The sequence below is a fragment of the Ailuropoda melanoleuca genome, chromosome 7 (genome assembly GCF_002007445.2).
Source record: "Ailuropoda melanoleuca isolate Jingjing chromosome 7, ASM200744v2, whole genome shotgun sequence".
Classification (NCBI taxonomy): domain Eukaryota; kingdom Metazoa; phylum Chordata; class Mammalia; order Carnivora; family Ursidae; genus Ailuropoda; species Ailuropoda melanoleuca.
The window spans coordinates 62,716,598-62,860,776 of NC_048224.1; the positions used below are offsets into that span (position 1 = coordinate 62,716,598).

At 42.5% G+C, this 144,179-nt stretch overlaps 1 protein-coding gene across 1 annotated transcript; it reads right to left on the reverse strand.

Moving 5' to 3' along the window:
* Positions 1 to 35,066: 35,066 nt before the first annotated feature.
* On the reverse strand, positions 35,067 to 107,715 carry LATS2 (large tumor suppressor kinase 2). Its single transcript, XM_034664964.1, has 8 exons — positions 107,466 to 107,715; positions 94,641 to 95,188; positions 47,801 to 47,933; positions 45,176 to 46,587; positions 43,442 to 44,024; positions 42,207 to 42,389; positions 40,346 to 40,452; positions 35,067 to 37,429 (listed from the first exon to the last, which is right to left on the reverse strand). Exons 2-8 carry the CDS (start codon positions 94,980 to 94,982, stop codon positions 36,935 to 36,937), a joined length of 3,255 nt encoding a protein of 1,084 aa, XP_034520855.1. The 5' UTR covers positions 94,983 to 95,188; positions 107,466 to 107,715; the 3' UTR covers positions 35,067 to 36,934.
* Between the last annotated feature and the right edge of the window lie 36,464 nt (positions 107,716 to 144,179).

Genomic DNA, 144,179 nt, shown 5'->3' on the forward strand with positions numbered 1-144,179 from the left:
TAAAAATTAGATATATTTCTTTCTTTTTTTCTCTGCATTCGATAATTAAGACCACAGTATATGTCTATAGCTTTATATCCTGCATTTTTTTTACTTAACATTATATAGTGATTACTTAGCTTGTCATTAAAAACTCTTTGGAAACAGAATTTCTAAAGATTCATGAAATGTCAATATGGCAGTAGACTTACAACATAGTATTTTCAGTTGTCCTCACATTACTGGACATGTAATTGCTTTTTTAAAATACTGCTATAAAAGTGTTAAAATAACTACTATGTGCATAAATGTTTGTTCCCATTTTTCATTAGTTCTTTAGAAATGATCACCAAATCCTTCTCCATAAAAGTTGTAACCATGTTCATCAATAGTGCGGAAGTGTCCGTTTCAACATAACCATGCTGGAATCTGTACACCATTGTTTTTGGTCTTCGCCATAATGGAAAATGGTACCTTAATGTTTTAATTTGCATTTGTTCAATTAACGGTGATGATTCAGTTGAGTATTTGTCATGCATTTATTAGTGCCTTGTTCTCCTTTCGTGAACTTTCTGTTCATATTCTTCACCCATTTTTCATATCAGGATGCTGTTGTGTTTTTCGTCACTTTGCAGGTGTTCATTGCATACTAAACACAGAAGTTCTCAGAAAAAAATTAATTTGGAGTGTCTTCTCATACAATGAGAATATGTTTCAGGTGGATTAATGACTTAAATGTAAACATGAAAATAAAGCAACACTGTAGTGAAAAAAGATTAAAATTTAATTTCTGGACAGACAAGAACACATGTTTAAACATCTCATTTGACTTTATAAAAATTTTGAAATTTCTGTACATTAAAGAATTATTCATTTATTCTTCCAATAAAAATTAAAACGCAAATCATAAAATGTTAAACAATTTTTTCATTATAATAATTTGATTATTTTTATCCCAGAATTTATCACATTAAAGAAAGTAACTGTCAGGGTGCCTGGGTGGCTCAGTTGGTTAAGCATCTGCCTTCGGCTCAGGTCATGATCTCAGGGTGCTGAGATCGAGCCCAGTGTTGGACCCCCTGCTCAGCTGGGAGCCTGCTTCTCCCTCTCCCCCTGCTGCTCCTCCTGCTTGTCCTCTCTCTCTCTCTGTCAAATAAATAAAATCTTTAAAAAAAAAAAAAGAATTAAAAAAGTAACCATCTAGGTGTTTGTCTTCCCTACAGTATGAGCTCTCTGACTGTGCCTTAGTTACCTCTTTTTCTTGTCTCCTGCACAAGGCTTGGTGTTAGTAGGTGCTCTGTGCAGCTTTGTTGAAGGAGGGAAGGAAGGGGGGGGCGAGGGAGGGAGGGGAAAGAGAGGAGGGATGAGGAGCAAAAAGAAGGGGAACGGGGAGAGGAATGAATTGTTTTCCAAGGAAAAGCAGGCCTGTTGAGGACTGAGCAAGGGTTGTCTAGCCAACAGTCTTTGGATGGCTGAGCCCACCAGGGCATCCACTGTTTACTGAGGGGGATGGATTGGCAAAGAGCAATTTGACCAGGAGAGGCTGACCCAAGTCAGATGAAAGGGCACTTTACTCCTTGGGCATCAGTAAGGCTCTTCAACCATAGAGGAGAGTAGGCTCGTTGGTACTGAGTCAAGTGTGTGAGACACAGACCTGGAGGTGACCTGGGAGCATCTTAGAGAGATTGCTCTGCCAGCGGCCACAGCCCCACCGCCATGCTTGCTGCTCACATGAACTGACCCTTCACTGGAATGCAGTGGACCTGGAGATGAAAGGTGGAGAAAGAAAAAGCGAGAAACCTGGGCCAGTGGTGTCATCCTTCTGGATGAAGCTTCCCTTCTCCCCAGGCCCCTCATGCAGCCATAAATACCATGTCCCCTTTGTCATGCAAGCCAGGTACAACTCTTTCAATTCACATCTGTTTTCATGACAAGACTATCATTTGCATTGACAATTGGCCAGGTTGCTTGCTATTGAATATAACACTCTGATTTGTAAAGAAGGAGGAGGCTGTGAGGGTTGCAGTAGGACTATGGATTCAGTTAGCTAAAACTAATGACAGGTAGAACCACTTTGGAAAACAGTTGGGCAATTTCTTAAAAGGCTGAACATAAATATGCCACATGACACAGCAATTGCACTGCTAGGTATCTGCCTAGGAGAGATGGACACATAAATCTACACACAGACTCGCATGCGAATATTCAGAGCAGCATTATGCACAACAGCCAAAAAAGCAGGGGGAAAAAACCCAAAGACCCATCAGCTGGTGAACAGACAAAATGTGATACACTCACACAAAGGAATAGTATTCAGCAGGAAAAGGGAAGGAAATACCGAGATGTGCACAACACAGATGAACCTCCCAAACATTATGCTCAGGGAAAGAAGCAAGTCACAAAGGGCCACATATCCTATGATCCTATTTAAATGTCTAGAAAGGGTGAGCTATGGGGACAGAAAGTAGATCAGTGGTTTCTGGGATTGGGATTGGGGTTGGAGGATAGTGAATGGGTGCGAAGGATCTCAGGGTAATGGAAATATCCTGAAGCTCGATTATGGTAATGGTTGCACAACTAGAAAAACTTACTTAAAAGCAGTGAATGGTATATTGTTTAAGAGTGAATTTTATGACATGACAATTATATATTATACCTCAGGGTTTTAAAAAATGTAAATGGGATAAATAAAAACTTAAAAAAGAGAGAATTCCTGGAGTGCCTGGGTGGCTCAGTGGGTTACGCATCTGCCTTTGGCTCAGGTCTTCATCTCAGGGTCCTGGGATCGAGTCCTGAGTTGGGCTCCCTGCTCAGGGGGGAGCCTGCTTCTCCCTCTCCCTGTGCCCCTCCCCCTGCTTGTGCTCTCTCTCTCTCAAACAAATAAATAAAATCTTAAAAAACAACAACAACTTGGGGCGCCTGGGTGGCACAGCGGTTAAGCGTCTGCCTTTGGCTCAGGGCGTGATCCCGGCATTATGGGATCGAGCCCCATGTCAGGCTCCTCCGCTAGGAGCCTGCTTCTTCCTCTCCAACTCCCCCTGCTTGTGTTCCCTCTCTCGCTAGCTGTCTCTATCTCTGTCAAATAAATAAATAAAATCTTTAAAAGAAAACAACAACAACAACAGCAAATTAAGGATAGAGACCTTATATCTTGAGAGCTTTGAGAGCAACTGAATACCCTTCTCAGTAAACAATGACATTTCGGATAATAGAAGAGAATGTCACTTTGGGAAACTTTAAAGCAGCGTTAGAAGCTGTTGCTTTAATTCTCGTCACTTGAATGTTGAGAATGTGAGATGGTAAACTCGGCCTCGGCCTGGCTTCACAGAATCACAGAGTTTGGAGTGGGGCCTTGACCGTGGCGGCCGGGGAGCTGCTGACCACTGACACCCAGCACCCCCGAGCACTGCAGCTCACGGGCAGTCTCTAGAGAGCCGTGTACCTCCACACATCCATGGCAGGCAGGCAGGCAGGCAGGAAAGGCATCTGCTTTCTCCTCAAGCTCATCGGTCAAGGGCCTACCCTCCAGGCTTTCAACTTCCCTGCCCTTCTGGGTTCTGCACTGTGGGGGCCAGAAGTCCCTGGGTGCTGGTGTGAGGCAAGGGCCGTTGGTGCCACGTGAGGCCGAGGAGTCCACACACAGCTGGTCTCCTGGGGGCAGGAAGTGGAAGCGTGTGTCCAACGGCGCCAGAGACAGTGAGGGGCAAACATCTGGAGGGACATGGGAGGCGTCTCACAGGGAACGACACAAGCGGCAGATGTCGGGCCTTCAAAGCAGAGGTTGATGGAAAGACCAGAGCAGGTGAACCTGATGCTCCATCTCTATGTGGTTCTGAGCCGGGGCCTCAAGAAGTGCAGAACCACTCACTGGGAGCCTCTGTGCTCTGCGGTGTTTTGAACGCTCAGGATGACACATGGCTCCAGTCCAGCTGGTCTCACACTTGTTGTGTTCAGGACCTCTTTCCACTCTTAAAACTTAGTGAGGACCCCGCAGAACTTTGTGTGAGTGGAGTGAGGGAGTGGGAAAGGGTTGTATCTATCCATATTTATCATGCAGTCATTAAAACTTAGACATTTTTAAAAATATTAATTGAAAAAGTTTAAAAATCATTACATGTTAACATAAACAACATGCTTTCTGCAAAATACTTATTTTTTCCAAGGAAAAAAAACAAAAGTTATGGTGATGGGGTAAGTATCATTGTTTCATATTTTGCAAATCTGCTTTAAGAGAAGACGGCTGGATTCTTATTTCTGCCCCCACATTCAATCTGTTGTGCTATGTTGTTTCAGTTGACGTAGATGGAAAAGTCCAGCCTCCCCCAGACATGTAGTTGGAAAAGGGGACCTCATGGGCATCCTGGCTCCCACAGACCGCACTTTGAGAACTGTTGGTCTGGTCTAAGTCACGATTTTTTCAATCATATGAACAATGCTCTAGCAGAAACCCAGACTGTTTGCACTCAACAGAGACAAGAGATAAATTCCATTTGAAAAAGGGTTTCCGGGGGCGCCTGGGTGGCACAGCGGTTAAGCGTCTGCCTTCGGCTCAGGGCGTGATCCCAGCGTTATGGGATCGAGCCCCACATCAGGCTCCTCTGCTATGAGCCTGCTTCTTCCTCTCCCACTCCCCCTGCTTGTGTTCCCTCTCGCTGGCTCTCTCTATCTCTGTCGAATAAATAAATAAAATCTTTAAAAAAAAAAAAAAAAGAAAAAGGGTTTCCTGGGAGTTGCTATAAACCACACAACTCATTTGAACGTTTTTATCACGTTGGAAAATGCTTTAGCTATACAGCCTGTTCCTTTTTAAACCAAAAGCATTTGCCTCATTAAACAGCCATGCTCTGCACTGCCCTGACCACAAGGTGGCTCCCAGCCCAGGCTTTTCTAGAGGGACCCATCCCAGGGCCCTCTGTTCCTTGATAGGGCACAAGCTGGTGAAGTCACTAAGGGTAACTTTCTTTGGATGGTTCAACACAAGAAAAGCGTCTGTTGGGTATGAGGAGGAATTAATTGTAAGAAAAGGGAAGTTAAGAAAGATCAGAACTATTTAACACATTTTTTAATTTAAATTCAATTTAGTTAACATACAGTGTATTATTACTAGTTTTGAAGGTAGAGTTCAGTAATTCATCAGTTGCATATAACACCATGCTCATCACATCACGTGCCCTCCTTAATGCCCATCAATCACCCTGTTACCCCATCCCCTCACACACTTCCCCTCCCACAACCGTGTTTCTTTCCTACCGTTAAGAGTCTCTTATGGTTTGTCTTCTTCCAGAACTGCATTTTTTTCTGTTTTTATCTTATTTTATTTTTCCTTCCCTTCCCCCATGTTCATCTGTGTTGTTTCTTAAGGAAGATTAGAACTATTTTCTAACCTAGTGGGGAGGTGAGGGGAGTATGTAAAAAATTCCAAAGGGTTTTTCTAAATATTGGAAGAAGTACTATTTGGCACTTTCCCTCTCTTACCCGTGAATGTGGCTTTCTTCTCTTTTTTTTTTTTTAAAGATTTTATTTATTTATTTGACAGAGATAGAGACAGCCAGCGAGAGAGGGAACACAAGCAGGGGGAGTGGGAGAGGAAGAAGCAGGCTCATAGCAGAAGAGCCTGATGTGGGGCTCGATCCTATAATGCCGGGATCACGCCCTGAGCCGAAGGCAGACGCCTAAGCGCTGTGCCACCCAGGCGCCCCTCTTCTCTTAATATTTTCAGGTGGCATGCTTAAATTCTGTATTACTGTCTCTACTAAAATGATTCTCTGTCGAAGCGAGGTATTATACTGGAAAACTCGTGTGATAACTAAATGGTGGCAGTGGGGTGATGCACTCCATTCTGAGAGACTGGAGGCCTGAGTTCTCATCTTCACTCACTGTGACACTGGGCATGTTACTTCGCTTCCTCAGCCTGAGCGATCCACTCCGTCTATAAAATGGGGCTCAGGATACCTTACCTGCCCAAAGGCTTGGTTCCGAATCAGTTATCCCTAGAGCTCCTTGCTGGCTTTGAGATGTATGGATCTGTGGTTCAATTTGAATCTGGTGGAGTTCTTGAGTTGCAACAGAAACCAACGTTGGCTAACTCTGCCCGGTTTCCTTAACAAGACTTCTAAAGCCCTTCAAGGTCCGGCCCCTGCCTGTGTCTCTGGCCTTAAATCTCTGTTGGCACTATAAAGCTCCAGCTATAATGTGACAAAACACCCCCCTTCCATCATGCCCCCTTAGCTGGTCATCTCCTAGCTGTCATTAGGTCTCAGCCCAGGGATCACTTCCGCTGGCCTGCCTTCTCTCACCTCTCCAGTTTGGCTCAGGTGCCTCTCATAGTGTTCCCACAGCACCCCGTACTTCCCTGGCACACCTTTACGACTGTTGCATTATCATCTTCTAAATGCTTTACTCCACTCTGACTCGGGGGAGACAAGAAGCATGTCTGCCTTCTTCATGGGTATCCTCAATACTTAGCACGCTTTCTGGCACACAGAAGGTACATAAGAACATATTTATTGAATGAATGAAGAAAGGAAGGAGGACATCTTCCCCTGGGTGATGCCAGTCACATAGTAGGTGATCATTCAGCACTTGTTAAACTGAACTGAAAACACTAATATGCTTAACAGGATATTCAAAACCAGATAAAATGAACAAAGATACTAAGAATTTTGATAATGGGGTGACTTGCTCAGCATCACAAAACTAAAAAGTGGCAGATTTGAGATTTGAACCAAAATATCCTGGTTCCAACGTCTTTCACAATAATTTTGTTTAGAAAAGGAAAACGTTTCCTTCTTCACATGGCACAGCCTTAAGAACTGCCTCTCAGGACCCACAGTTAAGCACAGACTCAACCCCAAGGAAAGAGGAAGGGACACAAGGAGAGACTGAGGAAGGATGGCTGAATAATTGGATTCTAAGATCATAGTGAGGAGGTGGGGAGACTTTTCCGACAGTTTAGTCAGAAGAGACACTACTTGATTGGACAAGACAAGAATGAACAGACTCTGCCCACTAAAGAAGCACACTCTGGCCCACACACGTATCTGCTTGTTCACTCTCACTTCTCTGGCCTTGTGTGGTCACAGCAGGTGGGTCTCCACATGTGCACAGTGATGTGAGACACTTCCCTTGCATGGCTCTGGCACAAATGTGGTCTGAGCTTCTGAAGGGGCTTGGACGTGGGACTGAGCAGCTCAGAAAGACATAGCCCTGTCAGTGTCAGACACCAGAAACCAGCGACGCCGACACGGGATTCCAGGTAGTTGATTGGGCCCCACTGAAAGCTCCTGATGACGGTGGCCCGTAAGTGGGTGACCACAACTCCTCCGCCACAGAACTGTGTTCCCTTGAGGATTATTGATTTACTTTCTTTCTAATTGTAGTAAGACACACATACTCTAAGATTCAACACCTCAGTCATTTTTAAGTATACCAGTTCAGTCCTGTTAAGGATACTCACATGGTTATGCAACTATCATCACCATTCATCTTCAGAACTTTTTATCTTCCCAAACTGAAACTCTGTACCCATGAAGGGAAAGCTCCCCATTTCCCCTCCTTCCAGTCCCTGGCAGTCACCACCTTCCACTTTCCGTCTTTATGATTTGACTACTATAGGTACCTCGTATCAGTGGAATCATACAGTATTTGTCTTTTTGTGACTGGCTTATTTCATTTAGCATACCGTGTTGAAGTTTCATCTATTTTATAGCATGAGTCAGAATTTTTTCCTTTTTAAGGCCTGAATAATATTCCATTATATATGTATACCACATCTTTATTCATTCATCTATCGATTGCTTCCATATCTTTTTTTAAAAAAGATTTTATTTATTTACTTAGCAGAGAGAGAGCAAAAGAGCACAAGCAGGGGGAGTGGCAGAGGGAGAGGGAGAAGCAGACTCCCTGCTAAGCAGGGACCCCCCCCCCAACGAGGGGCTCAACTTCAGGACCCTGGAATCATGACCTGAGACAAAGGCAGACCCCTAACTGACTGAGCCACCCAGGCACTCCAATTGCCTCCATATCTTGGCTATTGTTAACAATGCTGCATTGAACATAGAGCTGCATATATATTTTTTGAATTAGCGTTTTTGTTTTCTTCAGGTGAATATCCAGAAGTGGAATTCCTGGATCATATAGTATTTTTATTTTTAATTTTTTGAAGAAACCTCATACTGTTTTTCACAGTGGTTGCACCAAATTACGCTCTTACCAACAGTGCATGAGGGTTCCCTTTCCTCCATATCCTTGTCAACACTTGTTATTTTTTTTAAAGATTTTATTTATTTACTTGAGAGAAGAGCACACTCGCATGAGAGAGAGAGAGAAAGAGAGTGCACACAGAGGCAGAGGGAGAAGCAGACTCCCCCACTGAACAGAGAGCCTGACGTGGGGCTCAATCCCAGGACCTTGGGATCATGACCTGAGCTGAAGGCAGACACTTAAGCAGCTGAGCCACCAGGCGACCCCCTTGTCAACACTTATTATTTTTTGTCTTTTTGATATGAGCCATTTTGAGAGTTGTGAGGTGCTATCTTGTGGTTTTGATGTGCATTTCTCTGATGATCAGTGATGTTGAGCATCTTTTCATGTGTCTGTTGGTCATTTCCATATTTTCCTTGGAGAAATGTCTATACAGTCCTTCTCATTTTTTAAAAAATTGGATTGTTTGTTTTTTGTTGTTGAGTCATCTGAGTTCTTTATATATTTTGGATTTCAACCCATTATCAGATATATCATTTGCAAATATCTTCTCCTATTCAGTAGGTTGCCCTTTCATTTTGTTGATGGTTTCCTTTGCTGTGTGAAAGTTTTAAAATTTAATGTAGTCCCAATTGTTTATTTTTGCATTAGTTGTCCTTGCCTGAGGAGACAGAGCCAAACAAATATTGCTAAGACCTATGTCCAAGAGTTGCTGCCTATGTTTTCTTTTAGGAGTTTTATCGATTTGGGTTTTACATTTAAGTCTTGAATCCATTTTGAGTTTATTTTTGTATGTGGTGTGATGACATGGTCAAGTTTTATTCCTTTTCACATGGCTGTCCAGTTTCCCCAGCACCATTTATTGAAGAGACTGTTTTTTCCACATTGTATGTTCTTGCATCCTTTGTCATAAATTGACTGACTGTATAAATGTGGGTTTATTTCTGGGCTTTCTATTCTGTTCTATTGACCTATGTGTCTATTTTTCTGTCAATTCCATACTGTTTTGATTACTGTAGCTTTGTAGCACAGTTTGAAATCTGGGAGTGTGATGCCTCCAGATTCATTCTCTTTCTCAAGATAGTTTTGGCTATTCAAAGTCTTTTGTGATTCCATACAAATTTTAGGAAACTTTATCCTAGCTCTGTGAAAAATGTTACTAATAATTTGATAGGGATTGCAGTGAATCCATGGACTGCTTTGGGTAGTATGGACATTTTAACGATATTAATTCTTCCAATCCATGAGCATGGTTTATCTTTCCATTAATTTGTGTCATCTTCAATATCTTTCAACAATGTCTTACAGTTTTCAGAGGACAGGTCTTTTACCCCCTTGCTTAAGTTTATTCCTAGGTATTTTATTATTTTTGGTGCAATTGTAAATGAGATTGTTTTCTTAATTTCTCTTTCTGCTGCTTCATTATTAGTGTATAGAAATTCAATGGATTTCTGTATATTGATTTTGTATCCTGCAAACTTACTGAATTCATTTATCATTTCTAGTAGTTATTTGGTAGAATCTTTAGGGTTTTCTGATGTAATTTCATGTCGTCTGCAAATAGTGAAATTTTTACTTCTTCCTTACCAATTTGGATGCCTTTTATTTCTTTTTCTTGTCTGATTGTTGTGGCTAGCCTCTGGTCCTATGCTTAATAAAGTGGTGAGAATGGGCATCCTCGTCTTGATCCTGATCTTAGAGGAAAAGCTTTTGGCTTTTCACTGTTGAATATGATGTTAGCGAAACTTGACCACTCTCTCACACCATACACAAAGATAAAGGNTCACACCATACACAAAAATAAACTCCAAATGGATGAAAGACCTCAATGTGAGACAGGAATCCATCAAAATTCTAGAGGAGAACATAGGCAACAACTTCTATGACATCGGCCAGAGCAACCTTTTTCACGACACATCTCCAAAGGCAAGAGAAATAAAAGATAAAATGAACTTATGGGACTTTATCAGGATAAAGAGCTTCTGCACAGCCAAGGAAACAGTCAAAAAAACTAAGAGGCAGCCCACGGAATGGGAGAAGATATTTGCAAATGACACTATAGATAAAAGACTGGTATCCAAGGTCTACAAAGAACTTCTCAAACTCAATACACGAGGAACAAATAATCAAATCAATNGAGAAACAAATAAACAAATCATAAAATGGGCAGAAGATATGAACAGACACTTTTCCAATGAAGACATACAAATGGCTAACAGACACATGAAAAAATGTTCAAAATCATTAGCCATCAGGGAAATTCAAATCAAAACCACACTGAGATACCACCTTACGCCAGTTAGAATGGCAAAGATAGACAAGGCAAGAAACAACAATTGTTGGAGAGGATGTGGAGAAAGGGGATCCCTCCTACATTGTTGGTGGGAATGCAAGTTGGTACAGCCACTTTGGAAAACAGTGTGGAGGTCCCTTAAAAAGTTAAAAATAGAGCTACCCTATGACCCAGCAATTGCACTACTGGGTATTTACCCCAAAGATACAGACGTAGTGAAGACAAGGGCCATATGCATCCCAATGTTCATAGCAGCAATGTCCACAATAGCTAAATCGTGGAAGGAGCTGAGATGCCCTTCAACAGATGACTGGGTTAAGAAGCTGTGGTCCACATATACAATGGAATATTACTCAGCCATCAGAAAGAACGATTTCTCAACATTTCCAGCAACATGGACAGGACTGGAGGAGATTATCCTAAGTGAAACAAGTCAAGCAGAAAAAGACAATTATCATATGGTTTCACTCATTTATGGAACATGAGAGATAGGAGGATCAGTGGGAGAGGGAGGGGAGGAATGAAGGGGGGATAAACAGAAGGGGGAATGAACCATGAGAGACTGTGGACTCTGGGAAGCAAACTGAGGGCTTCAGAGGGGAGGGGGGTGCGGGATTGGGATAGGCCAGTGATGGGTATTAAGGAGGGCACGTATTGCATGGTGCACTGGGTGTTATATGCAAGTAATGAATCATGGAACATTGCGTCAAGAACTGGGGATGTACTGTATGGTGACTAATATAACAAAATAAATATTATTAAAAAAAAAGAATATGTTAGCTGTGAGCTTTTCATATATGGCCTTTATTATGCTGAGATATGTTCCCTCTATACCCACTTTGTTGAGAGTTTTTATCATGAATGGATGTTGAATTTTGTCAAATGCTTTTTCTGCATCTGTTGTGATGATCATATGATTTTTATCCTTTATTTTGCTAATGTGGTGTATAACAGTGATTGATTTCTGGATGTTGAGCCACCTTGAATCCTTGGACTAAACCCCACTTGGTCAGGATGAATGATCCTTTTAATATATTGTTGAATCCAGTTTGCTAATATTCTTGAGAATTTTTGCTTCTATATTCATCAGGGCTATTGGCCTGTAATTTTATTTTTTGTATTAGCTTTGTCTGGTTTTGGTATGAGGGTAATGCTGGCCATATAGAATGAATATGGAAGCATTCCTTCCTGTTATATTTTTTGGGAATAGTTTGAGAAGAATAGGTGTTAACTCTTCCTTAAATGTTTGGTAGAATTCACTTGTGAAGCCATCTCGTCCTGGACCTTTGTTGGGAGTTTTTTGATTACTGACTTAATTTCATTACTAGTAATTGATCCATTCAGATTTTCTATTTCTTCCCGTTTCAGTCTTGGAGAATTATATGTTTCTATGAATTTATCCATTTCTTCTGTATTTATTCTGTATCCATTTCTTCCTTTGTATTTAAGTGGTGGCAGTTGTCACATCTCTTTCATTTCCGGTTTCCTTTATTTGTGTCCTCACTCTTTTTTTCTTGATGAGTCTAGCTAATGTTTATCAATTTTGCTTATCTTTTCAAAGAACTAGCTCTTAGCTTCATTTATCTTTTGTATTTTTTTTTAGTCACTATTTCATTGGGTTCTGCTCTGATCTTTATTATTTCCGTCCTTCTACTAACTTGAGGCTTTGTTTTTCTTTTTCTAGTCCCTTAAGGTGTAATGTTAGACTATTTATTTGAGATTTTTCTTGTTTCTTGAGGTAGGCCTGTCTTGCTATAAACTTCCCACTTGGAACACAAGTACTGAAGAGTCTGGAAAAGAGAACACACATCTGAAGGGTGGATGGGGAACGCTTCATCCTGGAGATAGCACTTGAGATGGGTGTCCATGTGCATGCAGTAGTTCTCAGAGTGAAAACTTAGAGAGAATAGCACTTCAGGTAAAGGAAATGTATGCAAACATATTGGAAGTCTGAAGGACCATGTGTACTTAAAGATTCATAAAAGATTTTGGTATGGTTACAACACAGCTGTATGGAAGAGGGTCAGGAGATGAAAGGAAGGGGAACTGACTCCTTGTTAGGGGGGCATCTATTATGTCTTGAGCATTTTGCTTATGCTTTTCATTTAATTCTCCCATTGGTACTATTACCTTCATTTTGTATTAAGGAATTAAGGACATTGAGCCTCAGAAAGCAACTCTTTCAGGTTAAAAAAGCACGATCATGCAGCTTCAGACAGACCAGCAACTTATACTCAGGTCCACCTGCAGCCAAAGCTTCCGATGATTCCATTGCATTACCACAATGCAGTACCTGGAGTGGGATTCTAAGGGCCTCCAGTGCTGGACCAACACTGGATCTTATCTTTGGACAATGCAAAATCATGGAAGGTGTCAACTCGGGACTGTTTTCAGAAGGAATTAAAAAGCAGTTGACTTCTGGTCAATGGCCCCAGGAAGGGCCACACCAGAGAGTGCTGAGGGAAGAAGGCAGAAATACAGGCAAAGAGAAGCCAGCAACACAAAGCAAGTCCTGGCTTGCTGTTTGACAGTGATGACCTTCCACAGCTCGTTTCTTTGGTTTCTCATATCATTCCTTCTTCCATGAAAACAAAAACAAGAACACATTATGGTCTGGAAGCCCTGCTTGAATCGAAAGCTACGAAGTGTCACAAGGAAATCAGGGATGGTAGAACTTGGTCTCCCTGGCTCTGCCTTCAGTATTCCTCCAATTCCTGTACCTTGCTTGACTGTGACTAGAGCCAGTGGAGATTTGGTTTTTCTCATCAGGAAGCTGTTGGCTGTATCATATGATTGTGGTTGATTTTCTACCTTGTATTTTGGCTGATGAAAATAAAAAGATTTGTGTCCAGGCATTAACATTTACTAATATTGACTTTGTGCGTACTCCCAGGTGGTTTATTTTGAAAAGAGACTCCAAGCTACTATGAGATAAAGTTCAAGATCAAAGTGTTTCCAGAGAGAAAAGATATGGCCTCAGCTTACAGGCTAAGCTGTCTTTAAAATTCAGAGCATGCAAACCAAAGACCAGCAATGAACTTCTGAACAGCATATGAAAGACTAGAAGATAAGACTAGAAGATAAGACTAGAAGATTGACCCCAGGACCAACTTCCATCCCATGTTCCCTTGCTCCAGGCATAGGCAGTGTATCCAGGATGAGGCTCTTGTCTTTATCTATGGGGAATACACCTACCAGAGCCTGAGGTCCTGGGGTAGAACAGAGCCTTGCCCTGGCTCCACAGGCACAAGAGAAACACAGGTATGGCCCTTGCCCTTGGCTTCTTTGGGTACTTATTTATTGAGGGTTATATTGTATATAGCATTGTGTTAGGCATTGGGTGATAGTGATGGACCAGAGAGAAAAAAATAACTGTCTCACACAGGGCCTACCATGAAGGAGCTTGTAGATGAATATGTAAATTTAACAAAAAATAGTGCCGACTATGTGCTAGGCACAGGAAGTCAATGAGGGAGTAAGACATGTTCACTTTAACAAAAATCACTGAACATGGGATGCCTGGGTGGCTCAGTTGGTTAAGTGTCTGCCTTTGGCTTGGGTCATGATTCCAGGATCCTGGGATGGAGCCCTGCATTGAACCCTGCATCAGGCTCCCTGCTTAGTGGGGAGTCTGTTTGTTCCTCTCGTGCTCTCTCTCCCACTCTCTCTCTCAAATAAATAAATAAAATCTTTTAAAAAATCACTAAATACAAAAAATACTTTGATAGATTCCAGAGCTAATATAAAAGCTAAAGCTAAAAGGCCTCTAGAAGAAAGCACAGGCAAATTTTTTCATAATCTTGGAGAAGGAAAAGATTTCTCGAATAGAACACCAAAAGCACTAGCTATTAGTGAAAAAATAAGAAATTTGGCTTCATCAAAACTAAAACCTGCTCTTTAAAAGATACCTTTAGAAAATAGGATAAAATATTCTCAGTACATACATCTGACAGAGGACTTATTTCCAAATTGCACCCTTGTAAGGCAGCATCTCTTTGCCATCTTAGGCATGATGCAATTATTTCCCTATTATGGAAGATGAGAATTTAACTCCATAAAAACCCTCTTCCCCTGATATCCATGCATGTTCCTCCCATTCCCCTATCTTCCTAATATAGTATTGTCATAATTTTGGTGGAATCAACATTTAGCATGTCATTATTATATCTATGTAAATGCTATCTTCAAATGAACCACTGTATTTTTACTTTTTTGCACAACCTTAGTTTTCCTTAGAATTAATACTTGCTTAGTTTTCTATATACTTAACCCAAATCCAATCCCATACTGTTCACCAAGTATCACAATCTCCTTTCCAGGTGGATGAAAGAACTTCCTCCCAGAGAAGTCTGTACTAGAGCCTTCTGACCTATCCCACATGAATGGTTTGCCATCTGTACGTGGTACACGGCTGCCATTCTGGATTGCTTTAACATCATCCTAATTATCCCCTTTCCTCTTTCTCTTTGTTGGATCCACCTCTTGGACCCCATGCCCCTTCTAGCTTTGTTTAATCTCTTCTTTGGGTGGAGTGCATTTTCTAGAAACTTCCTGGGAAAGAGTGTATGGGAAGAAAATATTTTGAATTCTTGAATATCTGAAATGTCTTTTTTTTTTTTTTAAAGATTTTATTTATTTATTTGACAGAGATAGAGACAGCCAGCGAGAGAGGGAACACAAGCAGGAGGAATGGGAGAGGAAGAAGCAGGCTCATAGCAGAGGAGCCTGATGTGGGGCTCGATCCCATAACGCCGGGATCACGCCCTGAGCTGAAGGCAGACGCTTAACCGCTGTGCCACCCAGGTGCCCCTGAAATGTCTTTTTGTTTGTTTGTTTTTGAGAGAGAGAGAGAAAGAGCAGGGGTGGGTGTGGGGGCAGAGGGAGAGGGAGAGAGAGAATCCCAAGCAGCCTCCGCCGCCTAGTGCAGAGCCTGATGTGGGCTTCCATCGAAAGTCAGATGCTTAACTGACTGCACCACCCAGGCACCCCTCAAATAAATAAATAAATCTTAAAAAAAAAGTTGGAAACAATTATTTTTTACAAATTTTGAAGGCCTTGTTCCATTATTCTCTGATGTCTAGAATTGTCGTTAAGTTCAAAGCCATTCTGATTCTTGATCCTTTGTATATGAACTGTTTTCTCTCTCTAGAAGCTTGTAGAATTTTCTCTTTGTTCCAAATATTCAAAATATTGTGATGATATACATTTGTATGGGTCTATTTTTTAAAAAATTTATTTGTCAGAGAGAGAGCACAAGCAGGGAGAGTGGCAGGCAGAGGTAGAAGCAGGCTCCCCCTGAGCAAGGATTCTGATGTGGGGCTCAATCCCAGGACCCTGGGATCATAACCTGAGCTGAAGGCAGATGCTCAACCACCTGAGCCCCCCAGGCGTCCCATGTGTGGGTCTATTTTTATCCATTTTTCCGGGCACTTCAGTTCCTTTAAATCTAGAAGCATATTGTTTAGTTCTAGGGAATTTTCCTGAATTATGGCATTGAGGATTTCCTCAACCCCATTATTTTTTTTTTCTTTCTGAACTCCAATGATTCAGAAATTAGACATGGCCATATCTTCTAATTCTTTATGTTTCTCTCTTATTTTCCATTTCTTCATCTTTTGGCTCTTTTTTTTCTGGAAGAATTCCTTGAATTTATTATTCAAACTTTCTACTGAGTTTTAAATTTTTGCTATCATTGTTATTTTTTTTTAATTTCAAAGAGCTCTCTTATATTCTCTGAATTTTTTTTAAATACAGTATCCTGGGGGCACCTGAGTGGCTCAGTCAGTTGAACATCTGACTCTTGTTTTCAGCTCAGGTCATGATCTCAGGGTCCTGTGATCAGTCTCCTTGTCCAGTGTGGAATCTGCTTGAGATTCTCTCTCTCCCTATCCCTCTGCTCCCCCACTCCTGCTCTCTCTCTCTCTTTAGGATAAATAAATAAATCTTAAAAAAATATACAGTATCCTGTTATTTCAGGGTTGCAACATTTTTTCTTATCATTTCGAAAATATTAGTGATTGTTGAAAATTTCTTCTGCTCACACAGTCCTTTTTCTTTTTTAGGTTTCTTTTTTGTCTGTGTGTTTTTGTCTGCATCTTCCAAGTTAGAAGCTTTCCTCAGGTTCACATAACTCTTCAAAGGTTCATACCTGAGAATTCAACACTAATATGCCGACTGAAAGCTCTGGGTGTGGTGAAGCTTCAGTATAAGGTCATCTGGCTGGACCTCTACTTGGGGAATATCAGTATCAATATCTTCACGTCTCTCCTTCTAGGCTGTTCAGAGGGCCTGCAGAAGGCCACCAATCTCCTGCCCAGAGGATGATGGCCTTGTGGCCAGTATTCTGAGAATTGAGTGAGAGCAGAACATACGTCCATTTCATCCTACTGTGGACAGTCCTATTGTTCTGTCTGAAACCATACCTTGTAACCTCACAGCCCTCTAGTTTATCATACTCAGAGAATAATTTTCTGGCTTTTTCCAGCTGGGGGAAGGGCAGTTGGGGAGATGATCTGGGTAGCTTCTAATATAAACTTTCAGCCAATCCTCTTTATTTTAGCATGAAACATTCATCAAAATAGACAACCATCTAGGCCATAAAACACATTTTTATACATTTAAAAGAATAGAAATCATAGCTCTCAGACCACATTGGAATAAACTACAAATCAGTAACAGAAAGAGCTGGAAAATGTCAAAATACTTGGAGATTAAGCAACACACTTCTAAATGACACATAGGTCAAAGAAGAAATACCAATAGAAATATAAACATATTTTGAAGCAAATGAAAATACAACTTACCAAATTTGTGGGATGCTGCAAAAGCAGTGATAAGAGAGAAATGTATAATATTGAATGCATATATTAACCTTCCACCTTAGGAAACTAGAAGGAAGGAAGGAAGGAGGAGGAGGAGGAAGAGGAGAAGAAAAAGAAGAGTATCCAAAATCTATAAAGGACTTCTCAAACTCAATACATGAGAAACAAATAAGCAAATCAAAAAATGGGCAGAAGATATGAACAGACACTTTTCCAATGGAGACATACAATTGGCTAACAGACACATGAAAAAATGTTCAAAATCATTAGCCATCAGGGAAATTCAAATCAAAACCACATTGAGATACCACCTTACGCCAATTAGAATGGCAAAAATTGACAAGGCAAGAAACAGTAAATGTTGGAGAGGATGTAGAGAAAGGGAAACCCTCTTACACTGTTGGTGGGAATGCAAGTTGGTACAGCCACTTTAGAAGACAGTGTGGAGGTCACTCAAAAAGTTAAAAATAGAGCTACCCTATGACCCAGCCATTGCACTACTGGGTATTTACCCCAAAGATAAAGACATAGTGAAGAGAAGGGTCCTATGCACCCCAATGTTCATAGCAGCATTGTCCACAATAGCTAAATTGTGGAAGGAGCCGAGATGCCCTTCAACAGACAAATGGATAAAGAAGATGTGGTCCATATATATGATGGAATATTACTCAGCCATCAGAAAGAATGATTACCCAACATTTGCAGCAACATGGATGGGACTGGAGGAGATTATGCTAAGTGAAATAAGTCAAGCAGAGAAAGACAATCATCATGTGGTTTCACTCATTTATGGAACAAAAGAAATAGCAGGAAGATTGGTAGGAGAAGAAAGGGAAGAATGAAGGGGGGGTAAACAGAAAGGGGAATGAACCACAAGAGACTGTGGACTCTGGGAAACAAATTGAAGGCTTCAGGGGGGGGGTGGGGGATTGGGATAGGCCGGTGATGGGTAGTAAGGAGGGCACATATTGCATGGAGCACTGGGTGTTATATGCAAACAATGAATCATGGAACATTGCATCAAAAACTGGAGATGTACTGTATGGTGACTAACATAACATAATAATTTTTTTTTAAAAAAGGAAAAAAAAAGAAATCTCCCATTGGAGATGGGTTCATAGTAAACACCTGAGTGTTCTGATTATTGTATCAAAACTTGATATATTTATATAGTTCATCTAATGGAGGATTCCAGTGAAATGTGCTGCCAATTCAACTGTGACTTTCTCAATAAAAGAAAAAAAAATGAAAAAAAAGAAAAGAAGAAGAAGAGGAGGAGGAGGAGGAAAATAAATGAAAAATATTAGAGTGGAAATCAGTGAAATTGAAAATAGGAAATCAGAAGAGAAAATCAACAAAACCAAAAGCTGGTTCTTTGAAAAAAAATCAATACGTTTCCAGCCAAAGTAAGTAAGAAAAAGAGAGAGAGAACATAAGTTGCCAAGATCAGAAATGCAAGAGGGACATCGATAGAGCATGAACATTAAAATAATACATTTGGGGAAGGGGCGCCTGGGTGGTGGCTCAGTCAGTTAGGTATCCAACTTTTGATTTTTTTTTTAAAGATTTTATTTATTTATTCGACAGAGATAGAGAGAGCCAACGAGAGAGGGAACACAAGCAGGGGGAGTGGGAGAGGAAGAAGCAGGCTCATAGCGGAAGACCCTGATGTGGGGCTCGATCCCATAACGCCGGGATCACGCCCTGATTTGGCTCGGGTCATGATCTCAGGGTCGTGGAATCAAGCCCTGTGGCAGGCTCTGCACTCAGGGGGAAGTCTGCCTGAGATTCTCTCCCTCTCCCTTTGCCCCACAACCCACCCCTCTAAATAAATAAATAAATCTATATCTTAAAAAAAAAAAAAGAATACATTTGGTAATCTAGATGAAATGGACCATTTCCTTGGAAGACACAACCTGCCAAAACTCACACAAGAAGTAATAGACAATCTGAATAGGCCTATATCCATTAAAGAAATTAAATCAGTAGTTAATCTTCCAAAACAGAAAGCATCAGGCCACAGGAGTTTACTGGTGAATTCAGCCAAACATTTATGAAGAAATTATACTAATTCTCTACAATCTCTTCCAGAAGATAGAAGCCAAGGGAATATTTCCAAACTTACTCTATGAGGCCAGCATTACGCTGATACCAAAACCAGACAAAGACATTACAAGAAAAGAAAACACAGACCAATATCTCTCATGAACATAGATGCAAAAATTCTCAACAAATATTAGCAAATCAAATCCCAAAATGTATAAAAAGAATTATACATCACAACCAAGTGTGATTTATCCCAGGTAGGCAAGGCTGATTCAACATTCAAAAATCAATGAAGGTAGTCCATCAATCACATCAACAGGCTAAAGAAGAAAAATCACATGATCAATAGATGCAAAAAAGAAAAAAACCCACTAGACAAAATCCAAGTCCCATTCATGATAAAAATTAAAAAATTTTTTTAAAAACTCAGCAAAATTGGAATAGAGGGGAATTTCCTCAACTTGATAAAAAACATCTACAAAAAACCTACAATTAACATCGTATTCAATGGTAAGAAACTCAAAGCTTTCCTGCTAAGATCAAGAACAAGACAAGGATGGGGCGCCTGGGTAGCACAGTCCTTAAGCGTCTGCCTTCGGCTCAGGGCGTGATCCCGGCGTTCCGGGATCGAACCCCACATCAGGCTCCTCCACTGGGAGCCTGCTTCTTCCTCTCCCTCTCCCCTGCTGTGTTCCCTCTCTCGCTGGCTGTCTCTCTGTCACATAAATAAATAAATTTTAAAAAATCTTTAAAAAAAAAAAAGGAACAAGACAAGGATATCCCTGCTCACCATCGTATATCAATAAGCCCTTTTAAAAAGTGTAAAAAAAAAAAAGTGTAAAAACAGGTAAAAACTTCCCAGTGGTAAGATATATAAGTCTTGGGGATGTAATGTGCAGTGTGGTGATTATAGTTAACAATATTATATTGCATATTTGAAAGTTCTCATCACAAGGAAAAAAGTTTGTAACCATGTGTGGTGATGGATAGTAACTATTGTGATAATCATTTCCCAACATATACATATATCAAATCATTATGTTGTATACCTAAAATGAATACAATATATAAATGTCAATTACATATATGCATATATGTCAATTATATCTCAAAAAACATCAATGGCTTTCTTTTTTTTTTTTTTTTAAAGATTTTATTTATTTATTTGACAGAGACAGAGACAGCCAGCGAGAGAGGGAACACAAGCAGGGGGAGTGGGAGAGGAAGAAGCAGGCTCCTAGCACAGGAGCCTGATGCGGGGCTCGATCCCAGAACGCCGGGATCATGCCCTGAGCCGAAGGCAGACGCTTAACCGCTGTGCCACCCAGGCGCCCCATCAATGGCTTTCTTATATGCCAGCAATGAACAAGCATAATTTGAAACTTGTAATTTGTAACTTAAAAACATATTGCCATTTACAAGAGAAGCAAAAAACTATGAAATACTTCAGTATAAATCTAACAAAACATATAGGAGATCTACAGAGGAAACTACGAAACTCTGATGAAAATAACAAAGAAGTTAATACATGGAAAAATATTCCATATTCATGAATAGGACAATGCAGTCAAGGTGTCAGTTCTTCCCAACTTAATCTGTAGAGCTACACAATCCAAATCAAAATCCTAGCAAGTCATTTTATAGATATCAATAAGCTGATTCTAAAGTTTATATGGAGAGGCAAACACCCAGAAGAGCCAACTCAATACTGAAGGGGAAGAACAAAGTTGGAGGACTGACACTACCTGACTTCAAGACTTAATATAAAGCTACAGTAATCAAGGCAGTATGATATCGGCACAAGAATGGACAAATAGATCAATGTAACAAGATAGAGACCTCAGAAATAAATCCACATAAATATTGCTCACCAACTGATATTTGACAAAGATGAATGGAGCAAAGATAGTCTTTTCAACAAATGGACAGCCTTATAAAAAAAAAAATCTAGACACCTTACACTCTTCAGAAAAAAAATATTTTTGCAAGAAAAGATCATGAACCTAAACATAAAACACGAAATTAGGAAAGTCCTAGAATATAACAGGAGAAAACCTACATGAACTAGGGTATGGCAATGACATTTTATTTACTTTTTAAAAACATTTTCTTGGAAATTTTCATTATTATGGCTTAAATTTCTTTTTAAAAAATAACTTTCCAGGAGCACCTCGGTGGCTCAGGTGATTAAGCACCTAACTCTTGATCTCAGCTCAGGGCTTGATCTGAGGGTGAGGAGTTCAAGCCCTGTGTTGGGCTCTCCCCTGGGTGTGGAGCCTACTTTAAAAAAACAAAAACAACAAAAAATAACTTTCCATAAGTTGAAATTATCATTTTCACAAATATTAGCACGAAATGAAATAGTAACAGCAAAACAAAAACCATGATTAATGAGGAAGTTGAATGTTTTATTATTAAACTATTTATCTTTCTACAAGGGCTGTTGCTTCATTGTATAAAAACAGCACCAGCAAGGGCAGTATATTGCAAAATTAAAGACAGTATTGCTCTTTATGTGACACTACACAACTCACAAACCTTTCTCTACTGCCACTGTTTCCAATGGGAAGATCATTTGAGCACTTCCACCCCAACCCAGGCTAGAGGTAAGCAAGTTACAATATTCCCTAAGGTTTAAGATTACAATGTTATTCTTGAATTATGTAATTTTTATAACTAGTTTTTAACCACAGATAATTTCAGGATTCTGAATATTACAACTGGAGCCTAGCCCAAAAATCATAGGGTGTTGCAAAAAAGATGCGTATCGTGTTTATCTGCAATCATTAGAAAGTTACGGGGTGTTTTCTTCCGTTAGCATTGTTGCAAGTAGTTTCTTTTTCCACTGGTATTGTTAAAAGTTGCTATTTTAAATCTTTTATGCACCACTAATTTAAGACAACTACACTAGATTAAGTTGCTTCATACTAGTCTATTTAGGGGTTCCATTTTCACTCTTCAATAGATTTATGTATTTCTCATATGCTTTTTCACTCATTAATTCACCCAGTTCTGATGGCTTACTGAGTGCTATCTTGATCAGTCAACCATCTTCATAACAAGAGTTGTTGACAAGTCCTGGATTTCCTGCAAAAGCTTCATTATTTCAGTTTCTTCTGACGGAGAATAGAGTTCACTAACAGCTTTCACACTTTCCAAAGCACCAAACTCATCTTGTTTGTTCAATTTTGTCCCAACTTCAGGCAGACTACAATAAACAACATCTCCCAAAGCTACCTGTGCAAAGTTGCTGATTCCCACTGGTCCAGTACCATTGTCTGTTGTTATCTAATCATATTTGTCTGTGAATTTAGGCACAGAGAGCAGAGTGGAGCCTGTGCACAGCTTCCAGATGGTGCCAGCCCTCAGCTCCCGTGCTCTGTACTGCTCCTAGCACCATGTTCCCATGTTTGCAGAGGTGTGGGGGTCACAGTCTGGTGATGACATTTTAGATAGAACACTGAAGGCATGATCCATGAAAGAAAGAATTGGTTAGCAGAACTTTGTTAAAATTAAAAATTTCTTCACTGTGAACGACAATGAGATTCTCTCAAGAGAGTGAGACGATAAACCACAGACTGGGAGAAATTATTCGCAAGACACATCTGATAAAGGACTGTTATTCAGAATATATAAAGAACTCTTAAATTTCAACAATAATAAAACAAGCAATCTGATTTAAAAATAGGCAAATGATCTGAAAATATCACTAAAGAAGATAAACAGATGGCCAGTAAGCATACGGAAAGAGGCTCAACATTATATGTCATCGGGGAATTGCCAATTAAAACAACAGTGGGAACCACACTACACACCTATGAGAATGACCGAAGTCCCGAACACTGACAACAGCAAATACTGGTGAGGGTGTGGAGCAACAGGAATTCGTTCATTGCTGGTGGGAATGCAAAATGGTTCATCACTTTGGAAGACAGCTTGGTAGGTTCTTACAACACTAAACATACTCCTACCATATGGTTCAGCAATTGCACTCCTTGGAATTTACCCAGAATTGAAAAGTACAGCAGCCCACCCTCATCTGTGGTTTCAGTTGCCCATCATCAACTGTGGTCTTGAAGCAGACAATCCTCTTTCTGACATATTGTCAGAAGGTCAGCAGTAGCCTAATTCTATACCAGAATGCCTACGTCATTCACCTCACTTTGTCTCATTACATAGGCATTTTATCATCTCACACCATCACGAGGAGGGTGAGTACAGTGCACAAAAATATTTTGAGAAAGAAACCATATTCATGTAACTTTTATTACACTATATGGCTATAATTGTTCTATTTTATTATTAGTTATTGTTGTTAATCTCTTACAATGCCTCACTGACAAATCAAACATGGACGCGGGTATGGGTGTACAGGAAAGAACACAGTGCATCTAGGCGGGATTCAGCACACTGTCTGTGGTTTCAGGCATCCACCGGGGATCTTGGAGCATGTCTCCTATGGATAAGGGGAAACTACTGTATGTCCACCCAAGAATCTGCACATGGGTGTTTAAAACAGTTTTATTCATAATTGCCCATACTTGGAGGCAACCAAAATGCCCTTCGGTAGGTGAATAGGTAAATAAACCATGGTACATTCAGATGATGGAATATTATTCAGCGCCAAAAAGGAATGAGCCATGAAAAGCCCTGGAGGAACCTTAAATGCATACTAGTAGGTGAAAGAAGCCAATCTTAAAAGACTACATAGTGTATGATTCCAACTATATGACATTCTGGAAAAGACAAAACTGTGGAGACAGTAAAAAGAAAAAAAATCTGTGGTTGCCAGAGGTTATGGGGAGGGAGGATGAGTTGGTGAGGTACAGGATTCTTAGGGTATGAACCTACTCTGTATGCTATATTAGTGGATACCTGTCATTACACCTGTGTCAAAGCCCATAGAAGGTACAACACCAAGGTGAACCTTAACGTAAACTATGGACTTTGAATTATACTGATGTGTCAACGTGGATTCATCGATTTTAACAAGTGGACTCTGGTGGGGGATGTTGATAATGTGGGAGGCTATGCATGTGTAGAGACAGAGGTATATAGGAAACTTCTGTACTTTCCATTCCATTTTGCTGTGAACCTAAAGCTGCTGTAAAAAATAAACCTATTAATTAAAAAAAACTCATTTCTGTCATTTTAGTGGTGTTAGGGGAGAGAGAAAATGTAGATGCATCCAGACGACTTAGATGTCTAAGTCGATATAATACATTGAAATAGAGAAGTGTGTTGAAGCCTATGGTTGGTGAAGAACACTAAGAAGAAGCTGGTTACTTTTGGTCCCGAGGAAATAATTAGTGCTCTTGGTGCAAACTGAAAGCAAAGGAATAGGTATTGAGTAAAGAGGGTCCGAGGTTTATTTAAGAATCATAAATATCCTGGCAGTGCCAGATGCTGAGGAATGGCAAGCCATTTTTCGGTAGACTTCAAGCAGTAAGCAGGCTTTCTCACACTGCAAAAGATTCCTGACCCAGGAGCGAGAACGTGGCCAATGTAGAAACAGCAGAGGCAGAGATCTCAAGGTAGAGAAAGAAGGAGGCGCATATTGCAAGCCCGTCTCTGCTGGGTCCTAGGTCCACAAAAGGCCCGCACTTGGGCATATAACCACCAGCAGGCAAGTGCAGCCTTTCCTACAAAGACAGAAAGACCTCAGAGTCATAAATAAAACACACCCCCCCCCACGTGGAGCTCCCAGTTAGCTGTCAGTGCTTGATACTTTAAACAAGAATGGTTAGCAAAAGGATAAATGCATACTTCAATTAAATATAACAGAAAGTCCGGAAATAAATCTTTAAATTTATGATCAGTTAATTTTTGGCAAGAATGTTAAGACAATCCAGTGGGAAAAGAGTAGTTAGTCTTTTCAACAGATGGTCAATATTCATAAGCCCACTAATGAAATCATACCCTTTCATCTTGCCACACACGAAGATAAACTAAAAATAAATCATAGCGCTAAGTGTAAGGACTAAATTTTAAAAATTTTAAAGAAAATATAGGAGTGAATTTTCATGACTTTGAGTCAGGCAAAGCCTCCTTAGATATGACACCAAAAGCAAAAACAACAAAATAATAAAGAAAATGGACTTCATCAAAGTTAAAACATGTAGGGGCATCAAAGAATACCTTTTAAAAAGTGAAAAGACAACACACTTCCAAGAATGGAAGATATTTGCAGACCATCTTTCTGATAAGGCACTTGTAACAAGAATATATAAAGAACTCTTACAACTCAATAATAATAAAAAATAATCCAATTTTAAAATGGGCAAAAATTTGAAGAGACGTCTCTCCAAAGAAAATATAAAGATGGTCAATAATCACATGAGAGAGGCTAATATCATTAGTCCTTAGGGAAATATAAATCAAAACCACACTGGGGCGCCTGGGTGGCTCAGTCGTTAAGCATCTGTTTTCGGCTCAGGTCATGATCCCAGGGTCCTGGGATCGAGCCCCGCATTGGGCTCCCTGCTCAGCAGGAAGCGTGCTTCTCCCTCTCCCACTCCCCCTGCTTGTGTTCCCTCTCTCGCTGCCTTTCTTTCTCTCTGTCAAATAAATAAGTAAAATCTTTTAAAAAACCCAAAAAACAAACCAAAAAACCCCCCACAACGATACCACTTCATATTTACTAGGATAGTTATAATTAAAAAGATAGATAGTAACAAGTACTGATGAGGATGCAGAGAAATCGGGGCCCTCCTACATTGCTGGTGGAAATGCAAAATGATGCAGTTGCTTTGGAAAACAGTCTGGCAGTTCCCCCAAATGTGAAATACAGAGTTATCATTTGAACCAGCAGTTCCACTCCTGGGCATATACCCAAGAGAAATGAAATCATACGTCCACACAAAAACTTGTTCATGAATGCTTATAGCAGTATTATTCATAATAGCCCCAAAGTAGAAATAACCCAAACGTTCATCAGCTGATGGATAAACAGGATAAGTAAAATGGGGTAAATCTGCACACAATTATTTGACAATAAAAAGGAATGATATACTGACACATGCTACGACATGGATGAACCTTGAGAACATTGTGCTAAGTAAAAAGGCCAGTCACCAAAAGCTTTATACTGTATGATTCTATATGGAATGTCCAGAAGAGGCAAACCCACAGAGATAAGAAATAGATTAGTTATTGCCTCAGGTGGGCAACTAGGAAGGGATGAAAAAATAGCAGTGATTGCCAAAGGGGACAGTTTCTCTTAGGCTGAAAATTCAAATGTTCTAAAATTGTGGTGATGTTTGGGGGTGCCTGGTTGGCTTAGTTGGTTAAGCATCTGCCTTTGGCTCAGGTCATGATCCAGGGTCCTACAATTGAGCCCCACATTAGGCTCCCTCCTCAGCAGGGAGTCTGCTTCTCTCTCTCCCTCTGCCCCCAGCCCCGGCTTGTGCACGATCTCTTTCTCTCTTGCTCACTCTCGCTCAAATAAATAAAATCTTTAAAAAATAAGATAAAGTTGTGGGGATGTTTGTGCAACTCCAAATATGCTAAAAAAACCGTTTAATATTACATTTTAAATGGGTGGATTTTATGGATTTGTGTGAATGATATTTCATTAAAGCTACTTTTTTAAAAAAAGCTTTCGTTTTTAAGTAATTTCTGCATCCAGCTTGGGGCTTGAACTCACAACCCTGAGATCAAGGGTCTCATGCTCCACCAACTGAGGAAGCCAGCCACCCCTAAAGCTACTTTTTTAAAAAAAGATGGTCAGAGTCATGCGAGGAAAGCTTCTAACATGAAAGATAAAGAATAAAACAAAGAAACGAGTAGCAAAAATGATAGTAAAAAGGCACCCAGAGACAATATGGGGAACAGAATAACCTCAAAATAATAAGAGGGCTAATAAACACAAATATTAAAGACATAAAACAAGGAATACATTGGTTACAGAATAAGAATGAGCTCTTGGGAATTAAAAAGATATTGCTTGCCAGCCCCCAAGAGTTTAATATGAAATCTAAAGTCAATGAATCTTCCAGAAAGTGGAATAAGAAAGACATGGATAGGGAGCGCCTGGGTGGCTCAGTTGTTAAGCGTCTGCCTTCGGCTCAGGGCGTGATCCCGGTGTTATGGGATCGAGCCCCACATCAGGCTCTTCTGCTATGAGCCTGCTTCTTCCTCTCCCACTCCCCCTGCTTGTGTTCCCTCTCTCGCTGGCTGTCTCTCTCTCTGTCAAATAAATAAATAAAATCTTTTAAAAAAAGAAAGAAAGAAAGACATGGATGATAGTATATAAACTTAAGAGAATTGGAGGAGCAATTGAGGTGATCCAACATATAGGAATTAGAGAACATAGCGAATGAAGTTCAAAGTAATGCAAGAAAATTTCCCAGAACTGAAGGGCACAAACCTCTAGATTGAAAACTATAGCATGTATAACGTAGTACATGAAAAACAATGTATATCAAGGAACATGATCATGAAATGTAGAACACTGGGCATGCAAAGATGATCCTAAATGCATGGAGAGAAAGAAGAAAAAAAGGCCACTCATCAGAACTGAGAATCGGAATGGCATTAGACTTCTGACAGCAATACTAGAAGGAGGGAAGCAAAGGACTAATGCCTTCCAAATGTATGTGAATTTTCATCCTAGAATTTTATGCCTACCCATATTTTCAGTCAAGTAGAAAAGGGACATTTTCAGACAAACAAGGACTCCAAATTGTTTCTAGGTACAAATCAAGAAAAAGGAAGATGCAGCTTTGGGCAAAAATGGGATCCAACACAGGAAAGTGACAAAGAGAATTCCCAAGATGAGCTGTTTGTTAGGTTTGGAAGGTGGCCAGTCCAGACTGGGAGGAGGTGGACAAAGCATTTGTGCTCCCAGAAAACAGTCTGGCATTTGACAGATCTATTGCAGCAACTGGAAGGGAAGGAGGGAAGGACAGAAAGAAGGAAGGGAGTGAGGGAGGGAGGGAGATGGGAGGGAGGGAGAAGGGAGGGAGGGAGGAGAAAAGAATGGATGGACAGACAAAAAAACCTATAGGCTCAAAGAAAAAAAGCAAATGAAAAAGTGAGGCAGTTATTAAGTCCAAGAGGAAAAAAATTATATAAAAAGAGAAACATAATCACAATAGAGTATTTGGCTCAAAGAGTACTTAGCATAGCCTCAATAATATTTACACTGACAATTGATTTAACAGAAAATTGTGGTGGAACTCTATTAGGAAACAGAGGTTGGGAAGGGGACTATAAGAATGAAGATAAAAAATATTTGAAATAAGTAAGTCAAGAAATATCATTAAAAGCTTATTACTAACAATGGAAATACTCAAAGAAATAAGATAGAAGGACATGAAAGTTCATTGTGTTTGGGGAGTGGGGAATGACAAGAGATGGACAGAGACTTCTTTTTTGGGTAATATAACTTTCAAAACTATGTACATTTATTATGTTTATAAAATTTAAAATTAGCTTTAAACAACAAAGAAAAGACATTACCAGTCATGTAAACTAGTGGTCTTAAAACTCGTTTTGATTAGAATGCTTTTTTGGGAAATCTTATGCAAAATAAAAGCACAGCTAGTATATGAGAGAACAAAGGGCAGGGCCCTCTTGCCCTAGCAGCCTCTGAGACAACTCTTAGAAGTCACTAATTCTCAAGAATAACTTAAAAGCCAGACTCTCTCTGACCCATGTAACTAATAAATCTGACAGAAGTTCTAACTTACCCAAAGTTATATAAAGCTGGGCTTAGAATCAAAGCCCCGGATTCCCTGCTCAGAACTCTCTCTTATATGGTCCTGCTTCAAGAATTTAAAAACATAAGGGTCAGAGGCATCAATGGAGGCCAGTTCATTTTTATGGACAGGGAAAATGTGGACACCTTTGATCATATTGGTGTAGGAGTTAGAGGCCAGGGGAAAGAAATAAATGAGAGTTGAGGTTTTCACAGGAGGTAAGAGGTAATAGTCAAAGGAGAAAGAGGGAAAGTTAAGAGGTTGGCGTTATTATGCTAAGATGGCAACCAGGTATTATCTCAATGACTGGTTTGATCAATTGATAAGACCTACTCCAAGCACTGAGTTGGATTTTGAGGCCAAGTTTGGGTTCAGCTGGAAGGTGTTTCTTGATTGACTGGTGACGTTTGACGAGACAAGGGAGAGGCTGCTGTGGGAGACAGGCTCCATGTCTTCTTGTCTTACTGCTATAAGCTATCACGATCCTTTTGGAGATGCTGGTCACCAGCTTAAAGGAAAGGAAACTGGTGATTTTAGGAAATACCATGTAGTCAAAGCAGCAAAGCAGGAATAGTCAACGATGCTGCTGAACCAAAGGGGTTTTGGACGCACGGTCGATCTGCAGTTGACTCTGCTCCTTGGGGAATAGTGTAGTCTCTCCATTGCCCAAGTGTAAATGATGTGTAAGAGACAAAGGCTAGCTTATACTTATCTTAAAGTTCAGCAAGGGGCCATCTTGGTGGCTCAGTCAATTGAGCGTCTGACTCTTGATTTCGGGTCAGGTCATGATCTCGGGGTCATGAGATTGAGCCCCACACTGGGCTCTGTGCTCAACATGGAGTCTGCTTGAGATTCCTCCTTCTCCCTCTTCCCCTCCCTCTGCTTGCACTCTGTCTCTAAAATAAATAAATAAAATCTTTAAAAAAATTCATCAAGATGTTTGTCAGTGCAAGGATTAGTGCAAAACTGGAGACCCATTCTCTCAGATCTGAACTATCCAGTGTGGTAGCCATTAACCACATGCAGCTACTGAGCACGTGAAATGAGGCTGGTGTGACTAAGGAACTGAGTTTTAATTAGTTAAAAGTGAAGTTGAAACTGAAACCCTCTTTCACTTCCAGATGGAGTAGATGCACTTTTCCCTATTCCTCCCGTTAAGTACAACTAAAACTCTTAGACATTACATATAAAACAAACAAAAGACACTGAAAGGTGGAGAGGAGGAAGCAGAACAGCTAGGGACTTCAGTGCCCAAGGACTGACACAGGAGTGAGTTCTCTGTGTTTTCTCTCTGCCTCAATGTTCCAGACGTGGAGCTAGATGCCAGCAGCCTGGAAATGCCAAGAAGCACAGACAAAAAGAGTTCCAACAAAAGCTTGTTCTCTCTAGCTAGAGGAGGAAGAAAGGGGTAGACTAGCAAGACAGCTTTTAGACCATAACTGCTCTACTCCAGCCGATTGCCACAGAGAAAATTGGCACCGCACACTCGTCCTAAAATGACGTGCCAGCAAGGGCAAAGTGGGAGCCTACAATTCTACTCTTGCAAGGCTGAAATAAGACTCCTCAACATTCCTGCTGGGGTGATTTCAGAGAATTCCAAGTAGGAAGCTGGGATTTTCACCCATTGGCTGGTGATGCCTTTCCCAACTTGGCAGTCTAGGTGGAAAATATGGGGAACCTGGACTTCGGTATCTGATACCTGACAATAATGAGGCATCCCTCTCTCCCCCTCACTAGGGTGGTGTCAGAGGAGGCCTCGTGCAGAGTCAGGACTGCTCAGTGGTAATGAGGCCACCCCAACAAGATGTCAGTGGACACAGCTTGGACAGCATGTACATCACCCCCGCTCAGCAGTAACAAGGAAATGTCCCTGTCCCTGTGTATCAGAAGAGGCTGAGTGGGGGCTTCTACCTGTACCAGGCAATAATGACACAGTGTGTCCCTCCTCCCTCCTCCCTTGCCAAAGCAATGCCAATGACAGCCAGCTAAAACAGAAGATCCAAAGTCCCAGAACAAGATGCAGAATGTCCACGTTTCAACTGAGGATCACACCAAGAACCAGGAAGATCTTTAAAAGAAATCAATAGACAACAATCCTGAGATAGTAGACTTACCTAAGATTTTAAATCATAATAAATGCTTCAAAGAGCAACTTGTGCTCTTAAAAAAACAACACAGAAAGCTTCAGCAAAGAAGTAGAAGATATAAAGAAGAATCAAATGGAATTTTGTGAACCCCAAAATACAATAACTGAAATACAAAGCTCCGTGGATGGGCTCAAAAGCAGAAGGGAGGGGACAGAGGAAAGAATCTGTGAACTAAAAGACAGAACAACAGAAGTTATCTAACCTGAGCAGCACAGAGAAAACAGGTGGAAGTGGTGGGGAGGAGATAAGCAGAGCCTCAGGGATAACAAAAGATGTAATACTTTTATCTTTGGAGTACTGGACAGAGAAGAGAAACAGGACAGGGATGAAAAAGCACTGAATGAAATAATGGCTGAAAACTTCTCAAATTTGGCAAGAGAAATGAACCTACATAGTCAAGAATCTGAGTGAACCACCAACAGGGCAAACCTAAAGAAACCCAAGCCAGCACAGAGCATAATTAAACTTCTGAAAAACAATCAAAGAAAACATCTTGAAAGCTGTCAGAGATTCTGACAACACCTTGTCTCTAGAGGAAACATAATTAGAATGACAACAGATTCTCATCAGAGACCATGGAGGCCGGATGGAAGTGGCATAATATTTTTCAAGTGCTGAAAGAACAAGTATCAATCTAGAATCCTACAATCAAATAGAATTATACCCCAACAAGGTATACCCTAAAATAGCTTTCAGGGGAAAAGGGGAAAGGAAGACATTCTCAGATGAAGGAAACCTGAGAGAATTTGTCACCAGTTGACCTTTCCTAAAAGAATGGAAAAAGAACATTTTCTAAAAAGATAGGAAAAGATAAAAATCCTGAGACTATCAGGAAGAAAGAACACGGTGAGCAAAACTATCAGTAAATACAGTAGGCTTTCCTTTTCCTCTTGAGTTTTCTCAAGTATGTTTGATGGTGGAAACAAAAATTAGAACACTGTCTGATGTGTGTTGCAAAAGAAAAACAAAGTTGCCATTTAAGCTAGTTTTCTCCCTTTAGCAGTGGGCCATATGTATTTCATCCCAGTGTTCAATAATAATGTTTCTTCCTTTCCACAGTGAATAAGCACATTTTGTCCACTAAGTTTAAGCTGCCACTTTTGGAAATGGAAAAGTCTCTTACTAAGGAGAAGTTCTTCACTGATGGAAAAGAATGTAGTTAATGGTTAATAATGCCAGCACTACTTGCAAATATGCACCTGAATGGCAAAGATCTTTTATTATGCTGCATTTTGTCAGTGGAAATAAAATATTACTTAAGTACTGGGCTTCAAAACTGGTTTACAAGTAGAATTTGGATGAAGTACTATGAATCTGATAAACTCCACTTAAAAAAATTTGCAACTGAGGGCACCTGGGTGGCTCAGTTGGTTAAGCATCTGCCTTCAGCTCAGGTCATGATCCCTGAGTCCTGGGATGGAGTCCCACAGCGGGCTCCCTGTTCAGCGGGGAGTCTGCTTCTCCCTCTCCCCATGCCCCTCCTCCCTGCTTGTGCTCTCTCTCTCCCAAATAAACAAAAATCTTAAAATTTTTTTTTTGCAACTGAATAATGGTTCAGACCATAGGAGGTTCAGAGGAAGCCAGCCATGCTGGCTACTCTGTTTCTCTTCGAGATCTGCATTTAGATTTATCAAGGGACACGTAACATGCCAACGTGCCAAGTGCGAAGAAGAAACTTCGAAAGAATGTAGTATTTGTTCCCTCAATGCACTCCAATCACACCCAGCAATGACCACAGATAAGTTAGTTAGGCCTGGCTGCTTCCTCGCAACATTCTGAACAGAGTACTCACCTCCTATAGAATCTGTCAAAACACTGAAAGGTCTGTTCTCAGTAATCTGTTATCTGGCCATCAGCCCAGTTAAACAATTCACTTCAGCTGATCAGGGAGAGAAGACCAAGAGTAAGTAGTGAATGGATCTGGGATTCCCTTAGGTACCAACACTCAAACGATGCATAAAATTAGAACCATTGCTTTTTAAGGATATGTACATGAATATTAAGCATACACAAAGATGCTCAAGTTCTTTCAAAATGAGAGGAATGTCAAATAGAAGGATATCAAGATACACACACATGTATTTTAACTTAGTCGATGGACAAAGATAAAAATGGTTGATAATATACCGTGCAGTTGACAAAGCAGTAAGTAAATACTCCCATATATTTCTTTTGGGAGTATATATTGATACAATACCTTTTGTCAGGTCTAAGATTTGATTTTACCCCACTTTTAAGCTAAGAAATTAGCCTGCTACTCTTTCATGAATCCTGAAATAAGACAAGGGACTCCAGGATCAGACACACAGGACTTTATTACTCACAGTACATTAAGCACCATGATCTTTGGTGTGTTTGCACGAATCTCCTTGCCCCCAAGTCCCACAGGGGAAGTGCAGGAGACCCAGAGGGACTTAGCTGAGGTCCACTGAGCCTGAGGAATCTACCCCTTTTACAGCAAGCAATAAGCAAGCTTGCTTCTTTGTCTTGGAGGGAGACATTTCTTCACCCCTCAAGGTTGCTCACTGCAAACACAAACCTGAGAAATAGACCATGTGAAAAGTGGTCAGGGCCTTGCATTCTTCACTCTTGGTATACCCAAGAATGCATAGGAAAGAGCCATAGAAGAGTTTCTCCCAAGATCTCTGCAGGGCTATCTGGCACTAAAAATTGCAAATACACTTAACTTTTAACCTAGTAATTCCACCTCTAGGAATCTATCCTATATATGTACTTGCACATGCACAAAATGATGGCTATAGTAGTTATTTATTCCAGCATTATTTATAATAGAAAAAGATCAGAAACTGAAATGTCCATTGATATGGGACTTGGCTTGATTATAATACACCTTTGCGATGAAATACCACATAGTATAATAAAGCATGACAAGAGCTAACTTAGATTGCCAAATGAAGAAAACAGATGCAGAAAGTATTCATAACGTTCTCCCATTTGTGTAAAAGAGGGAAAATGTGCATGAGTATGCATTTTCTTGTGCTGTGTATGCATAAAGTTTCATTTCTCTAAGGACATATAAACAAACTGAGGTGAACTGAATGGCTAGAAAAAGGAGTAGGAGACATTTTATTGTATATCCTCTTACGTTTTCATTTTTAAATCATGTGATTATAACTATTCAAAATATTAACCAAAAGAAAACAAACTATTTTCTGAAATTCCACCAACCATTTTATTTATTTTTGTTAAAAGATTTTATTTATTTATTTGAGAGAATGAGAGGGAGAGCACAAGCGGGATGAGGGGCAGAGGGAGAAGCAGACTCCCTGCTAAGCAAGGAGCCGGTGTGGGGCTCCATCCCAGGACCCTGGAATCATGACCTGAGCCTAAGGCAGGTGCTTATCCGACTGAGCCACCCAGGCGCCCCTCACGTTTTTATTTTTCAACCATGTGATTATAACTATTCAAAAGATTAACTGAAAGAAAACAAACTATTGTATTTTCTGAAATTCCACCAGCCATTGTAAACCAAAGGTCAGAGCAGTACAGTGGTCCTCTCTGTTGAAGCATCTCATGCAGGGGAACCATCTCCTGGTCACCCACGGTACATACCTGATATCCCACTTACCCCACCTGACCATCCCAGTGAGGTGTTTCTGTCGCCTTCCTACGGAAGAGAAGCTAGGTCACAGAACCACACCCTGACCTGGACTTTGTGTATAAGCTGAAAACCCGTTTTTCCCACACCTGACCCTGCCCTCCTGAGCCGGAAGCCCGTCTGGGGTGGCCCCTCCCCCTTCCCTCTCGTGACAGGGCCTCTATCAGCAGTTGGCCATCCCGGCTGCCTCCGGATCACTGAGCAGCCTACTGATAAGAGCAGGAAATTACAATTCCAGTACGACACAACACCAAGGAATTTGGATTCAAACTTTTAATAATAAATTGTGCCAGTAGAAGCTTTTCAAAGGCAATGATATATCAATAAATAATAGTTAAATTGAGTTCCTGAGAAAGAACCTACCACATGAAAGTATGTCAGAGCGCAGTAAATAACGGGGCGTTACTATAAAATAGCGAAAATACTGACAGTCACAATACAAGCACAGCAGACTTCAGGATTTGCCATTCATACAAATGTAAACCAGTACACAGGAATTGGTTTTTTTTCCTTAGTTTAGACATTGATAAACTTATAAGTGTTATTGCCTAGATATATACTAAATAATGGATACATTATGCTAAAAAATTCAAGGAAAAATATGTGGAATAATATAATGAAAAATATGACGCATCAGATTTTTAAAAAGCAATAAAGAATTGAACTTTTCACTCAGATATAAATCACTTTAAATAGGAATCATACTAATTTGAAATAAGGAATATTTTGTGTATTTATCTATGCGTTATATATACATCTACACTTCTAAGAAAATACGTATGGCTTAATTATTTTATTCCAATGTCACTTTGAATAATCCTCGCTGTTTTACAAAGATTAGAAAAATGTATTTTTAAAACCAAGTTAAGATTGATACTTCAAAGCACACCAAAAAAAATGTGAAAGAATTAAATTTCATCCTGGTAGTAACACCTCCATCATGTACGTCAACAGGAGGAAGGACGTCGCACAAACTTTCCGTGCGGGCAGTGTGTCAGCCCCAGGGTCGCAGCTCCTGGATTCCACAGATCAGCTACGCCAATGAGAGTGTACTGACCAGCGAAACGGACAGAGCTCCATGATTAACTTAACACTTTTTGGCATAGCTAAATTAATCCCTTTTGATGTATACGACTTTAGTATATGACAAATGTTTAAGTTTACCCCCCAAAGAATCCAATCACACCCAAGACACACACACACAAATCACTTCTCAGTTACACATCTGCACTTCTTTAACAAAACAGTAAGGGATACAATCATAGCGAAGAAGTCACCCACACGATACGTTATCAGAAAACTGTCTAGAACATCTCATTTAAAGATACTCAGTAAAAACATATTCACAGAACCTGCTGTGAATGGCAAGATATGGTAATTTTATAATAGAAAAACCCTGCTCATGCAGTACTCTCTACACACCAGACATCTGAAATCACACCCACATAATCACCTTGCTCACACTTTCTAGTATACTATAATATGCGAAAAGCAAAAAAAAAAAAAAAAAAGCAGCTTTTAACATTGTATCACAATTTTGAAATGTGGGAAAAAAATATAAAACAAAAACCATTGTGTGAATATAATGGTATTAGTAATATCAGAACAGTGTTTTGTTGTGGTTTTTTTTTTTTTACACATTATTGCACAGAGATTTCTTATCACATGTTCTTCAGTTTTTTTGTCTTTTCCTAAATGTGAAGAAGTGCTATGGATAAAATACAAATGTAGAAAATAACAGCAGCATGATTTGTCAAAATTAATCCCTACAATTTAGTAAGAAAAATGGCTATAGACAAAATAAGTGCTCTTTCTAAACTGTACTAAATTTTTAAAAATATTGTTTTAATGCAGTGAAGGTCCTCAAAAGCCAATTCCAATCAAAGCAATATTGATACCTGCCCCCACCCCCATCAACCAGAATCTGCTAGACTTGTGCCCTTTTTTATAAAAAGCTTTTTTGTTTGTTTTGGGGGTTTTTGGTGAAGACCAGAACTTCGAATGAAGTAACCAATGGACTAACTTGAACAAAGCTGACCTCGACTCTCCATCAGGCCTGTTAGGAAACTGGCTACGGGCACCCTGGACCGTTGAAGAGCAGAGTGTCAGGGACGCTGATCCACTGTCTACACGTACACTGGTTGGCAACCTTCGGTCTGATCCACCATATCAGAATTTTCCAAATCCGAATCCTCAGCCTGTGAAGCATCTGCTCCTGAAGGCTTTGGACACCTAAAGGGATAGCCATTGTCATCAAAGAACCTTCGGAAAGTGAATTCATAAAATGCGTGCTCAGGGTGTTTGTTATTTGGAGAGGTGAGTGTGTCCCAGGCCTTTGTGCTATCTTCACTAGCATCGTTCCAAGGGCTTTCTTCATCTACGGGGTCAAAATTTGAGGTGTCCATGGGGTGGCTGATCTTGGGGACGTAGGGGGCCGGCTGCTTCCGGATGTCACTCGAGAAGTCAATGGCCCCGAAGAATGGATGGGCCTTCAGGTCATCAGCCCCATTCCTCCCCAGCCGGTGGTCGGCGGCGCAGCACAGTTTGGTGATGAGGTCCCGGGCCTCAGGGCTCAGCTTGACCTGGGCTGGAATGTGAAGCGTGTTCTCCCAGTTTATCACCTGAAGACACAACAGAACCAAAGTTTTCCTTTCTTTTCACATTTTAAGGCCCATTTAGGACAGTTCTGAGACAGTATGTGATGATGCAGCTTTTAAATAATTTTTCTTCCACGATGGGAGAACAGAGTAAGATCTAGGAGCAGCAGTTGCAAAGCTCAGCAGCTATCAAAGGCCGGCACAGTTTAGTAGGCAGCTCACAGCCTGAGGCAGGGGCTGAAGAAGCCCAACAGACCAAAAGAGACTGACTTTCTTCTATCAGAAATACACATTAGCAAAAGAATTTTCTGATTTCCAAAAAAATGAAGAGGCCAATCATCTGTGAGTCATTTCTTTAGCTTATGCAACAGATTTCCATTGAACCATCAAGGTTCTCATTCAGTACTTATTATGGCCAAGAGATGGTCCACTGGGGTTTTGTTAAAAAAAATTAAAAAAAAAAAAAAAAAGACAACTTCACAGAGGAGAATAAAGGTGATGGAAACTATGGCCTAGGCCTCATGTTCCTGACAGTCAACTGCACAGACCAGCCATTGGGATGTTCAGTAAATACATTTGTCATGAAATGCATCTACTTTGAAGAGAAAACCTAAGGGACTTCTCTATTATTTATACTTAGAATCAGGATAAAGCAACGCCAAACTATCAGGCTATAGGCTGCGGTGATAGGGCATTGGTAAAGCATGGAGGTAGGTGGGCGTGTGGGTGGGAGTGCTGGTTTGAACTTGAGTAGTTGTTTTAGTAAAACTAAAACTGTAAAAGTCATAGAAGAAAACATAGGGGAAAATTTTCATGACATTGGATTTGGCAATGATTTCTTGGATATCATACCAAAAGCACAGGCAACAAAACAAAAAAATGTATAAAATGGACTTCATCAAAATTTAAAACTTTTGTGCACCAAAGGACACTATTAACAGAATGAAAGGGCAATCCCAGAATGGGAGAATATATTTGCAAAGTATATATCTGATCGGGGAGTAATGTCCAGAATATATTAAGATCTCCTACAATTCAATAACAACAAAAACAACCTGATTAAAAAAGGGCTAAAGACTTGAATAGACATTCTCCAAAGATCTACAAATGTCCAATAAGCACACGAAGAGAGGCTCAATCACTATCATGAGGAAATACAAATCAAAACCACAATGAGATACCACCTCACACCCACTAGGATGACTACTATAAAAAAACAACAACAAGTAAAGTGAGTGTTGATGAGGATGTGAAGAAACTGGACCCCTCATGCACAGATGACTGGAATGTAAAATCATGCAGTCACTGGGGCCAACAGTTCGGTGGTTCCTCAAAAAGTTAAACATAGAATGACCATATGATCTGGCCATCCCACTTCTGGGTATATAACCCCAAAAATGAAAGCAGGAACTCAAACAGATACTTGTATATGTACTCATGTTCCCAGCAGCATTATTCGCAATTGCCAAAAGGCAGAAAAAGCCCAAGTGACCATCACCAGATGATGGATAGATAAATGTGCTATACACATACACTGGAATATTCTTCAGCCTTAAAAAGGACGGAAATTCTGACATGTGCTACAGCACGGATGGACACTGAAGACATTATGCTAAGTCAAATAATCCAGTCATGAAAGGACAAATATGGTATTACACTTTCTTGAGGCACCTAGACTAGGCAACTTCACAGAGACAGAAAGCAGAAGAGAGTTACAGAGTCTGGCAGAGGGAGAAATGAGGAGTTATTGTTTAATGGGTACAAGTTCTGTTTGGCATGATAAAAATATCTGAAAATAGGTAATGGTTACAGTTGTACAACACTGAATGCACTCAATGCCACTGAACTGTAAAATTAAAAATGGTTAAAATGGCTAAGTTTTATCACAATAAAAACCTTGGGTTATTATCATGCAGGCAAATTAGTGAATGGTTCAACAATTCAGTTAGGATACAGATAATGTCAAATTCCATTTTTATTTGTTACCAGAGTGAAAACTAAGCCTTCATCTGGAGTTTTTCTAAATAAGGGATTATTAATTTAAGATCTAACATGGACTCTGGGACGTACGGGTACTTCGTAGAATTGTTAGTAAACATGTATGTTGGTGGTTAAGTGCACTGTTCAAAGAAGTTCCAAAGATTTCATTAGATTTGCTATTCAATCCTTTTTTTTTTTTTTTAAAGATTTTATTTATTTATTTGACAGAGAGAGAGACAACACAGGCAGGGGGAGTGGGAGAGGAAGAAGCAGGCTCCCAGCAAAGGAGCCTGACGTGGGGCTGGATCCCAGGACTCCGGGATCATGCCCTGAGCCGAAGGCAGATGCTCAACGACTGAGCCACCCAGGCGCCCCTCTATTCAATCCTTCTTAAATAATCAAATCATTTATTTCAGAGAATAATGCTTATCATCCTATCATTCTAAAGCTAATTATTTAGTATTAAATGATTGAGAGAGTAATTATTTATTTCCAATTGATGTCAGAAATATGTACAATTAGCCTGACCACAGAGCTGATAATCTGCAAAGAGTAACGTATATACTGTATAATGTAGTATGACATCCAAAGAAATAACTGATTTCTTCAGATCTAGTTCATAAAGTCTTCAGTGTATTTGCAAGGCAGGCATGGCTGGCAGCAGACAATGTATGGACAGCACACCTTTACTGACTCTCACTGTCCATGGTTCAAGACGGCAGATGACCAATGGTTCAAGTAAAACTTCAGATATACATATATGTCAAAACATAGGTCTAACTTTGTGACTTGATTAAAATAAAACTTTTTATATAGATAACAATAATACTTTAAAAATATCCAAGTGACACTCCTACACTACTCAGGATGAACGGTCAAATGTTGACCAGAGATTCATGGGTTCGTCAGACAGCCACATGTGTTTGCAGCAAGCAGATGCACGGGCTAGTCAGTTCCTACCTTCAGTTGGGTTTCTGTGGGAGTAGGGGCCAAAAAGGGTGGCTGCCCCACCAGCATCTCGAAGAGAATCACGCCAACACTCCACCAGTCACAGAGCTGAGTGTATCCTGAAAGACAAAGTCTCACTCAATTCCAACACAGGCATGTATTCTTCTCAGGTAGAATTTTATGAAATCCTCAAATGCTAACTGACTGTTAGGGGGGAAAGCATGTTCAAGCAGCATACATATTACGTAAAAGAGAACCAACCTACATAAAATGTGCCTCCTTGCACATGTGACTCAGAATAGAAGGCTGGATGGGACACCTGCCAGGGTGGTGTCGGTCTTCACGTATTCTCTTATTTTCTACCATTACTCTGTGATAAACACGGGATGTTTCTGTAATGAGACTTTCTAATTTTAAAAGCCTATTGTTACTGTTAGTAACATTACTGACCAGGACTTTAAGTTCTTAAGAACACACAAAGACTTCGATTAAAACAGGACTAACTGAAAAACAGAAAGCGCTACACCTACCAGTTGTGAAGGCTTCCTGGGGAGGCTTGCCAAGTCAGTTCTGGAAGTTGAGGAATATGGAGAAGAAAGGAAAAGGGGGCCCTTTGGCAAAGAAAACAACTGTCTCCTAAGACAGTGCAATGCACCCACAGAGCCAGGCCTTCCTCACGGAGCTCCTAAGACATGGTAGCTGAGACATGGCAACCTGTGGCTTGGTCAAGCAGGGTCAGCCTCACTGAGGCAAGAGAACAGGTCCATTTTTCTTTCACTTTCTCCCACTTTTCCTTCGCTCTGCATCCCAGTCCCAGCCATGCTCCAGTCTTGATGTCACCTGATCCTTGCTAAGCCTGAACTGGGCCATAAGACCTGCCAGCAGTATTTGCTAACTCTGTTCTCCCACCACCCCATCTCCTCCTGAGCTGGCCTGGGCCCGGAGGTGGCAGGGTAACTCCAACCCCTAGTCCCTGGACTGTGGCACAGGTCAGGGTGCTGGAGACACGTCCCACTTCCCACTGTGAGGAGAGAAGGACACCTTTCCAGGGCAGTGAGGCTGATATTCACAACTACCTCTCAAGGTAACTGCTGTTATGCCTGCGGCTCTGAGTGGTTAAGTGATTTGCCTTGGATTTCCACAGCTAACAAAGAAAACTCACTTGAACAGACTTCAAAGACTTGAAACAACACATGTGAAAAGACAGACCACTGAACTCTGGATTTATTGCACTGTCACTTATAAGCACCACTACTGATCACTGAAAGGTTCCTCTCGTACTAAATCGAATGTCGTATTTGACAGAACATCCACACAGGAGACCAATTTTACTGAACACTTGTAATTTTATGCATACCACTGTCCCCAGGTCTCGCCTTCTGGGGCTTCTGGACTAACAGGGGAGAAATGGAGGAAAACAATACTTGTGTTCTGTCATACTTCCTAACCAGCTGGATACACTACAAGGAGCGAGGAGCCTGGACATGTACAGCTCAGGCAGACTGAGTAGAGTCCCTGTGCCCTCAGAGTTGTTTCTGTCAAGACCAGTTGTGGAGAGATTCTCTTGGGTTCTAGATGGAAAGCCCACACCCCACACCCAATCTATTCCAGTCAAAGGAGGAGCTAGTGAGACAGGTCTAATGGTGTGTGCCCTCTTTCACCCCAGGAGCAAAGGCAACTGCAAAATAGACGTGAGATCCGCTGCAGGCTTGTATGTCTGGGAAATAATTTCCTCTTGGGCTTCCAAGAGTACAAAAATACAACGAGAACATTCAGAGTCTTAGAAAGCTGGGCTGGAGAGACTCTGAGAGGTCACGCGGGTCCACAGGTTTGAAGTCAACATGAGCAGCCAGCTGTGGCCGGAAGCACGCACCTTTTCGGAGGAGCACTTCTGGCGCGATGTAATTTGGGGTCCCAACCAGGGAGTGCGCCAGACACCTCTGGTGCTGCTTCCTGGCTCTCTGCTCCAGGGTCTTCAGCCTGTCTCCACATCGACAATTAGACACGTCGTCCCAGAGGTCGCTGGGCTCCATGCTGTCCTGTCTGATGTGGCTCCCTTTCACCCAGGAATCAAGGGCAGTGAAAGAAGAGAATAAAAAACAAAGTGAATTTCCACTAGTCAACGATGCAACAAATCCACAACTTCAAAGGGGAAAGTAATTCAGTTCAGCTCCTGACATGTTATGAGAAAGAATCCTCCCCAGCTGCTCTGTAGGGTTGGCCCATGATTCCAGGGTCTGAGACTCAAGTCCTGAGGTAACACAAACAGTAAGAATGATGGATGAAGTGATGACAGGAGCTGGGTGCTGTGGGGCTGACAGTGTGATGCTCAGGGAGAAAAGCTCAGGTAAGTACGAGGATATCAGGCCTAGCACTCAGGCCAAAGTCTTCTACCTGTTTGACAAGACATGTTTCAAGATGAGCACAGAAAAGCATGAGAAGATTTAAAAAATATAAACAAAAGTGACGTTAATGCCAAAAATGGGAATGGATTAAATGATTTAGGATTAGTTTTGAGTTAAAAAATAGAAGCATGAGGCTCAGTCGATACAGCATGCAACTCTTGATCTCGGGGTTTTGAGTTCGAGCCCCATGTTGGGTGTAAAGATTACTTAAAAATCTTTAAAGAAAAATAGAAGGCTAAGCCATGGTATTAAAATAACTATTTCAAGAAACTGAGTCATAAGTAAGCTAATGGCTGGCAGAACTATAGAAGATGGAGTTAACCTACACCTGTACTTACAGATACCTATAGATAGATTCACATTAGCTAGAAGACAGAACTCTTTGGAGGTTGTGAGACTTATTTTTTAAGGTTCGTTTTATAAGGGCAGAGTGATGGTTCCCAGCCAAGGTCTGATGACACCCCATAGCCTATGTCCTAAAAATACTATAGTTAAAACTTGAATCCATTAATTTAAAAAAACTTTTTTTTTTCACATATCATACTACTGTTTCAGGGAGAAAAGGATGTCATGCCGAATTATAAAATACTAGCAAACAGATAACTTAAAAATGCTCGGGAGCCACCCTGATGGGAAAGAGTTGCCTTACATGGTTTAGTTACGTCTAGATGTAGAAGGTGGATGTGGCACTCTAAGACAATACCTTTCTGGTAGTATTTGGAATTGTGAGTCCACCTGAACCCAGTGCAGAGGCCAAAATCTGTCAGTTTGATGTGACCATCAAGATCTATCAAAATGTTGTCTGGCTTGATGTCTCGGTGGATGAAACCCATCTTGTGGACACTCTCAATGGCCAGAGTCAACTCTGCGATGTAGAACCGGGCCAGGTGCTCGGGGAAGACCTCCATCCGGATCAGCAGGCTCATCATGTCCCCCCCGGGGATGTAGTCCATCACAAAGTACAGGCTGTCCTTGTCTTGAAAGGAGTAGTAGAGTTTGACCACCCACTCATTGTCCGCCTCGGCCAGGATGTCCCTCTCAGCCTTGACATGGGCCACCTGATTTCGGTTCAGGACATCCTTCTTCCTCAGGGTCTTCATGGCATATAGGGCATGAGTGTCCACCTTACAAGCAAGGCACACTTCTCCAAAGGCACCGATCCCCAGGGTTTTGATTTTCACAAACATAGACTTGTCCATTTTGGCCCTCTTCAGCCTATTGTAATTAGACTCCTTCTGGTAGAGGATCTTCCTCATCTGCTCCTGCTCAGCCTCACAGAGTCCAGCCTGCGGAAAAGGAACACACGGAAGTCACGTTAGAGGAGCCCTTGGTAGGAAACAGGTGGGGTGGGAGACACAAGGGTCCTAACTTAATTTGTAGAAATAAGAACACTGAATGGGTCCACTGTACTATAAGCAAGACAACAACTGGTTTTGTTCTTTATATGCTTATGTAGACACAAATCTGGAATCTAAAGGGAAGACAAAACAGGTGACTTTAGGCTCTAAAGGAAACCTCTATAAATAAAAATCTGTTAAAAAAAAAAAAAGAAAAGGGGACCACAAAGTTCCTGGAACTCTAAGAACAATCTTATAATTTAATAGCTCAGGGAAAATGGGAACAAGAAAAGTCAATGAAAATGGAAGAGCAGAAAGTAAGAACACAGCTTTGATTTTTAGAATTTGAAATGACTGGCTTTGTGTGATTTAAATTCACTGTAACATTTTAATTTAAATCATTTCATTAATTAACTTCTCTAGCAGATTAGTGTTAACTAAGGTACATTTAAAATATTATTTGCTGGGGCGCCTGGGTGGCTCAGTTGGTTAAGCGTCTGACTTTGGCTCAGGTCATGATCCCAAGGTCCTGGGATGGAGCCCCACATCAGGCTCCCTGCTCAGCAGGGAGTCTGCTTGTCCCTCTCCCTCTAGCCTCTGCCCCTACCCTGCTTGCGCTCTCTCTGTCAAATACATAAATCTTTAAAAAATAAATATTATTTGCTAATTATAGACTTAAAGGATAAATAGATCATTACCGAATATATTTTTCTTTATAAATCCCACAATTTCAATTTATAAAACCTCAAACTTTGTTTCTAACTCTTTCAAAATGTTCAAACACCAGTTAGTAAAACCTGACAAATTTTGTTAACAAATAAGGACACACCATAAAAATCACTCTGGTAATCTGCCTGTTGGCTGCATCTTGCTCAGTGCTCACTGCTCCCCTGCACAGACAGGGTGAACGGGAAAGGGAGCCTGAAACACCTGTCATTTCTCCAAGATGTTTGCCCTACAACTGTACCATAACCCTGTGAGACAAATCGTTTGTAATAAAAGTGAATAAAGCAGAAACAAAGAAGGAACTCTGCTGTAATTCCCGCTACCAATTTAGGAAAAAGCTAGGGCCAAATGATAAGAATATAATGAGAAATTACTTTTGCCATTTCCTGTTCCAGCTGCAACCTCCGGTTGACCTTCTGCTGGTAGGTTTTTATGACATTTTCCACGTGCTGCTCCATGAAGAACTTAAACGCATACGGCGAGTAGCTCTTGATGCGAGATTCCCTCTTCTCTTCATCTCTGCTGTTTTTCCGAACAGGAACAGGAGAGGTCTGAATCTGCTTTTTATCCTTCCCCACTTTCTCCCCTTTGGTGTTTTTGTGGCTCTTGTCATTCCTCTCGGCAGGCTCGGCAGCCTGGCCGCCTCGGAGGCTCTGCTCCATGCCCACACAGAGGCTGTCCACGTCATACTGCTCTGACTTACTCCGGAGCAACAGATGCTTGGGGTATGGGGGAGGCGGGCACCTCAGGTCTGGGCTGCCATATTCAATGTCCAGCGGGTACGCGTTGGCGCCCCCCAGGGGCAGAGGGTGCTCGTCCTTGGAGTCCAGACTCTCCACCCCGGGGGTGGGCGCTGGCACCCAGGCTGGGTGGGAGGGCCCCACAGCTGTCTGAGGCTCGGGCCGCATCACCCTCACGCTCTTCACTGGGTGCAGGATGTGGGCGGCCGTCACAGCTGTGATGGTGTTAGGGGAGGGCATGGAAGGCTCCGTCTTGCTGGGCACTCCGGCCCGGATGGGCACGGCCACTGGCTGCTGGTGGTTGTTGAAGGAGTTGGTTCTGCTGGGGATGGGGCCTTCAGGCAGGAATGCCACGTGCTGGCGGGGGGGCGCCTCCAGGCCCGGCTTCTGAAGAGAGTCGCGGCGGGACAGGGTAGAGGACTGCCACTGCTGGACAGGAGAGCTGCTCAGGTCATACAGGTCCACATTGAGGCTGTTTCTGGAGGGTGCGATCAGACTCTGGGGGGGGCTGTCGCTCGTGAACACCTGGCCCCGGGAGCCCATCATGTGCATCTGGTGGGCCTGTTTGTGGTGTGGGTGGGGCACGTACAGCCCTGTGGCCGCTCCCGCGGGCGGAAATGCATGGCTGGCCCCTGGCTGCACTGCTGGGCCCTTGGCGGCAAGGTTTGCATATGCTCCTGCCTCCTTGTTTTGGAAGGAGGGGCTGCGCTGGATGCCATAGCCCAGCGGCTCCCCGGGCACCAGTAGGTGTGGCCTGTAGTGGGCACCCTGCAGTGGGAGGGCTTGGCCCCCGGGGCCGGCCACTGGGAAGTTCATCCCTGCGGCCTCCATGTTTGCAGCATAGCCTTTGGGCTGGTGCTGATGACCGCCAGGCACGCCGTGAGTGCTTCCGGCGAAAAGAAAGTCCATGTACTGACGAGGCACCTCCTCCAGTGTGCTGCTGCCCTCGTAGGCTGCCCCACTCATCTGATGGTAGGGTGGGAAAGGGTCGCCTGTTCCTTCAAAGCTTGGCCTCCGTGGCACAGGGGCTGGTGCGATGCCCTTTCCTGCAGAGGAAAGAACGGGGACGCGGCATTAGAGGGGGACCTGCTCAGTTGGCTCTGGCTCTTTCAGGCTGGCCCTCTCACTGGCAGTCTTCTTGGGGCTGACACTGCTGCACCAGCTCTTTGATGACCCAAGGCCCTCTGTAAGGCCCTCTGACACAGGCTCAACTCTGCTATGGGCAGATCCGGGTGACCTTCTGGGTCAAAGGCTTTGCGCTGTGCCTCAGAGGCCCCTCACAGGGACACCCGGTGGAGCCAAGAACCTCTACAGACATCATCTAGTGCAGAAGCACAGCCAGTGACTGTTTTCCTGGGCTAAGAAGATGCATCTGTGAACACACGTCAAAGGCAAATGTAGAAGGAAATCATTACAGACACGGGCCTGCCCTTCCCTTTGAAGCTGTGCTCTGAGACAGACCCTGGAACTCGAAGAATCTCGACATGGATAGCCAGTAGGCAATAGTTTATGGACCTTCTATCAACAAGAAAACAAGAGTTTGTGTCCTCTTAACAACAAAGATACAACTTCTCACTCAATAGATGAAGTGGGTTTTATCAAAGATCTTCCACAAAATAAGGAAAGCTCTTTTTGCTAAATATTCTAAATCCCTTGTCATGCCCAGGGACCTCAGGTACCAAGAACTGTCCCATCTGCTCCATCCTCAAAGAGAAACATTCACTGATAGGCAGTGAATGTGCTGCTGGTGTCTCTGGCCCTTCCCAGGGGTCGCTGAGGGGGCTGGCCTAGCGCCACTGCCCACAGCCTACAGCCTGGAGAGGTGCCTGCCAGCCTGCTCTGAGGCAACAGTGTGAGAAAAGGTGTGTTTTAAAATCAATGAAATAAACCTCCCTTTTCAAAGACTCCCTCGCAGGCCCAAGAGAAAGTAAAAAGGACATTTTAGATCTCACTCTGCTGGGTGGCCTAACTTTAATATCTAGTGAGTTTTTCAATCTTTATAGATCAAAACATGTATACAACCGCCTGCCCCCAGAAGATACTACAGGTTATTTCAGGACCCAGGTAAGTCCCCTATCTGTCACCTGCTGCCTCCCCCTCAGTGCCCAAATGCAGAGCTGGGCAGGCCTAGCTCACTGGTAAGTGCAGTGAGGCAAAGGGCCAAGAGAAAATGTGCTGACCGGGGCCACACCGGACCTCCCTTCCTGCAAATGGAGTTGTGTTTTTCGATCACCCACAGTGCTGCAGTTCTGAGCTCACCTGGTGAGGTCTGCTTAATGACTCGCACAATCTGCTCGTTCCTCGGGTCCAGATAGCCCATCTTGCTGATGTACTCCAGAGCGGCTTCGATACTCCGGCTGCCAGTCTGCTTCAGAGCCCTGCCTGCCATCTCCTGGGAGGAAAGCACACGGATGCTTCAGTGGGCGGTATCAATGCCTGTCATCTTAAAACAAAGCCACGTGGGGACTTGCGCTCCTGCCCTGCTCAGGACTGTTGCGACGTCCGCCCCTCTGTGCCCACTGGGGTCCTGCAACATGCTGCAGACAAGTCTCAGAATGAGCACAGCCGGCCCCATGTCCTCAGGTGCCTCATGACAAAAGCCTCACACACACACTAAACCGTAGGCTATTTAGGGTATGTCACAAACACACTGGAATTTTGATGGCAGACCTGAAAGAATCTTAAGTCCTGCTTTTCCTTGGAAAACTTCTGCGATTGGACTGATAAATTCTGCTTTGTGGGTAAACCTAAAGCTAGAACTGTTTACCGTGAAGAATGGTTGAAGTCAGAGACCCTGACTTTAACCCCAGCTGACCCCCAAGCTAACTGGGAGAAGGAAAAGGAGTGTCCCAACCCTCCCCCCGACCCCCTGCGCCCCCTGCTGGAGGAGGGGAGGGTTGCCACAGTCATTTATAAAGAGCTTGCTGAATGCCCCCTGCTGGCTGCAGTAGTTGAGAACTTGCACTTGGGCTCCTGGTCTAGTGGGAGAAAGAGAAGCCAGGCCCCAAAGGAGCCCCTGGAGCAGTGCCCAGCACAGGACAAGCCTCCTAAAACGGCCTGTGGCATGAACCAGAGACAGAAGCTGTGGACCACCATGGGAGCCACAGCGGACAAGGGTCAGGGATGAGGGACAAGGGTCAGAGGAGATGGATTCCTCCTGCTGCGGGGGGGAGGGGGCACCAGGCACTGTCGGTGAAAGGGATGGAAGCACAGCTGGCTACCCAAGGACAGACAGACTTTGGGTAGATGGAGAGCCCAGGAGAGAAAAGGTATTTTTGGCAGGGGAAACAGTCGGAGCAGAGGCCGGGGGGGGGGGCAGAGAATGGGCTGAGTGGCAGGCAGTAAGCAAGGGCACGAGAGACAGCAGAGAGGGAGCCACAGGCTGGGGCCAGCCTGTGCCCAGTTATGGAGGCTTTCCAACAGGGGATGTGGGGCAATGAGAAGATCAGTCTGGGGCAGAGAGACGACTGGCAGAGCTGGAGGCATTTTCACGTCGGGGAGATCAAACAGGCCAGAGAGGACGAGAGACAGGACAGGACAAGGTGCCTGCTGGTTGGCTCAGCAGAGCTGTGGGCAAATGGGAAGGATGGCAGAGGCCGGCCTCCTGGAGACAAGGTTGGAAGAGCCAGAGGCAGCAAATGGGGAATTTGTGGAAGGGAACACTGAGCACTGTGAAGGTGGAGGGGCAGGCAAGCGGGGAAGAAGCCACAAAATGCAGAAGGGGTGGTGACAGGAGACAAGAGGGGGTCCGAGGGCATAAAGGGTAGGAAAGCATGGCAAAAGAGATCCTGTGGCTCAGACAGGAGACAGGGGTGAGGGTACAGGAAGACCCCAGGACAATGAGAAGGAAGCTCAGGGCTGTTCTGGGCAGACAGACAGTGGCTGTGCTAGCCACGGGCCACTCTGGAGAATTCAGTACTCTTCCCAGACACTGAGAAGGAACCGATCTCCCTGGCTTCCCAACCAAGGGCTTTTCCAGGCTAACTCAGAACTGACCACTGTGCTCCCGCCAGCCCTCCATGGTTCCACATCACCTGTGGCTGTATCCACCCACTTAACGCAGCAACTGAAACAACTTCAGTGCTTTGTATCCCTCTGATTATATAATACTAAAATCCAGTTTTCCATTCCTGGCCGTATCTCCGCTCCATGGCAGGACAAAGCACACCGGCTGTAACCTGTGCCTATATTCTTGGTGATGCCAAGAGAGATGGCAAGACAGTGGGGGGATGGCAGGGGGTAGGGAACGATGGTCTGAGATGGGCAGGTGGTGACGTGCTGGGTTCATGGGAGGAGGCTGAGTGGGGGCAGGGCGGGGGGAGAGCACGAAGAGGCAGCTTACGAGGCAGACAGAAACCGTAGGAAGAACAGAGCTGTGTTTTGAAAGCAGAGCCCGGACTGACAGAAAGGGCAAGTGTGTAAAACTCGGTGGGGCTGTTGAGAGAGAGGTGCAGAAGCGAACATGGCGATGTCTCACCTGCAGATGGGAGGTAATGCTTCCACCTCCCCACTTCACAGCTATGTTATGCGATGAGATCATGTCTGCAGAGAACTCTCAACAGCTCGGAGAAAAACATGGTATAAGGCCGCATCTTATCAGGATCACCCTGGAGCTTTTGGCACCCATTTAAAATATGTGCCAGTGGGAGCTGACCCTAACCACAGCAGTCTGCTCTGTCTGAAACGTGACCACCAGCTCCTGTCTCCTTCAGGGTGAACTGCCAGACGTGCTCAGTCCTTCAGCACCTGCCGAACGGCAGGAAAGTACTGACTCCTGGACCGACCAAGTTGAAACAAACACATTCTCAAACTCTGTTTACTGGGCACCCACGACTTCAAGATTTATATGTTTATTGTGCTTCGAATCCAGGAACTTAACCAAGAAAAAACAACAGGCGACCACAAATAATGACTGTGTTCACAGCAATGCTTCAAATCATAAAACCTAACCAACGCTAATGAGGCAACTTGTTTATTAAAAACCGTCAAATAATCCAGGTCAGTCGAGTCTTGCCCTTGTCTGTTCCTCACCCTCATTTGGCAAATAAGTAGCTTCCATACATTAACTCTCGGATGACGCTACTACACATACACGTACAGCTAGGCTTTACAGCTGAAGGAAATCCAGGATCATTTCTAAATCCACCGGGAAGCTGCACCCTGTCTCCCACCCAGCCTCGCCATCTGTTGTGGACTGTGAACAGACCCAAGCAGACGTCAGTGAGCGCTAAGGCCTTCCAACAGCACAACCTGCTTTCCGCACAGTTGGTGCGTGCGACCTCTCTGAAGCTCTACGCAACACCAAGCCAGCCGCTTGGCGAATCACCACAAAGTGGCTCCGAACCTGCTTGGGGGGAGGTGCAGAGAGAGGAAGGGGGGCAGCCGCTGCCTCCAGCATCCCCACAGGGTGTCCAGATGCTGGGCTTGGCTGCATGGTGCAAGAAGGCATAGGCCTCTCCCCCAAAGGTCAGATGCCCCTCCTGGCACAGGTCAGGGGTGATGGTGGGGCCAAGGGTGCCATTACACACAGTATTTCTAATGTACCCAAGGGTGCCCAAATTCTGCCCCAGAGCTTAAGCACTTTCCCTGGACGGTATGTGCTTAGACACCAGCATATTTATGTGCCGTGTGTCTGCACCTCTCAGCATCCTGCACAGGCTAGTACATGCCAGCCCCCTTGCCCCTTTCTCCGGCAGCACGCACCCATGTGCCATCTGCCTCTGGACTGTCTCTTCCTCTTACCCATCCCTGCACCACCCCTGCAGCCCCCAACACACATGTGCTCCTCTGTACCTTGTATTCTTACTACTGATCTGTCCCAGGGCATCTGAAGTCTCCCCTACTAGGCCAGGAGCCCAACGAGCACAGGGGCAATGCCTTGCTAATTTTGATTTCCTTAGTACCTTCAGTAATAAATATCTTTGGAATCAAATAAAAAGGCCTATAACATCCGTAATAGAGAAAAGAAAAACAAAGTAAAAACTGAGGGAGAGAAGGGGTGACCTATTAAGGCCAAAGTTAAAGTGATGTGGCAGGTCTGGGGCCCAGGCAGTGACAAGGCCCCCCTACACAAGAGTGTGACAACAAAGGGATCATCTTCCAACCACTACTAGGACCTGACAGCGTCACTTCTTCCCACATAGCCTTTTTTTTCAGTGAATACCTTCCATAGAAATGCTCCATGGGAAGCCTTGCCCTGCAAGGCAGATCTAGGAGGAATCTGGGCTCCGAGAGCCCCGTGGCTGGTGGGCCACCTGTCCCTCCCATCCTCCTTTGTTGCAGGACAGGGCTTCCACAGAGTTCAAGGGAAATAATGATGGGGACGAACCAGGCCCTGGGCCGGCTGAGGTGCCCCTACCCAGGAGCAGCTGCCAAGGCATCTGGAGTGAACAAGGGCCCCCAGTGCCCAGCCCAGTCAGGGCATCCAGGCCTCGGCATCCACCCCTGGACCCCAACTGTATCAGTCTGTCTGATGGCCCCTTCCACCCCACTCCCTGTCTATCTCTTTCATCTCAAATCCCCATGTCACAAAACTGCTCACCAATTTCCAATTGATCGGCCTGTTACCAAATTCATAATGAAAATCACTGGGAGAAAAACAACACACTCCAAGATGCAAATAACAACAGCTAAAAGTACCTATTACAGGGATTTACACTTGACAGAAGGGTGACTTTCTTTTTTCCTTTTTTTTTTTTTTAAAGATTTTATTTAATTTGACAGAGAAAGACACAGCCAGCGAGAGAGGGAACACAAGCAGGGGGAGTGGGAGAGGAAGAAGCAGGCTTCCTAGCGGAGAAGCCTGATGTGGGGCTCGATCCCACAACACCGGGATCACGCCCTGAGCCGAAGGCAGACGCTTAACGACTGAGCCGCCCAGGCACCCCAGAAGGGTGACTTTCTACCCGAAACTTGAACCTGGGAGGCTCAGAGACATGGACATGGCAAAAGAATGGTCACTCACAGTGTGGAAGCAAAAATAAGCAGCAGCTGATATGGTCAAAAGCTAATCATGAATCCAATCTTTACTGTAAAATTTCCATGGAAACTACTTGGTTTTGATGAAAATAAAAGTAAAAATGTTAACTACTATAAATTATCTAATTTCTAACAAAACCTAATGTGGGAACTGACAAACGATGACCTTAAGCCAGTCCCAGAAAGTCACTGAAGCTTCATTTCCTATACTCTGCCCAACTTGTAGGAAGCTGTCCTGCCACCTGCTGCCCACAGGAGCCCAGACTCCTGTCTGCTGGGCTCTCCAAAGACCCCACATGGTACATTGCATGGGTGCAGCTGGCTCCCGCCTATCAGGGAAGGCTGGAAGGTGACAGAGCCCAACTGGAGGAGTCTTAGCAAAGGCCCCGGAAAAACTTCGAGGTTCACCCACAGCCTCCCTGTCAGCAACAAGGAGCAAAAGCTCACAGGCAACTGGCAGCACCTCTCCTGGACAAGCTGCCAGGGGGATGAGAGACTGAGATACAGGAAAGAAGCCACATCCCTGTGCTCACTAGTGACTGCCACGGGCTGCACACCACATGCCGGGCACAAGCAGAGAGCAACAAGCGTGCCCATGGCCACGTCAGGACATGGAGGACTGGGAAGGGGGCTGGTGCCCTCTGGCTGGGCGAAAAGCCCGTGCACAGGCAAAAAGACAAGTGCACAGTCAGGGAGTGGCAAGAGGTGGCACCGGGAAACAGAGGTGGATGAAGCGGAAGCCCGGCATCGGGGCCCTAGAGCCCAGCTGAGGAGCTTGGCCATTCACCGTCCTTTCTCAAGCACTCACCACCTTTCAAAGCCCTGATCTAGCATGCGCATGGCCGTTCCAAGCATCAGACCTGCTTCAGAAGATGCAGCAGGATGGCACAGCGGTACAGAGCCTTGACACGCAGCATGGAGCCCAGTGGCTGGCTTCACACCTGCCCTCTGTCACGTAGCAGCTGTGTAACCTTCGGCCAATTATTTACCTACTTTGAGCATCTGTTTCATTCCCGGTGAAACAAGGCTAAGAGGGCCACTCCGCAGATTAAAAGAGATAATGACATGTTTCAAAACAGCACCATTTAAGGGTTTGCTCTTATAGTACAAAGAGGTATTTTAAGTGTCTCTGGTGACAAATGTAAGATTATATTTATAGATTTGATACAGATTCAATATTTAATCTTTCTAATATTTTATACTTTATTTTTTTACCATAATTATAAAGAGAAATGTCATGAGTTCTTTTCACCAAGTCACAACCGACTTGGAGCTGCGATTTCCTTGCATCTCCAAGCTCTTCCAGTTCACCTAGGGCTGCCCCATAAATATTACTCCCTTCTGTGGGTGCTAAGATGGGAACAAGGTCGGGCAGCCGTGCCCTTAAGCAAGCATGTGGCCCCAGTTGAAGGGGAAGGATAGTCAGGTATCTATCTGGCCCAGTGTTTGACACTAGAAAGAGCTGGGTGAGTGAGACGGAATGACTGAATGGGACACTGACACTCTGAAAGGAGATCCACAAAGGAGGAAAGGGCTCCTGCTGGGGGTGGGGGGTGGGGGCAGGGAGGAGGCCAGGAGGTGCTATGGGTTCTCGGGGCAGGTTGCCTCCGGCTGTGTGGGAAGATGGAGATAAAGCACAAACAAGGGCTGTACCCAAACACAGGCTAAAGGGAACGTAAAACACAAACATTGAACACAAAAGTCAAACTATTTCTGCAAGTTTTACTCTAGTATCGAATGTGCATACCTGGGCCGTTCTTCAGGAGAGCCTCTTCTATAGAAGTTCACGAAATCTTAAAGCTGTCCTACCGTGCATCTCTTATGTCACTTATCATTTACTAATGATTAACAGTCTAAAACCGAGCAATACAGCGAGCTAACAAGACTTTGATAACTTTATGCCATCTATCAACATGCACCAAGAAAATAGTATATACAACGCATTCTCCTAAAGCACTCCAGAAAGCTTCAGCTAGGATTGCTTAATATCTCATACAAAAATTATGCTTATCCAGTAGGGACTCAGACACCACATCTACAAGACAACCTCCTCTTCCAGACAGCCCTCCGTGCTGGGGTTGAAGCCACTGTATGAGGTGTGCTAGATTTGGTACAAGTTGCCTCCAGTGTTCAAACTCACTTCCTTGATGACTGCTCCGTGCCAACTACTGCCAATGACTCCACCTGTGCAAACCCGACCTGCCTCTTCCAGTCTTCCCATTCAGTAAGCAACAATGCCATTCTCCCAACCTTGGAAGCATCCTGACTTTGCGATTTCCTTCATATCCCATATCCAATCTAGAAGCATTTTTTCTCAGCTTTACCTAGACTAGAGTGGTAGAAGATTCTGGATGCTCTGAAGGCAAGAGCATTCCACCTTAGGTATCTCTCCCAAGAGATTTCTCCTTTTACATTTTATCAATAAACTGTTGAGAACTTCAAACTGGTTCTAGCCAAAATAAATTCTGGAAAATGGGATTTCCCCATAACTCATCTGATATGAAAGGGACTGTAATGAGGCAGTTTAACAAAACGGCCAAGTGGGTGAGGTGTGGGGCCTGTAGCCAAACTGCCCTCCTGCTGCCTGCAGAATCTTAGGCTGCTCCACACCCCAATTCCAGAGCTCCCACTGGGATAAGCCAAGCCTCCACTGCAGGTCCATTCCACCCAACATCTTCTCTGCCTAGTCCAGATCCTGCCCCTTAGTGAGCCTCCTACCCAGCAGCCTTGTCCAGCAACCAGCTCTCCAGCTGCTGCAGGGCCTCCAAGGCCCTGTCCTGTCAGCCTTGAGCCCACACATGCCACGAAGTCCACCCAACAGCATGAGGCAGACCAGCAATCAGTTGTGCTGCTCCTCGGCCCCAGCCTGCTGGAAAGGCTGGGGCCTGGCCAGGTATGTGCCCCACCTGCCTTGGCTCTCCTAACCTGGTCACCCTCAAATGGGTGCATTTTCTCTACCACTCACAGGTCCTACAGGGCAGAGCTGTAGCAAACCTAGTTATGTGCCTACGATTTCTGACTCATAACTCACAGGAAGACAAAAGCTGGGTTCACACACTCTATATAGCTCGATTATTTTATGGGCATCGACGCAGGACTGAGACTAATTGAAATTCAGTGAAGAGTTATTATGTATGAAGGAAGGAATTTCCTACGGAGGTCCTTCCCTCAACCCCTTCCTGGTAAGGAAGCATTTTTCAAATGTTAGCAAAGCCATATCCCAACATTTTAACATTCCAACTGCGAATTTTGGCTGAAAATGTAGAACTCGGGCCTTGTTGGGTCTATGTGGGCCTGTGTCTCAGTCCTCCATACACACTATCAATTTAAGTTCAAAGTTAGAATGGAGGAAAAGAGTCTCTGGCCATCCCTTGCTGAAGACCCCATCTCTGGCCAAGACCCCCTGGCCACCCAAGCACTGCTGTCCTGGGACTCAAATAACCCTCTTTCCCCCCCAAATCAACGGGCTGTCAAGGAAAAGGAAGACAGAACAGCCAGCTTTGAAACTGAGCGGTACTCCTCTTCTTCACCTTAAAAAGGAATCGGATCCAGAAGACTTGATTTTCTGGAGAGAACGCCAAGATGGAAAAGAGACATAAGCAGCAGGGTATTTGCGAAGGGCGTCCGCTGTCAGCGGCAGTCCCGAGAGGAAAGGTGCCCCGGTGCGCGGGAAAGCTCCGGCCGCTCCCGGAGCACAAGAGGCCTGGCCGTGAAGCCCACATGCTGTTGCAGGGGCTGCTGTGGCACTGCATTCCCTCAGCCAAATGCTTCCAGGAGCTCTTCTGGAAACAAAGTGGAACGCTGTGTTTCAGTGCATCCTGCCGCCAGTTTGTCAAGCCTTAATCAGAAACACAGGCCTCGAGCGGAATGGATGTGAGTCACCAGCCAGCCGGGCAGACCCAGCCTCCTACCATTCTTTGCAGCGCACGTAGCTCCCAAAGAGAACGCAGAGCACTCTCCATGGGCTCGTAAGAGCTTCCTTGTGTGTGGCCGGGCAGATGAGTGAGGGGCAGACAGCAGCACCCTCAGACTTTTAAATGTGTGCACCAGAAAAGAAACCTAATTACTACTGCACATTAGTGGCTCACAGGAACTTCACGCCCTGGTGGTGGCCTCTGAACGGTTTGCTGGACGAAGCCACTGCACCTACACCTTATCTACACAGCAAGCGGCTCTGGGTGGAGTAGATGCTCAGCACTTTGAGGGGAAAAAAATTTCTTAAAGTAACTGGTGGGTAAGAGAATGAAGACTAAATCTGGCCTAAAATTAAACATGAAAAACTTTCAACCTTGCCAATGATCAAAGAAACACTAATAAAATAGTATTTTATAATTACCGCTATCACCGAAATAAAATAAACCAGTATAAAGATAAATGGGTTGGTGAAACTCTTCAACAGTCTCAGACTTTTGGTGGGAATATAAACCATCATACTCCTTTAAGATGAATGTTTGTTATAAAATTTGCTTGTACCCTGATTAAATAGTTTTATTTCTTGAAATTTATGCTCTGGCTTTTTTTTTTTTTTTTAAGTAATCTTTACCACCAATGTGGGGCGTGAATTCATGGCCCTCTGAGATCAAGAGTCTTACGCTCTACTGACTGAGCCAGATATAATTTAAATGAATATTTTTAAAGTATTTTAAAGATCAATTTATATAAAGAAATGTCAGAATTAGGTATAATAAATCAGACCCTTAAATAGAAGGGGGTGGGACGGGAGCTGGAAGAAGATTAAATATCCAATGATAGAATGATTATGTTAATTAGAATTAATGTATTTCCCAGAACATACTAATACAGCCATAAAAATACTTTTTATGGCCACAATTCTTTTACTTGACAAATATTTACTGAACACCTAGTACTGTTCTCAATACCAAATATGCAGCAGTGAACAAAGCATGCAACTTTCAAAAGTGTAAACAACATGCAAAAATGCTTATGTATGTAATGTTGTGTGTCTTAGCATCTTAACTATGTAAAATTAATTATGTCTATGAACAAGGGCTTAATTAATTAGAACACGAGAAAAAGAGTCTGACTTAATTTTATGTTGAAATACACATGATTTCTTTTTGTTAAATATAGTAACATGATAAGAGTTTTTACTGATGAACACGCCATATTCCACTAGAATAAAATTACCTGTATTATCTAGCACCATCACTGTGGGCAGATGACAAAAATTCTTCCCATCACAGTTGAGTCCAATGAGAGAGCAAGATTTCACAAGGCAATCCCTCTAAAATACCATGATATTGAGGGATATTTGCTAAATAAAATGCTAAAGATTTTTACTTTTGCCACTGTCGAGGTAGGTGAAGAGAGGTATGCACATTCCGTGGGAACTTAATACAGCAAAATTCCCTCTTAGTTTTCATACACGCATATGGTTTCAGGGGTCCCGGATCCTCTCTTTCTACTCACATGTGCCTGTGTCCAAAAAGGAGCACCAACTCCTCCATCCCCATACACATGGGCTGCAGCTCCCATAGGAAGGTGGAGTCTATCGCCCCTCCCCTTCAGTCATGGCTGGCCTGGGATTTGCTCCAATGGAATGAACCACAAGTGAAACTCTGCCAGTTCTGTGCCTCGCCTAGCCATCAAGAGGCCTGGCTGCTTCCATCTTTATTCTTTGGCTCTCTGTGTGGCTAAAGAGAGCCGCAGCTGGCCTAAGCAGTTCCAGGCGGCCCCGCTGCAGTTCTGGCACGTGGGTGATGCCATCTTGGATGCTTAACCTCTAGCTGAGCTCCCAGTGGAATGGGCCACAAGGAACCCCAGCAGACGCCACATGGAGCAGAAGAACCGTCCAGGAGAGGCCAGCCAATCCAGAGGATCATCATAAATAATAAATTATTGGTATTTTTCAGCCACCAAAAGTTCTGCGATGGTTTGTTACACAGAAATAGATAACTGAGAATTGACTCTATTTTTTTCTGCAGTGCATAATCTGAAAAAAAAAGTATGTTTACCTATTTATTTTATCTTAAACTTTGCATTTAGTTATCATAATTTGGCTGCATATTCAGCAGTTAAGTACTGCCTTTTTACGTGGTCTTGCAACTCTGTAGGCCCTCAAATAAACATTTGGTTGGGTTAATATTGACTACAAAATTATTATTGTATCTCTAAATGTTTTTGTTCTCTTAAAGGAGTACCAAACTCTTGGGTATGAATTGTTATAACTTAGGTGCAATCTCTTTTTGAGAAAAACAAACTGTTTTTTTCAGTAATGAAAGTAATAGAAAAATAAGTATATAAAAACACTTTAAAGTGCTTCAGGAAAGAAGGGGTGAATAAACCTCCCCCCCCCCTTAGGTAAGCTCTACATTCAACATGGGGCTTGAACTCACAACACTGAGATCAAGAGTTGCATGCTCTACCAAATAAGCCAGCCAGGGGCTCCTGGGCAAATGAATCTTTAGCAGCACACATGCTGTTCAGTGTCATGTCTGCTAAGGGAGAACTCCTGGGTCCCAACCGTATGTGCACACAGGCATGCACTTGCATGTGCACACAGGCCACGGTCTGAGCTTAGGAAACCAGCACTGCACTGGGCTTACCGGCCCCAGCCTCCAACCTGCAGGCACCCCTGTGCTCTGGCAGGAAGCCCTTTGGCTCCAGCAGCACCAGGGAACAATCCAGCAGCATCCTGATCCAAGGATGTAAGAGCCAAAGCCCAAAAGAGATTGAGCAAGAGCTTCACAAGGCAGAGTCTGCTCTGGCCCCTTCCAGAGCACCTCCCCCACCCAACAAGACATCCCTGCTTTCAAGAAGGACAACAGGTACTCTAAAATTTGGCTGGTACAATTCAGCAAACAAATAAGCATACACACAAAAGCACAGGGGAATTATCATGTGCCTCACCTTTACCAAGTCTCTAAAACAATCTCTACTGCTCAAGGAAACAATGAAGGAAATTCAGATCATCACTTCCAGTGTTCTGAGTGCTTAGGAAAGCAAGAAACCTCTGGCAGACAGCACAGAAATGGTGCAATCCATAGGAAGGAATGATGCTGGCCCCACAGAAGACAAAATTCTAGGGAAAATTCTTGTAACCATCAGCCAGAAGGGTTTGACTTGCGAGTACGTAGAGGCCCATGTTTTCCCAGCACAAAAGAAAACCTATCACTAAGTTAGAGCACACACTTCTAAAGAATGAGCTGAAGGATGCCAGGTAGAGGGTGGGGCTGAGTGCAGGTAGAAGATAGATCCACAAACTTTCTGGTAGAGAGGACAAGATCATATACAGAGAAAACTTAGAAAGAACACAACCTGACCTTGACAGAGTGGATAATTGAATAGATGCTAAGAGACGGAAAGCCAGCCTTCCCGGCTCCCTCTGTTGGGGAGAGCTCAGGCTGGCCAGGACTGCACCAACCTCGGGCTTCTCCTGTGGCTTTCTCTTCCTTTCAAGATCGGTTCAGAGGTCAGGACAAGAGTCCAGAAGGAAGGGCTTGCCAAAGCTTGGGAGTTCATTTGCAAACTTAGCTCTGAACTTCCACCGTTGTCTGACAGGGACAGAGGTAAGATAGACACTGAAGATAAAGTAAGACAATAGGCCACCTGCCATTTGTCTTCGGCTGCCTAGAGGAACATTAGCCAGTGGTAGGGAGAATTATGACAGGAGGTAATTTTGAATTTTAATTCACACTCTTGATGGGAATTCTATCTTTAGAGGAAAAAGGTCTCCATAAAGGAAAAGATTCAATGTCTGCCTCAACCCATGATGCCTGAGGAAGAAAAATCATAGCAAGACAAAGGTTGGGGCCAGTGGTCTGTGAGCTAGGCATGGAGATGTCATTAGTGAGCAAATAACTGTGCCCGAGATGTGCGTGTTTTTATCAAGGATACCGGTACCCATTCCTGGTCTCCAACACCCACTGTATACATGCTTGAAAAGGGCAAGTGGATGACCGGTTTAACTCTACGAAGAACTGTCTGCCACCAAAGCTTACATGCTGTGATGGGACTGAGTTTATGAAGGACCAGCCTGTGCCAGGACTGGGCATCAAGCTGGCCAAAAGATAACCCAGAGGCCTCGAAGCTGAAGCATCAACAGCTTAAACGTGATTCTGGACAAACGGATTTCTCCTACTGGGCTCCAAGCCAATCCTGGCTTGTGAAATTAAGTCCACCAAGTATGTGGGAAGACTGGCTGCTCTTCACTTCCAGACAAATGCTGCCTGTCAAGTTCTGCCCTTGTCTATGACCCGCTTACCTGGAAATAGCACATGGGCCTACTCCACTAGCCCATGCTTTTGTCACAGAACTTGAAGCTTGTTTTCTTTGCTTTTTAAATGAATAACTGTTTTTGTTTTCCTGTGTGTTCTAGGCCCTCAGTGCTGCCTCTGTCTCACTTTGTTGGGGATGGTCAGCCCATAGGCATCAAGGGGAGGGGGCATTTGGATGCAGTGTACACAGAGCTCTCTTCCCTGTGGTTATTTTTGTTAATGTTCTCAAACCAACGGGAATATCTAGAAAGCTACAGGCTCATCAAAGAAGACAGCAATCTGCTACTTTTACAAGTACTCTTGAAAGATACCATGTAATATATTAATTACAGTGTAATTTATTAAAATGTATAAATATCTTAGTTATGATACATGGTAGTGAAAACTGAAATTCCCTAGTTAAGTTTTTATGTATTTTTCAGAAACAGTTAAGTGTAACTTTGAAATGGATACATATTGGGGAGTTAACTTCTAATTCACATCTCCAAGGACTTGGAAGCTCTGAAACAATTTTCATCTTCCAACAATGCTTTACTTTATTTAATTTTAATTTTAATTTTAAGTAGGCTTCACACCCAATGTGGGGCTTGAACTCACGACCCTGAGATTAAGAATTGCATGCTCTACTGACTGAGCCAGCCAGGAGATCCTCCAACAATGCTTTAAAATCTACTCATTTTGTTTCAAACTTGGCTGTGACTACCAGTTTTAATTTTTTCTTAATTCTATGCTGCTGACAGTGAAATCTCAGGCAAGCAATGCCAAATAGTGGTATAAATTTTGTGTTAAAAAATATATATCTGTTTGGCAAGAATGTAGAGAAAAGGGAACCCTCATGCACTGTTGGTGGGAATGTAAATTGATGTAGCCACTGTGGAAAACAGTATGGAGCTTCCTCAAAAAATTAAAAAATAAGAATACCATGTGACCCAGCAATTCCACTTCTGGGTATTTATCCACAGGAAATAAAAATACTAACTCAAAAAGATATTTCCATCCCCATGTTTGTTCCAGCATTATTTATAGTAACCAAGCCATGGAAGCATAAGTGTCCACTGATGGATGAATGGATAAAGAAAATGTGATAACTGTATCTATATCTACATTCACACACACACACACACACACACACACACACACACACACGAAAATTATTCAGCCATAAAAAAGAGTCAGAGAATGACGAATACCATATGATCTCACTTATATGTGGAATCTTACAAAATAAAACAAAACAAAACCCCCCAAAACAAGCTCATAGGTACAGAGAAGAGATTGGCAGTTGTCAGAGGTGAAGGGTGGGGAGTGCGCAAAGTGGGTAAAGGGGTCAAAAGGTACAAACTTCCAGTTATAAGATAAATGGTGACTACAGTTAAATACTGTATTGCATATTTGAAAGCTGCTAAGAGAGTAGATCCTAAAAGTTCTCATCAAGGAAAAAAAATTTGTGGGGTGACTGGGTGGCTCAGTAGTTAAGCGTCTGCCTTCGGCTCAGGGCGTGATCCTGGCGTTCTGGGATCGAACCCCACATCAGGCTCCTCCACTGGGAGCCTGCTTCTTCCTCTCCCACTCCCCCTGCTTGTGTTCCCTCTCTCACTGGCTCTCTCTCTGTCAAATAAATAAATTAAAAAAAAATCTGTAACTATGTATGGTGATGGATGTTAACTAGGTTTAATGTGACAATCATTTAGCAATATGTACAAATATTGAATCATTATGTCATATACCCTAAATACGTTATATGTCAATCATGCCTCAATTTCTTTAAAAAAAAATCTGTGTGTACAACATTTTAATATATTTTTTAAAGATTTTATTTGTTTGAGAGAGAGAGAGGGAGGGAGAGAGCGCGCGTGGGCCTACACAGGTGGGTGGGGGGACGGGCAGAGGGAGGGGAGAAGCAGACTCCCCGCTGAGTAGGGAGCCCGCTGCGGGACTCGATCCCAGGACCCTGAGATCATGACCCGAGCCCAAGGCAGACACTAAACCAACTGAGCCACCCAGGAGCCCCAACATTTTAATATTTTTAATATTAAATAGAATGCTGCATTCAAATTCTTGTTGTGCCCAGCAGGGCATGGATAGCTTTTGCCATGTTCAGATGACAAACACGTCTCTCAGTTCCCAATTCTTTCTAGGAAGGAAGAATTCAACAATGACATTTCTTAGAGCACCAAGGAGTGAACCCAGGCCTCTGGAGAGCCTTCGCTGCCGGCTACGGTGCCACGAAGCTGTCTCCTACTCAGGGGACAAGGCACAGGCCAGGCCCAGCACGGTGGACCTGGAGCAACCACGTCAGCCTGGACAGCGACGACCGGAGGACACAGAGGAGTGGGTGTGGGCGCAGATGGGCATGGAAGAGACAGGGAGAGATGGAGAAAGACACTAATTGTTTGTGGTAGAAAAAGGGGGCCAAAATTGATGTAATTCAACAGCCTGAGATGTTAACACTGCATCACTTTGGTGTGGTAAGATCAGGTATGAATTTTATATTCTTCACACTTTTCCTATACTTTCCAAATCTTCTATAATGAGTCTGCATTGTTTCTGTATTCAGAAAATAAAGCCTTTATAAAAATGTATCAACACCACCCTCTCATACGTACACACGAACACCCCACTCTGGTAATGCCTGAATTCAGGTGCTCCTTCTCTCCTCCTGGCCTTCTTGACTCTAGCTGGAAGTCCCAGGACCCACATACACACTGTTGCCCTCCTTGGCCTCTGTCTCCTCCCCCTAAGCTGTAACCTGGCATGTGGGCTGCACTCTCAATGGTTTGACACTTCGAGATGCATCACAGAAATCTGTCACATGGCTTCATGTCCTAGGACCTTTGCTCACGTTGCTTCCAATGCTGGAATGTCAGTCCACTCCTAGCCCCTGCTTCACAAATGCCTACATGCTTCTGTAGACTCAGCTGGAGCCCTCACCTCTACCATGACACCCTCCCTGAAGCCCCTCTCTCCAAGCTCCAACAACCACCCAGGAGAACTGATTTCTCAGTCCTCTTGTATCACAATGCCTTGTACGCATTATCATCAAACTGACGTCACTGAATGGTACTTACTGGTTTATAAACTGCCTGCTTCTACAGGATTGTGGCCACATTTACTGAAAGCCCACTACTCAGTCATTTATTCAAGAAATAGATCTACTGAGGGTCCACCATGTGCCAGGCACCATTCTAGGCCCCAGGGAGACAGAGGTAAACAAAACTGAGGAAAATCACAAATTAGGTAATAACATAACATACAGCAACAAGTACTATGTGGAAAGATGTCAAATAAGGGTGACAGCGAGTGTGTGTGTCAGGGATACAGGGTTGCTATTTTCTAAAGGATGTTCGAAGGCTTTCTATTATGGTAACATGTGAACAAAGATCTGAAGGAAGGGAAGGAGGGAGGCCGAAGGTTTCTGCGGGAAGTGAGAGCAGCGACTACAAAGGCCCTGAGGCAGGTGAGAGAGTGTTAAAGAAGAAGCAGGCGCAGTGTGGCTGAAAGGGAGCAGGCAGGCCAGGATGGTGAGTGCCCATCCCACTGAGACTGCGCGCTGCGAGTTTACTTTGACTACGGCCACAGGAACAGTGCCTTTCACACGAAAACGCTGCACAAAGCACCTAACCGATCCAACTGACTCAACGCCAGCTGTGTGCGCACTTCCATCCGCCCTCTACTTCGCGGCTTTGAAATGCTGCGCGTGACCCTGCAGATCCATTTCAGGAAGAAAACGGGCGACAAACCACTGGGTGGGAACTCGGCGCACAGCCTATGGTAAAGACGCTGGCTTTCACCCTGAGTGGGACCAGAAGCCAGAGGAGAGCACGAGACGTGCCTGCTGCTTTATAAGGACTGCTCGGGCTGCTGGGTGAGAAGGGCCTCTAAAGGTGTGAAGGGAGAGAAGGGAGATCAGTTAACACCAAGGCCCTGACTGACTCCACAAGCTCCATGGCACAGCCACCGCATGCAGGGGGTCTCCCGGGATTCCTGCTGGGCTCTCAGGAAGGTCGTCTCACTCCAACAGGGCCTCAGTTACTGGGTCCTGCTGCTCCAGCCCACAGCTCTTGGTTGGGGGGGTGTATCTCCACAATGTGGGGGGCAGCCTCGTGGGTATTGCTGGAAGAAAGACTCAAGACTGAGACAGAAACAGAGCCAGGAACCGTGCACATGGTCTCCAATCCTCCGAATGACTCCAAAATGCTGGCATTCACGTTTTATGAAAATCAGGGAGACTGAGGCTCGGAATGAGTAATCATATTGCAAGTTCATGCCACTGGTGGTTCAAACCCAAATAGTCAAAAGAAGTCCGATGTCATTAATAATCAGAGAACTGCATTTTCTTTTTTACAGAGAGAGAGAGAGAGACCAAGCAATTGGGGGTGGGGGAGAGGGAGAGAGAAAATCTCAAGCAGACTACACACCCAGCAGGGCCCAATGTGGGGCTCGATCTCACAACCCTGAGATCATGACCTGAACCAAAATCGAGTCAGAGGCTTAACTGACTGAGCCACCCAGATGCCCCCAGAACTGCATTTTTAATTTAAATTCAATTTAGTTAAGATAGTGTATTACTAGTTTCAGGGGTAGAATTTAGTGATTCATCAGTGGCACATAATACCCAGTGCTCATCATATCAAGTGCCCTCCTTAATGCCCATCGCCTAGTGACCCCAACTCCCACCTACCTCCCCCCTCCAGCAGCCCTCAGGTTGTTCCCTATAGTTAAGAGTCTCTTATGGTTTGTCTCCCTCCAGAACTGCATTTTTAAAAACTATTTCATACCCCTTAGGTTGACATATTTAAAAGCTCTGACACCACCAGCTATTGGCAAGGACAGGGAGACCTGCCCTGATAAACCAAGGAAAGGAGTGTGAATTGGTATAACCACAGAGGAGGATACTTTGACAATATCTAAGAAAGTTAAAGATGCTCAAATCCCGTGACCCTGAAATCCTACTTCTAGATATATACTCTAGGGAAATCTCCATGTTCACAAAAGGACATACAGAAGAATGCTCAATGCACTTCTGTTGATAAAAGAAAACTGGAAACAATCTGAATGTCCATCAACAGGATAATGGATAGATAAGTAATGATATAATTACACAATGTAATACAACTGAGCAATTAAAGTGAATTAGAGCCTCTTCTATCAACAAGGATAAATCTCAAAAACATGTTGCATAAAAAAAGTAAGTTGCAAAATCATACTGTACAGAGCTTTTTAAAATATCTGTAAAACAGTACTGTGGATTAGTTATAGCATGCACGGGAATGAGAAGATGAATTCAGGATAATAGTGGCTGGGGAGGGAGGGGAGCGATCAAGGCTGGAAGAACTCAGAGAAGCCTCACTACGCATGTAACATAGTGTTTCTGTACAACTCTCTGAAACAGCACCACAATTCTTGACTTCAAGTTATATGAGAGCTGTAGTCATCAAAACAGTATGGTACAGGCACAAAAATAGACACAAAGATCAACGGAACAAAATAGAGAACCCAGAAATGGACCCACAACTATGTAGTCAACTAATCTTCCACAAAGCAGGAAAGAACATCTAATGGGAAAAGACAGTCTCTTGAACAAATGGTGTTGGGAAAAACTGGACTGCAACATGCAGAAAAATGAAACTCAACACTTTCTTACACCATACACGAAAATAAATTCAAAATGGACTAAAGACCTAAGTGTGAGACCTGAATCCATAAAAATCCTAGAAGAGAGCTCAGGCAGTAATGTCTCTGACATCAACCATAGCAACATTTTTCTAGATACATCTCCTAAGGCAAGGGAAACAATCAACAAAACTAAAAGGCAAACTGGTGAATGGGAAAAGATATTTGCAAGTGACATATCTGATAAAGGGTTAGTGTCCAAAATATATAAAGTACTTACAAAACGCAACACTGAAAAAACAAATAATCCAACTAGAAAATAGGCAGAAGGTATAAACAGACATTTCTCCAGAGAAGACCTCCAGATGGCCAACAGACACATGAAAAGATGCTCATCATCACTTACCATCAGGGAAAGGCAAATCAAAACTACAATGAGCTACCACCTCACACCTGTCAGAGTGGCTCAAATCAACAACACAAGATGCAGCAGGTGTTGGCAAGGACGTGGAGATAAAGGAACCCTCGTGCACTGTTGGTGGAAATGCAGATTGCTATAGCTTCTGTGGAAAACAGTATGGAGGTTCCTCAAAAAAATTAAAAGTCGAACTACCCTGTGAACTGCACTACTGGATGTATACCCAAAGAATACAAAAAAAAAACAATTCAAAGGGATACATGCACCCCTATGTTTATATTTATAGCAGCATTATTTACAATAGCCAAATTACGGAAGCAGCCCATGTGTCCATCAACAGATGAATGGATAAAGAAGAGGTGGCATACACACACACACACACACACACACACACACAGGAATATTATTAAACCATAAAAAAGAATGAAATCTTGCCATCTGCAATGACACGCATGGAGCTAAAGGGTATAACGCTAAGCAAAATCAGCCGGAGAAAGACAAATACCGTATGATTTAACTCATATGTGGAATTTAAGAAACCAAACAAAGAAGCAAAGGGAAAAGAGAGAGACAAATCAAGAAACAGACTCTTAATTATAGAGAACTGATAGTCACCAGAAGAGAGAGGTGGGTGGGGGGATGGGTGAAATAGGTGATGGGGATTAAGGAGGGCACGTGTCGTGATGAGCACTGGGTGTTATATGGAAGTGTTGAATCACTATATTGTACACCGAAACTAACATCACACTGTAGGTTAACTAAATGGAATTAAAATAAAAACTTTAAAAAAAGTCTCTGAAACAAATGTGGGGAAATGTCCTCTTATTCTCCTTTCACAAATGTTTGAAAGATTACATCATCATCCATCACCACCAAACATACTGAACAAGAAAACCAAGACCCAGCTTCTCTTTGTCCCACGGCCTTTCTTCACAACCCTGCCTCCTTATCCTGTATGCTCTCAGGGCCAAAACCTGAGTCATATTCATGTTTGTATCCACTGTGCTTAGCAAACAGGGACTGCTCAACGTTTGGTGAAGTAGTGAACAAATGAGTAAGTGCGCGAAAGCGCAGCTCTTTCATGCCTTGGTTTCCCTACCACCTTGCAAGCTCTTGGGAGGCAGGAGCAAGCACCATTTCACATCTGATTCAGTGCCCTGGAGATCTTTTCACAGTGTCAAATAACCTGTTCTTCCTTTGCACCTGCTTCTGTCTCCTCACCCTCTCCTCTCACGCAACTATCAGAAAATCCCTCTGGCAAATTGGTTCAAATTCTCTATTGACAATTGGCCCAGAAAATCATGTCTAGGAATGAAATAGTTGATTACAAGTAATCCTGAGTGTTGCCTAGAGGGTGAAAAATGACAAATGAATGGAGTGTCCCCAAATAAATTAACGTCTATCATCCATTCAGTGACATACAACACTCTTTTAAAGTGCTAGAGAGTAGAATCTCATGACATATGAAAATGTTTATAATACACTGTTAAGTAAAAACAAACAACAAAAAATGGATAACAAATATATATATATAGGACTTCAGCTTGTACTTGGTGCATTAGCCACAACTCTCGTTACTCCACTTAGTTTTCCATCTTAGCTCTTGTCTGTCAATCACAGTGAAGAAGAAGGGATTTCAACGCAGAACCAAATGGAGGGGCAGCCATGGACTCCACATACACCCAAGTGCGTGATGGGAGCCCACAGGGCAGGGGAGGGTGGAAAAGAGGGTGCTTTCCTGGAGGTCCATACGCAGTGCACCCGAGTCCTTAGGTCCCCGCTCTGTGCAGGAGACACTGAACCAGAAGCCCCCGAGTCAGACACTGCAGCACAGCAAGGGGCAGATAGGAAGCACAGGGATAAAGTGGAGAGATTGAGCCGGACGTGCTGAATTGACTACGGCCCTTCGGCGATCCTCCCCTGCCCTGAGAACAGACTTCCCAGAGCCACTGGCCATCTCGCAGACTTGAGCGTCTCCCCTGGAAAACCCAAGGGCCCCTGAGACAAGCCTCCAGAAACAGACATTTGTGGGACTGGCCCTCCGCCTCATCACCCTGCAGTGAAGGCCCCATCAAGAGGCCCCACACCACAGTCCTTCCAACCTGCATTTTAGTGCATCACTCCCAAATATGAAAGCCCCAAATCACTAGATACTCCAGAACACCTCCCAAAAGTCGACACAAATCAAACAGTACCTACAACATGACCCTGTTCTTGTAAAAGTTTTTTAACATTAATGGCCAATGGTGGCTACCTTGCAGTGGTGGCAGCATGATTCTCCAGAAATGCACGCCAAACACTTTATAACAGGACCCATGACCCTTCTTACTTCCTCTCACTTCTTTGGCTACTATTCTGAAATACCTGTCTTCCTTCAAAGACTGAAACTGACTTCTAAAGATGGTGAATGCGTGTCAACTTCTGGTTGAAAGCACCTATACATCCTCTCCACATCCTTTCCACCCATCCATGGGTCTCAGACATTCACCAAATGTGCACTCTGACGCTGCTGCAAAAGATGCAGCTGGAGACAACGTTTCTCGTTTTAGGGAGGTTGGTGTTTTTAAACGGGTCACTGTACCCACAAGTGGCAAAGAGCCCATAGACAAAAAATCAGAAAATGTACAACTCGTCAAGTGCATTAACATTTTCTCTGAGAAAAGGGCTATTCTGCATGGCAAGAGACTCTATGTGAAAGATGATTAAACTGTTCTGAGTACACGCTACTGCTAGGAGGCTCTGTCCAAATCCAGACATTTTAAAATCTGTTGTGCTTCTTTCTGGACTGGACAATCTGGGGGCAAAATACCAGCTGGCTAGTGTAGAGTTAACAGATTTCCAAAAATGATAGAATGTTGCCTTTATTAACATTTGCCAAAAGCTTCAGTTTTTCATTTAATTTTAATTTTCTAATTAAAGTTTTCTTTTTTCTTTTTTTTTTAAGATTTTAAAGTAATTTCCACACCCAACGTGGGGCTCAAACTCACAAGGCTAAAATTTTAAGAGCTGCACGCTGTACCATCTGTGCCAGTCTAGCACCCCTCTAGTCAAACTTTCTACCTAACAGCATTCCCACCTTTCAATGCCTAGGAAATGCCATTCATGCCACCAGGCACAGCCCACAACTGTAAGCTGTTGGTAGATTTTTGAAGGAAATGGGCAGCATGAAGGGACAATGCTACCAAAGACCACGTGCTGTGCAAGGCCCTTTACTTAAATCATTTCTTGTCCATCCCACAACCACCCTGGGAAAATGAGCATTACAAGCCATGCCCCCAAGATGGAAAAACTGCAACTGGAACAGATTAGCAATTTACCAAAGTGACAAAGATAACACAGATGGAGCGGTGTTACGGAGAGAAGAGGCTTGTTTCTGTTACAAAGCAACTATGTAAGGTACAGAGATTTTGCTCATGTCAGTGACTTCATGATCTCGGCTAGAACATTTCATTCATTCAAAACAGGTATTAAATCACCAAAAAAGTAAGGGCCCCGGTTCTAGGTATTGGGGACACAGCAGTGACAAAGCAGACAAAGGCCCTCTGCTCATGGGAGTTCCATTCTCGTGGTAGGGAATGTTCCTATACCTACAAATTCTCATTGCTTGCTCGTTTAGGCCAGTTAAGCCAACCAGCTGTAGCGACAGGTAAAGTGGGGCTTTCAGGGGTTACAAGTAACTACTCACTAGAGTTCTGGAAGCTTGAGGTTAGTCCCAGCAGGACCTGAACAGTTGTCCTGGCTTGATGCCTGAGTAATACGCTCATCCTCAGGATGTGAGCAATGTTCTTGAGCCAAGACTTCATTTATCATATTTTATAAAAGCAAAAATCAGCGTGCTAACTCCAAAAAGCATGAAAAGAGTCGAATTTTCTGTAGACAAGACCTCAAACAGGCAGGAAAGGTAAAGATAAGGTTGTCTGAAAAGCTGCACTCAAGAAGGCTATAAATGATATAAAGTCCTGACCTTTGTTTCAAGGCCCTGTAACAGAGTTCCATTTTAACGGTTCGCCTTTCACATTTATATTGGAGAGCTCTTTTTATTTATTCTCTGAAATGTCCTTTTCCTTGTCCTCCCATTAAATTTGTATAGCTCATTTAAAAATGAAAAAGGAAGCAGATTTAAAAGGCTAAATAATTTAGCCTTTTAGGAAGAAACCGATAAAAGGGAATTATTCTAAAAACCAAGAGTAGGACAATATGAGGTCTGTGACACTAGTCCCCACTCCCCGGATGGGAAGGCGTGGCACTAGGGAATCCAGCAGCTTCCCTTCTCACTAGTTTTCTCAAAGATGAGAGCAAACCACAGAGGACAATTAGCAATTCAACCATCTATCCTCTCAGGTCAAAGGATCTATCTGAAACAAATTCCAAAACTGAAACATGCCAGCCAAAGAAAGTAATAACGCAGTCAGGTTAAACAAACCAAAAAAGCCAATTTGCCCAGCTGTATGGTTTGGCTTAGCTCAATACTGAAGTATGAATAAAGCACAACCTTTGCTAAGGAACTGCTATGAAGGAAGTATTTTTGGATGAAAAGTATATGCTTGATGTGTATGAGAAAATTATATGCCAGGAGGGTTCTACAATAATTCTTTCAGATAGCATGGAAATGCTGAGATGGTGCGTTGAAGCAAGCACCCCTCGCTGGCAAGGCACACCTCAGCCACTAAGTCAGAAAGGCACCAGCCATCAGCCCATTCACGAACTGCTGGTTTCACTGAATCGGACACATCGGTTTCTGCAGCCAGCACTGCTATCAGCAACAAAAATAAACCTCACAGGGCCAAGGTAAGAATGAATATGATACTTAAAAAAAACTTTGTTGAGTGGTTTAACTTTAGAGCCTCAACCACATGAACACTCCTTTCTCAGAAAGTCACAAAGAACACAACATTCTTTATCCATCTGGGCAATCTAAGCTATTCTAAGGTCTTGTCTGTTTTAGGACAATTTAGTTTGGAAAAAGGTATTGAAAATGTATTCATTGGCTGGTTGTAAACTCCAAGAGGTGCCATCAGGTCTATTATGCTCACTCTAGTACTCTTGGGATCCTAACACAGTGCCTGGCACACAGCAGGCACTCCACAATGTGTGCTGAGTCAGAGATTCTAGGAATTTCTTTTGAGTTTCCAATGCATGGTGTTCTAGGTAAAACTGTGTAACCCTCTTGGTCCAGTAATACTTATTTAGACTACCGTGAAAGGACCTATACTGCACTTGGGCAAGAATGGTTTAGTAACACATTTCTTTACTCTTCTTCCATCACCAACTCCCTGACTCCGAGGAGTTCAGACTCAGCTGCTGGCAGTAAAAGTGCAGATCAGCCGTAGAAATAAAGGGACCCAGCTAGAGGACCGACAGGGCAGGCAGGACCTGCTGCTTGTGTTGGGCAGGGTTTCACTTTGCGCTGGTTTGTTGTAGCAATGAGGATGCTGCCCTGGAGAAGCCCCATGTTTCAGGTACAGCGAGGACCAGGACTTTGGCAGAGATGAGACATGTTCCTCTTTAGTGCACAATTTACACTTAAAGACATCTAACAGCACTGCACAATAATCTATACTATACACATTAACTCACCTAAAACCCAAATAAAACTTACTCCTCAAATTCTGTAAGAAGACAAGCAAAATACCTTTGGCTTCATTAATGCCCAACTTAAAAATTGTCCTAGGTAGGTGCTATAAACAGAACTCAGGGGATTGTCAAGAATTAGTTTTCAGGGTGCTGGCTGGCTCAGTCGGTAGAGCACGTAACTCTTAATCTCAGGGTTGTGAGTTCGAGCTCCATGATGGGTGTTGAGAGTACCTAAAAATAAAATCCCTCTTTTTTTTTTTTTTAAAGATTATTTATTTATTTTTGAGACAGAGAGAGAGAGAGAGAGAGAGAGCATGAGCAGGGGGAGGAGCAGAGAGAGAAGCAGGCTTCCGGCTGAGTAAGGAGCCCCATGCAGGACCAGATCCCAGGGGTCATGATCTGAGCCAAAGGCAGACGCTTAACTGACTGAGCCACCCAGGCGCCCCCTAAAAATAAAATCTTTAAAAAAAAATTAATTTCCTATAATCAGCAGTTTCCCTTTTTAGACCAGTTCATTCCTTTGAAAATGGCCAGAAAAAAAAATACCTTTCTTCACATTTCACCCTTATCCTACAATCAGGAAATACCAGCAGTCTGCCACATATACTGAGATACTAAGCACAGCCTCTCTTGCGACCTTGAGTAAAAACGTGTTTCTCCACACCAATATCAAGTGACTGGTTTGTGCATTTCACAGTTGAGAAATTAGCCAGATAGTGTCTTGCCCATAAAACCTCACAGAAAATCTGAAGTAACTCTCTACCATGGGCAGGGTCCAAGACTGCCTACCTTGTTTCCTGTTAAATCCAACTCCTTGAAATGAGGGACACCAGCACAAAGGACAGCACCATGCCCAACCCTTGGCCACACATTTGTTCTCAGACAGAAGACTAACTAGGGCACTAAATTACTCATGAGAAAAAACACATCCCACAGAATATGGCAAGACCGGAAACAAATTCATCGTCATTGTCAGTGCTTCTTTCTCTCTCAGACTTCTAAGGAACCCGAAGCATCGTAATAGGAGGTGACAAACCATTAGAAAATCCCTTAGCAGGGTGCCTGGTACCTGGGCAGCAGCTAGATGATGAAGTGAAGCACGGAGCCTGTCCCCCATCGGTCTACCATGCAGGAAAAATTAACATTCTACGTGGAACTGTGTTAGAGTCGTTTTGTTTATACTATGACTCACAATCTCATAAGAACGACTTACCCTTATTAACATGTGATGTGATTCTCTGCCTTGTTATTCACAGATCACAAAATGCTTGTTTGATCCATTCCAAGGATCTCACCCTGCAGTTTGAAAGACACTTGACTAAAAATGCTAGGGTGCTGTCAGCAACCACCCACCTTCCACCAAAAGGATCACTCATTTCTTCATACTAGTGACGTGAGACTTTTGAAAATGCCATCCCTTCAATTAAGTGCCAGGATCCTCTTTGCATCGTCTCAGTTCACAGCTGCCACGTGGAGGGGACGTCGTCAGCTGGCCCGGTCCTACTCCTCGGGACCGATTTCACTTCCGCACAGGTGCAGCAGCTCGTCGGCTAGCAGCTCTACCACCTCACAGGTCAGAGAGGGCTGTCAAACCTAAGGCATCCCCTCAGGCATGTGTCGACTACTTAGAATTCAATGAGACAGTAAAGCTTTATTTGAGAAGTACTGCTTATGGAGAGACAACGCAGGCAAGTTTCTTCCTGATTTGGAACGGATGACCCCATCTGGAGCACTTGCTAAATGTGGGGTCTGCAGTGATGTTGAAGGGACTTACTATTGGGAGGTGACGAGGCGCTGACACAGAACACCGAAACTGTCCCAGGACCCCTGACGCTGGGCCCTGGTTGCTGGGGCACCACCAGCCTCTGGTCATGCGCACACCCAGCACACTCCCGTGCGCCCCGGCCTCTGACAGGGCTCAGGATGCCTTCCACAGCACCCCAGAAACCAGCCATGTCACAAAGCAGAAGGTGAAAGCTCCTCTCAGCCTTCTCAGTTCCACACACCAAAATGACAAAAATCTGTACTCAGACGCCATTTCCATACTTTTCGTCCCCAATCAGAAAAGCTGATTTCATTTGTGACACTAAAGGGACAGGGTAAAGGGGAGTGAGCCCAAGGGGAAACAGGAAGATGACAGCTGAGAAGACTAGTCCAGTGGGTTCTCACACTTGCTGAGTTTTTAAAAATACCAAGGCCCAGTACCCATCCAGAACCAATTAAATCGGAATTTCTGGGGCTGGGGATGTGCAAGTGTGAGTGAGAAAGTGAGAGAGAGAGAGAATGTGTGCTCACATGTTCCCAGAGCTCCTCAGTGAGTCTAACTGCTCAGGGCTGAGAACTGTCACTCCAGTTCCATGCATTTACCTTGAGGTTCTAGACTTCCCCCAACACAACCCTTACCTTTCCTCTCCCACTGGCGGTGCAGTTAACCTCCCTCACACCCCAGCTTCAGACTGCAGTGTTAGAAAGCTCCTCCTCACATCGTGCGTACTCCACATGGACCTTGCTCCCACCTGCCCTACTTCAGACCAAATAGAATAAATCTTGTCCCCTTTCCGAGTGTTTGAAGAGATGAAGTGAGCTACACAAAAGTCAAAATTGAGCTTTTTATTTAATTATCAGGTGCTTTCAGGAATCCTGTGTTTACTACCTGAGTCAGAGAAACTGAATATTCAAGCAGGCAGGGGTCAGAGATGAGGGATGTTATAGAAACAATCAATTTAGACACGAAGGTGGAGAGTTTCATTTACGTGTTTTTGAGAAACTCAAGTTGATATAAAGAGTTATTCACCCTGATAGAGGATAAAAGATCTTCATTATAGTCACAAAGGAATTTTCCAGCTACTCTTCAGGGAGGTGGGAGGAACCACAATGCCCCGGCTTTAAAAGAAATAATCACCTTTTCTGGGGCACATCTATTACCTTGAGCAGACATAACTTACAAAATAAAAACTTCCCCTTCTTACTCCTCAGCTGGATGCTTTGCCAGTGGCTGGGGTTTGATACCCCCCACCCAGGCATCTGATCGCCCCTCTTGAGCAGACACAGGAGGCAGAGGAGCAGGAGGCTTTGAGCGTCCAACCACTTAGAGACCGTGGGAGTTGCAGGAGGGGAAGACAGCCTGGCCCAGCGGTTCCTCCGGCCAATGCCGCTACCCGTGGCACCAGGGCCTGAGGCAGCACGGCCAACAGCCCGCAGTGGCCAGGCAGCCGCCTCCTCAAAGCTGCCTCGGCTGCTGCCTCAGGTGAGCAGCTGCTCCAGGGCTTGGTGTTTAGGTTCCATTAGACCACACTTCTCCCTGTGTCAACACTGAACCAGAGCTGTCACAGACGGCTCAGAGGTCACCCGAAAGCCCTGGTACTGGCTTCTGTACAAGACAGAAAGGTCACAGACTTCTCCTTTTCAAGGATAGCTAAGAACCCAAATTTTAATGTGAAATATCCTGATTTTTATAAGTTGGAAACTGATTTTTTTTTAAACTGTAAGAATGTGTGTAGGTAGAATAAAAACACCACTGCTAAAGAAAGAGATCCTTAGGGGCCCCCCAGGTGCCTCAGTCTGTGAAGCGTCTGCCTTCGGCTCAGGTCATGATCCCAGGGTCCTGGGATCGAGTCCTGCATCAGGCTCCCTGCTCAGCAGGGAGTCTGCTTCTCCCTCTTCCTCTGCTCATGTTCTCTTTCTCACTCACTCTCACTCTCTATCTCAAATAAATAAATAAAATTTAAAAAAAGAAAAAAGAAACAGATTCTTAGGCTTCCAGCCCGTGACCTCTGCTATATACAGACTGGAAGCTGCCAAGTGCACTGACCAGCCTTTAGCTGCCTGTGGTGTCAGCCTAATTCACCTCAAATCCATGTGCGCAGCACAGCCAGTGCATGTGAGGTAGCGAACTGCCGTTCTTGATGGGAACGCTGCTTCCTGAGTCTTCTGAACTTGAGGATCAACAATGAAACAAGATCTCAAAATTCCAAAAAGAATGGAGGGAAGTTCGACTAAGGGCACATTTTGTGCTACTGGCTAAAAAAAAACAGAAGACTTGGGGAAAAAGAAAGCAGGCATCCTGGCATCTTGTGAGGGAGATGCCCCCACAGCAAATTTATAGACCTTCACAGAGAAAAGTTAAATATTTAACTGTGAAAAATAAAATGTCAATTTGAAAAATAACAGGCATGGGTTTAAACAAAAGAAGAAAAAGAAGTGGAATATGGAGAGAAGCAGCAGCTCATGAAATGATAAACCAAAATTACAAAACAATGTGGTTTCCAGTTTGTTTTCTTATAAAATGCATATATACAAAAACACTGAAGGGATAGATTCGTAGCAATATATTAATGTTAAAAAATTTAATTTTACCAGTGGTTGCCTTTCAGAGGTAAGGTCTTCAACAGCTTTTGTTTTCTTCACCTACGGTGCCTGAAGTTTTCTATAATGAGTATGGATTACCATTTGAGAAGTACTAAAATGATCACAACAAAATTATGAAAGTTGCCTCTTCTACGTTGGCTGAACTTTTAGTGAGGACAGTTATAAGCAAGCGGTCTGGGCAGAGAAAGTCCAAAGCAAAGGCCTGCAGGGAGCTGCCCCAGGCAAAGGCGTGACTGAAGATGCCCTCACCGCGGCTGCTACCACTGACTAGCACTGCCCACACGGTCATCTCCAACTTTCTCATAGCCACATTTAGAAAACAGAGATAAAAGTGGAATTAATGTTAACATATGTTCTTTAACGCAGTTTTTCAGCATGTAACCAATATTAAAAAGATGGAGATATTTCACATTCTTTTTTTCGCGTGAAGTCTTCCAATCGGGTGTCTGTTATAGAATCACATATCTCAACTCTGATAAGCCACATCTCTGGGGCTCCACAGGCATGAGTGACAAGATATACACAACAGTAAAAGCACCATCACAACAAAGATACAGAATATTTTCATCATTCATAAAATTTTCTGAGCGCTCCTTTCTGGTACTCCCTCCTTCCACCCCCGCCCTAGTTAACCACTGATCTACTTTCTGTCACTACAAATTAGTTTACATTCTCTAAATATTATAAAAAGAAAATCCTATATGATCCTACTTTGTGTTTAGCATCTTTCATGCAGTATGATTTTGAAATTCGTCCATGCTCTTGTTTACCTAAGTGGTCCCACTGGTTTCCTTCAACTGAACAGTATTCCATGGTACGGACATGCTAGGATTTATTCATCCATTCACCTGCTGATGGACATTGGGCTGTTTATAGTTTTTCGCTATTGCAAATAAACGTGCTATGAACATTTATGCTCAAGTCTTTTTGTAGACACGGGTTTTCATTTCTCTTTGAGAAATTATGAGAGGAATGACCGAGATGTATGGCTGGTACATGTTTTAGAAACTTTTTTACATTTCCACCAGAAGGGTAAGAAAATCCTAGTTGCTATACATTCTCGCCAACACTTGGTGTTATCAGACTTTAAAATTGTATCCTTCCTAAGGTAGTGGTATCTCATTGTGGTTTTCGCTTGCATTTCCCTGATGTCTAATAATGTTGAGTATTTTTACATGGGCTTATTAGCCATTCTTGTATATTCTTTTGTGAAGTGTCTGCTCAAATTTATGCCCTTTTAAAAAAACGTATTTTTAAAAATTATTTATCTGAGAGAGAGAGAGTGCACAGAGGGAGAGGGAGCAGCAGACTCCCCGCTGAGCAGGGAGCCTGATGCAGGGCTCGACCCCAGGACCCTGAGACCATGACCTGAGCCAAAAGCAGATGCTTAACCAACTGAGTCACCCGGGTGCCCCTGATCTTTGCCCATTTTTAAAGGCTTGTCATTTTATTACTGAATTGTAAGGATTCTTTATATATTCCAGAAATAAGTCTGTTGTCCAGTGTATGTATTTAGAATATTTTTTTCTTATCCCATGGACTTTTTGTTGTTTTAATGTCTTTTGAAGAGCAAAGATTTTGAATTTCAGAAAAGTCATACTTATCAATTTTTCTTTCATGATCCATGCTTTTTATATGAGATCTAAGAAACCTTTGCCTTTTTCAAGATTGCAAAGATTTCCTCCTATGTTCTCTTCTAAAAGTTTTTATAGTTTGTATTTAGGTCTATAATCCATTTTGATTTAATTATTATGAATGGTGTAAGAGTGTTAATTTTTGTCCATTAGGATATTCATTTATCCCAGGACCATTTGCTGAAAACACAAAAAACCCCTTTTCTTCCTTCCCTTGGTATCCTTGTTGAAAATGAGTTGACTATATAAATGTGGGCTCATTTCTGGACTCTGAATTCTTTTTTATTTTTTTAAAATAAAATTTCATTTATTTATTTGACAGAGAGAGAGAAAAAAGAAACACAAGTAGGCAGAGCAACAGGTAGAGGAAGAGGGAGAAGCAGACTCCCCACTGAGCAGGGAGCCTGATGTGGGGCTCAATCCCAGGACCCTGGGATCATGACCTGAGCCGAAGGTAGATGCTTAACTGACCGAGCTACCCAGGCGCCCCTGGACTCTGAATTCTGTTTCACTCATCTGTGACAGAACCACACTATCTTGATTATTGTATAGCTCTAGAACCTACTCTATTATAAAGTTTTAACTAGTATGAGTCTTGAAATTACATAGTTTAAGTATTCTACCTATGTTGTTTTTAATACAGCTTTTGCTATTTTAGGTCCTTTGCAGAACTTATGAATTTAGAATCAGTCCGTCAATTTCAATTAAAAAAAAAAAGCCTTCTGTGGCTTTATCGGAGTTGTGATGAATTTACAGGTAAGTTTGGGGAGAACTGCCATATTAACAATATTAAGTCTGTCAATCCATGAACATGGTATATCACTCTATTTATTTTGATCTTCTTTAACTCATTCAGTATTGCTCTGTGTTTTTTTACAGGTCTTGTACATATACGTATTTTGTTAAATTTATCCCTAAGTATTTCATATTTCTAAATGCTACTATAAGTGAAATCACTTTTTTTTTTTTTTTAAGTAGGCTCCATGCCCAGCACGGAGTTCAACACAGGGGAATTCACAACCCTGAGATCAGGGCCTGAGCTAAGATCAAGAGTCGGACACTTAACCAACTGAGCCACCCAGGTGCCACATGAAATCACATTTTAAATTTCAATTTCCCAGTGCTAATTGCTAGAATACAGAAAACTATTGATTTTTGCATATTGATCTTGTCTCCTGTGACCATGCTAAATTATTATGTAGGAAATTATTAGTTCTGGTAGCTTTTTAATAGATTCCTTAGGATTTCCAACAAAAGGATCGTGTCAAATGTAAATAAAGACAGTTTTACTTATTTTCCAATCTGCATACTTTTATTTCTTTTACCCTCCTTAGGGCACTGCCCAGGACCTCCACAGAAGATGAAAAGTGGACATCCATGCTTTATTACCAATCTTAGAGGAAATGTATTCAGAGTTTCACCATTAAATGTGATGCCAGTTGTAGATTTTACACAGGTGTCCTTCAGCAATTTGAGGAGTTCTCTTTTATGCCCAGTTTTGTTCTGAATGGCTGTTGGATTTTGTGAAGTGCTTTTTTTGTATCTATGGAGATGGCGTTACTCTTTACATGGCCTTACTCTTTATTTTGTTGACATGGTGAATTACATTAATTTTCTAATGTTAAACCAACCCTGCATGTCCAGGATAAATCTCATTTGGTCCTGATATATTTTCACTGAATGGCATTTGCTAATGCTTTGGTTAGGATGTTTGCCTTTATATAGCATTTACAAAAGATATTGGAATATTGGTCTGTAGTTTTCTTATAATGGCTTTGTCAAGTCTCGATACCAGAGCAACACTGGTCCCAGATTAGCTGGGAACCACTCCCTACTCCTTTATTTTGTGAAAGAGTTTGGCTAGCATTACTATTACTTCTTCCTTAACTGTTTAATAGAATGCACCAGTGAAGCATGTGAGCCTATAGTTTTCTTTGTAGGAAGGATTTTAATTATGAACTGCATAGATACTGGGCTATTCAGATTTTTCGATTTCGTGTTTATTTTGGTAGTTTTTTTGTCTTCCAACAAATTTGTCTATCCATTTCATCTAAGTCACATTTATTGGATCATAAATTTATCGTTTATATATTCCCTTACAATTTTTTAATGTCTTTAGGACCAACAGTAGTATTCCTTCATTCATTCCTGAAATTGGTCATTTGTTTCCTCTGTACTTTTTTCCTTTTTAAAAAAGATTTATTCATTCATTCATTCATTCATTTATTTATTTGACAGAGGGAGAGACAGTGAGCATGTGTGGGAGCACGTGAGGGGAGGAAGAGGGGTGCGGGTGGGGAGCAGAAGGAGAGGGATAAGCAGACTCTGTGCTGAGTACAGAGCCTGATGTGGGGCTTGATCCCACGACCCTAAGATCATGGCCTGAGCTGAAATCAAGAGCTGGATGCTGGGCCACCCAGGTGCCCCTTTTTCCTTCTTATTTACTTTTTTGGGTAAGTTTGGCTAGAAGTTTATCACTCTTACTGATCTTCTCAAAGAACCAGCTTTTGGCTTCATTGACTTTCCTATTGTTTGTTCTTACAGTTTGTTCTCTTTATTGTTTCCTTTCTTTGACTTACCTTGGGTTTAATTTACTGTTCTATTTTTTCTAGCTTCCCAAGGGAGAAGCTTACATGATTAATTTTATACTTCTTTTCTAAAATATACACTCAAAACTATGAATTTCCCTCTAAGTACTGCTTTAGCAAAATCTCACAAATTCTGATTATTCAGAACCAGTATTTTATAATTTCCTTTGCGATTTCTTTTCTGAGTTATGACCTTTTTAGAGGTGAGTTGTTTAACATCCAGATATTCGGGGCTTTCAAAGATTTTAACTTTTTTCTAATTTAATTTCATTGTGGTCAGAGAACATATTCTGTAAGATTTCAATCTTTAAAAGCTATTGAAGACTTCTGTCTTAACAAAAGGTCTGTCTCCGTGAATATTCTATGTGCACTAGAAAAGAATGTGTATTCTACATTTACTGAGTGTAGTGTTTATAGATGTCAACTAAATTAAAATGGTTGATAATGCCGTTCAATTCTCCTATATCCGTACTGATATATTTTTGTCTACCTGTTCCATCAATTACTGAGAGGTGGGTCAAAATCTCCACATAATGATCGTGGATTTGCTGATTTCTCCTTTCGCCCTTGCTCCATCTACTTCACTTCACACAGTTTGAAGCTTGTGTTTAAAGCATACTCACTACCACATCTTCCTGATATACAGGCCCTTTATTATAAAGTAGTCCTCTTTGTCTCAAGTAATACTCATCCTGAAGGGTACTATCTGATATTAATATTGCCACTGCCTCTATTTTATGTTTACAGTTTGCACAGCTTATCTTCCCCAGACTTTTGTTTGCAGTCTATTTGTGTCCTGGTATTTAGGAAGTGTGTCTTACAGATAGGATACAGTTGAATCTTGCTCTTTTATTCAGTATGACCACCTCTGCCTTTTGAGTGGAGTGCTTAATCCTTTTACATGAATGTAATCATTAATATGGTTTTATTTAAGCCTGCCATTTCTATTTATCTCATCTGTTTGTTCCTTTGTCCTTCCGTCCAGGCCTCCCTTCATGTTAATCAAGTTTTCTTTGTATTCCATTTTAATTCCTTAATTGGCTCTCTAGCTTTAGCTCTTTGAATTCTATTTTAGTGATTGCTCTATAAACTGCAATGTCGATTTTTAATTTATCACAACCTAAGTGTTAATTTTTAATTATGTCAGAAGAAACACAGAAACCTTGCAATAATACAATTCCATTTCACCTGTTATCCATACTGTCCTATGTTACATCTGTATGTGTGATAAACCCATTATTACAGCATAATTTTTGTTTTAAATATTGACATTCTTTCAAAGAAATTAGGAGAAAAAAAGGAATAAATTAGTCTTTTATACTTGTTGGTATTTACCATTCCTAGTGCTCTTCATTCCTCCCTGTATATTCTGTATTTCTTTACCTGCAAATGGTGACAAATTTTCTCAGATTTTGGTTTCCCTGGAAATGTTTTCAATTTCATTCCTGAAGGACAGTTCTGCTACATACAGAATTCTCAGTGGATAGATTTTCTTTTTCCTTCAGCATTCTGGTAAATGAGAAAGAGTCCAGCCAGAAGTAACCAGGCATTAAGAGGAAAGATCTCAGGTCTCAGACATCTCTGAATCCTCAGTGCTTAGCACAGTGCATGACACCTCACAGATGTTCAATAAACATGCACTCAAAGAAGGACTGCAAACATTATTTGGGTTGACTTCTGGTTCTGCCAATCATTTACTATTACTGAATGTTACTAAGCCTCTAGGCAAAACTAACTTGCATGAAACAATTATAGAACAAGACTCCTGGAGTAATTTCACTTTTAAAAAAATCTAGCCTAAGGAGAGCAGTAGATATATCTTCCAAAATTTATGAATAAACATGTTCACTGTAGCATTATTTATAATAGTAAAAAACTTGAAACAATTTCATTGTCCAAAAATAGGGGAAATGTTAAATTCTGGCAGACTCCCATGATGGCATGTAAACATTTTAGATTTATGTTTTTATTGATATGAAGAGATGCTTTGCATTTAATGTTGAGGGAAAAGAATTCAGGATCAAAACAAGAAACAGCCAGATCTGGATTTTTGATTCTTAGTTGCACTACCTAGTAGGCACATTATTTACCTTGTGCAAGTTAACCTGTGAACCAGTTTTTTCATCTGTAAATGTTGACAATAACAGAACCTTCCTTGTGGGCTTGTTGGAGGATTAAAAGATATTCACACAGTAATTGCTCAGAAATATTAATTTCATTAATAAGTAGTTCTAAAATATTAACCATGTAGTCATAAAAATTACATTAAATTTCAAATGTTTATTTTGTTGAGCGTGATAATAGTATTGTGATTATGTTTTTATTCTGTTGTGTTTTTTACTTTTCTGTCTTTTACAGATACATTTAAATATATATGAGTGATAAACGAAATGATGCCTGATATTTGTTTTGAAAATATTCTAGATGTTATATTTGAATTAAATGTTTATTCTAAAAATTACTGCAGAGAGAGAGATGCTATTGTACTTTTTAAATTTTTTCCAAAATAAAAAGTTAATCAAAACAACAATAAAAGGAAACATAATATGGCCAAATAACAATGATTATCCCTGGACAGTGGGTTAATGGGTCAATTTCACTATATGGAAATACCTTACTTTTATAAATGGTAGGGTGATGACTATTTCTCTTTCTTTCTCTTTCAAGTTTCATGGGTGAAACTGATAGGCTTGTAGCTTTGAGTCTGCACTTCACTTGCTGTATAGTCTTAAACTGACCAAATCACCTCTCTGGGTCTCAGTTAATTTAACTGTGTAAAGAGCCATACAGGCTAGATAATCCCTAAGACCCTGTGCAGACCTATCATGGCTCTCTAGATGGTACTGATAAAAATGGGAATTCAGAAAAGGGAGAACCCCACATGTGCTGGAATGAATAGCTGGAAAAGGGCACAAAGATGAATCATGGAAGAAGTGGGACTTGAGTGGGCAGAGCGTAGCTGGGCTAGCGGGGAGTGCATTCCAGGTAGGGAAAACAGCATGAGTAAAGCCAATGTGGGAGAAAGTCACACAGCTTAGTGGCAGTTGGTGTGTAAAGAGGCAAACACAGCTGGAGCAAACAGGTTGGGCTGGCAATGAGAGAAATAATCAAGTTTGGTAAGTGGTGATTCAGACCATAAGAAGAGGAGGGCAGCGGATGCCAAGAGAGTGGTTGCTTCTCACCTTTTAGGAAAAGTTCACTGGCAGAAATACTGGGTCAGGGAGACTACTTAGAAGAATCCAGGTATGGAGAAGGGTGTTAACACTGAAAAGACATAGATATGAAAGCTATGCAGGAGAAAAAATAGGTACTGGGGAAAGTACGCAATAATATAATGACTGTAGTAAAGATTATAGTCAAAGACAAGTCACTTTCCATTCTTTCTGGTCTGCAACACAAGCCATGGGGTAGGAGTAATTGTTATCCCCCAGCTATAGATGCAGGACCATGAGGCTCAGAAAGGGAGGTTGTTAGCTCATGGTGACAGCACGACACGTGGTTATGCTCTGGTTCCTTAACGAAATCGACTGTCTGACTTACTGAGATCCTTTCTTCCTTACTAACGGAAGCTCGGTTCTATCAGGCGCAGCCATATGCCCAACTGAAATACACATTTCCCAGGCTGCTTTACCTCTTGTGACCAAGTGACTAGGTTCTGGCCAATGAGGTATGGAAAAAAGCAAGCTCTCTAAGAAAGAGCCAGAGCTAGAGCAGCACTTCTGCCGCCATAGTCCTGCTTTTTGTACGAACTGTTGACTCTCGGAGAGGAGCCACCTGGGGCACCTGGAAACGGAAGCCTCTTATTAAGGAGGACAGAACTGAAAGAGAGGAGGAGACCGGGGCCCTGACGACACCGCAGAACCACCATGCAGGCCATATCCTGCCAACCTCCAGCTTCCTTCGTTAGGCCACCTATGGATATTAAGCTCTGTAGCTGGCAATCCGTCACCAGCAGCTTAATTCAACTCCCAAGTCATACTCACAGCAATCTTAGTCAGAACTGAAATACAGTCTGTCTGATTCCAACAGCTGGGGATATCTGTTGAGCATTCACTATTTATCCAGGACTATGCTAGAAGGTCGGGATAAGAGTGAGGGTGTGGGAGAATGGTACAAAGGGAAGAGAAATTTCCTACAGTTTCCCATAACTCCAGGAAAAATAGCAAGTACACCTAAAAAAATTTCAAATGTTGCACTGAAAAATAAGTCAATTATATAAAATCACAAATTTGAAAAATATAATTATGAAAAACATCTCCTTTCCAGATATATTTACTAAAGAAAAGAAAGATGAAATACAAATCAAATCCACAATGAGGGGATGCCTAGGTGGCACAGTCGGTTAAGCATCTGCCTTCAGCTCAGGTCATGATCCCAGGGTCCTGGGACTGAGCCCTGCATCAGGCTCCCTGGCCTGCTTCTCCCTCTCTCCTTGCCCTTCCCTCTGCTTATGCTCTCTGTCAAAAAAATAAATAAAATCTTTAAAAACAAACAAACAAACAAAAAACCACAATGAGATACCACCTCACACCAGTCAGAATGGCTAAAATTAACAAGTCACGAAACAACAGATGTTGGTGACGTTGTAGAGAAAGGGGAACTCTCTTACACTACTGGTGGGAATGCAAACTGGTAACAGACACTCTGGAAAACAGTATGGAGGTTCCCCAAAAAGTTAAAAATAGAACTACCCTACAACCCAGCAATTACACTACTAGGTATTTACTCAAAGGATTCAAACATAGTGATTCAAAGGGGCACATGCACCCCCATATTCACAGCAGCAATGTCCACAATAGCCAAACTATGGAAAGAGCCCAGATGTCCATCAACAGATGAACGGATAAAGAAGATGTGGTATATATACACAATGGAATATTACTCAGCCATCAAAAAATGAAATCTTAACATTTGCAATGACATGGATGGAACCAGAGGGTATTATGTTAAGTGAAATAAGTCAATCGGAGAAAGACAATTATCATATGATTTCACTCATGTAGAATTTAAGAAACAAAACCAAGGATCATAGGGAAAGGGAGGGAAAGATAAAATAAGGTGAAATCAGAGAAGATGACAAACCATAAGAAACTCTTAACTATAGGAAACAAACTGAGGGTATCAGGTAAACAATATTTGTGAGCTCCAATATTTTCCACATTATGGCACATACAGAAAATATTAATAGTTTACTGCATGTTTGGATTAAGGGAGAAGGTTGCTCAAAGAGGAGCCAGAACCTGGCTTCCTGAGGGCAGCCAGAACCAACACTCGTGCCTGTCATTCGTCAACACCACCCAGGGCGCTCTGCTCTGCAAACAACACATTTTGGGCAACAGAGCAAGCTGAATGTCCAGATGCTGCTGCTCCTGGGGTTGTTATGGCTTGTCCTCCCCAGAGGACAGGCCTTGCCTACTTGTCTGCCAACTATTCTCTTGCAAATCCTCTGGGACTGCAAAATCCTGTGTTGGCCAGGAGTTGTACCATGCACAAATGTAAATCATTCCAGGAGGAGAGAAAAGACGTTCCTCAAAACATTTTGGCTTGATGTACCAGACTTTGCATTGCATTTTAAGAGTAAAATGGATCCAATCACAGACACTTAGAGCCCCCTCAAAATATGAGTTTTCTGCTACTTAAAACTGAAGAACTATCACCACTTTTTTTATTACCACATACTTATTGCCACAATTAAGAATACAGAACAAACTATTAAACTGACAAACAGATGTGTTGTTTTGTAGTAGCAGTATTCATTGTTGGCAGGGTTGGAAATATAAAGGCAACTTAAAAATTTTCGAAAGAAACTTGGCAAATAAAAACTGTAAAAATGCTCTTATCATTTGTCCTAGTAACTCCATTTCTAAAATTTGTTCTAAGTAAATCAGGGATATCTATAAGGATTTATGCAGAAGGATGGTCATCACAGTGTTTAATTAAACAAGGAAGCCATCAGACTGAGGTGCTTCTTTTTTTTTTTTTTTTTAAGATTTTATTTACTTATTTGACAGAGAGAGAGGGAACACAAGCGGGGGAGTGGGAAAGGGAGAAGCAGGCTTCCCACTGAGCAGAGAGCCCGATGCGGACTCGATCCCAGAACGCTGGGATCATGACTTGAGCCGAAGGCAGACGCTTAACAACTGAGCCACCCAGGAGCCCCAGACTGAGGTGACTCTAAGACCTTATGCCTATGTAAGCAAACCAAACCTAAGTCTGTAATGCCTGAAGGCTAAAAAGTCAAAACCTGAGGACAACCAATCATAAGCTGCCACCTAGGCCCTCCCAAATAAGGTAACCACTTAAGCTGTAAACAACTGAATAATTTTCTTACTTCGCTTTTGCCTCTGCTCTCCGAAAGTCCTTCCCTGAGCAACTCTCAGTGGAGTGCTCTTAACCACTTCTGGTTTGCCACCACCAATTAGAATCATTTTTGCTCAAATAAACTTTAAAATATGCTTCAGTTTACCTCTTAACACCAGTTTTTTATAATAAATTATAAAACTACTATTTGAACAATGGAATACAACACAGGCATGAAAAATGAAAATGTTTATCATAAACATAAACAGCAAAACGTTTATCCCTTCATTTATACAAAAGATGTTTTTCAGAGTCTGCAGTTTTAGGTACTAGAGAATGATGACCAGAAAAAAGCCACTGCCCAATGGGGATTAAATCTAAAGAGAGAAATGGATATTACATGAAATACACAGCTAAACACTTAGCAACAAATTCTGATAAATGCTACGAAAGCAAATTTCTGTAATGAGAGGGACTAAAACAGAGGGATCTGGTTTAGACTAGGGGGTCAGAGAATGCTTTTCTGGAAGACAAGCCCTCAAAGAAGAGTAGGCATTATCCAGGCAAGAAGGGGCCAGTGCTGAAAGGTCTGAGGAAAGGCAGTAAGGCTGGCAGGGTCGGAGCACCGACTGCCGGAAAAGGGGTGCCACCTGCGGCTGTGGGATGAGCCTTGCCTACACGTCAGGAGCTTCATCCCAAGTGGAGCGGAAAGGGTTCCGGAACGAAATGACAGGATCTTTTCCTTTTCAGAATGATCACTCGGGGGGTTCTGTGCTGGGAGCAGATGAGGAGAGGGGCCAGGAGGAGTGGCAACGTCAGGAGCAAAGGTGGAGGCTTGGCAGGTAGGGAGACCAGGACAGGGAAGTGCACAGATAGATTCAAGACACACTCTGGAAGGGAAACGATTGGTCTTGATGTTAGATAAGGAGAAAGAGAAGGGCTATATGATAAACATATTTTTTCTGAAGGAAGAAGTGGGATCATATCCGTATTCTGTTTTTTCCACCTGTCACCTGGTACAGGCCTCCTCGCTTTCCTTAATTTCCTTTAATTAGAAAAAAATCTGGCTGCTTTCATACCAAAAGTCCAGAGTGGTCACATATAACCTATAACAGAATTATAGGGAATTTTTATTTTCCTTTCATACGTTTCATACGTTTCTATACTTTCCAAATTTACACAATGAACACATATTCCTTTAATAACTAGGATGAAGCCTGTGTGGGGTGGGGTGGGGGAAGGGTATGACACAAGGGTATAATGTGCTGGTGTCTTGTCAAATTAATTTTAAATATCCTACTCTAACAAAGTATACAGTTTATCTTTTGGCAGGGCCAGATTTAATTTGAAAGGCTAAAAAAGAAAAAAAGGTGGGGGAGGGGGGAGGACAAGGAACTGCTACACCCAAAAGCCATTGTAATACAATTTCCTGTTACATTACTGGCATTCCTAAACTTAAGTGTTTCTTTTTTCCTTCTCCTCTTACGAATATTTCAGGGCAGTACCCGTGTTCTTGTTCGGTGTTTGGTAATACTGGAAAGTCGTTCCCTTTCCAGAGGAAGGGAGAAGGAGGAAATGTACTTGTTATCTAGACCTTTTCTACTTTTTTTTCCTTAGCACAATACCTGTATTACAGAGAACTAATCCCGAGGCAGAATCTTGACACCAGGCTAAAGGAACAGCGCTTCAACGTTAACGTTTCTGGAGGTCACTGTCTAGAGCTTTCCCGAGGATGCCTACTGTTTGAGCTAAACATACAAAGAGGCCAAGTGGTGTTTGTGTCTCTTCGACGTCTAACAAATCAGCGATGGCTTGTGCTCGGACCGGCACAGGGAACCGTCTGGGCAAAGTTTTCCTGGGGCGTGCACAGCACGTGTGCAAATCCCCACCGTGTGCGGGCGAACCGCGCAGGCGGCCCTGTGCACACCTGGACACACCGGGACGCACCGCGGACACAGCACCCAGGGGCCTGCGCACCACGGAGCAAGTGCGACGACAGCATGACCACCTTGTCCGCACAAGGCTGGCATGAAGCATCCAGGGCCTTAGAAATACGAACTAGGGAAGTCTTTATAGGAACAGTTCAAATCCCGGTGCAGGAATCGAAACGCTGCAGTAAGAAAGAATTGGAGTGGAACCATAACAGGTGCCCGAATCCAGGCTGGGGAAGATGGGTGCCGACATTACCAGCCAAGAGAACAATATGCTGAAGAAGCCCCCAGAACAAGTGAACTGAAGGTGAGAGCAGGAGAGGCCGCGCCACGCATCCGGGGCCTGTGGCAGGGGGCCTGGGGCCTGGAAGCGCTGAGCAAGTGCCGCCCACCCAAGGAAGTGAGAGGACATGAGGGACAGGAGAGGACCAAGTCACAGAGAAGAAAATCCCACCAGGATGGGGCGTACGTCAGCACAGAAACGGGCCAGCAACACACACAGTGCAAGTTAAAGACAGAGCTCTGCGTGGCCCACGTTAAGGAAGCACTGAAGTCTTTCCTCTCAAGTGTGTGTAACCAGTATGTCTAACCAACTCTTACTGAAGATACAAGGTCTTTTTAGGGCCTCGGCTGGGGGGTTGGGGGTGTGTGTGCAGAGGAGAGTTCGAGTCACCTGCCTGACCACTCAAGCCATAGTTTCCTCTGCAGTACTGGGGTAACAACTGGAATCCATCTCAAACGCTTGCTGTGTAGTTTCCACAATGAGGCTGCTGGTGCAGGTGCTTGTTGGAACAGTACTTGGCACAGGAGGTTGCTGCCAACACCAGTGTCTGTCCTTCCTCTGTGAGATTCACAGGCCCCTGCAGGCCGCACCCCTCCGCAATGCTATTTCCTTTGGCAAAAGGACCTGGGTTGAGGAAGAACTTGTAGGATGGGTTGAGAAACTTGATTTTTTTTGTACTTTTTGGCTTGAGAATGCAAAGAAATTCACTCCCTTTACCTATTAACCAGACGACCTCAAATTTATTTGTTGCTATGACCATTATTCTCAGGAAGCCTGTCTCTGAATATACATCCTGACCACTGGCTTTTTTCTTAGGCCAAATTTGGTGTAATAAATTGATTTGTTTGTTTACATTTCTTCCTACCCTCATTCCATTAAAGATTTAAGTCATTTAAACATTCACAATAAAGTGAGGAAAAACTGGATTAAGTCAGGATTAGGAAAATTATGCTAACATAGAAATTCAGGACTGGAAGAATGTAGCTATGACAGGCTGAGGCCCTAAAAAGTCTTAAAGCTGCCACAGACTGGGCACCTCTCACAGCAGATCAATGAGGGAGGCTCATGAAGGTTGTCCACAGAGAAAGAGCACATGCCAATTGCTCAAGAAAAGCAAAAAAGGTTTCTTGGTACTCATATGTGAAAGGCAGTTCTCACCTAGGTCTTCCTCTAAGGGACACAAGGTGATAAAATGCTTAGCTATTTTGAGGAGTGCAAGGAGCTATTGCTGAATAGGATCCTTGACATCACTAGGCCCCTATGCCAGCCAGCCATCCCTGCACCCTGAGAAGCCCCAAGGATAGTGAGCCTGCCCCAACAGCACCCATTGCAATTCAGTGAGAGAACACAAGTCATATGCTTCCGAGAAGCAGACAAGTTATGTGTATTAATGTCGCTGCAAAATCAAATTAGTGGGGCTTTTTTTAGCATGTTTATTTATTTATTTGACAGAGAGGGAGAGAAAGCACACAAGCAGGGGGGGAGTGGGAGAGGGTGAAATAGACTCCCCACTGAGCAGGGAGCTCAATCCCCGGACTCTGAGATTATGACCTAAACCAAAGACAGATGCTTAACCAACTGAGCCACCCAGGCGCCCCTAATTAGTGGTTTTTAAAACTCTGTCAGGAAGAAAAAAAGGGAAAACCTAGTAATATGATCACCTGATTAAGAGTAAAAGAAAAAGTGAAACTAAGTTTTATAAGATAAAGTAAAAGCTAAATTTATTACCTATGTCAGTGAGAAGAGTATCCAAATGATTCAAAATATGACACTCATAACCAAAACACTTATCTTTCCAATTCCTTTAATCTACACTTATTTTTTTTTAAAGATTTTACTTATTTATTTGACAGAGAGAGAGAGCGAGCAAGCAAGAATGACCAGGGAGCTGCAGGCAGAGGGAGAAGCAGGCTCCCGCCTGATGCGGGGCTCGATCCCAGGACCCTGGGATCATGACCTGAGCCGAAGGCAGACGCTTAACAACTGAGCCACCCAGGCGCCTCTTTAATCTATATTTAAAGAGCAGCTCCTTCCATAAGGAATATTAATCCACTGGCCTTTTTTTTTCTGTAGAAATTCTCATGTCTTTAGTAATGTACGTGCAAAAATATTTTAGACACTGTATCATTTGATACATATACTGTATCATTACATAGAAAGACTGAGAAAAAGAAAACTTAGTCTTTTACTTTTCCTAGAAATTTACATTAAAAATATTTTAATTAAAATATACTCCAGTGGGGGGTGGGGTGCACCTGGGTGGCTTAGTCAGTTGAGCAACAGACTCTTGGTTTTGGCTCAGGTCATCATCTCAGGGTGAGAGTGACTTGACTCTTGACTTGAGTTGGCTTCACACTCAGTGGGGAGTCTGCTGGAGATTCTCTCCCTCAACCTCTGCCCCTCCCCTCCACATTCTCTCATATGCACACGCTCTTTCTCTAAAAATAAATATGTAAATCTTAAAATATATATATATGTATATGAACACACACACACCCAGGGGTGCCTGGCTGGCTCGGTTGGAAGGGCATGCGACTCTTTATCTTGGGGTGTTGAGTTCGAGCCCCATGTTAGGTATAGAGATTACTTAAATAAAAAAAATACATCCATCCATGCTAGTTACGTGAGTGTGATTCACTAGGTGAAATTCACTGAGCTGTATACTTAGGTATCATGTACTTTTCTTATGTAAATTTTATTTTAATAACAAGTTTAAAAGAAAACACTCAAACATTCAAGTAAATATTTTCAGTAAGTCTCAGGCCAAATAAAGTGGGAAAAAAATGTATGCACATGTATATGGATAAAAGGTGCATATAAAAGTGTGTATCACCAGTAAGACCTCAAGAAAACATGGGAGTTTACTGCCATTCTGATTAATATCAGGGTTAAAAATGACAAAGTACAAGAGAATAAAACTGAACCTAAATTAAAAGGCAATACAGGAGGAGACAAAGGAAAATGAAAAGCTGCAACACTAGGTACTCTCTGTACCTCTTACACTGGATCTGATAATCTGCTTCACTGAAGGCACACACAACTCTAGCGGTACTATTGATTGTTTCCACTCACATTATTTAGGTTCTCGTAATGACGGTCTGACCGGGATTCTCTGAAAGCAAATGCACCCCTGTATACAGACCGAAGACAGTCCGTATTGGAGGGTCAGGGTGAAGGCAGAGCTGTTTTACTTTATAAACTAACACTACACACCAAGTGACTTAATTATTTCAGTAGGATTAAATATGACAAACGGGGGCGCCTGGGTGGCACAGCGGTTAAGCATCTGCCTTCGGCTCAAGGCATGATCCCGGCGTTGTGGGATCGAGCCCCACGTCAGGCTCCTCTGCTGTGAGCCTGCTTCTTCCTCTCCCACTCCCCCTGCGTGTTCCCTCTCTCGCTGGCTGTCTCTCTCTCTGTTGAATAAATAAATAAAATCTAAAAAAAAAAAAAATTATAAATATGACAAACGGAGTCCTTTCTGCTAGCAATTAACATAAATTAAATGTTGATGGGAACTTCATGGGTGTCATGACCCTTAGTTTTACTGTATTTGTATTTTACTGTCTTGGATACAGCACCAGCTTCATTATTTCTTGCACTGTAATTATCACTAATGGATTTTGCCATAATGAGATCCCACCTGTATTTTGGATTATTTGCTTCACTTGTTTTTTTTTAATCACAGCTGAAACACAACAGCAAAGAACACCCTGCTCTGATTACCTCTTTTGTTTGCAAGTGACTTATAGAAGATTTTAGGCTTTGCTGTTGGGTTTCAAGTCTCTGCAGTCATACTCCAGTATTTCCCCAGGACTGCTCCTTCCTACTTTCAAAACCATCAAGTTCTGTTTGTCAAGGGATAGCACTTGGCAGCATATTTAACTTCATATTTTCACAATGAGAAAGGTCATGCCTCTGCTGTCAGCTTCCACTGCTAAAACACTCTGCACCACATTATTCATGACCCTGTGCTTTATAAAAGCAACTCTCAACACAACAATGCTTGCTTCACACAAGTTAATCCCAGTATATCCCAAAGTGTCAAGGAAGTGCCCTGCAAAATAGCACGATTAGTTTCACAAACATATCATCTGAGAAATATAAATTCTCTAGTTAAATTCTATGGTAATCAACTCCAACAAGAAGGTTGAGATAGCTTTTGGAAATAAAAGAGGGCATTGTTAGCCTTTTCCTGTGACTGTGAGGCCAGGAGTAGGTAATTAGGTTATTTCTAAGAAGCTACAAGTGTTCAAGCCATCTTGATGTGCTCTGAGCATGAAATCTTACTAATTTGCCAAGGCAGCAAAAATACCTAGCTTATTTCCATTTTCATGCAACTGTGACTTGTAAGATGATGGGTAGTAACAAAGCATTAGCTTTCAGAAGTCCTTTTATAAGGCAATTACATTTTTACCAGTTAGATTTTACTAAGTACATTTTTATGTGGTTGGACACTAGCTCCATTTTACACAGTCCTGCCCTGCAACCTGGGTTTGACGTGGCTACGTGAGTCGCCACAGGATCAGAAACATCGCTAGAACTTGTGTACTTCTATATTATTGGTACCACCTCCGTTAATGTGTCCCTTATTCTTAAGCAACTGAGAAGTCAGACTATGTCGCCACCATTTTGATGACTTCTCAAACTTGATCATTTCCTTAACATAGTTATGTCTCCTATAACAGTATACAAACTGTTTTTAAAAATAGGAGAAAACAGAGTCTAAGAAGAGCCAAATCATACCAATCAACCTTTCCCTTAACTAAGTAAAACAAATGCACAAACCAAAAACAAGGGAAGCCAGTATCTTCCCCATGACAGCTCAGAATAAGCCCAAATAAACCCCAAAGAAATGGCTAAGTGTGAAAGTCCTTCTCAACTTCACAAGGCCAGAACAGAAAATACACATGTTACAATTTCAGTGGAGTTCAGAAATGTCTGGATCTTGCCTGAAAAGGAAAAGCGGCCTGAAAGACCCTTCTGGAGGGCAGGTGGAAAACAATGCAAAGGCACATCAGAAGGGCCTTAGGTTCTGACCTAGAAACACTTCCCTTAGTAAGCAATTCAGAGCCTTCAAGGGGCAAGCACGGGATCTTTGGGTGTCTCAACCGTGCTCTGATGGACTACTTACTGTAACTGCCACCACAGGGGCCTCAGGGAGGCTACACCCACCTGGTCACATCCCGCATTCACCAGCTCCTGCAGCATCTGTCGGTTTACTTCTGCAGCTGCCGAAGTGCCAGATTCATTAGCAAAAGGCAACAGGGAGTATCTGATTTCTCTCAAAGCTTTCTGATAAGGTCCGAACTTTGGGGTAGCTCTCATCTGCTGTTGCTGCCTGGCGGCATCCTTGCCCCCCAGGACTTTGGTAGCCAGGGAAGCATCACTGTTTGGTCCCACAGGCAGCCCCTGAGCGGAAGGCTTGGACGGCTGCTTTAAGCCCTCTCGAATCTCCTGCAGTCGCTGGCGGCTATTTCCAGAATAAGTTGTGGCAGGAAAAGTCTTTGGCCTCATTGTTAGTCCAGTTTCCTTTTACCATAAATACAATCTTCTTAAAGTGTTTTATTATTAAAAAAAAAAAAAACTGTCAACAGTATCAGTTAGTTGTAAACATACTTTCAAAACAATTTCCTTTTGAAAATCTTCTTTCCTTCAATTTTTTTAGTTCCTATAGAGAACCTAAAATTTTCCAGAGTCTTCATTTTGAAGATCATCACTATCTGAAAAAGAAAATGGAAAGAACATACTCATTTGTGGTTTTCACATGCTGTTACCAATACTTTTCAGAAATGGACCATGATCCTGAAAATATTCCATTTGGAAGGACTGAGAAAGAACACATCACCTCTCAGAAATGATAAAAATACTGTTCAACTCTGGTTGGCGCACATGACATCTAGGCCTGTCCCAAGATGTTTCCTGTAATATGTAATCTGCAATAAAGTAAATCTCCACAAGCTCATATGACTTAGAAATATTAACTCAGGCAAGAACAGAGAATAGTACTGACAACTGAGAGCTCATTTAAAATAATTCATTATAATATAATTTCATTTTGAAATTCACAGCTTGAGTATTTAGGATTAAACTTCCTACACGAGGTCTTAGATTTCTGGCTTGTTCCTAATAACCACTAAACTCATGACCCACACCTTTGTCTCTTATCTCCGTGATTTTGCAAACCTCCCCCCCCCACCACGAACCTGTGGTCCTTCCATGTCTTTGGGAATTACTCCTTATAAAGCCCTCCCAAACTTCCTGGAAGATACCACAATACTGATCACATTAAAGGTGTCCTATATTGCAAGTGAAAGCATTCTAACGAAATGTGCTATAAGACTTTGAAGGTAACTACTCCCTTGTTTTTTTTTCCACAAAGTGGCAAAGTTCCTATCAGAATTGTGACCTAAATACCTTTCTTGTAGATACTGATACTTACCTGGAAGGGGACTGGTAAAAGCATTGGGGGATTTCTTTCCCAGAGTACACTGTGACCATACTACCAAGGGGCTATATCAGGAAGTCATTCATATAGATCACCTACTACTTCAGCATGGAAATGGCTTCTACATGTACAACTAGGTATCACAAAGCCATTTTCTGAGAGTGAATTATACCTACCCCAGGCCTAATTCACCGACTACTCTGTTGTTCCTGCATTCAAAAACCAAAATGGATCCCAACCAGATACCACCCTTAGCAGCCAGCTCTCCTGGAAGCAGGATCTAGCTCAAATCACTTGCTGCCTGGGTGACCTTGGAAAAGTCCTTTAACTCCCCTCGCCCTCCCCGGGTGAAACAGATGACAACACTTGGTGAGAGGGCAGTGGTAAGCACTGAGGAAGACCATGCAAGAACTGGCTCAGTAGCACTTGGACCACAGAAGTCTTTGGTAAACCATGTTTTCTACTACTCGTGTTGTTACTATTTGTGTAATTAGCATCACCATCACCAGTGCACAGAGGTCCACTGGTGGCAGAAGCAAAGGCCTGTTGCATAGCCCCTGGGCTCACACCTGAAGCTCTAGAGGTCCCTCTCCCCGCCCCTCCTCTTTTGCCCTCACTCACTTCACTCCTTTTAACCCACAGAACTGTAAAGGATATGCATTTTGCATTTTAATGAACAAAGAAAAACCGATTCTAAAAAGAGCAATCTTTAAAAGGACAGGGAGAAGGGATCTGGTTTTTTTGTTTCAGTAAGGAATTTTAGAACTGTAAAATGGAAATCTGCTTCACAGGCTTTGTCATGTAGAAAAAAAAAATGATTGCTAGTATTTATCCAGTATCCACTATGTGCCAGGCTCTGAGGGTTCCATGTGAATTTACTTATATAGATCTATTTCATAATCATCTATGGCCGTAAATCTGAAGAAATGACATTAAAATTACTATTCTTTTCTTAGAGGTAGCAAGATGGATGCTCTTAAAAGGTTCTAAGTATCACCTTCTCAATGAAACTGAGGGAAGATTCTATTTAGAAATTAAAAAGCAGACTAAATACATTTTTCAACATGAAATCCATGTTTTAATACATAACATCTAACATAGTAAAGTCACCAAAATGACTGTTTTAAGACTACGCAGACAGTGAACAATTAGATCCAAGAGCTGCTGAGATTTCCCTGGGGCCCGGACGAGAGTATTGGCGGGGGGCCAGAAGCCCAGAGCTCTGCTTAATTGGTGTAAAATGGGGCATATTGCAACCACACTCATTTTCAGTGACTTCGTGGTCTAAGCATCTGTTTTGAAATACCTAACCTAAAACCATGAATTCCCATTCCAGCAAAAAAAGAGAGATTCTCAAGGAGCTGCCAAGCATGTATGGAGAATCCTGAGTGATTCGCTATGTCTGAGAATAGGCTGCAGAGTTGTATCTTTTCCTGTGGGAATTTACACAAATCACTTTGTTTCCAATCTTCAGGGTCTTCCCCCCACCCTTTTTAAAAACTGAAATACACAAGACATAAATCATCTTACCTTCACAATAAATAATCAGGGAAGGTTTCTTTGCAGTCAAAATGTATTCACTCTTCCTCTACCATCTACCCATCTACCCACCTACCCACCTTGCAAACATTCATCAAAAGCTTACAAAGTCTCCGGCACTGCTAGTACAAACAAAAACAAAATCCAGCCTTCAGCAAGGTGAGGGTGAGGTAGCCAAATGAGCAGCTTCAAAGGAAAAGAGATGCCCAAGAGGAGGTTTCAAATGGGAGAATAAAGAAGAAAGCCAGAAAACACTCTGAAGTAGAGATAACCAAATCTGAGTGCAGGGAACAACGGAATTCCAGCCAAAGGGAACAGCATATGCAAAGGAGGGGAGGTACAGGCCCCACCCCTCAGATTTACATCTGTGCAGGAAAGGCTTTTCCTGGAGAGTTATGGAGGGATGAGACCCTGGGAGGTGTACAGGGCTCCATCTGGAAGGACCTTCAAGGCCATGTTAATTGTCTGGACTCCTTGCAGATGGTGGCAAGTCATTGTCTGCGGTTAAGTTAAGGAGTGACATGGCCAAAAGTACCCTTTATTTTTTATTTTTTTTTTAAGATTTTTATCCATTTATTTGACAGAGAGAGAGAGCATGCGGAGAAGGAAGAGGCAGAGGGAGAAGCAGTCTTCCCTTTGAGCAGGGAGCCTGATGTGGGACTCGATCCCAGGACCCTGGGAGCATGACCAGAGCCGAAGGCAGATGCTTAACTGACTGAGCCACCCAGGCATCCCCCAAAGGGCCCTTTAAAGAGCTGAGTCTGGAAGCCAACTGGAAGGTGGACTGGAAGGGACAATCACGACACACCAGGTAGATGAGGAAAGCCAGGGTGAGGTGCAGCAGTCCCAAGGAGGAAGGGAGAGAGGGTATCAGGAGCTAGTTACACCTTGGCCAGACGTCTGGGCTTAGTCTGGTCCTAAAGACATCAGTGAAAGCCACCAGCACGCAGGACACTCTGTCTGCTCAGCCACGAGAGAGACCAGTTAGGTAAGTGAGTGGAGAGCTCATACCCCTCCCTACTGGCATGACTTAGAAGAGCAGCCTCATTTTACCATCAAGTGACATTAGCAGACTGAAGAGAAGATACAAAGCTGCCTTGCACTCAGCTAAGGGCGGACAAGGACCATAGGAGACAGTCCACACTGAAGAAAAAAGAGCTGTGAGAATGCAAAACCCAAGATGTGGGGATGTCCTCTCTGCCCAGCCACACCAGCAGAGAGAAGGGGAGCCAGGCACAGGTGAGAGAGGCCCTGGTGGGTTAAGGCTTGAAAGCTCTCTGGAATTTACTCGAAAAACACAAAGCTGCTGAAAGCTGGGGAAGAAGTCAGTCTTTTGGGGAGGGGGCAGGAGGGATGAATGTTTTTATGTAAGTTGAACATATATTTCTTAAGATGCACAAATCATAAGATCAATGAACATTCACAAAGAACACACCCTTATAAATAGCATCTGGATTATGGAGTGTGTCATTACAACCCAGAAGCTCCCAGTCCCCCAAAGACCAACACTCAAGGGGAATCACCTTCACTACTTCTAACACCAAGGATTAGTCTATAGTTTTTGAACTTTATATCCATGGAATGACATGGTCTGTACTCTTCATGTCTGGCTTACTTTGGTCACTGTTGGGTTATTCATACAGTGGTATGTAGCAAAGTCTGTCATTCTTCACCACTGAATAATATTCCATTGTATGAACATACTTGTTTATCCATTCTGCCACCAAAGCACATCTGGTTATTCCCAGTCTGGGGCTTTTGCAAATTGTACTGCTGCCTTATGGGTGCGGAAGCCCACATGGCTCCAGCCCCAGAGCTACAAGGAGTTGAGCAGTGAGTGGTCTGCTCTAAGACGTTGCTTCTACCGCCACATCCAATACTTTCTGTGTAGTTATTGACAGAGCCCTAGTGTTTCATGTGGTACCTTTTTGGGACTATAAAATAAAAAGGTACCCCTCCTCAAGTAAATTGTTTACTATATTATTGTACAACATGGGCAACTCTTGCCCTAGGGAGCTTTCCAGAGCTCTGTGGACAGTGGCCTGGCCCACTCTGAAAACATACCACATGTGACATGCCACATGTCACAATCTATCACACATGCATGCAGACACACATGATATACACCCCCCAGGTGAGGGGGGCAGGTAAAGTCTGAATCACAAGGAGGGTGGGAACTGGACCTCTGAGGCAGGTGACAGAGGAGTGATCGTGTGTATCCTCCAGAACAGGTCTATCGCATGCACGCTATGTGGCTTTATTCTCAGAGGTGACTCTACTGCTGTCCAGGTATTCTGTGAGTGGCCCAGAGTCTCCATGTAAGCTACACATGCCCTTATGTAAGTGAGCATTTGTATGATGTGAGGTATGTCATTTTACATGTAAGGCCCTTGAACAGTGCACAACCTGAACACCCATACAAGGTGGCCCTGTTACTAGATCTTAGGGAAGCAGAAAATAATGACCACCCTCTGACTTTAAGGAGTTCACAGTTTAAGATGGAAGACAGACAAGAAGATCAATTACTTAGATAATGTGACTATAAAAGTCTACCCAAAGAATTATGGGGATCTGAAATCGAATAGTAGCTGGAGAACAGAGAGAAGTAGGTGGTTCAACAGCTTAAGAAATAGAACCCATAAAGGTTGGTGATGTTCACTAGAGGACTGGTTTGAAAGGGGAGGCCAAGTTTCTGGTTTAGAAACCAGAACTGATGGTTGTACCATTCTCTGAGCCAGGACAACCACCTGGACAATGAGCATCAAGAAAGCAGCCTTGGTGGGGATGGAGGAGGGCACTTATCAGGAGGTATGGACAGGTCTGGGGGAGGCTGATGCAGAAGAGGGCCATTTCGATGCAAAGGAAAAAGCAGCTGGAGGGGAGAAGCCTGGCTTCCACCCCCAGCTCCGGCACTTAGCTCCATGTGATCTGGGCAAGCACTTCACCTCTCAGAGCTTCAATTTCCTGCTGGGTAACAAGCCTTTCTCTGTCTACTTGACAAGGCTGCTCTGAAGATCACAGGTGAAATTGCATGTGAGCTCATTCTCATCTGTAATGCACAACATACGGGCCAATTATTAGAATTACTAAGAAGTTCAGGACTCAGAATCAGACAAAAAAGGCTTTAATCAAGTCAAGAGACAAGACCAGGGCAAAGTCCAGACTGGCTTAGTGGAAAAGGTACCAAACTGAATGTAGAAATGTATTTCATGCTCACTCCGAGTGACTCCTCTTTAAATGACTATTTGATAGAAATGCTTGAAAAGTTAAAGTATCTTCCTTTTTAAAAAAAGAAAAGCACGAAGAGAGAAAAACTTAAGTGATTAGACTTAAAGTGTGAAACATGTGCCTGCAGCCGGGTCTGGGATAGTCAGTTCTGAGCAATACCTTAGCTTCAAGAAGCTGACTGCTTCCCAACCAGCCAGCATCAGGTTCAACCTGGATGACCTGGGGCAAGTTAAAGGCAATGAATTCTTCCTTACCTCTGAACTTAGCAAGACCATTCTCTCTGCTAGGAACAAATACCACTCCGTCTGGTTCACCTCTTACCATTCTCAGCTGAAAAACCCCCTCCACAGAAGGACCTCCCCGCCCACCCAACCTCAGAGACCCTGGTGTTCACTCACAACCGCATCACAGTGTATAATGAATGACTGATGTGCCTGCTTTCATCTTGAATCACCTCGACTGTAAGGTCTGTGGGGCAGGAGCCTGCCTGTCGGACAGGCGCACAGGACCAAAGAGCATTTGTTAAATGAATGCATGAAGTCACCCAGCACTCCACCCTAAACCGGGGATACGACCTGCCAGTGGTCTAAAGGCGGTACAGGAGAGTGCCTGGCACAAGGCTGAGCACGTGGAAGGCACTCCATATTAACAGCAGTGCTCTTTCTCTGAAGTGTAAGATGTGGGCCCAGGTGAAATGTTCCCCAGTAAAGTTCCCACATAATTATTACATAAAGTTGCATAACACAGTATATTATTCAGTCAGAAAAAGAAATGAAACTTTGACACAGGCTATAACATGGAGGGACCTTGAAAATGTCATGCTAAGCGAAGTAAGCTAGACACAAAGGACAAATACTTCACAATTCTGCTTCCATGAGGCACCTAGTATCTGCAACTTAAGAGAGATCAAGCAGAATGGAGATGACCAGGGGCCAGGGGAATGGGGAGCTATTATTTAGTGTGTGCAGTTTCCTTCTGGATGATGAAAAAGCTTTGAGTATAGACTGCAGTGATGATTGCAGTAACAATGTGAATGTATTTAATGCAACTGAATTATACGCTTATGAACAGTTAAAATGATAAATATGTATATTCTACACTCATACAAAAAATTGTCTAACTATTCACCTTTAGCTAACTAGCATTTGAAGGATGGTTCCCTTGCTACACACAGTGACACATGCAGAGACCGAACCTCAGGACTGGTGCTACCAGGAGAGCAAAGTCCCCTCACAGAGTGGAGTCTAACCTGCCGGCTGCCGCATACGCCCTCCCAAGCACGCGGTCACCCCACTGCCAGGAGGCTGACACACGCAACAGGGAGCAACTTCCAAAGAGCTGAGCTCCTGAGATACTTGGGAGTTTTAAACACTCATATGTCCCACAAACATTCCAGTTATAAAGCCGGCCGGCAGAGGTGAGACCAGATATTTCTGTGTTGGTGTCTGTATTGATGCATGAGCCAAGAAATACCAAGTGGATGAGCCCTTAAACAGAATCCGGATCAGAGGTCTTGGCTTCTTTTCTTTTTGTTTCCCCCTCAACAATTTATTATGAAAATTTTCCAACATACAGAGAAGTTGAAAGAATGATTCAGTGACACCCCATAAACCCACCGCCTGGGGAAGTTTCTTCGCGTAGTGGGAGTAGGAGGTCACCACACACTCTTCTCATGTTCTTCCCATCTTCCACCATCGTCTTACAGACAAGCGCTGGTCCTGGGACCACCACAGGTATTGCCCTGTATGTGTAAGTGAATCTGTAAAATAGCACCTCTGTGCAAACTGTTCCTGCCTGAACAATCTGGAAAGCATGAGACTTTCCCTCGGTCTCATAAAGAAAGCAAGTATTTTCTCAGCTTGAGACCTTGTACTTTAGGTTTTAGTTTGGAGACAGCTGATTTCGTGGCCAAATTATGGCCAAATTATGAACTTGTGAAAGAATTTTTCATGAGAATACTCACCAAAGATTGCAGCTGGAAACGAGCTACTCTGACACACTACTATATCATTTTAATAAGTTCTTTCATCAAGAACTTTCTAAATATGACCCTAAAGCCTCATGAATGTGGATTTTTAAAAAGGGGGTATCAGGGGCGCCTGGGTGGCACAGCAATTAAGCGTCTGCCTTCGGCTCAGGGCGTGATCCCGGGGTCCTGGGATCGAGTCCCACATCAGGCTCCTCTGCTATGAGCCTGCTTCTTCCTCTCCCACTCCCCCTGCTTGTGTTCCCTCTCTCGCTGGCTGTCTCTATCTCTGTCAAATAAATAAATAAAATCTTTAAAAAAAAAAAAAAGGGGGTATCAAGCAAAGTAAATCTAATTTTGGAAATTCATTTGGCATCCTCAATAAATTTAAATATACTTTAGAAGAAACTATTAGACAGCAGAATTTTAAAACTATAACACAACTCAGAAAACAAAAACACCTCATTTTCAAACCTGGAACTGAGACAACTACTTAGAAGAGGTGGCTCATGTAAAAATGTGAGAGCAACATCTGAAGCATTCCTTAATTTGGCCCTCTCAAACCCAACTCCAATCCTGGAAAGTGCTATCAGATGTTCACGAACTTTCATTCTAATTTCTGTTAGTGCTTCATGAACCCACACTGGATGCTAAACACACATCAAGCACCAACCACAGAATCAATCAGACCCATGTCTCTAGAGACCCACACTGATGACAAACACTGGCATTTTTTAAAACAGTGTTTCTTGGACCTAAAATTCCAGTTATTATTTAAATCATATCCTTACTATAATTAACTAGCAAAGTTGAAACTAAGTCAGGCAGACGGGTCAGGCGTCCAGCCAGATGCTGAACATCAGAATCACAAACTACCATGCTGGCGTACCTTTCCAGTACTGTCCAGGCCAGGAAACCGCACAACAGTGGCTCCCCCTCGTAATGAGGGTCTTTGAGGAAATCAATGATTACATTCCTCTGGGGATCCAGGAAAACTCTCCAATAAAGAGTACAATCACAAGGTTGTAGTGGGTTTAGAAGGGCCATATGCATGCCAAATACTTTGCTGAGTATTATGAGGTCTCACCCAGGTAGAACAGGGTCTCACCTCTAAATAAGCTTACAATCTAGAGGAAAAACAAACCATCACATTCTCTATTAGCTCTGTACCTGATATCTGTGGGATATGTATACATGCATTATGAACAATGGCATAAAAAAATGGAGCCACAGAAGTTTGTACTTAAGATGACCACACAGAATGATCAGGTTATAGACAGATTTATTATCCATTATTTCCAGCATTCGTAACAGCAAGCAACTGTACAGGATGGGTCTCCTTATCTTCAACTCCATACCCCAATAAGGTTTTCAATCTTTGAGAAAGCCCTGCTTCCTCCCCCTCCAAATCTCAGACATTCGCCAGCTAGGGAGTCAGAACCCCCATCCCATTTGAGAGTCCTTGCTATGGACAGAGGTAATACTGTGACTGTCCTAAGAATCCCAGTACGTGTGCCTTCCCAGTACATGTGCCTATTTGGAGAAAATCTACTAGGGAAAGGATTGTTTCACCAAAACTGGAAAAGCTAAAAGGCTATGATTTGATGAAGGAAGAAATGTGAACCTATTCTTAGAGTCTGGAACTTCCTGTGAAAAGGATCAAACATAGAAGAGAAAAATAAATAGGCTGATAATGTTGGGGAGGGGGCAGGTACTGCCTGGGTACATGTAATGAAAACATAGGAATGAGACTTCTGAGGTAGGATGATGTTAATTAGCAATGAAACCTGATGGTTCTTAACATTCCTAATCAGGAAAACTGCTTGGAGGCAGGGAGGCCGATACTCTGGAGGCCCACTCCATTCAAGAGCCAACTTACATTCATAAGATCTTTACCATCCTTGCTAATTAAGAGGTCCACAGAATCTACCTATGCCACAAGAGAGCAATGATTAGCTCACAATAAATATAAACCACTGCTACAAAAGATGAGATTATTCACTTATCCTCCAGAAATAGTCCTATGAATGTCAAAAATTAGCACATGGGCAAAAAGTATTTAATTAAGAAACCATTTGTCACAATTAGGTTGACATGGTCTAGATAGTAAGCAACAGAAGGTTTTCATATACTGAATGGTAAACACTAACGTCAAATTTCTGTCCTAATTTTAGTATCACAACCATTATCTTTATTTCCAACACTACCTTGTTTGAGTAATACTTCAAAAACGAAACTATAGATGAAATAACATGTTTTAAAAATACTGAGAGAACAGCCGACTTAGTGAAGCCAGTGGCCCAAACACCAGGAGCCATTCACAGGTGCCCAACCCCTTCATTCTGCTGATCCTTTTTCAAGCAGATTTACAGTCAAGACAAAGTAAAGGCACTGAGTTATCTTCTGTATTTCTTCAAGTCATTTTGTAAAAGTCAGTGGGGAACATTGTTTAGAAATTTAACATTATAATCATGAAATAAAATATAAAAGCAGCTTTTTTTTATTTTAAAGACTTTTTTAAAAAAAGATTTTATTTATTTATTTGACAGACAGCCAGCAAGAGAGGGAACACAAGCAGGGGGAGTGGGAGAGGAAGAAGCAGGTTCCAAGCGGAGGAGCCTGATGCGAGGCTCGATCCCAGAACGCCAGGATCACGCCCTGAGCCCTGAGCAAGGCAGACGCCCAACGACTGAGCCACCCAGGCGCCCCTAAAAGCAGCTTTTCAAAAACTGTGTTGGTCTGGTTTACCTAATACAAAGCAGAACACCCTCGCCCCCCTTCAAAAGCTTTCCAGAATCCTTCCTAAGTGTTTATGGTGAATTTATCAGCTAGAACACCTGCACCCCCCCATCCCCACCCCAACACACAGTGGGATTTAGAAGCCTAGGGCTGGCTATTTACAACACAGCATTTAAAATAACAAGGCATCTTATTGTAAAAACATTCCCCTCCCACCAAAGGAAAGTCCCTCCCATCAACCCTGTGATTTGCTAAGGAAAGAAATATGTACAGTTCCAATTTACACTTAGGTCCAAACTATTTCCAGCTAGATGGAGAGGCTAGTAGAATCCTTTCCAGTTCTAAAATTCCATGACTCTAGGAATTCACCTTAATACTTTTGCATGAGGTCTTCTGTTCCGATACCATTTTAAATTGCTTTACATTTTAAGATTTATTAAATGTTTAGCAATTTTAATTTCAAAGGAATGCTGGTGTACTCATTAAACAGTGTTCTATATACCTGGATAAGGAGACCAAATTTTACGAGAGGCTGAATAACAGTGTCTTGTTAATTATAATTTAAAACAGACTTTCTTAAACGGTCTCTGCATTCTTATTTTGGAAGATTGTTCTGTTACTACCTTATTACAACAGCTGCTAAAGGAAAAAGTAAAAGATACAGGCAGCTTAGTCTCTTGACTTAGCACTCAAAAATGGTGATCCATCATGGAGGGATTTATGCTGAGATTCAACTAACTATATGGAGCAAGATCTACTTAGTACAAATTTCCTAAAAATAAGCCACGAGTTGCTTTCTCCATTATTAAAGGCAGGCTCCTCATCTACTAATTTGAAGTTTAAACAGAACACCTGTACAAAGACAGTACGCATTTTGTGACCTTCCATTCAAATTTCAGTACATTTAAGTTTCTTAGTAAAACGTGGGCCAGCTTTCCTTTAAAATGTAACATATTTGCCGAATACTTTGGGAAGAGAGCTATTTGGCCACTGAATTTTTATCTGCCAAATGTATAGTCTCTGGCTTAAGAGTACCGTTAAACAATTTTTAAAAGTCTAGATTACTATTAAGAGCACGCTTACTTATATCCTACATACGTGTGAAAATGTAAAAGTTCTTGTTTAAGATTTTGTCACAATAAATCTATAAAGTATACTTTCACGGTTATGATTGAAAGAAAAAAATAACTTCTCATTCGAAGGGCTCATAACATACAGTCAGCAGCCTAGGACACCCGGGCCCCTGTGCCGTCAGGTGAGTTTCACCTTCTTTGGGGGTTCTACCTTCCCCGCCTTCCCCTGGGGCACCAGGGACTCGAAATCTACAAACGACAGGTTTGCTCCGGGCTTGCACTCCCGCCCAACCCCGCGAGCCAGACTGCACCCCGAGAGAGATGCTCTTCCTCAAATTCCGAAGGCAGGCTTGCGGAGAGGTGATTGGCAAAACGCGAATTAACTCAGAATCCGCATCTCCGGAGTCCGGCAGGGGAACTAACTGCACGTGAGGTTGCATCAGAAAAGACAAGCTCCAGAAAGTCGGCTAAACTAGGGCGCAGGAAAGGCATGTTATGCAACGGCCGCCGCTCTCACGGCCGCGAAAGCGTCCCTGAAGCTCGGGCTGCGACCCGCGAGGACCGGGAGGCAAACTTGGAGAGATCGAAGCGAGCGCGGGCCGGGCAAAACCGGGAGCTCTGCGGGCTGCACCGCCCGTGCGGGGCGGGTGGGGGGACGACCGCCGGCCCAGCGGGGACACGACGCCGCGGCCTATGGGGGGACGACCGCACGGCCCGCGGCGGACGACGGGCGCGGCCTCTGTGGACGGCGGTGCAGCGGACGCGGGATTCCGACTGCTGTCGGGCCCCCAGGGGCAGGGCGCAGGGCTCCGCTCGGGACAAACTTCCTCTGCCGCCCGGCTCCCCGCCCCTCGGCCGGGCCGCCCCGCCGAGTCGGGCGCCCCTCTCGGAGCCGCGGCCCGCAGCAGCCCGAGGGTGGGCGCGGGGAGTCCCAGGGCCCCGCTGGAAACTTCCTAGCCGCCCCGCCTTGGCCCCTAGCCACACACCCCCCGCCCCTGCCCCTTCACCTCCTGGGGCGCGGTCTACACCCTCCGGGGCGTCCTCGTCCGTGGCTCCGGGGCCTCGCGCGCCGGGGGACCGGGCGCCAGTGGCAGGAGCTGCTGCTGGCCCCACGGGTAGGGGGGAGCCCCGGGCGGCCGGCGCGGGCGGCGGCTGCTCCATCTTCCCGGGGCGCTCACGCCGAGGTTCCAGCGCGCAGACCCAAGTGGGACATTCGCTACATTGTTGGCATTCCACGGGCGTCACGTGACCCCGCCTCCCGCGTCACTCTCGGCCGCATACCAGCCCGGGCGGGGCGCCTGCGGCCCTGGCTGCTCAGCGGCCGGCCCGCTCCGCCCCGCTGCTGCTTCCTGCCTCCCGGTCGCGGCCGTCCGCGCCCGCCGCCACCTGCCCGCGGCCTCCCCGCCGGACTCTTGCGGACTTTCTTGCCACTTTGTCATCCGCCCCCAGCTCCAGTATTGCCCCTTCGACTGCACTGGTATAAGCGTTGGTAACTCTGTCGTTAAAGCCACTGTTTTCTTAAGCATCTCACACCAGCCCTGGCAAAGAAAGTAAGTTAACAGGCCTGAAGGAGCCACCAAGTTACCAAATAGGTGTCAGCTGTTCAAAGTAAGGGCAAAAGAGGACAGACAGCTTAGTCCGTGGAATCAAGTAATAAAGGACGTTCAAATGTATATCCAAAATTAGTTTTAATTTAATCAAACCTCAGTGCTGTGGATATTTTGTTTATGAGAAATGTTTCATGATGTGAAGAACTAGATAGAAATGTATACGAACAAGTGAGATTCTGAGTTTTGCATTTCTGTTTGGGGGCTACGGATGTGTTACAAGGGCATATGCAAGGGTTGTGCGAAGATGTGAATAGAAATAATAGCCTGGAAGCCAAACCCTTAATCTACTTGTGGACTCTCCTGACATCATACTTCCTACCACCTACAGTCTGTGTCAGGTGATGGTGAGGGCTAATATTGTTTTAAAAGCCAGTCCGATTTCCTTTTTAACTAATAAACTCTTGTGAAGTTCTTAAATTTTAATGTGAAAAGAAACGGTAATGAAGGTCATTATCTCTGGAAGTTTTAACAACCCTACCAGTCCACTATTCCTCTAATTCCCGCCCAGGCTTTCAGACCTGCCTGGGTCAAGGAAACTTCCTAGATCACTCTCCTGTTTTCTCTCCTCTTTGAGCTCTGGTAATTAAATCAATTATTGTGCGGCTTAGGGTTCGATTTCATTTTTCAGTCTTATCCTGTGCTCTAGCCAGGCATCTTGCACCGTGTAAGTCCCCAGTGGATATTCTGTAATTGAGTCCCTCTTGCACTCACCTGGGTACCTTTTAACTCGTACATTGACCTTACTCTCTCCTCCCCAGCGCCAGGCCGGCAGACTGGCTGCCCTTCTTCTTTGTGTGTGTTTAAAGGTTCTGCCCTTGCTTTCTTCAAAGATGTAAACATAATTAAATAAACACTTTTTGTCAAAGAAATATTGCAGATAAAAGGAATTGAGAGACTTAAAATTATGAATAAACCCCTAATAAAATTTTAGAATTACACTGACCCTTAAAGCATTGTTTGCAAGAGTGAAAAATCAAGAAGAACCTAAGATATCCAGCAATAGGGAATAATAGGGAAATAAAAGGTAGATATTTAAGTGACGAAAAAGCTAAGTGAATGAATTAGCTCTATACTTTTCATAGGATAAATGATAGAATTCAAATTGTAGAGTGGAAAAAAAGCAAGTTGCAGAACTATATATACATTACGATACCATATTCATAAATAAAATGCCACAGAACCTATACTAATCAATACTTTTATAAGTATAGACATGGAGACTGCAAGAAGATGCACCAAATTCATGATGGCTGTTGCCTATGTAGAAAGAAGGAGGGACATTAGACTGAGAAGAGTAGAATGAGGACTTCAACTTTACCTCCAATATGTTATTTCTTTTATTAAAAAAGTGATGCAAAACTGTCAAAATCTTAATATTTGTTGATTCTGGGTGACTAGGTTCAATCATGTGTGCTGTGTTGTTCTTTGTGCCTTTAAAAAAACATCTTTTATATATATATATTTTTTTAAAGATTTTGTTTATTTATTTGACAGATATAGAGACAGCCAGCGAGAGAGGGAACACAAGCAAGGGGAGTGGGAGAGGAAGAAGCAGGCTTCTAGCGGAGGAGCCTGATGTGGGGCTCGACCCCAGAACGCCGGGATCACGCCCTGAGCTGAAGGCAGATGCTTAACGCCGGGATCACGCCCTGAGCTGAAGGCAGATGCCAGGCGCTCCTAAAAAAAAGTCTTTTTAAAGTCTTCAAATATCTACATATAAAACAAATTGGAAACAAGTAAATTTCTAAATAGAAGCTTGCTTGGAGGGGTGCCTGGGTGTCTCAGTCAGCTAAGCATTTGCCTTCAGCTCAGGTCATGATCCCAGGGTCCTGTCCTGGGATCAACCCCTACATGGGCTTTCTGCTGAGTGGGAGCCTGCCTCTCCCTCTTCCTCTGCCTGCTGCTCCCCCTGCCTGTGCACAAGTGCTTGTGTGCTCGCGTGTGCGCTCTCTCTCTCTGTTAAGTAAATAAATAAAATCTTCAAAAAAATAAAAAGCTTGCTTGGACAAATTGACACACCTATGCAGGAGAATATTATGATTAATGGTAGTGTTTATTGTTATTCTGGATATGTGTTTATTGATATGTAGTCCTTAGGGTTTTTGTTTTTTTTATTTTTTGAGTACTTCTATGAGTCATGGACTAAACCAGGCACTGGGGATACCATGGAGAGGAAAACCACATGATTTATCCCCTGCACAGTTTTGCAGATGTGTTGGGGAAAAAAAAAAGTGGTATCTAATTTTGAAAATAATATAAGTATACATATTTATATTTTAAAATATACATACAAAAATATACATTATAGAACATATAATATGGAATTTTTAAAAATATACATATATAGGGGCGCCTGGGTGGCTCAGTTGGTTAAACAGCTGACTTTGACTCAGGTCATGATCTCAGGGTCCTGGGATCCAGCCCTGCCTCTGGTTCTGCACTCAGCAGGGAGTCTGCTTGTCTCTCTGCCCTTCCCCCTGCTCTCTCTCTCTCTCAAATAAAATCTTTAAAAAAAACAAACAACAAATATATATATGCTTTTTTTTAAATCCAGAAAAGTATGCAGCCAAATGTTAAAAGTTGTAGTTTCTGGATGTAGTCATTCTGGGTAATTTTTTGTTTTATTTCTTTTTTTTTAATATGTATTTGATTTTTTAAATTAAGCTTTTAATTTTAATTAATTCCAGTGTAGTTTACATCAGTGTTACATTAGTTTCAGGTATACAATATAGCGATTTAACAATTCTGTACTCAGTGCTCAACACGATAAGTGTACTCTTAATCCCCGTCACCTATTTCACCTCGGTGATTTTTGTCTCATAGCTGTTAATACTTTTAAACAGAATAATTAACAACAAAAATTACATTTAATTAAATAATCAACTAAATAAGTATATCCACAGAATGCGTCCAGTTGAGAAGAGGAGAAAAGAGAGAGATAACACAAGTCCCGCTGAGCACAAAGCCTACAGCAGTGGCAATGTTACAATGTATAAATTAATTAACATAGTATGTATACAGGGACACATGGGTGACTCAGTCATTAAGCAGCTTCCTTTGTCTCAGGTCATGATCCCAGGGTCCTGAGATGGAGACCCTCATTGGGCTCCCTGCTTGGCGGGAAGCCTGCTTCTCCCTCTCCCACCCCCCATCCCCCGCTTGTGTTCCCTTTCTGCTGTGTCTCAGTCTGTCAAATAAATAAATAAATAAATAAATAAATAAATAAATAAATAAAATCTTTTTAAAAAACCAAAAAACATAGCATGTATATAAATGTATGTGTGTGTCCTTACTCTGTAACAGCTGTTGCCCTAAATCTGTGTATTCTCATTTAATGTTCTAGACATCCATGTTATTAACCCTATTTTTCTGGAAGAGGACCCTAAAACACAGAGCCCCAGTAAGCCCCAAATCCAAGAGCTGGGATTCAAACCTTGATAGATCTGACTCTAAAGCTTAAAATCATGGACCAAGAATCATGATTACAGGGGGGCCTGGGTGGCGCAGTCGTTAAGCATCCGCCTTCGGCTCAGGGCGTGATCCCGGCATTCTGGGATCGAGGCCCACATCAGGCTCCTCCGCTAGGAGCCTGCTTCTTCCTCTCCCACTCCCCCTGCTTGTGTTCCCTCTCTCACTGGCTGTCCCTCTGTCAAATAAATAAATAAAAATAAAATCTCTAAAAAAAAAAAAAGAATCATGATTACAAGGAAACTTAAATGACTCCCTTATGCTTTGTCTGGGGGAGGAGGAACAGGCTTTTGGGCTCTGTGCAGTGAGAAAGAGGGGAACTCAAAGATGTGTCTCCAGCACCAGCCAGAGCAGAGAGAAGCTGTGGATCCACTCCCTGGCCAGTCCCCTGCAGTTGTGAGGCCAGGATGTTTTAGAGGTTCTCACTGAGGCCTCTGAGGAATATGCCCTAATACTACCTACCTGCTCCCCACCCTCTCCCTAAGCTTCCAATGCAAGAAACCTGATTATGGCTCAGCCTCTTTATGCCTTAGTGCCTGAAAAGCAGGCTCTAGTCTTAAAAGCCCTAAAAAACCAGATGAGCTACACTGATTTAATTTGTTTTATACCCATGTATTTTGTTTTCTTGATTAGATTATAAATTCCACAAGAACAGTAACCATATTCTTCCCCGAGACTACATATAAAGAACTTCTTTACCTGTTAATTTGAATATATTGAACACACTTTAATATCTCAAATATCAAAATGTAACCACCTTTTTCTTGAAACCAATGACTACGGAGCCACCAAAAAGATCTAGTCATTCACTGTTGTTCAGAGTTTTCCATTCTGCTAACTTGTAGCAACTTCCATCCAGAGAAAGGGTTAACAATATCATCTCTATCAGAGCTAGGGGCTCTGTTTCAATGATGAACTCTTTTTTAACCTTTTTTTTGGTAATTGTAATAAAATATACATAATTAAAATTTTTCATTTTAACTAATTTTAACTGTACAGTTCAGTGCCATTAAGTACATTCACAATGTTGTGCAACCATCATCACCACCCATCTCCAGAACTTTATCATCCCAAACTGAGACTCTTATCTGTTAAACAAATCCCATTCCTCCTCCCCTTCTTGTTTGTTTGGGGGCTTTTTTGAGGGATTTCTTTGCAATTAGTTTTGCCTCAGTTAGGTAATCAACTCTTTTTTTTTTCCCCTCTCTGCTATCAAGATTCCAGTCTCTAGTTAAATACCATACCTTACTAATTTTCTGCTTTTAATTTGCTATTGGGTAAGAAAGATTACTTATCAAAATTGTATGTAAAGTAAGAACTAATAGAACTTCTCATTCCTAAAGGGCTTTCCTCTGCAAGGAAGAACGAGGAATTTGTGATGGCTATTTCAAATGTTAGAAGGCCTTTTGCTTCTTCAGTTTCTGGACATTTCCCAAAGGGTATATATTGTAGAAAGTCAGACTTAGAGACAAGTAGATTATTATTGTTTTTAAGAGAGTAATAGATTACTAGACAGCAGATGAATGACCAGAAATGTATTATATTTGGCAATTAAAAAAAATCTTTATTTAATAGGAACCTATTTAATAGTTTCCACCTCTAGGTTTCTTTCCACTTTTTTTCAATTTTTGTAAAATACATCTAACTTACAATTACCATCTTAACCATTTTTAAGTGTACAAACTCTTATGTTTCACAATAATGAAAACAGTTCTGATACCAGAGGAGAAAATCTCCAGTATTAAGTTTTCATTCTTACACATGTTTTCTAATACTAAAATCATGAAAGAGTAAAATTTTCCCTGACTTTGGTTTATTTCTAATTGCTTTCACCATTGTGGAAAACAGGACTTCGTGGAAAACTTGGTAAAACTGTCTGGGGTGTGTTTAGGAGAAGGCCCAGGGTCCCAGCAAGCCTTCTACGGTGGCCACCTGGCCAGTCTCTGCAGACCTGCCTTTCCAGCCCGCCAACACCACGGAGCACAGCCTCATTCTCCACATAGCCGCTCTGCTTCTCAGATGAGTAATAAAGTATGTGATTGCATAAGTCAAAATTGCTCAAGAGTTTAAGAAGATTTGTTCCCAGAAGACCTCAAAGAAACACTGTCAAGATAAAAATCACATTCTGTATTTAGAGAATTCTTATGTTGACACTTTACATTATTAAGAGACGAATTGCTAAAACAAATTTTCTTTTCTTACCACATCCTCCGTTAGCTTACTTTTTATGCTGAGTGAGCTATGACAGCAACACCAGCTATTTACTTATTTCTCATTACGTTTATAGTTGGCTGCAATTTCTGTTTTATTTGCAGACATGAGCAGCATGTTGTTATGTCTGTAACTGAAATAAGAATCCCGCTGAAAAGGTCTATATGCTCCTATATGTTCTAAAAGCTTCCATTCAAATTTTTAATTAATTAATTAATTAATTTTTTTTAAAAGATTTTATTTATTTGCTTGTCAGAGAGAGCGAGCACACACAAGCAGGGGGAGCAGCAGGCAGAGGGAGAAGCAGGCTCCACACTGAGCAAGAAGCCTGATGTGGGGCTCAAATCCAGGACCATGGGATCATGATCTTAGCCAAAGGCAGGTGCTTAACCAAATGAGCCACCCAGGCATCCCTCAAATTTTTAATTTAATCTTTTGTGGTAAACATTGGTAATACTTGCTTTAGGAAAAACTAAAAGTCTAAGGCTCAAACTCTCCTCTCCACATCAATTTCAATAGCAAAATTAACATTTTCAAAGGGAAATGTCTGAGCTCATCTAAATTGACAATAAATATTTAATTGGGTAATTGTAAAAGAAACATTTTCATGGTCTATTTTTAACTTTAAATGTTTTGGTTGTTATCGAACAGTGCTTTTAAGACTATGTATTTTCTTTTGTTAATAAGATCTGGAAAAAACAACAATCGCATGTGTTATAGTTAGATGCTTGATAAATGGGTTTGGTTGATACAAACCCTGATGAGATGATGATACGGTGATTTCACATGCAGAAATGGAAGGAGGCCAGTGACAGACAGCCTGCCCAATTTCAAAGAGCGCAGGGAAATCTGTACAAGTCAGGAAGCAGTCACACAGATAGTATTCGATAGCTAGCAACTTCAGAACAGAAAGAGTTTCTCAGTTTGGGGCTGAAACTTGAAAAACATCCCAGAGCTGATATCCCTCAGAAAGAGGTGAGAGAAAGAACTAAAGTTTAAGGTAAAGACACTTGGAAGGAGAGAAGGGCAGTAGCAAAGTCATGGGAAAGCCTGGTATTTCAGGCATGCGGAGAATGGACAGAACGGAGAGAGTAGGGAGCATGGTAGAGAAGCAAGGCCGTGAAGTAAACAGAGAAGTTGGGAGGAGCAGATGGTATCACTCTGTGCTTCCACACCGTCGAATTAATGCTTGGGGAGGAGAGAGGAGCTGAAAGAATATTGGGGAGACACCACGGGGAGGGGGGGTGAGGGAAAGTTAAACTGAGCTCAGGCAGAGAGAGGAGATGAGAGGACAACACTCTGGTGGGAAGCATCACAGTGCCCAGAGTTCACACAATGAAAGAACGGAACAAGGTTTTTGTCTACACTGAAAGGTGACCTCAAAGAAAAACAAGATCTTGAGTTTGCCTATCTTTTCTCCCTGGTATTTTGCATACACAGGAATTCTGGGTGTGTTCATGGGTAAGAAAGTTATAACTTGCATTTGGAAGTCCCACATATTCATTTCTACACTTCCAACCAATGCTAGACATTTTCACATCTGTGGCTTGACAAACTTTCAAAGTCAAAGTGGCCTAAAATGGAACACATACATTCACTCAAATATTGATCATGCATTTACAATATGCTAGTCTTGTCACCCTCTTCAGCAGTACCTAATTTGTTCAACACATTGGGTGCCCAGATGTGGTAGGCACCAGGGACAAAATACTGAACACAGGCATTCTCATGGAGCTTATAAGTCTACTGGGAGAGGTAAATAATAATGAGGTAATGCTACAAACATGGAAATTTTGGATTGTGGCTAGTACTATAAAGGAGACACAACTATCCATGAGATTTTATAAAAGAGGGGATGTGACCTGGTCTAAGAAATCAGGAAGCACTTTAGCTGAGATGTAAAAGATGCAAAGAAATTAACAGGATGGACAGGAAAAGCATTCTAACAGAGAGAACTACCTGTGCAAAGGCCCTGTGGGGGAAGGAACATAAGGCACCACTTCAAATGCTAAAAAAAGACCATTGTTATTGGCATGCAGAAGTAAGGGGTGGGAGATAAAAGGTGAGGATAGAGAGGTAGACAGGGGTCAGGCTTTGTAGGGCCTTGTGTGTCACTTTAAGGATTTTATTCTTTATACTCAGAACAATGGGAAGTCATGAAAGGGACATGATGGAATGACATGATCTGATGTGTTTCCAAAAGATCACTCTGGGGGCTGAGGGAAGGAAGAGTGGGAGCTGAGAGGAAGGGGGCAAAGACTGGTCGAGGAACGAAGTCATATAGCTTGGGCTAAGATGGTAGCTTTGGACGAGGAAAAGAGTAGGTGAAACGGAGAAATAAAAATGGGATCAGCTGTATGGCCCAAGGGAGAAGGAAGTGGCTCCTAAGTTTCTAACTTCTCAAACTGGCGGGCGATAGTGCCATCCATTGCACTGAGATCCTGCATTTGGTTTTGGAGCTATCATTTGGGGTGGAGTGGAGTGAATGGAGGTGTTATGAAGGCATTTGTAGACACCCATTCATAGCTCAGAAGAAATCTGATCAGGAGATCCAACCTTGTGAGTTGCCTGCAGATACTGCAGGTGGCCACTGAAGCTGGGGGTGTAGAGGAATTTGCCCACAGGGAAAGTGTAGAGGGAGAGGGGGAGGGGACTTGGATGTTGAGGAAATGCAACATTCCACGGTGAGTAGAGCAGGGTGAGCCTGCACAGGAAACAGACAAGCTGCCAGGGAGCTGGAAGTCAATGTGGTTTCATAGAAACAAAGGAAAGAGTGTTTCAGGGAAGGCGGGATCAACAAAGATGCAAGCTCCTAAAAAGTCAGGTAAAATGAGAACTGAAAAATTTCCGTTGGATTTAAAGACCTGGCAATCTTTGGAACCTTAGCGGAGAGCTCTCTCTTGGAGGGCTGAGGAGGGAAGACATTAGATGGGAAATATTTGTGATGAGTAAGGTGGCAAAGAAATGAGGAAATGAAAGTAGCTGGAGGACAGTGAGGGTTCAAGGGGAGAACATGTTTTCAATGGGAGAATTCTGCTGCTGTAATAAATTACCACACAATTACTGACTTGCAGAAGCACATATTTGTCACCTTACCACCTTGTAGGTCTGCAACGCAGGTGAAGAATGGGATGGGAGACCCGGGCATCACCGTTCCCTTTCATTTTTAGACCAATATGACAGCTTAAATGGGTTCCCCTCCTTTCAGTTTCATCTTTTTCCCATCCGTTCTTCACAGCCCGAAGCCACATTAGTTTTCTTAATGTGCAGCCTACTCAAAAACCTCCAGGAGCTCCCCACTGCCTATCGAACAAAGCCTAGACTCTTTGATAATTGACAAGCCCTCCATGATGAAGTGAAAAAATGTATTTCCAGGCTTCTTTTGCATTCTTTGACCCTGTGTGTGAATGAGTGCTGGTGTGTGTACCCTAGACCTCCATGCAAACGAAATGGCTGTTTCCTGCTTGGAGTCTGCCTCCGTGCCTGCTCATGCCTTGCCAGGCTTGGCTGTCTACTCCCCACTTTCCTTCCTTGTTGAAATCCTACTCCCATGTGGTAGGTAGCCGAATGCTGCCTCCCCCCAGAATATTCATGCCTTAATGCCTGGGGCCTGTGAATGTTACTCCACATGGCAAAAGGGACATTGCAGATGTAATTAAAATTACAGACATTGAGATGGGGGAGATTATTTTGTATTATTCAGGTGGGGCCCAGTGTAATTAAAAGGGTCCTTAAAAGTGGGGGAGAACAGATGCTACAACATGGGAGGGATTTGATCTGCAACTGGCTTTGGAGATAGAGGAAGGGCCATGATCCAAGGAATATAGTGGCCTCTAGAAGCTTTGTAAACCCCTCAACGTATAGCCAGCAAGAAAACAGGAACCTCAGTCCTACAACCACAAAGAACTGAATTCTGCTAACAACCCAAATGGACAGGAAATAGACTCCCCCTCCTAGAATCTCCAGAAAAGAATTCAGCCCTGACAATATCTTGGTTTTAGCCGTTGAGATCCGTGTTGGACTTCTGGTCTTCAGAACTGTAAGAGAAGACATTTTTGTTGCTTTAAACCACTAAGTTTGTGGAATTTGTTGTGGCAACAGAAGGAAATTGCTACACCCTCCTTCATGAGGTTTCTCCTTTACTAGACACTTTCTAATTCACTGTCTCCAAGAAGCCGTCCTTGACTGTCTAAGTCAGAAGTAACAGCTTTCTCTTCTTTTGAATTCCCAGCAGGACTGTGTAGGACTTCTCTCCTGATGAGAAATGGTCTGGTATCCTGGTCATTTGCAGACTTGTCCTAATGCTCCTGTTAGACTTCTAGCTCCTTGAGGTGAGTGAGCGCTCAGGATTTAGGTGCATATAGTAGCCACCACAGTATTTAGCCCCTTGCCTAGTACACAGAAGCTGCTCAATAATTGTTTTTGTTTTCTTTTGTTTTTACTAATAAACGAACAAATGGAAATCCCTGTAAAGATGGCAGATGTAAAATAACCATAATAAGTGTACCCTTTCTCTTGTTTTTTCCCTTATGTTAGATATAATTATCTTAACTTTGAAATTAGAAGCCATTGCTTTACTATCATCGGTAGCCCCAAACCATTTGAATATTTACTATTAACAGAAAATATTATTCCCATCACATAATTAATTTCAATTAGTTATATTTCATGCCTTTCCTCAGAAGCAGACCTTGGAATTTCAGGGAATTGATAATAAGTGAGAATGGATAAAGAGACATGTTTACCTGTAAATGGCTGCTGACAACCAAAGTATTATTTTTTTTAATATTGCTGAAAACAACCAGTTACATTCACACCAAGCAGGATTTGGTTTACTTATGAAGGGCTAAGTCTGATTTTAATGTTTCTTTTCCAGGATGGAATTATGAGGGAAGAAAGAGTACAATAGTGAATTTAAATGATATTTACACTTAGAAAGAGAAAAATGTGTTTAAAAAAATAAAAGTTCCCCCAGATCAAGGGACATGTTCATGCCCATCTATACCGAATGAATACCATGGTGATAATAGCAAGGCAGACAGAACATTTATAGACTACTAAAAATCCCAAAATACAAAGCTACAGCTTTCAAATAATCACTGTAAAAGCATAAAGCAAGATTCAGATATTAGAGATGATTGCTCCCTTGACAATGGATCCATGAATTTCACAGATCCCGTACCTGGACATCTAAGAAGTCAAGAGAAAAGGAAAATAGTTTCTGAACAGTGGAAACTACACTAAAAAAATCACAACTCAGATCTGAACTAACAGATTAATTTTACACTGAGAGATCAGAATGATAGACTTTGTTTTGGCCAGGCTCTTGCTGGTTTTTAAGCTTCCATGATTACCGCCCCCCGACCAGTATGCCTTTATTTAGCAGATAGTATGCTATATATTTTTCAAAATGAGTATGTGTTGAAGATCTCTGTAGCAAACATGCAACTACTCAAATACTGAGCAGTCTAGAGAAATTTTAGATAAAATCTGACTAGGAAAGGGAAGAAGTGGTAGGAAAACAGAAGGGGAAGCCAAGAAGTGCAATTGGAGCAGAAGCTCAGGGAACTTGCACTCAGGAGACAAAGCAGGTGGAGAGGAAAGGGCTGAGCTCCCAGCAGGAAAATAATCAAGGAACATTGGTGCTCCAGTGACAGACAGGGCTTTCGGATTGTGGTTGCCCACCCTATTATTGTAGAATTGTTCTTGGTGGATTTCTCAGTTTTCCTCTCCAGAGTAAGTTTTAATTACTAAATGCACAAGAAACACCACAGGATCACACAGATGCCCGAGCCCAAATCACCCTCCCCTATTTTTTAAAGATTTTATTTATTTATTTGACAGAGAGAAAAAGACAGAGAAAGAGAGCATGCACAAGCAGGAGGAGCGGGAGAGGGAGAAACAGGCTCCCCGGTGAGCAGGGAGCCCAACACAGGGCTTGATCCCAGGACCCCAGGATCATGACCTGAGCTGAAGACAGATGCTTAACCGCTTACCCAACTGAGCCACCCAGGCGCCCCCCAAGTTTTTTTTATTAGTGGGCCCTAAAAGGAGGTCAAAAGTAATAGAGGAGGCTCTTTGAGGTCCTCATGGAAGATAACCAATGCTGTAACACCATGTCCCCAGGACAGTGCTGGTCCTAGTGTGGTTGCCATGCCTGAGCCCATTCTGAAGCTGCATTTCCTTCCTAACTAATAACCACTGAGTATTTGCATTTTAAAGGGAAGCCAGGAGATGTAAAGCCTTTAAAATTCAAAGGACTGAATCTCTTTAGGTGAAATGTCAAGAATTAGAACTACTTTGTCATTCATTCATTTATCACATGTATGTTGAATTCTAGGCAACCGTGCTGGACGTTTAGATCATAAAGGTGGTAAGCAAACTCAGACAAGAAATTACCACTCCAAGGGGGAGGAGGTGGCCATAAATCAATCATCATAAAAACAAATGCGTGATTAGAAACAGTATTAAGGGTCATATAATCAAATTTCTTTAATTTGTTGGGCACAGGAGGCAGTCAGGGTAGGGATGGGGTGGGAGCAGCATCCTAGACCTGGGGACTCGAGAATTTCTATAAAGGAGGGGGGGAGTGCTGTGCTACCAAATGCCCTGTGAAGATTGTAGCCAGTCCACTCTTGCTGTACGGACCCTATTTTTTTCACCAAACAAACCCCCTCTTGGTGATGCTGATAGGAGTGATTTGGGCCTGATGCTGATAGGGGCCACAAAAGTTTACTTGGAGGGGCTGAAGGAGATGTTGGTGACCTAAGTCCCTCTCATGTCCCCCTTCAGCCTCACCAAGAGGCAGAGAGAACTGCCAGGGCAACCTTCCTATCAGGTCCACAAAAACGTTCTAATTTTAACATCTTTTAAAATCAAAAGAAAAATGTGAATGTAATATCAATTATCAATTATATTTGCCTTTATACACAGTCATAAATATCATTTTAATTTTTCTGGAGGAAGAGGCCCATGAAGGCAGTCTTCACTCTACAGCTGCAGGAAGTGTCGGTGGCAGGAGGGCACAAGGGGGGGAGTCGAAAGGAAAGGTTTGGAGGGCAGGCAGGGCCAGACTTCTGGGAAGGGTAAGGATGCGGGACTTTATCTACCTCAGAGCAATGGGAGAAGGTCTAAGCGGAAGACTGAAGTGATTGTAAAAAGATCACTCTGGCCACTGTGTGGAGAGCAGATGGTGGAGCTGGTCGGGAAAGAGCTTAAGCAGTCACCGGTCTCACAGAGGTGAGAGATGAGGGTGCTTTTTCAGAGCAGGGCGATAGGGGTTTACCACAAACGGAGGGTGGGGGGCCTTAAACAACACGAATGTATCATCTCATGGTCAGGGAGGGTAGAAATCTGAGATCAAGATGTCAACAGAGCCGGTTCCTAGTGAGGGTTGTGAGGGAGAATCTGTTCCAGGCCTCTTTACGAGCTTCTGGTAGCTTCGGGTGTGTTCCTTGGTTTGTTGGTGGTCATTTTCTCCCTGTGTCTTCACATGGTCTTCCTCTGTATGTATCTGTGTTACAATTTCCCCTTTTTACGAGGATATACAATCATACTGCATTAGGGCCCAACCTGACCACCTCACATCAACTTGATTACCAGTACAAAGACTCTATCTCTGAATAAGGTCACATTCTGGAGGTACTGGGGGTTAGGACTCCAACATATGAATTTCGGAGGGACACAACTCAACCCATAGTAAAGAGTCAGGAAACTATGGTCCATGGGCCAAATCTAGGCCACTACCTGTTTTTATGTGGTCCCTGAGGTAAGAATGGTGTTTGTATTTTTAAATAAGGGGGAAAGTCAGAAAAATAATATTTCATGACTCATGACTATCTTATGAATCTATAGTTCAGTGTCCATGAATAAAGCTTTATTGGAACACAACCACACTCATTCAGTTACATACTCTCTATAGCTGCTTTTGCCCTACGCTAGAGTTGAGTAGTTATGACAGATACGATATGGCCTGTAAAGCCTAAATATTTGCTATCTGGCTTATTATAGGAAAAGGTTGCCAGCCGGCACCCCAGAGCCACAGCCGTGGGCATGGGAAAATTGGACGGGTATGGGGGCTGGTAAGGAGGCAAGATCAACAAAACTTGGCATTGGGTTACATAGGGGATGACAAAGAGGGGGATGTCAGCGACTCCTGCTTTTCGGGTACCTCCCCCAGATATTGCTATAGAGCTCAGGCTATGCAAATGCCTCCACAGACCAACCAAGTAAGTAAAATGACCCTGTGTTTGGACCCCTGTAAGAAATAAAGAACATCTGGGCCTGTGGGGGGACGCATGCCTCACCTTAAAGTTCACAAAGTCAATTTTTGTGAATATACAATGCTGGTGAAACAGGACACATCTGGAAACCAAGTTCAGGCCAACTTATTGGTTCACAACTCCCACTTGACTTATAAGGCTGATGCACAGAGTCCGGTTGGGCTTGTGGGAAGAAAGGAGGAGGCTCACATCTGTTAAGTCCCAGAGTCATCTGTCTACCTCTGGGTCTAACTAACACCACATGCGCCCCACCTTTTTTCTCTCCTGAAGTCCCTCAGCACTTAGCCTTGGAGCTCCTTTTCACCATCCCCTCTGAGCTCTTTTGTTCCCCAGGTCCACCTTTTCCTCCCTCCCTCCAGCCTGATTCAACCTTCCTGCACCTGGCCTGTGTGAAGCCAAGGGAGAGAGGACTCAGCCCGCCTTGCCTATGAAGAGCTCTCCTCTTGTAGGGGAGACAAAAAAGGAGGCGGGTTCATGTCCGGGTGAGATGAGCACAACAGGCAGGTGCGGGTGTGTGAGGAAGACTGGAAGTTAGGACAAAGGCAACAAGACTCTGAACAAGGGCCCAAACAAGTGGACCACAACGCCATTCAGGTGTAAGTGGGTTATTCCCAACAGCCTCCCTGCACCTGCCTGTCTGGTAGCACTTCCCTCCCATCTGCGATGGGACCCAGGCTGAACACAGACTCTCTGGGGGAACCGATGCCCATGGGCAGCTCTGCCACCCCAGGGATACTCCATCAGTCAGAACCCGCTCCCAGGCTTCTCTCTGAGTCTTGTCTCCTGGATGCACTTCTGAAGTTTCTGGAAAAGAAAGGTATGAATGAATTACTAAGTGAAGGGGGGAAGGAAGGAGAGACCTTACCCTGCTACTGTCAACTGCACTATGACAGGGATTATTTTAGTCTTAGTTCATCCTCAGCACCCTAGAACAAGGCTGGCACCTAGGACGTGATCCATAAATGTGATAGAACAATTGAAAGTAACTGCTTTCTAATGGTGTGATTTCAGGTGCCCAGAAATGTCGTATGTATGTCGCATGTCTCTTTATTTTCCACACGGTTTCGATCCTTAGTACTTTTCTGCACTCATTGTTCTGAAAGCTTCCACCACTCTGATTTAAAAGAGCTCTCCACCCTGCCACCTCCTCCATGAAACACTTCCTGATCCTGGATTGCAAGCAAATAACCTCTGGTCTAGGAGGCAGCGGAGTGTAATGAAAAGAGCCAGTCTTTGGAGCCAACATATCTGGTTAGTTGTGAGATCTTGACCAATTTCATCAAGACTTTTCAGAGGGTTGATTCCCTCGTTTATAAAGCAAAGATTCATATCCATCTCACAGTGTCATAGGATCAAATAACACAATGTATGCGAAGTCCCTGGCATATAGTAGGTGGTTGTTGAATAAATAAACTTTTTATCCAAGGAAAAATTTTGAAGAGCTGGAACTTACCTAATCTCAAAAGAGTGAAAATAACATCCTGGAAGGGAGGATAAAGCCAACAATCTTTTGGTGAGTTTTCAGCCTAATGAATCGAATTATTAACATCAAATTTAGGGAAGGAAATGCATTTCTACGGAAGGTAATAGCACCGTATGCTACCAATTATAGCCCATAGCTGTGCTTTTTTAGAAATCATGAACAGAAAATCGAAATAAGGCATTCATGATGATTTTTAAGTAAGGCACAGTTGTGACCAACATCCTGCAGAAACAGAATTGTTTTTATAGAACTATTTATCTATATTAAACTCCACATGCTGTACATGCTGAAAACAAACAAACAAAGAATTTGGGGACTTTGAATGGAATTTCCCTAACCTTAGGAAGGAACGCCACAAGTTGAATATCATAACTGCCAGCTGTGGAATTAATTCTAAGCCATTTTAAGTCCTGACAAGTATTTTGTTTGACAAGAATAGGGAAATGTGTTATGGTGGATCTCTGAAACTCGGGGTTCTGATTCAGGGATAACCCTAGTTTTCCTCTAATGCTGTTATACAAAGAGAAGAAACATAGGATTTACAGGTTAGACTGGAAATACAAAGAAGATGACTTTGAACTTGTTGATACCCCACAATCTTATGTCACCACTTCACCTTTTTTTGAAGGTTTGTTTTTATGTTCATCACAAACTTAGCTGAATTGATCAAGTCAAACCTTATCCTTTGTTAACATACGCGTGCGCACACGCACACAAACACTGGCCCCATCTCTGCTGGAAACAAGAGGTCAGACAGTTTGCTCACCACAGCATGTTCTGTGAGGCCACGCCCTGTTTGGTCAGTTCACACGCCCAGCAGAATGTGTCACTGAAAAACTCTGAATGTCAGGAAATTGAGACTATGGGTAAAGAGAGATGGTCAAATGATTTCAATTCCTTCCTCAAGAGAGGCAATTCCTGACACCATGAGGAATGCTCAGAGGAATTTGCTCTTTCACTTCCAGGAACCCGTTCTCCTATCTAGTGGGCATTATCTCAGGCACCAAATGGGCAGATCAAGGACAAACATCAGTACAAGGGGCTCAGCCCTGAAAATTCTCTGGCAGTGCTGGACGTTAATTTAAGATACAGTCATTACATGTAAGTTCTATAAAAAAGCACAACTGGCATGGACGTATGGGGTTTCATTTGTGTGCAAAACAAGTACTTGTCTGCTCAGCTGCAAATAAATTTCATATTTGCAGTTGCCTCCATTGCTCCGCTGCTAAGCGCTAAACATAAATCTGGGCAGCGCATGTTACAATATTCTTTCAAATGCCCAGGATCCCAATATAGCATAATGTTTAGTTTCTGTAGGTATGCTATTTAGTAAGGTTAGATAGGACTGGATGTCAGCCAATAGCATCCATTGAGCATTTTTGTGCCAAGGACTGTGAAGAGAAGGAACAGAAAAGACTGATGGAGAGAGCCCCACATCCAAGAGAAGTAATGATGGCATGCTTTTTATGCAGCAACAGAGCAGTAAGATATACCAACAAAGCAAGGGCTTGAGTGCTCAGAGGGTATCAAACCAAAATTCAGGGCTCAATTGGAGTCTGAAGTTCAAATGAATGCAGCTATGGAAAGCAATAAACGAGGTACAGAAGGGGCATCTCTGGGGGGACAGCCTGTGTGGTCTAAACACAGGGCTGTGGGCTTGGAAACATAATTTTTAAATAGCACCCAAAAAGGAGGCTCAGAGAGCTATACTTTCACCTTCAAAATCTAGAAGGCAGAATTAGATATTTTTTCTTATTGTATTTTAAGATAAAACGATCTACTTCTATTTAACTACTAAGTTATTCTCATGTAAAAAAACAAAAAAAAATGGCTTGTGTAACACTACACAGTTCACTGACATTTGGTTTCAAGGCAATTTCTTCTTCTTCTTTTTTTTTTTTTTTTAAGATTTTATTTATTTATTTGACAGAGATAGAGACAGCCAGTGAGAGAGGGAACACAAGCAGGGGGAGTGGGAGAGGAAGAAGCAGGCTCATAGCAGAGGAGCCTGATGTGGGGCTCGATCCCATAATGCCGGGATCACGCCCTGAGCCGAAGGCAGATGCTTAACCACTGTGCCATCCAGGTGCCCCTCAAGGCAATTTATTCTTAAACTTGTGGTACTTGATAGTGAGAAGACAAAGGGTAGAAACAAGTGAAATACTAATTTAAAAACTTGAGTTCAACCATGTATGCATGGCCTCCCAGTACCCCCCTTTTTTGTGAAAGTGGCCTAATTGAGTGAAAAGTTATCAAAATTTAACATTCTCAAGCAACCAAAATATTCACTATAAATGACACTGTCAAATCACAGGTTTTTGTGAAAGTAAAGGGGCATCTTTCATCATGGCTTCTTGAACACAGACCCGAGTTCAGCAAAGCACCAAGGTGGTGAAAACCTGGAGGGGATCCTGGGCCAGGATAAAGATAGCTCTGTTCATTCGTAATTCACAGACTGGGATGGAAACCCTTAAACAATATTGTCTATAGGAAGAGTCTGGGGCACTTGTTAAAAAAGTTCACTCCTTACCCAGACATTCTGAGTCCAAAAGTCCATCCAAAGTGATGACCGCAGGCATGTTCATTTTGGTTTTTATTATGGAAATTTTAAAGTATTTACAAAAATAGATTAGTATAATGAACCTCCACATGTCTATCATCCAGTTTCAACACACGGCACATCTTGTTTATCTTCTTGTATCCTCCCTCTGTATTATTCTGAAGCAAATCCCAGACATCATCTTTTTCTATAAATATTTCAATGCTTATCTTTAAAAGATAAGGGCACTTAAAAATATAAAAAACAACAAAAGGCACCCAAATTAGAAAGGAAGAAATAAGATTATCTTCATTTATACATGACTATCCTAAAAGTACATAGGAATAAAACTGCTAATCCTAATAGATTAGTTCAGCAAAGTAAAAGGATACAAGAGCAATATAAAAAAATGAATTTTATTTCTGTACACTAGCAATGAATAATATGAAAATGAAATTAAGAAAAAAAGCCATCTATAATAGAATCAAAAAGAAGAAAATATTTAGGAATAAATTTAACCAAGAAGCACAAGACTTGTATACTGAAAACTACAAAATATTGTTGAAAGAAATTAAAGAAGACCTAAATAAATGGAAATATGTCTGTGTTCATAGGTTGGACAATTTAACACTGTTAAAATTTATCTACAGATTTAATATAATACTGATCAAAATTCCAAATGTTTTTTCATGGAAAGGGAAAAGCCAACCTTAAGTTTCAATGGACCAGAATAGATAAAACAATCTTCAAAAGAAAAAACAAAGTTGGAAGACTCACACTTCCCAACTTCAAAACCTACTACAAAGCTACAGAAATCAAAGCAGTGTGATACTGGCACAAAAATAGCCATATACATCAGTAGAATTAAGAGTCCAGAAACAAACCCACACTTCTATGGTCAATTGATTTTTGATAAGGTTGTCCAGGCAATTCAATGGAGGAAAAATAGTCTTTTCAACAGTGGTGCTGGGACAACTGGATAGCCACAGGTAAATCCCTACCTCACACCATATGCAAAATTTAATTCAAAATGGATTGATGACCTAAATGTAAGAGTTAAAATGATAAAATACTAAGAAGAAAACATGTGTAAATCTTCATGACCTTGGATTTAGTAAACTTTCTTAGATATGACACCAAAAGCACAACCAACAAAAGAAAAAATTTGATAAATTGGAGTTTATCAAAAATAAATCGTTTGTACATAAAACGATAGCATCAAGAAACTGAAGATAGGGTGCCTGGGTGGCTCAGTCAGTTAAGCAACTGCCTTCGGCTCAAGTCATGATTCTGGGGTCCTGGGATCGAGCCCTATGTTGGGCCCCCTGCTCAGCGGAGAGTCTGCTTCTCCCTTTCCGTCTGTCCCTCCCCACTGCTGGTGCACTCTCTCTCTATCTCTTAAATAAATAAATAAAATCTTTTTAAAAAGAGAGTGAAAAGACAAGTCACAGAATGGAAGAAAATAATCATAAATCATATATCTAATAAAAAGATATACTTAGTAATATATCTAGAATATATAAAGAACTTTAATAACTCAACAAGAAAGAGACAACCCAATTAAAACACAAGCAAAGGATTCAAATAGACATGTGCCCCCCCAAATATATATAAATAGCTAGGAAGCACATGAAAAGATGTTCAACATCGTTAGTCATTAGGGAAATGTAAATGAAAACCATAATGAGATACTAACTCCCACTCGCTAGGATGACTATAATAAAAAAAAACATAATAAATGTTGGCTAATGTGTGGAGTCCTCATACATTGTTGGTGAGAATGTAAAATGGCATAATTACTGTGGAAAGTGATTTGATAGTTCTTTAAAACATGAAACATTGAGTTACCATGACCCAGCAACTACACTTCTGAGTATATACCTAAGAGAAGTGGAAACAATACTTATACTAAAACTTGTACATAGTGGCATCTGGGTGGCTCAGTCAGGTTGAATCTCACACTTGGTTTCTCCTCAGGTCATGATCTCATGGGTTATGGGATTGAGTCCCACATATGGCTTCCCACTCAGCAGGGAGTCTGCTTGAGATTCTGTCCTTCTGCCCCTCCCCCCCAAATAAATAAATGTTTAAGAAATACTTGTACATAAATGTTCACAGCAGCATTATTTATAATAGCCAAAAAGTGGAAATAGCCCATGTGTCAATCAACTGATGAAAGGATAAACCAAATGTGATACATCCATTCAATGGAATATTATTTGACCATAACAAGGAATGAATGCAATACTTATACATGTTACTATGTAGATAGACATTAAAAACATGCTAGTGTAAAAACCCAGTCACAAAAGTCTATATATTATATGATCAATTGATATGAAATGCCCTTAATTGGCAAATCCATAGGGACAGTAGATTACTGGTTGCTAGGAAACAAGAGAAAGAAGGGAAGGGCAAGTGACAGCTAATGAGTATGAAGTTTCTTTTTGAGGTGATGAAAGCATTATGGAATTAGATAATGGTGATCATTGTACAACCTTGTGAAAATGCTAAAACCATTTAATTCTACCCTATAAATGGTAAATTCTGTTGTATGTGAATTATACCTCAATTAAAAGAAAATATAACCATGGGATGCCTGGGAGGCTTGGTCGATTGGGCATCTGCCTTTGGCTCAGTCTGCTTCTCCCTCTCTCTCTGCCCCTCCCTCCTGCTCTCTCTCTCTCTCTGACAAATAAATAAATAGAATCTTGAAAAAATATATAACCATGACATTATTTTCACGCCTAGAGAAGTTAACAATAATCCCTAAAAATCATCAAATAGGATCAATATTCAAATTTCTAATTTTCTCTTCAAAAATATAGTTTTTGCCCTCTGTTTGAATTAGGATTAGAGTAAAGTCTATACAGTGCTGTAGGCTAATATGCCTCAGTCACTTTTAGGACATCCCCTGTTTTTCATTTTGTCTTCTTTTCCCCCCTGCAATATATTTACCGAAGAAACCAGGTTAGATGTCCTGCAGAGATTTCCACCGTCTCAATTTTGCTGCTTGCATTCCTGGTGCCTTTTAACATTTCCTATATCCCTTTTACATCACGTAAATTGGTGGTGGGACCAAGCTGCTTAATCAGGTTCAGATTTGATTTTTTGGCAAGATGAATGTAATATACTCCCATAGTTAGGCAGCTAGTATCAACCTAGTATGGCTGTTTCTCCTGTGTTGTGTTAGGAAATGTGGATACTCAGCACCTAATCTATTACTGCATTAGGGGGTGGCACAGTGGCGATATTCTATCATTCTATCTTCATTTATCAGTTGGAATTCTTTTGTAAAGAGAAACCTCCTTGCAACAACTATTTGGTTCCCCTGAGGTTAGGTTCTAACAGGAGAGAGAGAATAAATGTTTGCTTTTCCCCTTTATTTTGTCAGTTTCCAAAGGGGTAAGTTGTTTCTCTAGCATTCTGTGAAAGTTACCCAGGAGTGTTTGTCTTGGTTTTGGTATCATTTGAACACACCGGCGTATATTTTGATCCATTGATAGGTTTATTCTCACATTGCCCCATTTCAACTAGTGCATGCTGATTCACATTACCTCCTGAGTCCTTTTGAATAGCTTCTTTCCTTTCCCGTATGACAAGATGTTCTAGGTTCACCTTGCACATTCAGGAAAGTTCCTTTTAACAAGTCTTTTTGGTGGTTCTCCTAAGGGAGATCTAAGGACCACAGTTTAAAATACACAGATGGGTGGCTCCGTCAGTTAAGCATCTGACTCTTGATTTCAGCTGGGGTTATGATCTCAGGGTTGTGAGATCAAGCCCTGCATTGGGCTCTGCACTGGACGTGGAGCCTGCTTAAGATTCTCTCTCTCCCTCTCCCTGTGCCCCACCCTACCCTCTCCCTCTCCCTCTGAAAAAAATAAATAAAAATAAAATACACAGACCTAAGTAGTTTGTCCAGCTTCTGCCCATGTTACTTAATCTTAACAAGATCATCTATGTTTCATCTAATGACATGCTTGTCTGGACTAATTAAAGGGGGTCTTGTTAGTAGTGCATGTTAGTTACAAGTTAGTGGTGTCAGTGAATACCACAGAATTATAGGGATGAAAGTTCTCACATTTATCTCTCTTTTCTGGGGAAAAAACTGGGTATCAGCAACCCACCACACCTATGCCAAAGGAGATGGCCCAGGTGATGAGGACGATGATGCTGATGATGTCAGCAGTACCAGGTACTGGTTATTCTGTGCCTGCTCTGTGCCCATCGCCACACAAAGGGCTTTACAAACACGAGTTCCCTTAAGTCTTCACGTTGGCCCTCTCACATCACCCCATTTTGCAGACAAGGAAACTGAAGATGATGTAGTCTTTGCTGGCCTCTTTGCAGGCAGATGTCCCAAAGCAGCCTTCAGTCCCTTCAAGGCCAGTGTGGGGGAGAGGCCCCCACAGTGCTCCCCACCATGTTGGGGAGCCCCATAGCCCCATATGTTAGGCAGACCTTGGTGTTAGAAAGAGATGTTTGCTATCAAAGGAGTTTGATGTGAGGACCCTGTGAGGTCATTACATTTGGGGGGGCTTTCTTTTTATTTCAGTGTAGTTAGCGTACAGTGTTAAATTAGTTTCAGGTGTACAATATAGGGATTCAACAACTCTGTACATCACCCTGTGCTCGTCATGACAAGTGTGCTCTTTAACCCCCATCACCTATTAACCTCCACCCCTTTGGTAACCATCAGTTTATTCTCTAGAGTTAAGAGTCTGCTTTTTGGCTTGTCTCTTTTTTATTTTGTTCTTTTTTTTTTTTATGAATTTATTTATTTATTTGAGAGAAAGGGAGGAGGAGCAGAGGGGGAGGGAGAGGGACAAGCAGACTCCGCACTGAGTGCAGAGTCCGTCGTGGAACTTGATCCCAGGACCCCAAGTTCATGACCTGAGCTGAAACCAAGAGCCGGACGCTCAACTGACTGAGCCACCCAGGTGCCCTCATATGTTTTGTTTCTTAAATTCCACATATGAATGAAATCATATGGTATTTGTTTTTCTCTGACTGGCTTATTTTGCTTAGCATTGTACTCTCTAGCTCCATCCATGTTGTTGCAAATGGCAAGATTTCATTTTTAATGACTGAATAATATTCCATCAAACACACACACAGATATATATATATATATATACACACACATATATATGTATATATATATATGTCTCACATCTTCTTTATACATTTATCTATCGACAAACACTTAGATTGCTTCCATATCTTGGTTATTGTAAATAATGCTACAATAAATGTAGGGGTGCATACATCTTTTCAAATTAGTGTTTTCAGGGTTTATTGGGTAAATATCCAATAGTGGAATTACTGGATCATATGGTAATTCTATTTTTAATTTTTTAAGGAAACTTCACACTGTCTTGCATAGTGGCTACATGAGTTTGCATTCCCCAACTGTGCACAAGGGCTCCTTTTTCTCTACATCCTCCTCTCCAACACTTCTTGTTTCTTGTGTTGTTGTTTTTTTTTTTCAGATTTATTTATTTATTTTTAAAGAGAGAGAGAGCAGAGAGGTCGAGGGGCAGAGGGAGAGGGAGAGAAAGAATCTCAAGCAGACTGCCCACTGAGCATGGAGTCCGATGCAGGGTTCAGTCTCACCACCCTGAGATCATGACCTGAGCAGAAATCAAGAGTCAGACACTTAACTGACTGAGCCACCCATGCACCCCTGTTTCTTGTGTTGTTCATTTTAGCCATTCTGACAGGTATGAGGTGATATCTCATTGTAGTTTTTATTTGTATTTCTCTGATGATGAGTAATGAGCATTTTTTCATGTGTCTGTTGGCCATCTAGATGTCTACTTTGGAAAAACGTTCATGTCTTCTGCCCATTTTTAAACTGGATTTTTTTTCTGGTGTCTGTCCTTTATATATCTTGGATCCTAAACTTTTACTGGATATGTCATTTGCTAACATCTTCTCCCATTCAGTAGGTTATCTCTTAGTTTTGTTGATTGTTTCCTTTGCTGTGCAGAAGCTTTTTATTTTGATGTAGCCCCAATAGTTTATTTTTGCTTTTTCTTCCTTTGCCTCGGGAGACATATCTAGAAAAATGTTGCTACAGCCAATGTCAAAGAGACTACTGCCTGTGTTCTCGAAGATTTTTATAGTTTTAGGTCTTTAATCCCTTTTGAATTTATTTTTGTATATGGTGAAAGAAAGTGGTCCAATTTCATTCTTTTGCATGTGACTGTCCAGTTTTCCCAATGCCATTGTTGAAGAGACTGTCTTCTTGCCATTGATTAATTGACCACATAATTGTGGGTTTATTTCTGGCTCTCTATTTTGTTCTATTGATCTATGTGTCATTTTTGTGCCAGTGCCATACTGTTTCATTACCACAGCTTTGTAGTATATCTTGAACTCTGGGATTGTGATACCTCCAGTTTGGTTCTTTTTCAAAATTGCTTTGGCAATTAAGGTCTTCCGTGGTTCCATACAAATTTTAGGATAATTTGTTCTAGTTCTTTTAAGATTTTACCCATTGTCAGAGAGAGAGCGCACAAGCACGTGGAGCAGCAGGCAGAGGGAGAAAATGTTCCCCACTGAGCAAGGAGCCCAATGCAGGACTTGATCCCATGACCCGAGCCCAAGGCAGATGCTTAACTGACTGAGCCACCCAGGCATTCCAGTTTGTTCTAGTCCTGTGTAAAATGCTGTTGGCAGTTTGAAAGAGATTGCATTAAATGTGTAGAATGCTTTGGGTAATAGGGACATTTGTTCTTCTGCTCTGTGAGCATGGAATATCTTTCCATTCATTTGTGTAATCTTCAATTTCTTTCATCTGTGTTATACTTTTCAGAGTACGGGTCTTTTGCCTCCTTGGATAGGTTTATTCCTAGGTATCTAATCATTTTTGGTGCAATTGAAAATGGGACTGCTTTCTTAATTTCTCTTTCTGCTACTTCATTATTCGTGTATAGAAAGAGGTCATCACATTTTAAAACAGAAGTTTGTTGGCTCAAATTCTCTTCAGTGGATAGGAAGTATGGGGAGATATTTGGAGGCCCAGGTACAGCTCTGCTTCCATTTCCTCATCCTGCATCACAAGAAGGCGAGTCAGAGCCTCAGTTTTCCTGGAAGATGACAGCCTTCCCTGACATCTGGCCACTACCGAGCAGAGGCAGCCCCACAGTTCTTAAAGCTCCTTCAGTATCTGTGGTCATTACTGATTTTTAACTACCCTTTGTAAGAAAGTACATTCATTAGAAAAAGCATCTTAGCAAATCGAACTTTGCTAAAACAGCTAAATAGTAATATGATTCAAGTTAACAGTGCCTTTCCCCATGTATGTACGCAGACACTACATTCATGTTGCTGAACTGAATTTGCTTCCCACAGAAATTAAATATTAAAGACAGGAAAGCAAGGTGCAGTGGGTGACATCAATGAGGTGGGGAAGAAACTTCTACCTCTACAAAAATCATTCCGAGAAATAGTGAACATGCGCTAGAAGTTACATAGGACACTCTTAACTATAATCAAGTGTATGGGGCGCCTGGGTGGCTCAGTTGGTAAGTGGCCAACTCTTGTTTTCTACTCAGGTCATGATCTCAGAGCGCTGGGATGGAGCCCTGCTTCCCCTCTCACGCTCCCCCTACTTATGCTCTTTCTCTCTCTCAAATAAATAAATAAATAAATCTTACAAAAAATAAAATAAAATCAATCTAGGCTCAGGACATACGGGCAAATGGCAGCCAGCTGGCAGAAAGAGCTCAAAGGGCTTAAGGAATCAGGAAGTACAAGAGGAATGTTTTTAAAGTGGAAACTGTATTTTTCTTTTTTGCTTACCTATATTTTCTGATTTTTCTCTCAGGAGCAAATGTTGCCTCTGTGTTCAGAGAGCAACAGCAATAAATTCCTTTTGGATAAACTGAAAAGGATGTGCCAAAGGAGCCGAGGGTTCAGGCTGGAGCGGCTGGCAGATCTGGGGGCCTGCAGCCATGTCCAGGTCCCAGAGTTGGCGACTGTAGGCTCAATCCTCTTCATCCTCTGCCTTCTTAGTACGTTCACCGAGTTAAGGTGGCCAAAAAAGGTCGGGGAACTGGAAACCTACTTGAGTAGGACTTTCTTTGTTTAATGATCAACATTGTGGTTGTGAGTTTTTAAAAATACTGCTGCGAGGCCCTTCCCCCAGACGCCCTGCTTCAGTGGGCCTGGGGTGGGGCCCAGACGTTATTTGGAAACTCCCCAGGTGAGAGTTATTGTTTAATGGGGATGGAGTTTCTGTTTGGGAAGGTGAAGAATTCTGGAGATGGACAGTGGTTGTGGTTGTACAACCTTGTCAATGTACTTAACTGCCACTGACTCGTACACCGACACTAGTGAAATGGTAAAGGTTATGTTATGTATATTTTACCACAATAAACACCCCCCTACACGCTCACCTCCCGTGATCACTCCCTGCAGCCAGCGTGAGGACCAGGGTTGAGACTTGTGCTCACCATGTGTGAAGCTCCAGGTAAATTCCTTCCAGGATTTTCTCACCCGATCCTCAGAGCAACACTATAGGTAATTACTCTGAGCAGCTCCATTTCACAGTGAGGAAAAGAAGGCTCAGAGGCTTTAATTGGCCAAAAGTCATAGTTGGTAAGTGGCTAAACCAGGTTTCAAAGCCAGATCCAAATCCATCTTAACAATTTACTGAGTGCACTGCAATCTCATTGCCATTAAAAGAACCAGAGGGTGTCAATCAGCACGCCCCTTTCATCTCAAGTGACTTTAATAAAGTTAACAGGGACCTCCCCCCCCTTCTCTTCCTCCTTCTCCCTCTCCTCCTTTTTATTAAACACACTGTGTTCATCCTGAGCTTGGAAGAACTTCCAGTTTCACAGCCGGCAAAGCAGGAGCCATTTATCATGCGTTTCTGTACCGTGGGCCAAGGTTGAGCTTCACTGAAAACTATGCAATACATTTGCAATAAATCTACTTCTGTTTTGGTGCCACTGCAAATCCTGAGGCTCACACCAAAAGTGAGGAATCTGAAGATTATTATTTTTAATAGCAAAGGCTATCATTGTAACGACGAGATACTAGCAAATCACCAGGCCCAGATGGGAGAACGGTGGAACATGGAGGGAGGGAACAGAGAGGAACAGAGGCAGATGCCTCCTCTTCTGGTCTGGGTTCTTAAGCAAGTGTTGTTTTCTGTCAGCCTGCACTTTGCCACCCGCCTCCTTCCAGCTCCCTTGAATTCAGAGTGATTGTTGAATCTGGCTGGCAGAGCCCCGGGCTTGGGGGAGGTTCCAACTCTTACATTTTTTAGAAATAAATTTCAGCGGAACAGCTATCTCTCAGTCTGGCCTAGCAGGGTTTTTGAATCTTTTTTTTTTTTTTTTAGAGAAATAAGCCCCTTTAATGGTCTGGGGAAGCTGGTGGATCCTTTCTCAGAATATTTTCTAATGCATGAAATAAAATACATATGATTACAAAGGAAACCAATTTTATTAAAATACAATTATTAAATAATTTAAAAATCTGATGCTGTAGTAACGTATATGTTTCTTTACTCATGCATTAAGATCCACAGTTAAGAAGTAGTAATGACCACAAATGGTATTTCAGGAAAGCTACAATTATCATGTGATAGGAAAAATCTGTAATTTCTACTGGAGACAAAGTCACAGGTTCTGCTAATACTACTGAGAATGCTGTGTACTTTCATAAAGGAAGGAAATGCTAAATCTCAGAAGTTAGAGAAAATAAAGATGGAACTTTTCCTTATCCAGGTTCACAAACCCCTCAGCTCTATGCACAGATTTTTGGGATCTCTGAACCTCAGGTTAAGAACGCGGGACTAGAATCCCGTACATGAAGTACCCCCCACATGAAGTCTGATAAAAGGCTTGACATAGCATTAAATGTTATCAGTGATCACAAGATACATCACAACATTAGATTTCCTTTTAATGAACTTAACCAAAAATCAAAGAAGGTCTAGAAGATGCACGTGTCTGCAACTAATACTTAAAAAGGAAATTTTAAAGTCCTGGTGGTAAACAGCTAAACTGGTAAGGCAACTACATGAAAGTTCCCAAATCATCTGGATATCCAATAATCTGTCCCCTGCTGTTATAACAGACCTGAGCTCATTTGATTCCACATAACTCCTCGGTTCATTTTCACAGGTAATGGTAACCACCAGAGAATTGTTTGTTTTGTTTTGTTTTTTAAGATTTTATTTATTCATTTGAGAGAGAGAGCATGAGCATGGGGAGAGAGGCAGAGAACCCGATGCGGGACTCGATCCCAGAACCCTGAGATCATGACCCAAGCCAAAGGCAGACGTTTAACTGACTGAGCTACCCAGGTGCCCCACAGCCGGACAGTTTTGAAGCTACCTCACTACTGGGTTATAATGAAGGCAAGTCTCAGACTGAAATCAGATACAAACAGGTATGTATCAGATGGACATTTATTAGCAAAGCAAGCACAAAAGAGTTCACACAATTGGTTCTGGAAGCTCAAGTAAGTTCCAGCTCTCTGTCCTTCAGTTGCTCTGCACATACCCTCAACACAGCAGATGCAGCGTTCCCGATATGCAAAGGCTGGACCCCCTACCAAAAAGCCTTCCAACCCCAGGTTTGAAGTTAGGGTACATGCTGCCGGGCTCCAAATTCTTGTATCTTGCTCTTGCAAGGGTAGAGAAAGTCTAAATTGTTTTAATCAATCCCTGCTAGATCACCCTTAATTTCGCCCATGCTCATTTTTGGCATTTATCGTTCTAAAAAACAAGACACTGTTTTACCAATAAAAACCCATTTTTGATAGCCAATATGCTTCTTAGGAAAGCCTAGGTTGTTGAGGGACACCTAGATGCAGAGGGACTGGCAGCCGCCCCCTGTGAAGAGTGCTCCTTCCTGGTATAATGCGAGCCGACCGCTCCTGGACTCACATTCTTCTCTCCGTCCCAACTTTTTATCATGAGAATTTTCAAAATTACAGAAAACTTAAAAGAATTGTACAATGACCACCAAAGTACCACTATCTGCATCAATAGTTCTCAAATTTTAGCACACATCAGAATCACTTCAAAGCCTTGTTAAACACATGTGGCTGGGGCTCACTCCCATAGTTTCTGATTCAGTGTGTCTGGCCCGAAGAAAGTGCATTTCTAACAAGTTTCTAGGTGATGCTGACGCTGCCGGTTCCTGCACATCACTTTGAGAACTGTCAATCCTGGTTCTACTATTTATCTTACCACACATCTATCCACTTATCCATCCATCCATCCAATTTTTTATTTTTTTTGAGCAAGAGAGAGAGAGAATGGGGGGAGGGGCAGAGGGAGAGACAGAATCACAAGGAGGTTCCATGCCTAGCATGGAGCCCAGTCCCACAACCTGAGACTATGACCTGAGATGAAATCAAGAATTGAACACTTTATCCACTGAGCCACCCCGGAGCCCTATATCCTTCCAATTTTCTGATTCATTTCAAAGTAAGTTGCAGGAATCAGCACATGTTATCCCTGAACACTTGAAGATGCATATCAAGTAGACTCCAGTATTTGTACATGGACATTTTTTTAAATTACGTCCAGTGTGGGGCTCGAACTCATGACCCCAAGATCGAGTCGCATGCTCCACCAATTGAGCCAGCCAGGCGCCCCCTCATGGATTTTTTAAAAAGTAAAATTGACATAAGCGAAATGTGAACTGTGCAGTCTTTTTCTTCCTCGAGTTTATTGAGGTAGAATTTACATACAGTAAAATTTGCTCTTTGTAATATATATAGTCCTATGAGTCTGACAAATAGCTACAATTAGGCACCACAATCAAGATACAGACCATCTTCCTTGGTATAAAATGTTTTTTCAAGCCTGTGTGGTAAACACCTTTCCCAACCTCCAGCCCTTGGCGACCACTGATCCGTTTTCTACCCTGATAGTTTCGCCTTTTCCAGAGCGTCATAGAAACGGAATCACAAAACATGACCCCTTTTCTGTCTGACTTCTTCACTTAGCATACCACATTTGAGATTCAACCATATTATTAGTAACTCCTTTTATTTCTGAGCAGTACTTTACTGCTGATCGCTTGCTGTTGGTTGGACAGTCTTAGAATTAAATTTGAAGTTGATTGGCACACACAACTGCACTGAAGTATTTGGAAGTAAATTACAGATATCTAAACACCTGCCCCCCTGAGAACACTGTGTGCTGGACACTGGCTTTTGTAATGATCTGCCCCTCACCTTCGCTGGGCCTTAGTAATGTTTTCTACTCTATAACCCATGATTTCCTTAAAGTGACTTAACGTAAGTCTGGTGCTCTGTTCCCTCCCTTGGCCTTCTTCTAGAAACGCTTAGGACAAGAGCTGCCCAAGATTCCATGGGCAGTCAGCTGTGCTGGGTGCGTGAAATTTGGACTCCCTCCCCCCACATAATTATAACATTACCCTACTCTTAGGCCAACTTCTTCAGGCCAATACAACCTTCTTTTTCTTCTTTTTTTCTTTTTCTTTCTTTCTTTTAAGACTGTATTTATTCATTAGAGAGAGAAAGAGAGAGCACTAGCGGGGTGGGGTGGGGGAGAGGCAGAGAGAGGGAGAAGTAGACTCCCCACTGAGCTCGATCCCAGGACCCTGAGATCATGACCTGAGCTGAAGACAGATGCTTAACCGCTAAGCCACCCAGGTGTCCCTCTTCTTTTTTCTTTAAAGGCTTTATTTTTTTATTTTTATTTTTTTTAAAGATTTTATTTTATTTATTCAACAGAGATAGAGACAGCCAGCGAGAGAGGGAACACAAGCAGGGGGAGTGGGAGAGGAAGAAGCAGGCTCATAGCAGAGGAGCCTGATGTGGGGCTTGATCCCAGAATGCCAGGATCACGCCCTGAGCCGAAGGCAGACACTTAACCGCTGTGCCACCCAGGCGCCGCCAAAGGCTTTATTTTTTAAAAGGAGTTTTAGGTTCACAGTAAAATTGAGAGAAAGGTACAGAGATTTCCCATGTACCCCTACCCGATGCAGGCACAGCCTTCTGCACCATCGCCGTCCCCCACCAGAATGACACATTTGCTACAGTTGTTGAACTTATGCTAACACATCATAACCCCCACAGTAAGCCACGTTACGGCTCACTCTTGGTGCCGTGCAGTCTGTGGATTTGGATGAATGTATAATGACACGTATCCACCATTCTAGTATTTTACAGAATAGTTTCACTGCCCTAAAATTCCCCTGTGCTTTGCCTATTCATCCCTCCCACTTCCACCAACTCCTGGCAATCCGTGATCATTTTACTATCTCCATCGTTTTGCCTTTTCCAGAATGTCATATCATTGGAATCACAGTAGGTAGCCTTTTTGGATTGGCTTTTTTCACTTCGTCTTATGCATTTAAGTTTCCTCCATAGATTTTCAGGGCCTGACAGCTCATTTTTTTTAGAACTGAATAACATTCTGATGTCTGGATGCATCAGTGCTTGTTTACCCATTCACCTCCTGAGAGACATCTCGGTTCCTTCTGAGTTTGGGCAATTATAAGTAAAACTGCTCTAGATATCCACATGCAAGTTTCTGTGTGGATAGAGGCCCTCAACTCCTTTGGATAAACACGAAGAAGCACAGTTGCTGGACCTGACTGCAAGAATATGTTCAATTTTTGAGAAGCTGTCCAGCTGTCTCCCAAAGTGGCTGCACCACTGGCATTCCCAGCAACAAACGAGAGTTCCTGTTGCCCTACATCATTGTCGGCGTTTGCTGCTGTCAGTGTTCTCGATTTTGGCCATTCTAATAGGTGCATGGTGGTATCTCGTTGTGGTTTGGATTTGCATTTCCCTGATGGCATGTGATGTGGACCATCTTTCACATGCTTAGTTGCCAACTCTGTATCTTCTTAGGTGAGGTGTCTGCTACAGTCTTTGACCCCTTTTTTAATAGGATTGTTTGTTTTCTTATTGCTGACATTTCTTCTTTTTAACTTGGGAATTTTAATTCAAGTGTTTTTTGAAAATGTCTCTAGAATAGCACTATTCAATAAAAACATAATGCATATCACATATGCAGTTAAATACTTTCTAGTTAGCCACGTTAGGAAAAGGAAAAAAGGGAAATCAATTTTAACAATATATTTTATTTAGCCTGGGTGGCTCAGTTGTTAAGCATCTGTCTTCGGCTCTGGTCATGATCCCGGCATTCTGGGATCGAACCCCGCATCGGGCTCCCTGCTCAGCGGGAAGCCTGCTTCTCCCTCTCCCACTCCCTCTGCTTGTGTTCCCTGTCTCGCTGCCTCTCTCTCTGTCAAATAAATAAATAAAATCTTAAAAAAAAACCCAATATATTTTATTTAACCCAAATTATTATTTTAACATGTCATCAACATTAAAAATTTATTAATGAGATACTTTGTTTATTTTGTACTAAGTCTTCAAAATTTGGTGTGTATTTTAACTCGTAGCACATCTATAATAAAATTCAGACTAGCTACATTTTAAATGTTCAAAAGTCACATGTGGCTAGTGGCTACAATATGAGACATTAGAGGCGTAGAAGTACCCATTAACCAGGACCCCCATGACTGAGAGGAAAAAGTTGAGCTGTGGATAATAATAGTAGTAATAATAATATTTTAGAGCAGGTTTTGGTTTGCAGAAATTTCCCCAGACATTATCTCATGCAGTCCTTGTAACAACCCTGAGAGATCATTATTTTCACCATCATTGTTTTGCATTGAGAAAATTAAGGCTCTGAGAGGTGGAAGTGGCTTGCCCAACAGTGCTCAGCGAGTAGGTGAGACAGCCTGGCTTTTCTCCCTTGAGATATCTCATCCCCACACAACCTCCCATTAAGCAGACCCTACAATCTGGGTGTCACTGAGGAACATGAAAGCAAGTGAGGTTACTTCCTCAATCACTCTGGATAATGATACCCCAAGAGGGAATGTTCACATTAAAATGATAAAAGGCCAGTAGTTCTCAAAGTTCAATGCTCTTAAGAGTTTCCTGGATAAGCTTACTTTAAATGAAGATTCTTGGTCCCCAAACCCTGACATTCTTGTACAGTAGGGCAAGAATCTGCATTTTATCAAGAGCCCCAGAATCCTGGGAGAGGTAGTCCTATGGCCCATGAATTTCCATACATGGCCCGCAAGAATGTGTAGGACCTTGAAATAAGAGGCGTGCTTAAGAGTGACATTCATTTCAGAAAGTTGTTTGACCTCAGGCAACTCAAGAATCCCAGAAAGGCAGGACGTTCACAAAGTGGAATACTGGAGTTATGAACGCCAAAGAATGCCAGCAGACCACCTGAAGTGGGGGGGGACGCCTGGCACAGATCCTCCCTCACAGTCCTTAGAAGGAACCAATCTTGCCCATCTTGCTCTTGGATCTCAGCCTCTAGAACCGGAAGACAACGGCGGTCTGTGAGAGTGATACTTTGTTTTTGCAGCCCTAGGAAACCAATACAAACTTTGTTCAATTTTTGTTGTTGTAATGATAATTTATGTTCATTATAAAACATTTCAGAAAATGAGAAAAAGTACAAGGGAGGAAAAATTAATGTGACCAAGGCTCCAGTCACAAAGTTTGCTTCCTGTCTGCACGCAGCAAATCGTCAAGATGGCCAAGTGCGGGGCTATACCCAAGAGAAGGCATGAGGCCAAACGTGTGCTACAAGAACCCCTAAGGAGCAGGGAAGTCAATTGAGAAACAAAAAGCCAGGGGGTAGTCAGTGCTGTGCAGAAAAATAAAATAGGATAGATGACTGGATAAGGCAGTCACATTTTAGCTTGGGAGCTCAGGAAAGGTTTCTCTGAAGAAACGGCATTTGAGGGTCCCTGGGTGGCTCAGTCGTTAAGCATCTGCCTTCAGCTCCAGTCGTGATCCCAGGATTGTGAGATCGAGCCCCACATCTGGCTCCCTGCTCCACTGGAAGCCTGCTTCTCCTTCTCTCACTCCCTCTGCTGGTGTTCCCTCTCTCGCTGTGTATCTCTCTGTCCAATTAAAAAAAAAAAAAAAAGGCATTTGAGGGAGGAAATTTGAAGGAAAGGAGAGGATAAGCCATGTGAATATTTGAGAGAAAAGCATCAAGTGTGAAAATTTCCTTGGCGTGTTCAAGAAACAGCAAGAAACTCCTGTCCTGGAAAGAACGGAGGGGAGGTCAGGGAGGTAGGTGGGGTCACATTTTATTCTATTTGTGACGGGAAGTCACTGGAGGGTGAGGAAGGGACCGAGGAGTCCTGGCTGCCAAGGTTCCCCTTGGCTGCTGGGGGAGAACAGGCTGCGGGGGTTAAAGGGGTCCCCGGGGGCACATCAGCAGGTGCTGTCAAGGCACAGCAGGCAAGAGACGCCCACAGCGCTCGAACTGCACACTGCTCGTGATAATGAGTTTAAGACTGGGGGCACCCTTATCCCTTAATATTCGGTAAACAAATAGTTTTTTAGAAGTGTATCTTTCTAATTATCTTTCTTAAAAACAAAAATTTGGGTTCCTACTATATATACAGGATTATGTTATGCGATTTATTTGGTTTGGGTTTTGGCTGGTATGGCTTTTTTGGTGAGCCCATGCTTGTTTCTGATGCTCTTGCCTTTCCCTTTACTTTTTCTTTCTTTCTTCCTTCCTTTTTTTTTTTTTTTTACTTTTTCTTGTTTATTAAGGTAATATGTACACACAGTAAAGTACCTGAATCTCGGTGCAGGTTTACCTATGTGTCCGCCTGTGTAGTCACCGTCTCCATCCAGGACAAGACATTAAACACTTCCAGCCCCCTAGTGCGCCCTGCCCAGCTTCTGTGTCTTGACTTGTTTAGACTTAGGAATAGAGCACAAATATGTCTCATGTCAGTCAATACAGACTTACAAAATTATTTTCAATTTTTGTATGGTATTCCATTTTATTTAATGGATGTTTCATCATTTCCATAACTACTGGTATTTTTAGATTCTTTCCAATTTTTAAGGTTTTTTTTTTTTTTAAGATTTTATTTATTTATTTGTGAGAGAGCGAACATAGGGAGAGTGAGCAGGGAGCCCAATGCAGGGCTCAATCCCAGGACCCTGGGATCATGACCTGAGCCAAAGGCAGACTGAGCCACCCATGCGCCCCTTCCCTTGTTTTTTGGAAAGGAGGTTTGAGGGCACTTTAGAGAGAGCATTTCAAAGAGACTGCTAGACAGATGAAGGGGGAGAAACCACCACTTGCCCTGGTAGAGGGGTTCTTCGGATGGGGACCCCAGGCTGAAGGAGCCACAGTGATAGCACATCGTTCACGTGCAGTGTATAAAGGGCCTTTACACAGACACTTGCTGGAGCGGGCAACAGGATGATTGTCATTACTATTGTTGTTCCTGCTGTCATTATCCTCACAGACAAATGAGAAAAAATGAAAAAGAGAGAGAGAATCAGAGTTTACCAATTGTCTCAAATGAAATACTCAGCCATTGACAGAGTCAGGACTTCATTCTGACTCACACCTCAGGGCTTTTTCCAGTTAATCTGAGGGCCTTTGTTCACTTTTTATCTGTTTCCTTGGTCTGTGACATATTAGGTTCTAGGGTAAGTGGGTGTGAACGAGCCTGGAATATCTCTCTTCCTGTGCCAACCAGGAAGAACTGCCTCGACTTCTCCGGTTAAGTCAAATAAGTCCGGGATGGAATTGAAAACTCCCATCAACCAAAGAAAGGACAGTTTTTGAAGGAATTTTACTGCACTAGATGGAAACACTTTAAAAATGTCTACAACTATGAATTCAAAAGGGTACTGAAAACAGCAATGCTAGCACCCTTGTTGGTCATCTTCGGAGAATGGTAGGGACATTTTATTTTCAAGATTGGCAAATAAAAGGAAAGAATTAAGAATTTATTTTTGCCATTCCAATACAAGCTATACAGTACTGGGTAACCAGAGAGGGACAGGGGAGGCTTCTATCTACAAAGTACCCCAGCTAACAAATGCAGACAACAAGGCAGAATGTCAGCACTGTGTGACCCTTACACAGGCTCTAGTCAAAAAGCAGCAATGGCTGATACACACACAGAAAGGCAGACAAGCAGACAGGCGTGTAAAAGTACACACTACCGCTTGTGAAGCACTCTTGCCAAAATTCTAAAGTTTAAATCTGATCCCACGTCTAAATCTAACCACCGATTTTCGGGAAATGGAGGGGACAG

What these genes read in the sequence shown, in the direction of transcription:
- LATS2 (XM_034664964.1), bottom strand. Translation starts at nt 94,982, where the DNA reads ATGAGGCCAAAGACTTTTCCTGCCACAACTTATTCTGGAAATAGCCGC. An exon ending in AGAAGTGCTCCTCCGAAAAG is followed by an intron (nt 40,453 to 42,206) that starts GTGCGTGCTTCC and finishes TTTGTCTTTCAG; the next exon opens with GATACACTCAGCTCTGTGAC. An exon ending in CCACAGAAACCCAACTGAAG is followed by an intron (nt 37,430 to 40,345) that starts GTAGGAACTGAC and finishes TTGTGTCTTCAG; the next exon opens with GTGATAAACTGGGAGAACAC.